The following is a 144179-nucleotide window of genomic DNA, read 5'->3' as shown; positions in this document are numbered from 1 at the left end:
AAATACCAAAATTAGCCAGGCATGGTGGCAGGCACCTGTAATCCCAGCTACTCGGGAGGCTGAGGCAGAAGAATTGCTTTAACCTGGGAGGCAGAGGTTGCAGTGAGCCAAGATTGCACCACTGCACTCCAACCTGGGCCACTGAGTGAGACTCCATCTCAAAAAAAAAAAAAAAAAAGGAATACCAGTCATTTACAGAAGTCAATTATATGAAATATTCAATTGCCCATTAAATCTGGAAAAAATACTAAAGTATTTGAAAACAAGTCCATATATAGTTCCATGTTTTCCTGTTTTATTATTATTATTATTATTGCCTTTTTTTTTGAGAGAGATGGAGTATCACTCTTATTGCCTAGGCTGGAGGGTAGTGGTGCAATCTCCACTCACTGCAACCTCCACTTCCCAGGTTCAAGCGATTCTCCTGCCTCAGCCTCCCAAGTAGCTGGGATTACAGGCACTCACCACCACACCCAGCTAATTTTTTGTATTTTTAGTAGAGACAAGATTTCACCATGTTGGCCAGGCTGGTCTCAAACTCCTGACTTCAGGTGATCCACCCGTCTCGGCCTCCCAAAGTGCTGGGATTACAGGCGTGAGCCACTACATCCGGCCTTCCTCTTTCAATTATTATAAGGTCATTTCAAAGTGCTATGGCAGATGAGGTCCAGTGTCTGAGAGTGCAAAGTACCTGTCTATGGCCTGACAACTGCTCTAAACCATGATATCCTTATCTTAAAAATGGGGATTATAAAATCTATCTTTGGCTATAACCAAAATCACAAATAACAAGTGTTAGGGAGAATGTGAAGAAACTGGAGCTCTCACACTGCTGATGGAATGTAAAATGGTGCATTTGCTTTGGAAAAGTTTGGCAGTTTCTCAAAAGAGGAAACAAAATTCTCATGTCGCCTAGAAATTCCTCTTCTAAGGGTTTACCCAAAAGAAATGAAAACATATGTCCATATAAAAATTTGTACATAACTGTTCATAGCAGCATCTTTTTTTTTTTTTTTTTTGAAATAGAGTTTCACTCTTGTTGCCCAGGCTGGAGTGCAATGGCATGATCTCGGCTCACTGCAATCTTTGCCTCCCAGGTTCATGTGATTCTCCTGCCTCAGTCTCCCTAGTAGCTGGATTACAGGCGGATGCCACAACGCCCAGCGAATTTTTGTATTTTCAGTAGAGATGGGGTTTCACCATGTTGGTCAAGGCTAGTTTCGAACTCCTGACCTCAGGTGATCTGCCCGCCTCAGCCTCCCAAAATGCTGGGATTACAGGCGTGAGTCACATCGCCCGGCCAGCAGCATCATTCTTATTTATATTAGGCAAATACTGGAAACAACCCAAATGAGAAATAGATAAACAAATTGTACTACATTTAATTCGTGCAATGGAATACTATTTAGCCATGAGAGAGAATGAAGTGCTGACACATGCTATAACTCAGATAAAGCTTGAAAACATTATGCTATGTGAAAGAAGTCCATCAGGCTGGGCATGGTGGTTCACACCTGTAATCCCTGCACTTTGGGAGTCTGAGGTGGGCAGATCACTTGAGGTCGGGAGTTCAAGACCAGCCTGGCCAATATGGTGAAACCCCATCTCTACTAAAAGTACCAAAATTAGCTGGGTGTGGTGGTGGGCACCTGTAATCCCAGCTACTTGGGATGCTGAGGCAAGAGAATTGCTTGAATCCGGGAGGCAGAGTTTGCAGTGATCCAAGATCGCATCACTGCACTCCAGCCTGAGCGACATAGGGAGACTCCGTCAAAAAGGAAAGGGGAGGGGAAGGGAGGGGAGGGGAAGGGAGGGGAGGGAAGGGGAGAGGAGGGGAGGGGAGGGGAGGGGAGGGGAGGGGAGGGGAGATGAGAGGAGGGGAGGGGAGGGGAGGGGAGGGGAGGGGAGAAAGCAAGGAGACAGTCACAAAAGACCACATATTATATGAAATGTCCGGGAGAGACAAATCTAGAGACAGAAAGTACATTAGTGGTTGCCTAGGACTGGATGAGTTGAGAAGATGTGAGGAGTGACTGGTAATAGGCACGGGGTTTCTTTGTGGAGCAATAAAAATGCCCTAAAATTGATTCTGGTGATGGTTGCACAATTCTGTGACTATATTTAAAACCACTGAATTTACACTTTAAATGGGTGAATTACATTTATATGAATCATATCTCAATTAAAACTATTCTTTAAAACAATAAACCTAATCCCAGCACTTTGGGAGGCCAAGGCAGGTGGATCACGAGGTCAGGAGATCGAGACCATGCTGGCTAACATAGTGAAACCCCATAGCTACTAAAAAAAATACAAAAAATTAGCCAGGCGTGGTGGCAGGTGCCTGTAGTCCCAGCTACTCAGGAGGCTGAGGCAGGAGAATGGCATGAGCCCGGGAGGCAGAACTTCCAGTGAGCCGAGATCGCACCACTGCACTCCATCATGGGCAACAGAGCGAGACTCCATCTCAAAAAAAAAAAAAAAAAAAAAGAAGGAAAAAAAACCTATCTTGCATCTTTTTTTTTTCTTTTTGAGACAGAGTCTCACTCTGTCACCCAGACTGGAGTGCAGTGGCACGATCTCGACTCAGTGCAGCCTCCGCCTCCCTCGTTCAAGCGATTCTCTTGCCTCAGCCTCTCCAGTAGCTGGGATTACAGGCGCCTGCCACCACGCCTGGCTAGTTTTTGTATTTTTAGTAGAGAGGGGGTCTCACCATGTTGGCCAAGCTGCTCTCAAACTATCCTGACCTCAGGTGATCCACCCACCTCAGCCACCCAAAGTGCTGGGATTACAGGTTTGAGCCACAGCACTCAGCCTCATTTTTGTGAACTTGAGTTAATTTATGTAAAGTGCTTAGCATAGTACCTGCTAAGTAAATGAAATTCAGTAAATGGGTACAATTATTAATGGTTATTCATTATTAAGGGAGGGCTACCAGGAAGTGACAGTGAATTGACTTGGGTCTTGGATAAACAAGACAACTTGACAAGGTATTCCTTTTAGTAATTCCTAAACTGTACTATACTTGTTTACATGTGTCTCTTGGACTAGACTATGAACTGCTAAAGGACAATGTCCATGTCTTAATTATCCGTAATTCTCTCACACCAATGATGGGATGTTAATAATTTAAATATGTAAAGAGAAACTGACCTTTTAAAATACCATAGATGAATAGTTAATAACATGAAAATATGGTCAGGGTATATTAAATGCAAAAAGCAGTTACAAAAGAGTCTGATTGTTTGTGGTATGTTTTCAAGAAGAAAAGTGAGGCCGGGCGTGGTGGCTCACACCTATAATCCCAGTACTTTGGGAGGCTGAGGTGGGCGATTCACTTGAGGTCAAGAGTCTGAGACCAGCCTGGCCAACACGGTCAAACCCCGCCTCAACTAAAAATACAAAAATTAGACGGGCATGGTGGCGTGCGCCTATAATCCCAGCTACTCTGGAGGCTGAGGCAGGAGAATTGCTTGAACCCAGAAGGCAGAGGTTGCAGTGAGCTGAGATCATGCCACTACATTCCAGCTTGGGCAACAGGGCCAGACTCCATCTCAAAAAAAAAAATAAATAAAGGAAAAGAAGAAGAAGAAAAGTGAAAGGATTTTCATGTCATCTCTGGATAGGAAAATTATCGGTAATTTTTATTTTCTTCTTTTTGTTCTTCTTTATTCTTCACATTTTCTATAGTAGACATTACCTCTGTAATAATGAAATCTATCAATTATGACAATGACCTAAGAAGTAAAACATGCAGAAACTTTTCTCTCAAAACTTAAACGCATCAAAATAATTAAACCATACACTAACTTTTTGTTTTGTTTTTTTTTTTTTTGAGATAGAATCTCGCTCTGTCGCCCAGGCTGGAGGGCAGTGGCACGATCTTGGCTCACTGCAACCTCCGCCTCCCGGGTTCACACAATTTTCCTGCCTCAGCCTCCTGAGTAGCTGGGATTACAGGCGCATACCACCATACCCGACTAATTTTTTGTGTATTTTTAGTAGAGACAGGGTTTCACTATGTTCGCCAGACTGGTCTCAAACTCCTGACCTCGTGATCCACCTGCCTCGGCCTCCCAAAGTGCTGGGATTACAGGCGTGAGCCACCGTGCCCGGCCACACTAACATTTTATAAAGCAATGGTTCTTAGAAGTACCTCTCAGTATCATTTGTGCCTTTTCAAAATACAACTATCTGGTCCCCACTCCATACCTAATGAGTGAGAATCTCCAGGGTTAATACCTGGGCAGATGTCCTTTATAAAAGTTCCAGAGTGACTTGCTATGTCATTACTAATATAAAAAACCAATGTTAGACTGGGCGTGGTGGCTCATGCCTGTAATCTCACCACTTTGGGAGGCTGAGGCAGGCGGATCACCTGAGGTCAGCAGTTCAAGACCAGCCTGGCCAACATGGAGAAACTCCGTCTCTACTAAAAATACAAAATTAGCCAGGAGTGGTGGCACATGCCTGTAATCCCAGCTACTTGGGAGGCTGAGGCAGGAGAATCGCTTGAACCCAGGAGGTGGAGGTTGCGGTGAGCCCAGATCAGGACATTGCACTCCAGCCTGGGCAACAAGAGCCAAACTCCATCTAAAAAAAGAAACCAATGTTAAAAATCTGTCCCAGGCATGGGGGCTCAGGCCTGTAATCCCAGCACTTTGTTTTTTTGTTTGTTTTGAGGAGTCTCACTCTGTCGCCCAGGCTGGAGTGCAGTGGCATGATCTCGGCTCACTGCAAGCTCCGCCTCCCGGGTTCCGGCCATTCTCCTGCCTCAGCCTCCCAAGTAGCTGGGAATACAGGTGCCCGCCACTACGCCTGGCTAATTTTTTGTATATTTAGTAGAGACGGGGTTTCACCACGTTAGCCAGGATAGTCTCGATCTCCTGACCTCGTGATCCACCCGCCTCTGCCTCCCAAAATGCTGGGATTACAGGCGTGAGCCACCGCGCCCGGCAATCCCAGCACTTTGTCAGGCTGAGGTGGAAGGCTCACTGGAGCCCAGGAGTTTGAGACCAGCCTGGGCAACGTAGGGAGAGTCTATCTCTCCAAACTTTAAAAATTAAGGCCGGGCACAGTGGCTCACGCCTGTAATACCAGAACCTTGAGAGGCCGAGGCGGGCGGATCATGAGGTCAAGAGTTCGGGACCAGCCTGGCCAACATGGTGAAACCCTGTCTTTACTAAAAATATAAAAACTAGCCAGGCGTGGTGGCGCGTGCCTGTAATCCCAGCTACTCCGCAGGCTGAGGCAGGAGAATTGCTTGAACCCAGGTGGCGGAAGTTGCAGTGAACCAAGATTGTGCCACTGCATTCCAGCCTGGGTGACACAGCAAGACTCCATCTCGGAAAAAAAAAAAAAAAAAGATTTGACAGGCGTGCTAACGCACCTCTGGTTCCAGCTACTTGGGAGGCAGAGGTGAGAGGATCACTTGAGCCCAGGAGGTTGAGGCTGCTGTGAGCCTTGATTGCACCACTGTACTCCAGCTTGAGTGACAGAGATCCTGAAAAGAAAAAAAAAAAATCTAGGCTCGCTATATCATCTGCAAAATTTTACTAGCACTTATCTCTGGAACTGTACTTATGTATCTCTCTCCCTCACAAAGAATATGAGCTCCTGGAGGGAGAGGGTTTTGTCTGATTTTTCTCTGTATTACAATGCCTGGTGCATAAGTCATATCCCATCACTGTTAGTCTGCATGTGTAGATATATGAGTGCAAGAATGGTAAACACCATTCACCTTATTTCTGCCACTGTTTTGTGTTTGATACGGCTTGCTTACCTGTAAAATAATCCTGTATGCAGCTGGAATTGTAACCCAACTAATTCAACCATTTGGAAATGTGAAATAATTCTAGTGGGTAGATAGTCTAATTGGAAATGACAATGAGGCATAAAGATGTGAAGTGGTTTCATGCATAGGATACTTTTTAACATGCAAACCAAACCTCTTTGTAGCTTTTTGTCTCTACCATTCACTAGTCTAATAATATTAGGCTTAGGCTACTATCATTTAATTCAACTGTACATTAAGTTCAGTATTCTTCAGTAACTCCCTTTCCTGAGGTATTGACATTAACATTTTGTTACTAGTTCTGCAATATTTAAGCTCTATATATCACTAACATGAGGATCCAAAAATAAGATAGGCTAGAAAAAAAAGGCTCAATTTTTCCTAGGCAGGCTTCAAGCCTATTTGCAAAATAAGTATGGTATATACATACATGTATATATATGGCTAATAATGTATCCAATAATCCAAATTTTTGTTAGCTGCCTGTATCTATCATACACTGTGGAATCAATGCATTCAATGACCAGGTGAGGTAGTTTACAAAAACCACCACAAGTTTTCCCTTCCACATCCCTGCAATGTGATGTTGTAGTTCTTCCCATCAGAAAGTTGAGTCTATTTCTCTGCCCCTGCATTTTGGTTGGCCATGTGACTTGTGAAGCAACTGTACGCAAGCAGTGGCTTTAATTCACCTCTGCTCTGGGTTTACTCTCTTGCTTGCATTTGTATCCCTAAGACCACCATGTGAATGAGCCCATGCTAGCCTGCTAGAGGAGTGGAAACATGGAGGAGCACCAAGGCTCTCAGCCAACGGCCACACATAAGGGAAGCCTTCCTGGATCATCTGGCCACCGTCTAACCCATTAGTTGGCTCCAGACACGGGGACAAGCCCAGAAGACATCAGCTGCCCAGCTGAGCTGCCCAGACTAGAATCATCTGACCACAAAATCACAAGCTAAATATATGGTTGTTTAAAGCCATGAAATTTTAGGGGTAGGGGGAATTGTTACTAGCAAAAACTGATTTAGCCAGGCACAGTGGCTCACACCTGTAATCCCAGCACTTTGGGAGGCTGAGGTGAGTGGATCACCTGAGGTCAGGAGTTTGAGGCCAATATGGTGAAACCCCATCCAACATGGAGATGGGGTGAAACCCCATCTCTACTAAAAATACAAAAATTAGCTGATCGTCGTGGCATGCGCCTGTAAGTCCCAGCTACTCAGGAGGCTGAGACAGGAGACTTGCTTAAACCTGGAAAGCAGAGGTTGCAGTGAGCTGAGATTGCACCACTGCACTCCAGCCTGGACATCAGAGTGAGACTCCATCTCAAAAAAAAAAACAAAACTCCAGCCTGGCCAATATGGTGAAACCCTAAAAATACAAAAATTAGCTGTCGTGGTGGCATGCACCTGTAGTCCCAGCTACTCAGGAGGCTGAGACAGGAGAATTGCTTAAACCTGGGAACCAGAGGTTGCAGTGAGCTGAGACTGTGCCATTGCACTCCAGCCTGGGCATCAGAGTGAGACTCCATCTCAAAAAAAAATAAATAAATAAATAAAATAAAAATAAAAAATAAAAAAAACCTCCAGCCTGGCCAATATGGTGAAACCCCGTCTCTACTAAAAATTCAAAAATTAGCTGGGTGTGGTGGCACACGCCTGTAGTCCCAGCTACTCGTGAGGCTGAGGCAGAAGAATCACTTGAACCTGGGAGGTGGAGGTTGCAGTGATCCAAGATTGTGCCACTGCACTCCAGCCTGGGTGACAGAGCAAGACTCCATCTCAAAAAAAAAAAAAGGGTCGGGCGCAGTGGCTCACGCCTGTAATCCCAGCACTTTGGGAGGCCAAGGCAGGCGGATCACCTGAGGTCAGGAGTTTGATACCAGCCTGTCCAACATGGCGAAACCCCGTCTCTACTAAAAAGGTAGAAAAATTAGCCAACGTGGTGGCAGGTGCCTGTATTCCCAGCTACTCAGGAGGCTGAGGCAGGAGAATCGCTTGAACCTGGGAGGCAGAGGTTGCAGTGAGCCGAGATCGCACCACTGCACTCCAGCCTGGGCGGCAAAAGCAAGACTCCGTCTCAAAAAAAAAAAGGGCAGATGCCTGTAATCCTAGCACTTTGGGAGGCCAAGGTGGGTGGATCACCTGAGGTCAGGAGTTCAAGACCAGCCTGACTAACATGGTAAAACCTCATCTCTACTAAAACTACAAAAATTAGCTGGGTGTGGTGGTGCACGCCTATAGTCCTAGCTACTTGGGAGGCTGAGACAGGAAAATCGCTTGAGCCCAGGAGGCAGAGGTTGCAGTGAGCAGAGGTCACGCCACTGCACTCCAGCCTGGGCAACAAGAATGAAACTCCATCTCAAAAAAACCAAACAGAAACAGAAAACTATATATAATATATACATATTTTTGAGACAGGGTCTCACTGTGTCAGCCATGCTGGAGTGCAGTGGCATGATCACAGCTCACTCTCAAGTGATCCTCTTGCCTCAGCCTCCCAAGTAGCTGGGACTACAGGCATGCACCAGCAAGCCCAGCTAATTTTTGTGTTTTTTTTGATAGAGATGGGGTTTTGCCATCTAATCAAAAATAAAAGGAACTGCAGAATATTTTACTGGGGAGAATAAAAAGAAGACTACTCACCTTGCTTACAGTATCACTCACAATATCACCCCTGCCTACCTTTCTGTGGGTGTTTCTGAAGATTCCTCTTCATATACTCTATCCTCCAGCCAAACTGGGTTTCTCAGATTGCTTTGCATTTTTCTGCCTTCCTCCCCTCCTACCTTTCTCAGACGTGCCCTCTGCCTGGAATATTGCCTTCCAGAAATTAGTACCCTCCCAACTCGGTACACGTGTCTATCAAAACACTAACACTAACAGCCCCACCCATCTCACAGGATCCTCTGAATCTTTCTCTCTATTCAGTGACTATGGCTTTGTGCTGCCTTCAAGGCATTACTATTTCATTCTATGTCAAAAATACTCATCCAAAGGCCAATCCTACACACAAGTTCCGGCGGGGGGGGGGGTCTCTAAACACCCTAAAATCATTGCAAAATCATGTGAGCCCACGCATGCACACGTGTGTGTGTGTGTACACACTATGTGCATTTTTGGGGGGAAAGAGGACACATATGTTTCCCCAGATTTTCAAATCTTCCACGACCCCAAAAAAGTAATTTAATTCTCATTTGGTCATTTTGTCCTAGCTGCTTCACAGTAACCTCCAGGATCTATCCAGATCAGTGCCTCCTTGGTGCCTGGAAAAGAGCCTGGCACAAAACAGGCATTAGGTTGTTGAGTTCAACTGGATAGAGTCAACACACATGTTGGTGTTTACCAAGAAGAGAGGGGAAAGTTTTAAAAACAAAGAAGGAAAAGAAAACCCTTCATTCCTTCAAATTAAAGATTCTATCACAACCCAAACAAGAACAAAAGTGAAAGTGAAATTACTGTATTTTTTTTTAAAGCTTTCAGCCCAGCCTACTGGCAAGGCTAGGATTGGGGACCAGGAGGGATCTTTTGCAGTCCTCAGTCTGCCTCTGACTCCCTGGGATCTTGGGTAATAAGTGTCTCAAACTGGCTATACCTCATTTCCTATTTATGCAACATGGAAAATAATTCTTGCCCCTTATCTACCAAGTAAGGAGACTGTAAGGAAAACAGATGACACACAAAATGCTTTTTGAACTCTTCATTAGGCAGAGTCTTTACAAATCTTTTCGTCAGAGAGTCTGTGGTTACAAAGGCCTACTCGGCTGTAGTGGTTGTTTTGATGTCCTGCCTTCTTTCAGGTCTAAAATACTTCCAAATGTGCTCAAATTTAGCATCGACGGTAAGAAAACCTTGGGCTGGAATGCACTCTGACCACATGCTGGAGCAGCATTTCTCAACAATTTTTAACTCATATTCCCATTTGATAAGCATTAAAAATCTCACTCCTTTTTAAAATTTTGTTTTATGAAAACAGAGGTTGATTTTTTCCCCCTTTTCAAAGTATATAATTCTATAATAAATACTGCTTGGCAAAAAAAATGGGAATGAACTGTTGATTTGCAACAGCATGAACAAATCTCAAATGCATTATGCCATGTGAAAGAAGCCAGACCAAAAAGAAGAGCACACGGTGTATGATTCCACTCATATAAAATTCTAGAAAGGCGGCCAGGCGCAGTGGCTCATGCCTGTAATCCCAGCACTTTGGGAGGCCAAGGCGAGTGGATCACCTAAGATTGGGAGTTTGAGACCAGCCTGGCCAACATGGTGAAACCCCATCTCTACTAAAAATACAAAAATTAGCCGGGCATGGTGGTGGACGCCTGTAACCCCAGCTACTCGAGAGGCTGAGGCAGGAGAATCACTTGAACCTGGGAGGCGGACATTGCAGTGAGCCGCGATCGCACCACTGCACTCCAGCCTGGGAGAGAGAGTGAGACTCCGTGTCCAAAAAAAAAAAAAAAAAAAAAAAGGCCTGGCGCTATGGCTCAAGCCTGTAATCCCAGCACTTTGGGAGGCCGAGGCGGGCGGATCACGAGGTCAGGAGATCGAGACCATCCAGGCTAACACGGTGAAACTCCGTCTCTACTAAAAATACAAAAAATTAGCCGGGCGTGTTGGCGGGCGCCTGTAGTCCCAGCTACTCGGGAGGCTGAGGCAGGAGAATGGCTTGAACCCGGGAGGTGGAGCTTGCAGTGAGCCGGAGATGGCACCACTGCACTCCACCCTGGGGGACAGAGCAAGACTCCGTCTCAAAAAAAAAAAAAAAAAAAAAAATTTCCTTTTTTCAAACTATACCCCTCTCCACCCTGTCCCTATAAATATTGTTCTGAACAGTGAGCACACTGACCACCTAGGAGGTCCCTCATTCATTCTTGAGCCCCCAAGACAGCACAGTAAGCAAGCCCTGACGGTCAGTACCCGCCTTCCACACAGGCCATTTCCTGCCCTAAGATCTGTTCTGTTCTCTCCTGGAAATGACCTCTTCCTGCTTCTGTTTCTTCTTCATTCCAGATGCAGCTCAGGAATCTTCTCCATCAGCCTTCCCTGAATCTCAGCTCAAGCCTGTGTTCCACAGCTCCTGAGCATGTTTCTAGCTGCCACTCACCACTTTGTACTGATTTTATCTGTTGAAGCTTCTAGTCTTCCTCATGAGATAGTAAACAGAAAGGGGTTCTTAACCTTTTTTTGTGCCTCCTAAAGGCTTCTCAAAATAAGGTAAAATAGACATAGGCATATGCAGAAAACTAATTATGAAATACAGTTATCAAACTATTCAAACATTTATTGGCTGTTACACCATATGTGCCTTGTTACTGATCTAGTGGTAAGTCAAATGACTACCATTATTTCAAAGTAGTGATATGTATAAACGGGAATAGCTATCACTCCTGTGGCTTGTCATTACCATTGATAACTGAAGGATATACTGTATTGCAGTTAGAGGGTGATGAAACTGTAATCTTTTCCTATAAAAGTTCACAGGGCCCCCGAATTCCACCCAAAGACAAGGAGCCACAGGGCCCTAGAAAGGTTTGTAGAGGGGCTGTGTCCTCTTTATCTTTGGGTTCTCAATGCTCTCAGCACACAGCACGGAACTTAATATCTCGGCTACAAAACAATGTAATAACAATATTAAGTATAAATTCAAAAAACTAAGATAGTTTCTCCTGCTAATACTTGTTACTATTACTACTAGTATGCTTACACCAAAGTGTGTCCTGGAAAATGGTTTGCCGACTGCCAAAGACCTTGAAAATACATTTACCTAGAACCATAGCATTCCCTGGCCACCTCATAACATTCTTCAATTCTTCAAAGTATTAGCATAAAACCATGGAAAGAAATATATAAAGATCAGGGGGATTTAGATGAGGAAGTCAACTCCCTTAATGTGACCTCACCATATACAATGTGACCTTCAAGTGGAGCATGTAGCTCTCTAAATCCTTGAGAAATGGATGAAATTCCCTTTGCTCAGTCTTTTTCTTCTCATTGCAGTGGTGAATAACGCAAGATGTCTCATGCTAACCACGGTCCTCTCTTGATATTACTAAATACTTCCTTTCTTCTCTATTTGTTGTTGCAGTTATTGTTGAGAGCATTTCACAAGAGTGTGAAAACAATGAAATGAGTTCAAGTAAACTGAAGTAACAATGAAGCACCTACAGAGAAAAAAAAATCCTGTTCACAGTGAACTTTCACATGACCTTCTTTAGTCTTTTATTTTAATTGAGACAGGGTCTCTGTTGCCCAGGCTGGAGTGCAGTGGTGCAACCATGGCTCACACAGCCTCAACCTCCTGGGCTCAGGTGATTCTCCCATCTCAGCCTCCAGAGCAGCTGGGAGTACAGGTGTGTGCCAACACGCCCAGCTTTTCTGTATTTTTTGTAGAGATGGAGTTTCGCCATGTTGCCCAGGCTGGTCTCAAACTCCTGCACTCAAGCGATCTGCCCACGTTGGCCTCCCAAAGTGTTGGGATTACATGCATGAGCCACCACGCCTGGCCAACCTTCTTTAGTCTTACAGTACACACTGAACCATCCACTCCTGGGTCCGGGTGGTGTGTGAGAGCCCAGGTCTGTCTCCATTCTGCCGGCAGCCTGGAAAAGGCTATTCCTCTGCCTACTACATCATACCCATTTCCTTGGTATTTGAGGTGAATTGGTTTCTTCCAGCATAATTCTAAAGAACTAAGGTGAAAAAAAAATACCATAAAATCTCTTTTTTTACTCCTACCCAAGAAATTTGGGAGCCACTCTTTTTTTTTTTGAGACGGAGTCTCACTCTGTAGCCCAGGCTGGAGTGCACTGGCACGATCTCGGCTCACTGCAAGCTCCACCTCCCGGGTTCACGCCATTCTCCTGCCTCAGCCTCCCGAGTAGCTGGAACTACAGGTGCCCGCCACCACACCCGGCTAATCTTTTGTATTTTGGTAGAAATGGGGTTTCACCATGTTCGCCAGGATGGTCTTCATCTGACCTTGTGATCCGCCCGCCTCGGCCTCCCAAAGTGCTGAGATTACAGGCATGAGCCACCGCGCCAGGCCCTGGGAGCCACTCTTACCATAAATCAGTCACTTACCCAAATTCAAAAGAATGTTGAGCTAGCCTGTTGGGGGGCCTGTTGGCCCCCCATCCCTGTTGTAGCACTAAACATTGGCAACATTGGAAATGAGCTCTGTAGAAACAAGCAGTTTTGGAAACTGAGTATCAAGATAGTGGCTCACTGCCTAGATAAGAGTTTGTAAAATTCCTGAGAAGTACTGAGTAAAATTCCTAGCTCACCAGAAGAGAACGGCCACAATTCTGAAGTAAGGGGGATGGCATCCCTTCTGGCTTCCCGGGGGTCACAGCCAAGACTAGCTGATTTGCAGAACATTTTGCATACGACAGAAATGAGCATCCCTCCTCTCTCTCACTCACTCTCTCACTCACCAGCTTTTTACCTTTGGTTTATGTTCAAATCAATCTCATTTTCAAAGTAGCAACAACTACCTTTACACCACTTCTCCCAAAAGTTACCAAACTACTGCCGTATTATTTCTGTGTTCTAACTTCTCAAGAAAGTAGCTCACAGTTGATGTCTTCACTTCCTCCCTCTGATTCTCACCTCTAACCTCTCAGAACTCCTGTTCCCAGCCATCAGTCTCTGCACTGGACTGCAATTAATTCACTGAAATGGGTGGTGCCAAAGTCAAAGACTTCATAATTGCCAATCACAGATAATTTTGAGTCCTGAGCTTCCACAATCCTGAGGGATGCTTGACACTAACCTCCAGCTGGAAACAGTCCTTTCTGTGGTTCTAGTCCTACTTCTCCGTTTCTCCTGCGTTTTCTTTAGATCCTAGTATTCCTAATTTTCTCTCTTTCCTTTTTGTTTTTGTTTTGTTTTTGTTGTTTTTAAGTGAGACTGGGTCAAAGTGATCCTCCTGCCTCAGCCTCCTGCATACCTGAGACTACAGGTACACACCACCATGCCCAGCTAATTTTTGCATTTTTTGTAGAGACAGGGTTTTGCCACATTGGCTAGGCTGAAATTTTCCTTCTTTAGTCCTCTTTTCTCATTTAATCTAGCCATTCTTTTTAGGAGATTTAATTCACTGGGCTTCAGGCTTTTTTGCTTAAGAATCTCCTAAAATAAAAACTACAGGGCTGGGCACGGTGGCTCACGCTTGTAATCCCAGCACTTTGGGAGGCTGAGGCAGGCGGTTTTGTGGCAGTAGGCCTGTGGTCCCAGCCACCCAGGAGGCTGAGGTGGGAGAATCGCTTGAACCCAGGAGGTGGAGGCTGCAGTGAGCCGGGATCACACCACTGCTCTCCAGCCTGAGAGACAGAGCGAGATCCTGTCTCAAAAAAACAAAACAAAACAGAAAACCCCACAAAAACCAAACTACATAATCCTATGCAATTTCTTTTTGTTTGTTTGTTTTGAGACAGAGTGTCCCTCTGTCATCAGGCTGGAGTGCAGTGGCGCAATCTCGGCTCATGCAACCTCCACTTCCCCAGTTCAAGCGATTCCCCTGCCTCAGCCTTCCGAGTAGCTGTGACTACAGGTGTGCACCACCACGCTCAACTAATTTTTTGTATTTTAGTAGAGCTGGGGTTTCACCTTGTTGGCAAGGCTGGTCTCGACTTCCTGACCTCATGATCCGCCCACCTGGGCCTACCAAAGTGCTGGGATTACAGGCGTGAGCCACCTCTCCTGGGCATGGTGGCGAGCACCTGTAATCCCAGCTACTCGGGAGGCTGAGGCACAAGAATCGCTTGAACCTGGAAGTTGAGGTTGCAGTGAGCTGAGATCATGCTGCTGTACTCCAGCCTGGATGACAGAGTGAGACTCTGTCTCAAAAAAAAAAAAAAAGCTTTTATTAATAACCCATTCATAGATCTCATCCACAAACCTATGGACATAAATTAAAATTTAAAATAGAAAAAAAAATTGTGACCATAATCCTCTAGGTATAGAAAGAAAAATTCCTCTGGATTAAGTAGTAGTAAATTCCAGTTATTCATAGTACACAATTAATCAAAACATCATAAGTATATTATAAACTTTGACAATCATTCAATATAAAGTTTTATTAGAAATACATTCTTTAATGAGATTAATGAGATGAACTGGGTTTATTTTCCTATTATTAGTTAATGGGTTTGTGGATGACTAATTATTATAACGAAACGGTTTGGTATAATTATATCACTCCTTTTCTTTTTATAGATACAATCACTGAGAAATTATTTTTAAATAAATAAAAGAATGGAAGTATTTTAGCTACAGTAATGTCACTCAAATCTTTGAAAGCCTTGAAAGTCATAGCCCCAAATCACGTTGTAATCTATCCTTATGTTCAGCCAGGCACAGTGGTGTGCAACTGTAATCCCACACCCTTTGAGGCTGAGGTGAGAGGGCCACTTGAAGTTCCAGGCTGTAGTGTGCTATGATCACACCTGTGAACAGCCACTGCACTCCAGCCTGGGCAACATGGTAAGACCCTATCTCTAAAGAGTGTGTGTGTGTGTGTGTGTGTGCGTGTGTGTGTGTGGTTAAGTCTCCCTTCAAGTATGTTGAAAGTGAACAGCCAGACTTACCTGACTTGTAAAAGGAAGTGTCACTCGCCCTGAGTCATTCACATTCTCCTACATGCATTATATTTGAAATTGGCCCCTAGGTTTGGGTCCCGGAGGTTTTTTTTTTTACCTTCCCAAACACACCATAGCAAGATGATGGAAGTGCAAGAGGTGTGCATTTTCCCAGTTTTCCAAGGGATCCATTTGAGAAAAGTGTATATATATGGACAGTGAATATCTGAAAATTGCTTCCCTCCCTCAGAACCACTGATTCTATTTACAGCCACGTGACTCTCAAATCTAGCTCATCTCTTACTAAGCCCCTGACCCTGCAGCCTGAAGCACACTGCTTCATCAGCCCTCAGGCCCCTCAATAGGTCTCACATTGAGCTAATCTTCCCCAAATATATCTCCCTTACTACCAGGCACCCTCATGCACTCTGTTCACCACACTGCTGCCAGATCAACATCCTACACCAGCAAATCCTGTCAAGTTGCTGCTCCACTTGAACTCCTTCACTGGTGCCCAGAATCTACCTTAACTGTTTGCACATAAAGCACCTCGTCTGAGAAAGAGTGAAGTCAGGTCCCCTACGGGGAAATGACACGCTCTGAGGCTGACCCTCTGAGACCTGGTTAAGAAGTGCCAGACCTCAAGGAGACAGGACAGGTTAGTGGTTAAAAGGATGGACTCTGGAATGGAACTACCTGGATTAAAGGCAGTTTACTCACTGATAACTTTGACCCCCTGAGCCCATCTCTTCATCTGCAGAGGATAATACTACTATCTTTCTTAAAGGGTAGGTGTAAAGATTAAATGAGATAATGTATGTAATTCGCTTAGCACAGTGCTTGACACATGGTAAGTTAGAATAATACGTCAATGAGTCTTAGCTGCCATCGTCTTCCTCATAATTATCATGAAATTAACTCCCAAAGTCTTCCATTGAGGGTCCAAGTCCCTTACATGTCAGAGAAGCCCATCTTGCAGCCTCTCCTCTACTCTTCCCCATACCACACCACTTACTATCCTCCCCATCCCTCTCCCAGATCAGGCTTTCACACCTCTGAGTCTGGGTACCCACCCTTCCCCTCACCTAGAATTCTTTCCCTACTATCTGCCTGGTGAATGCCATCTTCAAGACAGCCTCATTTGTTGCTCCATCTCAAGTCCCCTCTGGGGCTTCCTCCTCTTTTTCTAGAATTCTCAATATTGTAGCACCTCAAAGCTCAGTCTGCTGACCCCTTCTCTTCCCTATCAGTACTCCCTTTATGATCTCTTTGTCTCTGGGCTTTAAATATTTATATGCTGGTAATTTCTAAAAGCCTATCACCAGACCGGACCCCTTTCTCTCCTCCATTTGATCTCCACTTGCATATCAAGTGGACATCTCACACTCAACATGGGCAAAAATGAACCCTTGGTGTTCCCCCCAAATCTGTTTCCTCTGCATATCCTTCCCACCCCAGGTATTGGCAACACCATCCTTCCAGTTGCTCATGCCAAAAGCTCTGGAATAAATCCTCACCTTCTCTTTTCCACTCACATTCCATACCCAACCCAGGGATAAATCCTGTTGGTTCTACCTTCAGCATAGATCCAGAATCTGCCCACTTCTCACCCCCATACTGTTATGAACCCTGGTCAGACCCATCATCGTCTCTTGTCTGGATTACTCAATGGCTCCTAACGGGTCTTTCTGCTTCAAACCCAGTCTATTCTGAATATAGCAATCAGAGCAATCTTTTTAGATTTTTGTTGTTGCTGTTGTTTTTGAGACAGGGTCTTGCTCTGTTGCCCAGGCTGGAGTACAGTGGCATGATCATGACTCAGTGCACCCTCAACTTCCCAGGCTCAAGTGATCCTCCCGCCTCAGCCTCCCGAGTAGCTGGGACTACAGGTACGCAACCAGCATACCCAGCTTTATTTTTTAGTAGAGATGAGGTCAGGCTATGTTGTCCAGGCTGGTCTCGAACTCCTGGCCTCAAATGATCCTCCTGCCTCGGCCTCCCAGAGTGCCGGGATTACAGGCATGAGCCATTGCACCTGGCTTAGAGCAATCTTTTTAAACTCTCAGTCACATGTCCTCCTCTGCTCAGAACTTTGCAATGGCTCCATGTTGCTCTCATAGTTAAAACTCAGAGTCCTTAAAATGATGCTGGCCGGTCTGACTCCCTTAATCCCCGATCTCACTTTCAACTACTTTACCCCTCACTAACTCTGTTTCAGCCACACTTACTTCCTTGCTGTTCCTAGATCTTGCCAGAAGGCAATTTCCTGTTTCTCCTTAGTTGTCTCCTCTGCTTGGAAATCTCTTCTGTTAAGATTCCCACATGGCTAACTCACTCAGCAACTTCAAATCTTTGTTCAAATCTCACCTTCTCAATGAAAACTTCCCTGACCTGAGCTAGATCTCAGACACAGGCACCTGACCCCACTCATCTACATAGTCTCCCAGGAGGCTCGGCCTCTGAACTAGTTCTTCCTGGGCCTCTGAAAAAACCCTCCTTGCTGAGTGACTTCTCTGGCCCCATATTAGGCCCTGAGAAAAGGAACCATTCTAATGTTGTAGGGCTCAAATCAATTGTTCCAGATCCCAAGGCTTGTAAACAATTGAGACTGAAACCACGCCTGCTACAAGCCTGTGCTGTCCCACTGTGCTGCTTACTGGAGAGCTCCATGCCCTTGTCCTGCCCAACACAGGCCATTATTCTACCCCTAGCAATGAGCCCAATTCCATGTCTAATCAGGGAGTAGAATGATGAAAAGCAGTTAGTTTAGAATTTTGGGTTTTTGGGTTTTGTGGGTTTTCCTTCTTTCTTTCTTTCTTTTTTTTTTTTTTAATTATCAAGTCATTATATTATGTCCATCAGTCAAAATTGGAAAAAACACAAAGGATTCTTAATACACTTCATGTTTTCATCTGCGGATGTTAATTACAGAATAGCTGACAGCAGAAGAGTATTTTAGGTTAGAATCTTTCTCTGAGTCTCACTGGGCTCCTAGGTGATTATTTGCAGCCCTTTTGTCCCTTCTTCCAGGCCTTCCCTTTATCCCACCCCACCCCATCTCACCTCTGCACCCTCTAAATTGTTCACTGAGAGAAAGCAAGAACACCAACCAACTGATGACATTCTTTCTGTACTTGGCGTTACTTGCCAGTGAGTAGTCATTTTTATGAGCTGGGAGACATTCTCCACCATGGCTAATTACCAGGGAGTTCAGTCATTCTGCCTGGGTTCAAATACCCCCTCTGCCACCGATACTGTGGGAATGATTTGGCCTCTTTAAGGTATTGAAAATTAGTGTTCCTTTTGTATAGGGGGCTGTATAGTGAGCGAATTCAATTAAAGACCAGAGTCAGCCTCTGGCATAGAGGAAGTGAGCACTCAGAGTACAGTAGCTGTTGCTATTGATATTTCACAGGCTCTGATGCAGAGAAGCTTGTCCCCAGTGCTCCATCCACGAAGGGAGCAAGTTGCTCCCCATTCATGACTCAGAACACCCTGGAGGAAGATTATGTTTATTGGTTCTATAGTAAACTTCCACCTTGTGAAATGACTTCGGATGTTTGTTAATACTCGTAAGCTTTCCGACTTCCCTGTGAGAGGAGTGTTGGCATTCTCTTTAGCCCCAAATACTTACTTTAAAGAAAACCACTCTTACGTTACAAAAATACAATAGCAATTCTAAATAAAAGTTATTCCAACTTCAATCTTTATCTATAACCCTCATTTCCAGTGAGTTCTATAAACTTTCTTTCTGATTCTAAGGAAACTGTAGCTTCCTGCCACTTCCTCTATTAATACAGTTGTAGTAACATCTCCTCACTGTCTATTCAACTACATGATCAAAATAGGAAAACAGACTTCCTAAAAGTTGAACTTAAATTAGACATTAACTCTCAATATCTGGTTCATGATTGTATTTTTTTGTTATTAATTCTTTAAAATTAATCCAAGAATCTTAATTATGCAAAGCTTCAGTATAATAACAAAGACTATTTTCTCCTTTTATTAAACATTGCAAGGCAACTGCTTTACCATTTATATTCATTTTCACTTTCTAGGAACACAAATAAATATTCAGAGAATTTCACACACAAAAAAATCATCAATCAGAAAGAGGACTTAGCAGACTTAGCAGACTATTAGAAAAAAAAAGGTTGTTTTAAGTATATGTCAGTTACTATGTATCTGTGTACACAGTAACTTTCTCCTTTCCAGTCTTCCTATTTGTATTCAAATATTCAAATAACATCATACCAGCTAGCTGCTAACGGTGTGATTTTCTGCAGTACTTTTCCTGGATGCAAAATGTTTGACCCTGCAAAGACAAGGTGACTCAGCACATTCAAATTGCAGAGCTCAGGTTTAGAGGATAGACACATTCCAAGAACTGCTGAGAAGATATTAGAAGAGGATTTTTGTTAAGGTTTGAAAGGTCAAAGAACTTAAATGTATGCCCCTCTAGCCCTACCCCCACCTTGCCCCAAAAAAGGAAAGTACGGACTGGAGAAATGAGAAATAAGATGGTGGTAAAAACAATCCCATCTGATTGCTAAAAAGATTGTTGTACTTAACTACATTAGCATTTAAATGGCCGTGGTAGGACATGGAGGAAATACCTACACGCTAATGCAAAAAAGGTAGGGAAGCTGTCAGGTTTGCACCTTTTTTGTCTCATTGTTTAAGTGGAGCCAGTTTTTTTCCCAGGCTGGATAAACAGACTGCAGTGAAGGTAAAACAGACATTGAGAAAGCTAATATTGCTTACAAAAAAGCAAATAAAATTTTTTTAATTACAAACACTGTAAAGCTGAGAAATTGAGAATGTTAACCACTATATGCTTTTCTACTGGTGTGTTTGGGAACTAGTGATTCCTAAACCTTGCAGACTATCAAAACCACAAGAGGAGGTTTTCATAAATGTAGAATTACCGTTCCCTTCCTGTCCCCATTCTGATTCAGTGGGTTTGGGGTAGAGCCCAGGAGTCTGTAAAACACTCATCCAAGTGATTCCGACACACAGGCTAGGCTGGGATCAGACACAGCTGATGAAATGCAAAGGTGAGGCAAAACAAACCGGGAGTCACATCTCTCCCAGCCCAACTGTAAAATGCATGGGTAAAAAGTCAAAGAGTACTTTAACATTTAGGAGGATGTCACTTCATATGTTAAAACTAACAAATGAGGCCAGGCGCGGTGGCTCACGCCTGTAATCCCAGCACTTTGGGAGGTCAAGGTGGGTGGATCACTTGAGGTCAGGAGTTCAAGACCAGCCTGAACAACATGGTGAACCCCCCCCCATCTCTACTAAAAATACAAAAATTAGCCGGGCATGATGGCGGGTGCCTGTAATCCCAGCTACTCAAGAGACTGAGGAGGGAGAATCGCTTAAACCCGGGAGGCAGAGGTTGTAGTGAGCCAAGATGGCACCACTTCACTCCAGCCTGCGTGAAAGAGCAAGACTCCGTATAAAAAAAAAAGCTGACAAATATTAGTCATATTTTTAATTGTCTTACCTTTTAAAATTCCCAACGATATCCTAACTTTTAAAAGTTATTTTAGAACATGACCTTGCCTTCTAGTTCCTGTTTATAGTGATGAGCTACACATATCTTTGTGCCTGAAACAAAGACTTCTTTGCCAGAGTCTGTGCCTGCTAATTTCCTTCAATTCATTCATAGAGTCTTCGCTGCAACTCCTATAAGAGGCTACTATTATCCCCATTTTACAGATGAAGAAGTGTGGCTATGAGAATTGTTCTAGTGATAAAGCTGAGACTTAAACAGAGTCCTAATACTCACGCTGGATTGTCCATTGTTATAAAGAGCTGGGTTTGTTGATTGGTTATTCGGAGAAATTTACACATGACATTTGGTTATGTTCAAAAGAATCTCAGGCCTAGCATAATCTTCATACATTCAGCAAACAACAGTTAGGCATCGTGTCAGGTGTGGGCAAATACAAGGACCACCCACAGCTCTCTACCCTGGAAGTACCTTCCCCACCCCTCTACAGGGTAGCAAACAGACAAAGAGGAATCATCTCCAAGAGATACAAGGACCACCCACATCTCTCTACCCTGGAAGTGCCTTCCCCACCCCTCTACAGGGTAGCAGACAGATAAAGAGGAATCATCTCCAAGAGCTTCTTCTGGACTTTGCTCTATTAACTGTCCCATTGCCTTCAGGAGCACATGCGTAGCTGTCTGAACTGAAACATTTCCACTGCTGATTCAGAAATGTCTTCACACTAATTATGGGCACAGAATGCTCTGAGGAACACAGGTGGGAGGGGCTGTCTGGGGCCCTCTGGACGCCTTCACAGAGAATATGGCTTACGAGCTGAAGGTTGAAAGATGAAAAATATGTCACAAAGCAAAGGGCCCAGGGCAGCATGTGCTGGGCCTGCCATGTCCAGCAGGGTACCCTGGGGCTGAAGTAAGGCCAGAGGTAGGAGCAACAGAGGGAATGGGACAGGTGGGGAAGTGGGGTGTAGGCTGGGAAAAGACCCAGAAGGGGATTTTATGCTATGTGAGGAGTTTAGAATTCAAAAGATGCAAAAGGGAACCAACAATGGAGGTTTTTTTGTGTTTGTTTTTGTTGTTTGGGTTTTGTTTTTTTGTTTGTTTGTTTTTGGCTAAAGAAGGAACAAAGATATCTGTAACTGGTTGTGATCAATTAGTTGTAAACACTGTTGCACTTGACCAGCCCCAGCAGTGGTTTTTATGCAGAGGAGTCATAAGACCAGATTGGTATTTTAGTAATGCTTGTGCCAGGGTAGAGAATGGGTTGCACAGAAGGCACAGGGCTTGACAGATCAGATCAAAGGCTGTTGCAACAATCCAGGTTGGATCCAGTCCAGACTAATGGTGTGATCCTGCCATTAAAAAAAAGACCTCGGCCGGGCGCGGTGGCTCAAGCCTGTAATCCCAGCACTTTGGGAGGCCGAGGCGGGCGGATCACAAGGTCAGGAGATCGAGACCATCCTGGCTAACACGGTGAAACCCCGTCTCTACTAAAAATACAAAAAAAAAATTAGCCGGGCATGTTGGCGGGCGCCTGTAGTCCCAGCTACTGGGGAGGCTGAGGCAGGAGAATGGCGTGAACCCGGGAGGCGGAGCTTGCAGTGAGCCGAGATCGCGCCACTGCACTCCAGCCTGGGGGACAGAGAAAGACTCCGTCTCAAAAAAAAAAAAAAAAAAAAAAGACCTCACTGGAAAAATTTCTGAGGTTCGGGGCATCAGCTTTGGAGTCAGGTGGGCTGAATGCTGGTTCTCAACCTCTTCTTAGCCATGTCTTTAATGTCATCAAAACCTCACCTTGCTTATTTTATATGAGAAGAAATCTGCTGTCTGGGTCATTTTGCAAATGAAATTGGGGTTCATGCTCATCTGCACAAGGTTCTCACTCCATCAGTGGTGATAGTGATGATGATGATGATGATGATAATGATAACGACAGACAATGCTTTGGTGACTGATTGGCTTTAGGCTGAGGGTAAGTGATAGAAGAGTACAGGATACCTCCAAGGTTTCTAATTGGGTGAGTGAAGGCACACATTGTCAACCGGGCTGGGGGCACAGAAAGAGGACCTGGTTTTGAAAAAAAAAAAAAAAAAAAAAAAGTAGCACATTTGGTTTTGAACATGTTGTGCTAAGGATACCTACCAGAATTTGTTTTATGAACAGTTAGTTGGAAATACAGATTGAAAGAGGAGTCAGGGCCGGGCGTGGTGGCTCACATCTATAATCCCAGGACTTTGGGAGGCCGAAGTGGGCAAATCATGAGGTCAGGAGTTCAAGACCAGCCTGGCCAACATGGTGAAACGCTGTCTCTACTAAAAATACAAAAAATTAGCTGAGCATAGTGGCGGGCGCCTGTAATCCCAGCTACTTGGAGGCTGAGGCAGGAGAATTGCTTGACCCCAGGAGGCAGAGGTTGCAGTGAGCCGAGATTGCACCACTGTACTCCAGCCCAGGCGACAGAGTGAGACTCCATCTCAAAAAAAAAAAAAAAAAAAAAGAAAGAAAAGAAAGAAAGAGGAGTCAGGGCTAGAAGTACAAATTCTTGAGCCATTTGGGATCATGTTTGAAGCTGTAGGAATGCAGTTTCAGGGAACACTAATACATATGGCATATTGAGAAGAAACCAGAGTAGCAACTATTTTGTTCAAAATGAAAGCTCTGATTCAGGATTGTCAGAAACAGAGAGCCATTAAACAAATGCACACTGAGAGCAAACTACATGCCAGGCACTGCCCTGGAGCTGGAAACTGGAACATACAAGCCAACCCATGGAAAGTTCACATTGTCACAGAGGAGACAACCCTATAGTAAACCTGGTACCCCAAAAGAGGGAAAACACCACGACGGAAGTAGGCAGGGTGCAGGCAGAAGGTGGAGATGTTGAGTGCCTGGGGGAGGCCCAGGCTAGCTATAGAGGCCAGGTAAGGCCTCCCTAGGAGAGGACATTTGAGCTGAGACCTGAGACTAGGAGAGCATTAACTGAGGACTTACTAAGTACAAGGCTCTGTTCTAAGCCTTTTAAGTACATTATCCTATTTAATCCTTACAACAACCCAATGAGGTAGGTGCTGTTATTATCCTCATACTAAAAATAAGGAAACTTGACAACAGAAATGTTAAGTAACTTCCCCCACACAGCTAGCAAGCTGGCACAGAAGACCCTGACTCAGACAGTCTAGCTTCAGACAGCCCATGCTCTTCCCCACTGCACAAACTGCCTCTCACTGTCTGTGATAAATGCTCCTATTAATAGAAAATGAGTTCAAGAAGGAAAATGCGATCAACAGTGATCACAGTGGTTCAGAGCACAAAGGCTTCATCTAGAAATAATTTTAAGTGCTTGGTCTTTGCTATGTTGCTACTTAAAGCGTGGAAGCTTCATAGAGAATTGGTCAGTAGCCCCAGATTCAAGTGTCAGCTTCGCTATTCTCTAATTCCGTAACCTAGGGACAGACAAGTAATGACCTCTACAAACCTTCATTCTTTTCACCAGTAAGGTAGGTCTAACACACAACTCCAAAATTACCATGAAGATAAAGAGCCGGGCGCGGTGGCTCACGCTTGTAATCCCAGCACTTTGGGAGGCCGAGGCGGGCGGATCACGAGGTCAGGAGATCGAGACCACGGTGAAACCCCGTCTCTACCAAAAATACAAAAAATTAGCCGGGCGTGGTGGCGGGCGCCTGTAGTCCCAGCTACTCGGAGAGGCTGAGGCAGGAGAATGGCGTGAACCCGGGAGGCGGAGCTTGCAGTGAGCCGAGATCGCGCCACTGCACTCCAGCCTGGGTGACAGAGCAAGACTCCGTCTCAGAAAAAAAAAAAAAAAAAAAAAAAAAAAGAAGATAAAGAGATTCAATCCACATACATGACAATCTCTAGCAGACAATGTTATCTTCAGGAGCTGGCTGATGCTGGGGAAAGTTTCCCAGTACAGATAGCACACCATGACGTCTTCGTAAAAAGCTGAAGCTCAGAGCAGGTGCAGCACTGAAAACAGGACACTTTAGGTGACAGCCTACAGACTGCTATTCTGAGAAAAGATCTTCAAGGGGTAGAAAAAATCACTTTTAGAACTCCAACTGGTCTTATCAATTTTTAAGGAAAATTAAATTTGTCATATTTGCCATTGTGAAAATCAGCTCAAATATACAACAGGAAAGCTTATTTCACTGAAACTCAGTTCATTCCAGACTCAATAAAAAATGACAGGCTTCTTCTGTGTTCTACCTTTTCCCCCTCTACTTTCCTCATTCCAGACAATAAAGTATTGTCCCTTGTGAGGTAGAAACAAAACAGCAACATGAAAACAAATTCTAATAGCTCATGGGAAGAACAGACATCATGATCCCAAAGTGCTATGTTAAATGCCTTAAGAGGCACCACTACTGTGCAATGGTGGTCCAGAAACAGAGCGCCCAGCCAGCTGGATCAGGAATGATTATGAAGAGAGGATTTGATCACAGCTTTACAGGGCTTTAAAGGGCAAACTACGGTTTCCTGCAGTGGTTTTGGAAGAGAGCATCCACAAGGCCCTGAGGGGCATGGCTTTGCCTGCCTTTGTCTCCTACAGCATCCACCACTCTCCTAGCCCCAACTGCCAGCCACAAGGGCAGCTCTGCTCCTCTCAGGATCCTCTGAGGCCACCCCTACATGCAGGGATCTGCACTTGCTCAGGATCAGAAATACTTCTGGTCTGTGAATGAGCTTCACACTGCTGGTCTCAAGGGGAATATAACCTTCTCTGTAAAGCCTTCGCTGAGCACCTGCCCCTCTAAAGTTCCCACCTGGACATGCCCCACATCCACCCCCGTCACTCCTCCACACAAACTCATTAACATTCTATTTTACTTTCTTTATAGTACTTATAAAGTACTATGGAAAATTATCATGTTCAGTGTTTTCACTGGATTATTTTCTGCCCATCTTCATCCTCTGCTAAAAATGTCAAGTCCCCTAAATGCCTAGATATTGTCTTTCTTTTTCACCCTTATATTCCCAGCACCTGGCAAGAAGTAAAGAGCTCAATAAATATTTATTGAATCAATACAGGAATGCAGAAGAGCATGATCAAGTTGCAGAGGCAGAAAAGTAAAAGCTGAGTTTGAGAAAGTGGTAAGTTGCACGTTCTGGTACAGCTGGGCACGGATAGATGAGGTAGGACAGGTTGCTTGCAGAGGACTTGGTGCAGTTTGGACTGAGTAGATAGTGGAGAGCTTCTGAGAGTGTTTGACCAGGCAAGGCCCTGAGCAGTGCTGTCCTTAGAAAGGATTAGGCCAGCAACTATGAATAGGATGAACTGAAATGAAGCTAGAAAGCCCAGGGAAAACCATTTGTTACCCCTAAAATTGGCAAAGATTAAGAAGTCTGACAAGTGTTGGAAAGTATCTGGGGAAACAGTTTTCCAACAGTTGAAAATCAACTTGGTAATATCTCTTAAAAGTTAAATTGTGCATATTCAAAATGTAGCAATCCTGCATCTAGGAATCAAGACTAAGAAACTATTGCCTATATATTAGTGAAAAAAATATAAACAATCATATATTCACTAATAAATGGACTGATAAAATGTGGTATTATTTATGCCATGAAATGCAAGACAGCAAATAGCTGGGCGTGGTGGCTCATGCCTTTAATCCCAGCACTTTGGGATGCCAAGGCGGGCAGATCACCTGAGGTCGGGAGTTTGAGACCAGACTGGCCAACATGTTGAAACCCCATCTCTACCACAAATACAAAAATTAGCCGGGCTTGGTGGCAGGCGCCTGTGGTCCCAGCTACTTGGGAGGTTGAGGCAGGAGAATTGCTTGAACCCAGGAGGCGGAGGTTGCAGTGAGCTGAGATCGTGCCACTGCACTCCAGCCTGGGTGACAGAGCGAGAGTCTTTCTCAAAAAAAAGAAAAGAAAAGAAAAGCTAGACAGCAATTAAAAATAATGAAAAAATACATATAGATGTGTGTGTGTATGTGTGCGTGTATCTGTACAAAAACATGGCTAGACCTTAAAAACAATGCTCAGAGAAAGTAAACAAATCATATAACAGTGGGCTGGGCACGGTGGTTCACACTTGTAATCCTAGCACTTTGGGAAGCAGAGGTGGGAGGATCTCTTGAGGCCAGGAGTTTGAGACCAGGCAACGTTGTGAGATCCCATCTCTACAAAAAAAAAAAAAAAAATTAGCCAAGCATAGTGGCACACACCTGTAGTCCTCGCTACTTGAGAGGCTGGAGCAGGAGGGTCACTTGAGCCCAGGAGGTGGAGGCTGCAGCGAGCTATCATCATGCACTCCAGCCTGGGTGACAGAGTGAGGTCCTCTCTCTCTAAAAAAGAAACCATTTATGTATATTTAAATCCATAAAACAATACTACATATTAACTATGGGTACATATATATATATAAAATATTAAAACGTATACAAACTGAACATGGGCTCTGGGAAGTGAGGACAGAAGGCGGAAATGGACTTGGAATTAATATTCAAAGGTAACTTGATTTTATCATGAATGTTTTGTTTTATTTCATTAAAAAAATTGAAGCAGATATGACAAAAATAGTAACAGTTGTGAATTTTGAATGATGGGAATATAGTAGCGTTTACTGGGAATCAGAAGAGAGATGCTAGTCACAGATGGAAAAACTAACAGGATTTCAGGACTAGGTGGGTTAGTAGAGGGTATAAAGTTGCCAGAAAGAATGAAGAATAAAAATTATATTCTTTATTTTCTTTAACAATGAGAGGCTAGGCACACCATTAAAAGAACTAAAAAACAATGAGCTCCACTTTAGAAACGTTTGCCTTATTAATGAGACAGCCAAATCATGGCCAGCAAAAAGTCAGAATTCAAAAACCCAAGCTGGCACTGACAAGCTACCCTGCAAAAGTAAGGAATAAAGGCCGGGCGCGGTGGCTCACGCTTGTAATCCCAGCACTTTGGGAGGCCGAGGCGGGCGGATCACGAGGTCAGGAGATCGAGACCACGGTGAAACCCCGTCTCTACTAAAAATACAAAAAATTAGCCGGGCGTGGTGGCGGGCGCCTGTAGTCCCAGCTACTCGGAGAGGCTGAGGCAGGAGAATGGCGTGAACCCGGGAGGCGGAGCTTGCAGTGAGCCGAGATTGCGCCACTGCACTCCAGCCTGGGCGACAGAGCGAGACTTCGTCTCAAAAAAAAAAAAAAAAGTAAGGAATAAAATAGGTGCCTCAATCAATATCCTAAAAAAAATTTTTTTAAGACTTTTTTAAGGTCCATAGAGAGTTCACTTTGTGTATTTGGCTTGTTTACAACATATATAGAAACCCAACCACAGTGTCCTGTACTCAACAATTGAAAGTGAGGTTACTAAATTTTAATACACATTTCTAGAAAGCCTGGGGGTCTGACTCGGAAAATCAGCCATTCTAGTAAGACAACTTGTTAAGAGTCTCCTTTCAGTAAGCAACATTGACTAACAGAGCAAACAATGATCCAAATTTACACTGTTCAAATTAAAATTTCAAGCATTAACCTCTATTTTGAAATCAATCTGCCTGTCTTTACATAAAGATTATCAATTTCCAATTATCAGAAGAATGCAGCTTATCTTTATTAAAATGTACCCCCCCAATATTTCATGATATTTACATGTTTGCATAGAACTTTCCTATCCTTTTGTAACGTGTTTTGCAACTCCTGAAAAGTCAATAGTCTTAGCTCTTCTCTAAAGGGGGAAACACAAGAGACTGAGTGACTAGTTCAGGGTGACTCACAGGCAGAGTCAATATTGGAACTCGGAACACTGAGCCTGGCATTCCAAGTTCCCAAAACCCTGAGGCTCTTGCTAATCCCAGCAGAATTTTCTTCTTTACAGGGCTGTGCTTCTTTGAGGCCTCTGAGACTAGAATGTTAGTGTCCAAAGCTTTCTCCTTCAAAAGTAGTCAATAGTCAGAAATAAATGTTGGCCTGCAAGTTCAATCTTTTTGTTTTTTTTGAGATAGGGTCTCACTCAGTTGCCCAGGTTGGAGTGCAGTGGCACGATCATGGCTTACTGCAGCCTTGACCTCCTGGGCTCAAGCAATCCTCCTGCTTCAGCCTTCCAAATAGTTGGGACCACAGGCATGCCCCACCACACCCAGCTAATTTTTAAAATTTTGTAGACATGATGGTCTCACTTTGTTGCCCAAGTTGGTCTCAAAGTCCTGGGTTCAAGGGATCCTCCCACCTTGGCCTCCCAAAGTGCTGAAATTACAGGTATGAGCCACCGCTTCTAGTCCATCTTCACTTTTTAAAAGGCATAGCTAAACTGCATTGATACAACCTAATGATCTCCCTAATTAATGTAACTTTGCTGGTAATTGTTTTTTTAGAGTCCTCCGTTTAAGATTGGGTTAAATTCAAATCAAATGGTACTGTTTAAACTATTTACTGTTTTTTGTGTTTGTTCCCCGTTAGTGCTATCTTGGACATGCTGAGCTCCTAACTGCCACAGGGCTGTTTTGCTACTACTGACCTTATAAAGCCAACAGTTTAGTGACTGTGTATATAAGGATTTAAGAGATTATTTTACCAGAATAAGATTGCTTTGTAGCCATCCGGTGTAAATGGTGTTTCTTTCCATTAACAAATTGAAGAGCTCTTAAGCAACTGAAATTAAATAACAGCTTAAAAAATAAATTAATATACAAAAAACTTAGGTTTACTGACAATATCAGATTATTTCCCATTTAAAAAAAAATCACCCAACTCTTTTTTCTGATGCCTTTCACGTGGGACTTCAAAAAGCTTTTCCAAATATTTTCACTATCTGTAGTTCTCATTCTAATTTCGTAAATTAAAAAAAAAAAAAGAGCCAAATAGCTGACCCAAAGTTATGCAGTCAGTTGGTAGTAAAAGCCAAATAAGAGCTCAAATTTAATCTAGTCATTAGAATCTGACACAGTGTCCTCTTCGCTAAGTTGTACTACTGCCTCATTTTATTTCCCTTAAAAAATAATTGTTTGCATATCAATTAAACTGGTCACATTGAAATATAAAAGCACGCCAGTATTATCAGGAGGTCCTTTCTTAAAGCAACAAAATACAATCACCTTTGTGCTAAAAATAAGCTATAAAAATAATTGTGTACCTTATAAATTTATCTAGAAGTTTTAGCCTTCATTATATTCATTAATTAAAATGTCATAAATCTTTTCCTATTGCTAAGATATTCTTAAACTTGCATACAAAGCACCAAAATGCACATCAGCCACAACACACGCAAATTCATCACTCAATCTCGGTCCATTACTCTTGCCAAGGTCAGTATCGAATATTCTTGAAATTTTCACTTGTAGAATGAATAGATGTTTTGTAAGGATTATCTATTCAGGCAGAAAAAAAGGGGGGAGGGGAAGAACACAAGAAACAATTAGCTATTTAACTGGTACTGAGCAAATTCCAAGTACGGAATCCTTTGTTTGTTTTTATCTTGTTTTTGTTTTTCTTACCTACCTTGGGACTCCAGTCCACGAGAAGAAATACATCTTGTGAGATTTTTGTACAGCCTTTCTACAAACCTCCGTGGAGAAGGAGACGTTGTTGTCAGTTTTGGCTTCCTTTTTCAGTCAGGGACTGGGACCCAGAGTTATCTATTTGCATTTCAACACCCTTCTTTTGTTTTCGGTCCCGCAAGAGGCTCAACCAGTTCAAAAGCAGGTAAGGCAGTTAGACCATCGTAATGACCCTAGAAAACTCAAAGGAGAAAACTTTTGCAAACAATGTGATTATTTTAGCAAAAAACTACTACTTATTTCATCAGTCAAGCCTACAGAGCTCAAGCTAGACCATCTTGTTAAAAATTTATCTTAGATTGTTCTTAATTCTCTCTGTGCCCTAGAGAGAGAAGAATGATGGTGGAAAGCAGGGTTAGAGAACAGAGAGGAGGAGAGTTCTGCATCCAGAATCTCTTCTGAATAAACAAATATCACTAAAATATCCAAATATTCATAGGAATTTACAGGTCACATTATTGCATTTGATTCTGAGAGCAACAGCCTCTGTCATTTCTGCTGAAGGAGCATTCCTATATAGCTCTAACAAAATTAAGAGAAAAGAATGCTTTCTAGGTGGAGAGAGTTGGAGAGGATGGGTAAAGGTGCAGCCATCCCAGTGTCTGAAGGACACTCAGACACAAATGCTGCTGGTGTATAATTCCTGTCACACCCACTCAGATGACTACATGGTCAAGATTCCAGAATGTGATCCCGAGGACAGCTTTCTAAGCATTTAATATTCCAAGAGGCATCAGCAGATAAAAATTTGCAGAGTTGCAAATTTTTAATAGAAAAATCCCCCAGGGTCTATGTTGAAGGTCAGTGTTTGGGAAAAGGCTATATTATAATGGGGCTATGGAGTCACAGATTAGAGATGGAAGGGACCACAAGGTTCATTTCCTCAAGGTCCGTGGTTACACAGCTGGTTTGTGACAGGCTATGAGCTGTAGGGTAGCTCTCTGGGCTCTCAATCTCACGCTCTTGAGCTTTTGGTTACCAAACCTGCTTAGATGAGATCCACAATGAGGTTATATTGTAAAAATTCTAAGACTTGGCAAGTCAACCTATAATGAAGATATATATGCATAGACTTCAAAGGACTGACCTTGTCATCACCTACAATAGCTCTGACGAGCAAGATTACTGATTCAGGCATTCAGCTTTTGGATAAGCATCTTTCCTTCCAACTTGCATGACAACAACTCCAACAGCTCTTAGAAATATTGGGGCCTCCAGTCTATTGATCCCTCTGCTTTCTCCCAATTCATTAGCCTTCAGCTGTTTTCACATTCCTTCTTACTCAATTTCTATTCCATGGTCTGTTATTACTATATCCTTTTCGCCAATCCCTTAAACTCCCTTCCTCTCTGTTTTTTCTACAAACCTATCTAGGAAAATGACAGCCCTCATTGAACCCCACCATCTCCTTTCTCTTTGCTTGCACGCAACAGTCAAACTCTGCTGGAGGTGATCAAAAGCGTAGATAGGTTCATCTTCACCAACTTCTTATGGGCCCTCAATGCTAACAACTACATTTTTGTTTTATTTTTAAGAAATGGAGTCTTGCTCTGTCGCTTAGGCTGGAGTGCAGTGGCATAAACACAGCTCACTGCAGCCTCCATCTCCTGGGCTCAAGAGATCCTCCTGCCTCAGGATCCCAAGTAGCTGGGACTATAGGCACAAGCAATCATGCCCTGATCTAACAACTGTGTTATGTTTCTTTTTTCAACTTATTTTCCAAGAATTATTTGAAACTTTCTCCATCACCCGGAAGCTTCCAATACACCCATCTCTCTCTCTTTACTCCTTCATCTTCTGCTTAGATGAGGACTCTCTAAATCTTTTTCCACCCAGATCCCTGCTTTCCCTCCTGCTTCAAGGTGAATGAGACTTCTCCTCCACAAGGGAAATCCCTTCTCTTTGGCCTTGCATTCTCTTCTCTCATCATCACCACAACCTTTTTGTCATTTTTTTCTCATATCACATCATTTTCATCAGAAAAGCCTATTGGTTCTGCCTTCAAAATATATCCAAAATCCAATAATTTCTCATCATCATCACTCCTACTTCCTCGTCGAAGACGTGGTCATCTCTCATCTAGACTACTAATGGTCTCTCAACTTTCACCATTGCTCCCTTACAGTGATCTTTTGAAATCATAAGTCAGAGCATGTTTCTCCTCTGCTTAAAACCCTCCAGTGGCTATTTACTCAGAGTAAACCTGAAGTCCCTACAAAGACCTTTAATACCCTACCAGCACTGTCCAGTAGAACTTTTTGTGGCAATGGAAATGATCTACATCTCACTGTCCAATACCATAGCCACTAGCTACATGTGGCTACTGTGCATTTGAAATGTGGCTAGTGCAATTGATAAAATGAATTTTTTATTTTTAAAATTTTAATTAATTTACATTTAAGTAGCCACTTGTGGCCAGAGGCCACCATATTGGAATGCTCAGCTCTACAAGATCTATTCCCCATCCACCCTATCCACCTCTTGCCTGTGCCTATAAAAGCCCACATCACACTATAAAAACTCCTTTGAAGTCGGATGATGTCACTCCTCTGCTTAAAAATCTCTATAGTTTCCCATTTTACTCAAAAGCCAAAGAAAGCCCTTATCTTGATTTACAAGGCCTCATATGATCTGGCCACCTCACCCCGTCTCTCTGACCTCAGCCTCTAGCTTAATCTCTTCCTTGTTGACTCCACTCCAGGCACAACATTGCCCTCCTTAGCGGAACACATCAAGTATGCTATTGCCTCAGGGCCTTTGCTCATGCAGTTTTCACTGCCTGGAACATTCTTTTTCCCAATATTCATATGACAAACTCAGAGCTCCTTCACTTCCTTAGTAAGTACTCTGCTACAAGTGTCTTCTGATGAGAGGCTGATCTGACCTTACTTGATCTGAAAGTCCTCTCCAAAACAATTCCCTCCCACTTGATCACTCTCTATCTCCATACTCTGTTTGTTGTTGTTGTTGTTTTTAAGTAGAGACGTGGTCTCACCATGTTGCCCAGGCTGGTCTTGAACTCCTAGGCTCAAGCGATCCTCTCACTTTGGGCTCCCAAAGTGCTAGGATTATAGGCATGAGCCAACATGCCTGCTCTCTGCTCTTTCTTTCTAGCACAGTTCTCCATCTATGTTTCTTTACTTATTACTTGTCTCCATCAGCAGGGGCAGCATCTCTGTTTTATTCACAGTAGTATCCCTAATACCTGAAACAGTACCTGGCTCAGAGTAGGGTCACAAACACGCACACACACACACACACACACACACACACACACGGCTGAATTTGATGAGTGAATACACATGGCCCTATGGTGCCAAAGACTACTTACAAGTCTCAACACTGGTCTACAACCCAGCACTCTCCTGCTGCCATTCCCTGGGGAGAGGTTGGGAATGGATTCCTCTCTAAGTATAGTATCCTCACTTGCAAGAGGGCAGCTGGGTGCTTAAACTGTATCAGCTCTAATCTTCACCACAACCCATTTTACCAGTATGGAAACAGACAGGTTAAGTAAACTACTCAAGCTCAGCTAGAGTGACCCTCACCCTGTTTCTTATGATGGGGTTTCCACAGTCAATAGAAAACTCTTCTACGGGCAGCTACAAAGATATGCATTAAAGTGACCACATAGCTTCATTATAAATCTTTTTACTGACTCTGTGCCTTCATAGGGAAAAATGAGAATAACTACTTTTATAACAGACTAAATGAAAATTAATTTCAGAGAGTTTATAGAAAATGGCCAGGTGCAGTGCCTCACACCAGTAATCCCAGCACTTTGGGAAGCTGAGGCAGGCAGATCACTTCAGGTCAGGAGTTTGAGTCCAGCCTGGCCAATATGGTGAAACCCCGTCTCTACTAAAAACACAAAATTTAGCCGGGCATGGTGGCATACACCTGTAATTCCAGCTACTCAGTAGGCTGAGGCAGGAGAATTGCTTGAACCCAGAAGTCAGAGGTTGCATGGGCCAAGATCGCACCACTGCACTCCAGCTTGGGCAACAGAATGAGACTGCCTCAAAAAAATAAAAATTAAAAATACAAAAAGAAAATGAATGCTATTTCCACTTTCATTTTTACTCCTCCCCTAACTGGCCTAAGTTTTTCTTACCAAATTGCCATTAGATTTTCAAAATGCTATGCTAAATAAAATACTGTTGGCCTTCATGTTTGAAAATGATGTTGCTGAGCGTGCTATTTTTTAAGCTAGAATTTTTACAGTCAGCAAATAAAGTAATGGTCGGTAAATTCAAGACCAGTTCCACAGAATGGATTGACGTCCTCTTAACCTGCTAGGCAAGAGTGAATGCTATTTTTTTCTATGTTTAACATATTCATGAAGAGCAGGGATGGAGTAAGTACATTCAAGCCACAGGTAGTCAAAATAATTTTTTGCCATTGGTTGTAATTATATATGCCATGATATCTTCTGGTAGAAATGACAAACTATAAACATTGCTTTGTGTTTCACATCCTATTCTTTTCCATTGTTGCCTGACAGAAGCCCCAATGAATAGGGAAATTACATCCTTGGCTACAAAAATGGGCATGCAATTAGAATCATCCAACAGACAAAGAACCTAAACAATTTTAGGGATTTTGGCACTCCTGTTTCTGATATCTTTGCTTCTTAGAGGGAAAAACTCAGGTCAAGCAATTTGCTGCAAAGCACAGACACTGTGACACATTCAGCAAGAACCAAGGTGTCCTAATTTCCCTGCAATCAGTGTGTTTTCCTTTTTTTTTTTTTTTTTTTTTTTTGTGTTTGAGATGGAGTCTTGCTCTGTCACCCAGGCTGGAGTGCAATGGCACGTCTCAGCTCACTGCAAGCTCCGCCTTCTGGGTTCAAGCGATTCTCCTGCCTCAGCCTCCCGAGTAGCTGGGATTACAGGCGGATGCCACAACGCCTGGCTAATTTTTGTATTTTTAGTAGAGACAGGGTTTCACCATGTTAGCCATGCTGGTCTCGAACTCCCGACCTCAGGTGATCTGCCCGCCTCAGCCTCCCAAAGTGCTGGGATTACAGGCATGAGCCACTGCGCCTGGCCCAGTGTGTTTTCTTTGAAAACCAATGATGATCCTCCAATTGGTCTGGAAGAGAGAGAGAATCTCTGCAGAAAACCTGCATATAACTCTTCTGGCACTGTTCACAGTTAAGAATTGCAAATTACTTTACAAAATTACTTCTCTCAAAATACCCAGACACCTGGCCACAGACTGCCAACCTAATACTAAAATAGGCACCTTGATCAGCTCACACTGTGACTTTAACCATTCAGCTGCATTTGACCACAGTGACAGATATCTCTGCCAAAAGAAATACGAAAAACTCTGGGAGCTGATTGCAAAATTGGAATTGGTCCAAACTTTTCCAAAGTGATGGCTCTGTTGTCTGGAATGTCTCACAGCCAGGACATTTTTCCCAACACGTCAGCTCTATATAATGAAAGCAATAAGAAGAAAATCAGATGTGCACAGAGCTTTTCTCTCTCTGCCTAATATGGGAATAATAATTAACTGTCCAAAAATGTAAGCACTGGCTCATAGCTGATGATTCACCTTTAAAGTTGTGCAAAGAAAAAGGCCAAACCTTTTGCAAAGCGTGTATCAGTCATAAAAATGTCTACTCTCTTTGACACAGCAATCTTATTGCTGGAAACTGATCCTAAGAAATGATCCAAAAGAAAAGATGTTCACTACAAAATCTGAATCAACCTAAATGCCCAATAATCAGAAAAATGTTAGTTACGGTACATCTTCCTAATGAAATACTATATTATCATTAAAAATGAATTATGAAGACTGTCACAATATACAGAAAATACTGAGGATGATATTAAATTGAAAGCAGAATACAGATGATATATGTGCATTATGAATGTAACCATGTTCAAATATATTTGCACAGAGGAAAAAATGGAATGGCAGTATTATGGGTATTTTTTTCTCTTTTTAACATTTTGTAATGTTGATCTACTGTTTTATATGTAGAGAGAGACAGGGTCTCACTCTGTTGCCCAGGCTGGAGTGCAGTGGTGCAATTATAGTTCATTGCAGTCTCGAACACCTGGGCTCAAGCAATTCTCTCACCTCAGCCTCCTCAGCAGCTAGGACTACAGGTGCCAGCGATTGTGCCAGACTTGTTTTAATCTTTTTTTAAGTTATGTACAATATTTCATATTCCTTTCTATACAATAAACCAGCACATAAATAATTTTTAAATTATCTAATAGCTAGTTCATTTCAAGTATTTGTCCTTTAAAAATTAGGAGCAGGACACTTGCCCAACATTTGACAACCAGCAGAATATCCATGCCAGTTTTGTTTCAACCCCTCTGACCACTCCAAAGTCAACCTAGATTCACCTAAGCCCAGAATATAGTCAGATCAGAAAGGCACATGGCTCCGCCCCTGAAAAACTCCTGGCTCAGGCCCTCCCCTAAAGAAACCAGCCACCTGGCCATGGGGAGCTGGGTCCCGAGCCTCTACTACTATTTCCAGGGAAGACCTGGTTTGTGAAAACCTCTGGGTCTACCTCCTGCAGCCACCCTTGTGCTCTGGAAGGCGAGTAAGCCATTTCAATACGGACTTTGGATCCTGGACCCAGAGGTAGAAAAATACACAGCTATGAGGCCTTTGTTTTGATGTTTCTTTCTCAAAAATGGATTTTTTCACACCCAGTACATGTGGGGAGCAGCTGTTTTCTAGACAACCCTACAGCTCTCCACAGAAAGATGAAGAGGTGGGGGCTGCCCCACTTGCTTCTGGTCTGCTACCAAGAAGAGTTAATTATCTCCCCAAATAGTGCAGGGAATGAGTTTTAACCTTGAATATACAGGCTTTGCGCTCACAGATATTGGTCATTAATGTTTATGCATGAAAGGAGACAGTTTTGTTTGGTATACAGAGCATTAAAAAGGAAAAAGGAACTACTAATTTCTACAGGTTTCATTGTCTTGAGATCAAATGTTCATAGCAACTCAGGAATCTGTCTAGAGAAATGTAGCTATTGCTAAGCTAATGCTTAGTAAACTCAAATAGACCCCCTTTTTATTTTTATTATTGATATATATGAATTATGTTGTTTCAAATGCATGCTTTTATCAATAATTCTTCAAAGGGAAAAATTTTATTTTTACAGAATCTTTTTTTTTTAATCTATCGAGCTTTTTTTAAACCATCATACCTATGTTGCTCAAAAATTGTTGAGACCCGGGGTCAAGGAGACATTCACATTGGCTTTCAACAGAAAATGTGCTTCTCTACACTAAAATGGCCACTTAAGCAAGACTGTGGAAATGATTTATCTCACAATGTTTAAAGTTGGATCCTCACTCCAGCTATGTCATGACTGCACAATCAGTCAGAGGCAAGTAGTTACACGCTCCTAAGTAAAGAAGAGCACTCTAATGGCCAAAAGAGTTGAGCATCTAACATACTAAAATTACCTTAATAAAAGTTAAATTACCCACATCCAAAAGAATACAAAAATCACTCGCAATAATAATGTTTAAGTGTTAAGAACAGCAGAACATAAAATAGATCTATTTACGTCACATAAATGTTATCTTCGCAAATTGGTGTTAGGTTAAGCAGTGATATTAGCAGTATATAAGTCAGAAAGTAAGAAAGTAGTATATAAGTCAGAAAGTAGCAGTATATGAGTCAGAAAGAAAAAGAAAAGGAATCAACCGGTATAACCAGAGGCTATCACATGAGAGCACAGATTGCTGTTTATTGTTCACTGTAGTATCCCCAGGACCTAGTAAGTTCTGAATAAATATTCGTTGAATGAATGGATGTATGAATAAAGGAACAGAGCTCATCAAAACAAAAACGCAATTTGTGTTGTAGAATTACAGGGCCATGCATACTTGCTTTAACAAGTCAGAAAAGAGACTTCCCAAAAGTAACATGTTTGCTACTGATTATAATTTAAAATTGGGCGTTAAAATTTTGTATGGATCCTACATTAAAATATGGCCAAGATTTTTTTTTTTTTTTTTTTTTTTTTGAGACAGAGTCTCACTCTGTCGCCCAGGCTGGAGTGCAGTGGCTCGCTCGACTCACTGCAACCTCTGCCTCCCAGGTTCAAGTGATTCTCCTGCCTCAGGCTCCCAAATAGCTGGGAATACAGGCATGCACCACTACATCCAGCTAATTTTTGTATTTTTTTACTAGAGACAGGGTTTCACCATGTTGGTCAGGCTGGTCTCGAACCCCTGACCTCATGATCTGCCCACCTCGGCCTCCCAAAGTGTTGGGATTACAGGTGTGAGCCACCGTGCCCGGCTGGCCGACATATTAATAGAAGCAATTGGGACCATCCTAAAAGACCCTTCAGAGACTGTCTCTGTAGAGTCAATCATGTTACAGTTTCAGAAGTTTCTTGGTCAAATTGACTAACAGGTTTTGAGCACCCTCTTTCCATCTGAATCTTTCTTAATTCACCATTTCAATTATGTGTACTAATTGGGCTCAGAGCCTGCTTCTAGGAGCATTAGAAAATGAGACACAGTCCAAGATGTGTTTTAACTCTTCCTGGAGCAGCAATCTAAAGTGCACTCACCTCCATTCTTCTCCAGCTCATTATCCTGTGTCCTTACTTTGTAGTGCTTAGCACAATCTAATTATCTTGTTTGTTTGCTATTTTCTGTCTGCCTACTCCCACTAGAATGTTATTTCCAGGAGAGCAAGAACTTTGACTATCTTAGTTTATCACTGTATTCCAGCACCTGACACAGTGCCTGGTACCCCATACTCAAATTTTTAGGAATGAATGAACAAGTAAATGAGTGACTAGGATCTAAGGATGATGTAAATAGTTTATTGCTGGCTAGAGGAAAGTATAAGAAAAATGTTCTCAGACTTCTACTCTAGGCTGCTATATGACAACATATAATTCTGTTTTTAAATAAGATTTGGTAAAAGGCTTTCTAAGCAATTGATATATTAACCTTGGATGAATGATCCAAGTCCTCCCATTCCAATTAGATTTTTTTTTTTTTTTTTTTTTTTTGACAGAGTCTTTCTCTGTCACCCAGGCTGGAGTGCAGTGGTGCGATCTCAGCTCACTGCAACCTCCACCTCCTAGGGTTCAAGCGATTCTCCTGACTCAGCCTCCCGAGTAGCTGGGATTACAGGCATGTGCCACCACACCCAGCTAATTTTTGTATTTTTAGTAGAGACGGGGTTTCATCATGTTGGCCAGGCTGGTCTCTAGCTCCTGACCTCAGGGGATCCACCTGCCTTGGCCTCCCAAACTGCTGGGATTACAGGTGTGAGCCACTGCACCTGACCCCAGACAGATTCTGACAGTTCAAAGTTCAAACTGCTCTCGAAATATAAGACTATATTTCTAAAAATAACTTAAAAAAATTACAAACCTCAAGATTCCAACTACAGCACCATCTCTTAGTCCATTCACTTTAACAATTAACTCTTAAGTCTCCTGTCATACTTCTTAATTTTCACAGTATAAAAATATTCAATTCACTAATTCAACAGTGAATATGTAGAAATTTAAAGACATTTTAATTTCTTCATTTTGCCTTAATGTAGCAACTTTAATATACTCTGTATTTTTTTTTTCTTATATATAGATTCTCAGGAAAAGATTTTACTTAACAGGGCCTTCTTTCATCAGCAATAAGTATGAAATTAGATCTAGACCCCTTTAACTTTACTCCTGGTTCAATTCTAGCTTAACTAATTGCAGTACATTTGCTTTGCATTCCCTGAAATATTACATGGTTTTACAACAGTCAGGTTCTTTGGGTGCATCACATCTATGGCAAGAATCTACTTTGACTAATCTTGGGGATAAAAGATTGTGTTGATATTTATCCACACAATTTATTGAATATGGGACCTGCAAAACCTAAATGAATACATACTAGATCAATCTCTTTTCAATATATTCAGACATAGTACACACTGATATTTCATAGTATTTCCATGGTAATTCAAAGCCTAGCTAATTTAGGCTAATGAAGTTTCAGCGTTCAATTTGAGTTGTTTACTTACTTTGGCCACCTTCTCCAAAAACTAGATTCAATATAATAGATAAGATTTTTGCCCACACCAATAATCATTCCAAAACCAGGTATAGCAAGATGTATTAACTCAGTTGGTTTTGTTTTTGCACAAATATTACAGCAACATTACTGGAGATTAATATTTAAGAAAAAAGAAAATCACTCATAATGCCATTGTAGTAAATCAAACACTTCATCTCTATGCGTACATGAACATAATTTTATCAGTCTATCTATCTGTCTGTCTATCTGTCTATCTATCTATCTATCTATCTATCTATCTATCTATCTATCTAATCTGTCTATTTATTTATTGAGAGAGGATCTTGCTCTGTTGCCCAGACTGGAGTGCAGTGGTGCAGTCACAGCTACACTGCAGCCTCAACCTCCTGGGCTGAGCCTCCTGAGTAGCTGGGACCACAGGTGCGTGTACCACCACATCTGGCTTTTTTTTTTCTTTTTTTTTTGGTAGAGACGGGGTCGCCTTATGTTGCCCAGGCTGGTCTCTTAAGTGATCCTCCCGCCTTGGTCTCCCAAAGTGCCACAGCACCTGGTCCTGAACATTATTTTAGTTTAGTTGTTTGAGATGGAGTCTCACTTTGTCGCCTAGGCTGGAATGCAGTGGCGTGATCTCAATTCACTGCAACTTCCACTTCCCAGGTTTAAACGATTCTCCTGCCTCAGCCTCCCAAGTAGCTGGGATTACAGGCACGCACCACCAGGCCTGGCTACTTTTTGTATTTTTAGTAGAGACGGGGTTTCGCCATGTTGGCCAGGCTGGTCTGGAACTCCTGACCTCAAGTGATCTACCCGCCTCAGCCTCCCAAAGTGCTGGGATTATAGGCGTGAGCCACTGCACCTGGCCTGAACATAATTTTAAATTGCATTCATAGTATACATGACATTTGGAGTTTTGTCCTTTTTGTTATATATTTCCATGTTGCTAGATACTTCATATTTATAATTTCCAGTGGCTACATATGAAATCTGATAAAATCCCATGATTTCTTTCATACTCCTTTTGTGGGACCATAGCATTTCTCTTTTGTTTTGGGGGAGATGATCACAAATAACACTTTGCTATATCTCACTAGGTTCTAAAACAAATTCTTTTTTTTTTTTTTTGAGACGGAGTCTCACTCTGTAGCCCAGGCTGGAGTGCAGTGGCGCGATCTTGGCTCACTGCAAGCTCCACCTCCCCGGTTCATGCCATTCTCCTGCCTCAACCTCCCTAGCAGCTGGGACTACAGGCGCACGCCGCCACGCCTGGCTAATTTTTTGTATTTTTAGTTGAGACGGGGTTTCACCATGTTAGCCAGGATGGTCTCGATCTCCTGACCTTGTGATCTGCCTGCCTTTGGCCTCCCAAAGTGCTGGGATTACAGGCGTGAGCCACCATGCCCGGCCTTAAAACAAATTCTTAAACTGGTATTACCAATTCAAAGAATGAGCATTTTCACATCTCGATTAAATTTTAACCCAGATTTAAACGTGTTTTCAGAGGTATGAGTAATATGAGTATTCCGGGAAATATAAAAATAAGTATTAAGACGCTGTGGGTTTTGTTTATATTAAAAAAACAAAAAAGCACTAAAGAGACAAGACAGAAGCCACATCCAATTACTGGTAGGTCCTGCCCTGGACATTGTGGGAAGTTGTAGCTTCCTGTGACAGTGAAAATTCAGATGTCTCACCAAAGCATCTTAGTTTTTCTTTGCACTATTTCAGAATAATTATTCATAAATTATCTAAATACATGTTCTTTTCAGAAACCAGATTTAAGGATGCTAGGTACATATTCTGATAGCCAGGACCTTAACCATTTTGTTCACCACTGTTGCACAAGGACCTCAAACAGAGCCAAGCAGGTATTAGGTACCATTTGTTAATGAATCTGTTTAATGAGTGCTATAAAGACTGAGGGAAGTTTGAACTCACTACACATGTGTAACCTGGGAAGAATTGCTTCTTTACTACTCATGGTATCTTAAACTTATTGATCTACATGCTATTTGACAAATCTCTTAGAAGCCATTTCACAGATGGAAAATAACTGCAGAGCATTAAGTACTGGGCCCCACTAGGGCAAGTGGGATTCAAATCCTAACTCCTCTCTGAGGTCCCACCATTCTTGCCACACTGACTTCATAATGTCTGTCCCTCACAGACTAGCACCCTGTAGACATCGACACTCTTTGCTGATTTTTTGTTATTTTGTTTGTTTGTTTCTGGAGTGCAGTGGCGCTATCTTGGCTCACTACAGCTTCCTCCTCCCCGGTTCAAGCTATTCTCCCGCCTCAGCCTCCCAAGCAGCTGGGATTACAGGCGCACACCACCACACCTGGCTAATTTTTGTTTTTTAGTAGAAATGGGGTTTCACCATTTTGGCCAGGCTGGTCTTGAACTCCTGACCTCAGGTGATCTACCCTGCTCAGCCTCCCAAAATGCTGGGATTACAGGCATGAGCCACCATGCCCAGCCCTTGCTGATGTTTTGTATTTTTCTATTTCTTTACTTTTTACATATACATGTGTCACTATAGACAAATTATTATAGAAAATATAGCTAAGACTTAAAAGTAAACACCACAATCCTATTCCCCAGATATAATAATACATTGTTAACCCTTCCAGACTTTCTCCTATGCCTTTTTTTTTTTTTTTTTGACAGAGTTTCGCTTTTGTTGCCCAGGCTGGAGTGCAATGGCTCAGTCTTAGCTCACTGCAACCTCTGCCTCCTGGGTTCAAGTGATTCTCCTGCCTCAGTCTCCTGAATAGCTGGGATTACAGGTGCCCACACCACCCTAATATTTGTATTTTTAGTAGAGACGGGATTTCACCATGTTGGCCAGGCTGGTCTCGAAGCCCTGACCTCAGGTGATCTGCCCTCCTTGGCCTCCCAAAGTGTGGGGATTACAGGCACGAGCCACCGTGCCTGGCCTCCTACACATATATTTTTATAAAAAGAGAAAAGGGGACTGGCACAGTGGCTCCTGCCTATAATTCTAACACTTTGGGATGCCAAGGCAGTTAGATCGCTTGAGCTCAGAAGTTTGAGATCAGCCTGGGTAACATAGTGAGATCTCATCTCTACCAAAAATGAAAAAATAAAAAATTAGCTGGGCATGGTGGAGCATGCCTGTAGTCTCAGCTACTCAGGAGGCTGAGGTGGGAGGATTGCTTGGGCCTGGGAATTTAAGGCTGCAGCGAGCTATAATCCTGCCACTGCACTCCAGCCTACAGAGCAAGACCCTGTCTTAAAAAAAAAAAAAAAAAAGTATATGCACAGGGAAAGCAGACAGGAAATACAACAAAATGTTAATTAAATGGTTGACTGAGTGCTGGATATTTTTTCTTTTTTTGTATCTTCCAATTTCTTAACAATAAAAAACATGGTACACAAAAGAAACATAAAAATGTAGCAGTCACTGAACTTTGTTTTGCTAAGTACAGTAAAAACGCTACTAAAGCTTAAGTATTGGAGTTTTATAATCTTCAGCATGTTAGCTTATACTATACTGTTAGTGAAAATTGTTAATCAAGAGGACTATAGCTTTTGTTTTTTTTTTTTTTGAGACAGAGTCTCGCTCTGTCGCCCAGGCTGGAGTGCAGTGGCGCAATCTCGGCTCACTGCAAGCTCCGCCTCCCGGGTTCACGCCGTTCTCCTGCCTCAGCCTCTCCGAGTAGCTGGGACTACAGGCGCCCGCCACTACACCCAGCTAATTTTTTTGTATTTTTAGTAGAGAAGGGGTTTCACCGTGGTCTTGATCTCCTGACCTCCTGATCCGCCCGCCTCGGCCTCCCAAAGTGCTGGGATTAAAAGCGTGAGCCACTGCGCCTGGCCTTTTTTTTTTTTTTTTTTTTTAGATGAAGTCTCGTCACCCAGGCTGGAGTGCAGTGGCACGATCTTGGCTCACTGCAACCGCCACCTCCCCCGTTCAAACATTTCTCCTGACTCAGCCTCCCGAGTAGCTAGGATTACCGGCATGCGCCACCACACTGGGCTAATTTTTGTATTTTTGGTAGAGACGGGGTTTCACCATGTTGGCCAGGCTGGTCTAGAACTCCCGACCTCGTGATCCGCCCGCCTCAGCCTCCCAAGGTGCTGAAATTACAGGCGTGAGCCACCATATCCAGCCCAAAAGGACTGTAACTTAAAATATTTTTGCTTCTAAATGTTGTCCCATAGTTTCTGGATAGTTCATGAAAATGTTAAAAATTTGCCCTTCTTTAGGATAACTTACGTTAGCTTTTAACAGCACAGTAACTTTGAGATTGAAGGCCTACCTCGGCATGCGTAACAATAAAATATATTTCCCTCAAATAAAGACAATTAAGAGTGACAGAAGACAGATAAAAGCAAAATAATTAGTCATTTATTTCATCATTTCATCACCTGCCCAACTATCTGACATTTGTAAACAGAGTAAGAAAAAGGAGATGGGACAGAGAGGCCTTTTGAATTATTTGTTTATTCATTCAAAAATAGCAAGAACTGGCCGGGCATGGTGGCTCACACTTGTAATCCCAGCACTTTGGGAGGCCAAGGTGGGCAGATCACGAGGTCAAGAGATTAAGACTATCCTGGCCAACATGGTGAAACCCCGTCTCTACTAAAAATACAAAAATTAGCTGGGCGCAGTGGCACACGCCTGTAGCCCCAGTTTCTCAGGAGGCTGAGACAGGAGAATCACTTGAACCCGGGAGGCAGAGGTTCCAGTGAGCCAAGATCACACCATTGCACTCCAACCTAGTGACACAGCAGGACTCCGTCTCAAAAAAAAAAAAAAAAAGCAAACAAAAAAAACTAGAGTCACAAACTTTTTTTCCCTTTCCCCTCCAGAAGGGACAAAATCAGAACAGACATGTATAAGCCCCTTCTCATTAAGAGGAAGTCATCCTCTCCACCTTGTAGAACAGTGTTTTTCAAGTTATAAATTGATTTTTAGTGAGTCCCATCCAGCAGTTTAAAAAAATATGAAATAGAATAAAATGTATCAAAGAGCAATAATTTTAAAAACAATATTTTGTGTGAAACTTTACATCAATTCATGATTTATAAGTGATATAAATGTATTTTTTATCATGGAGTCACAGAAAAAATTTTAAAGCTTCTATTCTAATGTAATGAAAATGAAATAACAAACTATTCTCCCCCATCTCCAGTCAAAAAATAAATCCCCAAGTCAAGTATTCCTGGGAAGTATGGAAAAATAATTTGCAATTTAAGAAGCCTATGGTTATGCCCTAACTCAATCTAAAACCTTCTAAAGTTTTGAGTTATTCAAAATCGTATGAAAAATGTTGGCACTACAGCCACATTAATTACTGGTCGATTTCTTAACACTTAGTTTACTTGTTATAACATAATTATACAGCCTGTTATGACCGCAAACTCCTAAATTCTCTGTGCTTCCACTCTCCTGGCCACACTCCTCTTTTACATTTAAAGCCTTCCCTTGTATCCTGGGGAACTCATTTTCCATAATTAAACTCTCCTGCAACCTCAATCTCCTGGCATTAACTTGAAACTCCCTCTCCCCACAGTTCTCTCAAGAGAAGGCTGTTTTCTCACGCATTTAACAAATATTAAGTACCTTCCAGGTACCAGGCAATGTGGAAAGCACCACGTATATAGTAATGAACAAGAGTAACAAATGCAATGTTCTGAGGTGGCACTGGGCTGGTCTTCTTGCAGGAACAGAGAGGAAGCCCATGTGAGTAGGAGAGTAGCATGCAATCTGAGAAAAGTTAACAGAAGCGTGGCTCTGCAGGCCTCATAGAAAGTTTGGATTTTACTCTAAGAGTAGTAGGAAGACACTGAAGCAGACTGACGTTTAAAACAGCAGAGTGATATTGCATGAATGATTCTAGAGGGAAATGGGTTGTACGGGGACAAAAATGAAAATAGGGAGAAGAGCTGAGAAGTTAAAACAGTCTTAGAACAAGAGATAATGGTGGCTTGGAAATGAGTAGTGACAGTGGAAATTAAGAAAACAGAATGGAAATATTTTCTAGATGACAACCACAGAATTTGCCAATAGACTGAAATGTGGAGAATTAAGAAAGTCTAGAGTTTGGGGCTAGGTGGGGTCAGTGTCCTTCTCATCCCACATACCTCCTTTCTTTTATCTTCTTGTAAAACTAGTTTTTTGGCCCGGCGCGGTGGCTCACGCCTGTAATCCTAACACTTTGGGAGGCCGAGACGGGCAGATCATGAGGTCAGGAGATCGAGACCATCCTGGTTAACACGGTGAAACCCCGTTTCTACTAAAAGTACAAAAAATGAGCCGGGAGTGGTGGCTGGCGCCTATAGTCCCAGCTACTCGGGAGGCTGAGGCAGGAGAATGGCCTGAACCTGGGAGGCAGAGCTTGCAGTGAGCCAAGATCGTGCCACTGTACTCCAGCCTGGGCTACAGAGCAAGACTCCGTCTCAAAAAAAAAAAAAAAAAAAACAAAACTAGTTTTTTGTTTGTTTGTTTTGAGACAGAGTCTCGCTCTGATGCCCAGGCTGGAGTGCAGTGGCGCAATCTCGGCTCACTGCAAGCTCCGTCTCCCGGGTTCACGCCATTCTCCTGCCTCAGCTTCCCGAGTAGCTGGGACTACAGGCGCCTGCCACCACGCCCAGCTAATTTTTTGTATTTCTAGTAGAGACGGAGTTTCACCGTGTTAGCCAGGATAGTCTCGATCTCCCGATCTTGTGATCCGCCTGCCTCGGCCTCCCAAAGTGCTGGGATTACAGGGGTGAACCACTGCGCCTGGCCTTGTAAAACTACTTTTTTTAAGCCTCATGGCATTTGGCTATACCCCTCTCCACCACTTCTCTTGGCTGACATCCATTTACTGCCTAGCCATTTCCTAAGAACACTAGAAATGGGCTCCTCTCCTCTCCACATCCTGCCATTTTTCTGAATATCCTCAAGATTTAAGTGGACCAGCCATCCATCATCACTCTGCTCCTCATTTTCTTGACCACCCTATCTCCAGCTTTATCCTGCCCTGTACCACTTCAGTCATATCTCTCACATCTGCACCCTAGACCTTGACAGGGTCCAACCTGCTCTATCACTGAAATGAAATCTGACATTCCACTTTGAATGAAACTTTTCTCCTTGTAGCTTCCTCATCTATTCCCACCAGAGTTGTTTTCTAAATCTCTCAGGACTTTCCTTTTCCCCTGTCCTGTCCCCTCTATCTAGCTTAGATTCCACCCCTGTATTCAACACTCCATTTCCCACTGTTGTCCTGTCTCGCTGCCTGGCAAATCCATTCCAATTGGCACCACTGACTATACAGTCATGGCCACTCTCAACTTGGCACTTGTTTTCTCTATGCTTATTCATTGCCTGCCTAACTCCTTCTCATCTTTTAAGTCTCAGTGATTCCTAAACTAGAATAAATTTCCAACTATACACATTCACATCATCCTTACTTCTTTCTCCTCATTATACTCTGCTTCTGGCCCTTCTTTGTCATGGACTTTAATTAAGCTCATTGAGGGAAGGGCCATATCTGATTCTTGACTCTATTCAGTAGCTAGTAATGCCTGGCACTCAATAAATACTGTTAAGGGAGTAATGTCATATTTTAAAAGCTGAAACATTAAAAGTGGAGTTGTTTGTTTGTTTGTTTGTTTTTGAGACTGAGTCTCGCTCTGTCACCCAGGCTGGAGTGCAGTGGTGCAATCTCAGCTCACTGCAAGCTCCGCCTCCCGGGTTCACATCATTCTCCTGCCTCAGCCTCCCGAGTAGCTGGAACTACAGGAGCCCGCCACCACGCCAGGCTAATTTTTTGTATTTTTAGTAGAGATGGGGTTTCACCGTGTTAGCCAGGATGATCTCGATCTCCAGACCTCGTGATCTGCCCGCCTTGGCCTCCCAAAGTGCTGGGATTACAGGCGTGAGCCATCACACGTGGCCAACAAATTTTTATTTGAAAGGGCTAACACTGAAAATTACTCTTAAAAATTTATGCCAGTGCTTAATTTAGAATTTAAGAAGCAGAAAACCTGCTGGAAAACACTGATTAGTATACGTCGACATGTTAAAATGTGAGGTGTCAACAATGAAGCAAATCTGTTACATATATTAATCTTATACAAATTTTTTTTTTTTGCTAAAAATCACCAAATGTACTAGTCAAGTTTAATCCTTAAAAATAAAAAAGTATGAGTTACATCTTAATGAGGTAATAACAACGTATGTGCTTGCATTTGCTTGACATTCATGTACTTAAAATATTTAAGTCAAATCCCAAATACAAGCAACAAATTTTGTTTTCCTTTCTACTTATTATTTAGAAAAGGTTAAATGGGCTAACTAAACCATGAGAAGAAAACAGTCATTAAATTATAAACACTAGCAGTAGAAAATCATGAGGCAAGCTTATTAAGAAAAATTTCAAAATATTTTCAAATTCTTTTCGATTTCTCAGTTCATTCTGTAGGCAAGTCCTGTGTTAAACTGCTTCAGAAAATATTCCTCAATCGGATATGATTGCAAGATATAGCTAATATATCTTGTTAATATGTAAACACTAGAGTTGTTTATTCTTCAATCTATTGTTATATTTTAAATTTTTTCTCTAAAGTCGTCTAAGAACTGAACAAATCAAACTGCATGGTATATAAACCACCCTTACTCCATTATAGAATGTCTATTTCTGATAAAATTATATATCCTTTTATCTACTTATTAATACATATTAAGCAAGAATAATGCTATGACAAGAAGAGTCAAGTGTTTCTATAAATTGTTATGTTTTGGGGAAACAAAATGAGGAAGGTGGTAATAGTAATTTCCTTATATTCATCTTTCCATTGGAAACTATAACAATAATCTGATCACAGAAATAGAAAATAATCTACCTTTTGATATTATAAAATTTGCATTCTGCAAAACACCCCAACTTTCCCAGTATGCAAATTCCAAACATTAGCATTACAAACTATACTCACTGAAAACTGCAAACAGCTGAGCCAATAGCATCAACACTGCCTAACTTAGGAATCACAAATAGGACATGAGAAGATTCCATAAAAAAAAAATGAGTAAAAATAGAAAACCTTCACTCCTAGACATTCAGTTAGCCCAGTTCTGCCAGTCGCCCTCTTTTATGTAACACAGGCAGGTTAGGATTCCTTGGGCTATAGGTCTTTACCTATCACAGGGCATTTTCCTGTTCTCCGCTCAGCAGTCCTGAGAATGAGGCAGGCAAGTATTGTTTATATCCACTTTATGTTTATGAAAGAGGTAGCCAAGAAAGGTTTAGTAGTTTCTTCAGAATCATGTAGCTCCAAAGTCCTGGAGTCAGGACTAGAACTTAAACTGCGGGACCCCTGGGCTTGAGCTCTTTAGAGACCATGACGCTGAAACTTGGTGCCAGGCTGGATCTTGAACACAGTGGGAAGCCTCAGGGATCTCAAACCAATCCTACATTTGCATTCTAGCTCTATTATTTCCAGTGCTTCTCTGGTGGAATTTTCCTAACCCAATTTGTTCATCTGTAAAATGAGATTAATATTACCCTGCCTTTCAATTTGTCTGAATCAAATGAGGCAAAGGCCAAAAACACTCTGACGAAGTAGGTGTTCAACAAATGATAATATACAATTCCCACAAGCAGCCTGTGGAACTTTCATAAGCAATGCCAGGTTCCTCAGGAATTATGTTTTATATGTTAGTACATTCATTCCCATATTATAGGGCATACAACAATCGGGGGCTCTGTTTATGCAGCTCCAAAACCCAGCATTCCAATCAACGGACTAGAGTTTCAACTTACATATAAACCACTTTTAACAATGTAACAGGGCTCCTCCCACCTCTGCCTTTACCAGTAGTTCCTACTGATGTGAAGCAGTAATTGTTACTCATTCACTCTGCCACAGTTGTATGCCACATAAAGGTGTTACTCAGATAATGAATACAAAATAAGACCTTTCAGGAAGTCAGGGAGATTTTTCTTTCAAGACAGGGTCTCACTTTGTCCCCCAGGCTGGAGTGCAGTGACGCAACCTCAGCTAACTGCAACCTCTGCCTCCCAGGCTCAAGCGATCCTCCCACCTCTGCCTCTGGAGTAGCTGGGACCACAAGTGCGCACCACCACACCTGGTAATTTTTGTATTTTTTGTAGAGACGGGGTTTTGCCATGTTGCCCAGGCTAGTCTCGAACTCCTGGGCTCAAGAGATCCATCCACCTCAGCCTCCCAAAGTGCTAGGATTACAGGCGTGAGCCACGGCACGTGGCTGAGATTTTTTTTTTTTTTTTTTTAAACAGAGTCTAGTTCTGTCGCCCAAGCTGTAGTGCAGGGGCAATCTCGGCTCACTGCAACCTCTGCCTGCCAGGTTCAAGTGATTCTCCCACCTCAGCCTCCTGAGTAGCTGGGACTACAGGTGCCTGCCACCATGCCCAGCTAATTTTTGCATTTTTTATAGAGGCAGGGTTCCACCATGTTGGCCAGGCTGGTCTTGAACTCCTGACCTTGGATGATCCACCCACCTTGACCTCTCAAAGTGCTGGGATTACAGATGTGTGCCTGGCCGAGATTTCTGTTTTAAAGAAAAGAGAGGGCCGGGCGCAGTGGCTCACGCTTGTAATCCCAGCACTTTGGGAGGCCGAGGCGGGCGGATCACGAGGTCAGGAGATCGAGACCACGGTGAAACCCCGTCTCTACTAAAAATACAAAAAATTAGCCGGGCATGGTGGCGGGCGCCTGTAGTCCCAGCTACTCGGAGAGGCTGAGGCAAGAGAATGGGGTGAACCCGGGAGGCGGAGCTTGCAGTGAGCCGAGATTGCACCACTGCACTCCAGCCTGGGCGACAGACAGAGCGAGACTCTGTCTCCAAAAAAAAAAAAAGAAAAGAAAAGAAAAGAGAGGACAGTGTCTCACGTCTATAATCCCAGCACTTTGGGAGGCTGAGGCAGGAGGATCACTTGAGGCCATGAGTTCGAGACCAGCCTGGTCAACATGGTGGAACACTGTCTCTACTAAAAATATAAAAATTAGCCAGGTGTGGTGGTGCACATCTGTAATCCCATCTACTTGGAAGGCTGAGGTGGGAGAATCACTTGAACCTGAGAGGTGGAGGTTACAGTGTGCCAAGATCATGTCACTGCATTCCAGCCTGGGTGACAGAGACTCCATCTCAAAAAAAAAAAAAAAAAAAAAATACTGGAACAAAAGACGGATTTGATGATTAGATACCCCTACCTCGACTATTATTTATTTAGAGATGGGGTCTCACTATGTTGCCCAGGTTGGAGTACAGTGGCTATTCATACAGGTGCAATTATAGTGCCTCAAACTCGTGGACTCAAGGAGTGTTCCCATCTCAGCCTCCAGAGTAGCTGAGACTACAGGTGTGTGCCACATCTGGCTGCTTGAGTAATTTAATTTTTAAATGTTAACTATAAATATGAAATTAACATAACTAAGGAGTTTTAGTTAACTGCAAATAGATTTGTCCTCATGAAGGAAATTAGGCTGATCTCAAACCCTAAATACCACATAATAATCCTAAATCTGTCATCATAATTAAGCCAGAAATTATCCAGTATATACCAGGTTTATTAGAGATTTGAGTAAAACCTACTGATGCTTCTAACCCTCCATTAGTTAATTTTTTTTTTTTTTTTTTGAGATGGAGTCTCACTCTGTCGCCCAGGTTGGAGTGCAGTGGCACGATATCAGCTCACTGCAACCTCCGCCTCCCAGGTTCAGGCAATTCCCTGCCTCAGCCTCCTGAGTAGCTGGGATTACAGGTGCCCACCACCACGCCCGGCTAATTTTTGTATTTTTTTTAGTAGAGACGGGGTTTCACCATCTTGGCCAGACTGGTCTTGAACTCCTGACCTTGTGATCCACCTGCCTCAGCCTCCCAAAGTGCTGGGATTACAGGCGTGAGCCACCATGCCCGGCCTCCATTAGTGAATTTTAACTTAGAATTTAAGAAGCAGTAAATTCCTTAATGTAGTTGTCAGATAAAAGAATAAAAAATAAAACAGTGGGAATCCAGCAAGCTTAAATAATTGAATCAGATAGGCACAGTAAGTTTTTTTTTTTTAAAGCTTCTCACTAAAAATTGCCCATCTTTTTTTTTTATTATTATTATGCTTTAAGTTTTAGGGTACATGTGCACAATGTGCAGGTTTGTTACATATGTATACGTGTGCCATGTTGGTGTGCTGCACCCATTAACTCGTCATTTAGCATTAGGTATATCTCCTAATGCTAAAATTGCCCATCTTTAATCACACCTAGCCTTGTATTTATTTCTCAAAGAGTAACTGGTCAGGTTACCTAAACATTCCAAAAGTGAGACCTCTATGTGTCCCCCAACTATTTCAATAGTGGCATATCTTTTAAAGCAGAGTTTCCCTACCTCAGCATTACTGACATTCTAGGCTGCATAATTCTTTGTTCCTAAAAACAGAGGTTTTATTGCGTTTGGTCCACAGTTGGTATTTCACCTCATTTCATGGTGCAGGGCCCCTGGGTGGGAGTCCTTGTGCAGTACACTTGGTGGGGTGTGTGGCTGGGGGAGACGGAGCAGTATAGCTGGTCAAGCCCAGGAGGGTAGGAGGGCTGGGGCCCCTTAAAACCTGATAAGCTGCATAATTCTTTGTGATGGGGGCTGTTCCGGGCATTGTGGAATGGCTAGCAACATCCTTGGTCTCTCCCCATTAGATGCCAGTAGCACACCGTCTGGTTCCAAGTTGTGACAACAAAAATGTCTCCAGATACTGCTCAATGTCCCCTGGGAGCAAAACTGCCCCCAACTGAGAACCACTGATTTAGTTACTCGTGTGGTGTCTTTACCACTAAAAGACCCTTGTTAAAGTGCACATGCATTCCCTGGAACGGTTAAATACTGATCTGTTATGAGCCCTTGCTCCATGTGATGGGTGCTTACAAGCACCACTTTACAGATGAGGAAGTTCAGCTTCAGGAAAATGAAGTAACTTTACTTCTATTCAGTGCCAAAGCCAAGATTTTAAATTAGGTCTAACTATAAAACTTTCTACATGGGTCTTTCTGTAAGGCCACAAGACTTCGGAATAAAGAAGGCATAATGCAGTACTAGTTTAAAAAAAAGAAACAAGATTTGAAATCACTAAGGGGTTTCACCAATTTTACTGGTGGTACGTTAGGCAAGAGCAGATCTCTTCCCTTCCTGAGCCTGTTCACCAGTGACATGAAAATACTCTCATTCATAGCACACAAAGGACATGTGAACTATGACATACAACAGTAATTATAGGCCAGACACAGTGGCTCACACCTATAATCCCAGCACTTTGGGAGGCTGAGGCGGGCGGATCACCTTAGGTCAGGAGTTTGAGACCAGACTAGCCAACATGATGAAACCCCGTCTCTACTAAAAATACAAAAATTAGCTGGGCGTTGTGGCACACACCTGTAATCTCAGCTACTCTGGAGGCTGAGGCATGAGAATCGCTTGAACCTGGGAGGCGCAGGTTGTAGTGAGCCTAGATTGTGCCACTGCACTGCACTCCAGCCTGGGTGACAGAGAAAGACTCCATCTCAAAAAAAAAAAAAAAAAAAAGTAATAATAATAATTTTTTTTTTTTTTTTTTTTGAGACGGAGTCTCGCTCTGTCACCCAGGCTGGAGTGCAGTGGCGCGATCTCGGCTCACTGCAAGCTCCGCCTCGCGGGTTCACGCCATTCTCCTGCCTCAGCCTCTCCAAGTAGCTGGGACTACAGGCGCCCGCCACCACGCCCGGCTAATTTTTTTTTTTTTTTGTATTTTTAGTAGAGACAGGGTTTCACCGTGTTAGCCAGGATGGTCTCGATCTCCTGACCTCGTGATCCGCCCGCCTCGGCCTCCCAAAGTGCTGGGATTATAGGCTTGAGCCACCGCGCCCTGCCCTAAACAATCTTATATTCATATAGCACCTTTTTCATAATGTAATAGTCATCTATGTATATTTTAGTTTTGTTTTGGAGGTGATATACTGAAATGTTAATATCAAAATATATATTTAGCTTTATCTCTAATTGCCATAAAAAAATACAACATACTAATGATTAATGTATCAGATTTCAATAGATTATGAAATGCTTTCTTTTCCACAATCATTCTGCTTCAACATCACTTAATACTTAATGTAACACACATATAACTTCTGAATTTGATAGCTGGTAGATTAGGAGCAGTTGAAAATCATGAGATTGAAAGTAGCTAAATGGAAGAGAGAATACATTCCAAGTAAGTGCAAGACCAGGCCGTTGTTCATCAAGTTTCAATTTGGATAATAATGTAATTGGGACTAAAATCAAGAAGAGCCCTGAACGTCATTCATTTCCAAGTTATAAATTATGTTTACTTACCTCTGGTAACAGTAAAATGCTTATTTTTATTACAAAAAGCAATTCTTGGCCAGGCACAGTGGCTCACTCCTGAGTCCCAGCACTTCGGGAGGCCAAGGCGGGAGGGTCACTTGAGGTCAGGAGTTCGAGACCAGCCTGGCCAACACAGAAAAACCCCACCTCCACTTAAAAAAAAAAAAAAAAGGACAGGCTGGGTACGGTGGCTCACACCTGTAATCCCAGCATTTTGGGAGGCCAAGGTGGGCAGATCACCTGAGGTCAGGAGTTCGAGACCAGCCTGGCCATCATGGTGAAACTCCATCTATACTAAAAAAAATACAAAAATTAGCCAGGTGTGGTGGAGGGCGCCCATAATCCCAGCTACTCAGGAGGCTGAGGCAGGAGAATCGCTTGAACCTGGGAGGCAGAGGTTGCAGCAAGGGGAGATCACGCCACTGCACTCCAACCTGGGCAACAGAGCAAAGCTCCCTCTCAGGAAAAAAAAAAAAAAAAAAAGAAGCCCACTTTTATTACAAAAGACAATTGTAAATCAAATCAGTAAAGTAAAACTGTAAAATTACCTAAACATCTTTTTCATCCCTAATTTAAAATCAAGTGATGCTGTATTTATAAAAGAAAATATGATTAAAACAGATTTATTTATAAACTCCAGCTATTAATATGCTTCAGTTTCATAGAAAAAAATGGTGGCAATATCAGAATTTTTAAGACATCCATTTCCAAAGTAAGAACTATTTAAAACATTTTTGTTCCACTCTATTAAAATACAAAGGTGATCATTTCTAAAATTCATTTCACATACTCACATTCACTTAGTATCTTTAATGTAATTTCTACCTTTCAATAGATATTTCTAGAAATTATAATCTTACGAAATGAAAAAATTCAGTTTTCTCCAAACAACAGCTCTGACTTACATTTGAAAAACCCTAACAACTGCTCCTGTCCAACATTTGAGAGCCACCTAAAAGATGTGAAGTGGCTATTCTTGAAAACAGGGAGAAACTGGATATTCCTTATATGTATGTGAACCAAGATTTCCAAATATATCTGTTCTGTGAAGCCCAATTTTCTAAGAATGTTTTTAAGAAATGAGCTTTTTCAAAACTCAAGTCAGGTTCAGGCACTGGTGTGCTTCCTATTGATAGGCTAAACTTCTTGCCTTTCTCTTCACAATCTTAATAGCTCTAAACACATTAATCTTATTTATTGCAAAGCAATGTCCCCACCATCTGCTCTTGCTAGTATTCCTCTGAAAGTGTATTTTATATATTCAGCCACCAGTAATTTGTGTTCTGAATATTTTATTAAAACGCAAATACATGTATAACATACTTTATAAGCCATGCAGTTATTTAGATGATCAAGTTTATCTGATTAAACTTGATCAGCCATGCAGTTATTTAGATGATCAAATTTAGTACAAACTTGATCATCTAAATAACTATACATGGCTTATAAACAAATAACTGACTTATGAAAGGCAATTCTACATACATATTGAATTTCTGCTCTCACATTCACCTGGCAAAATTCCAACTGATATTTCAGTACTGAACATTTTTAACAAATAGTACTTTCAGACCATTCAAAGTATTTTTATATTCTAGTTCCAGATGGAGTATTGGTTCAGCTGGGTATATGACTGAATATAATCGGGTGATCATTTCTTATTAAATTATAAAATGCATGTTAGTTTTGGTTTGGAAATCAGAAAAATAGTTTCCATCATTAAATGTCATGGGAAGTCCTGAAATTACTTCATAATTACGTAACTATTTCTATAAAATTTTACTTGCATAAGACTTTATTTACATACATAGATGAACTGAAAGTTTAAAAGCAAAAAATGATTTCCATGACAATTCTTTTCTGCTACTTAATATTTAGCTATGGATGAAAATGTTACCATTTACTTTGTATTACAAGTCAGCTTAGTGTTTTTTTCCCAAATGAAGATACTCACCCATACTGAATTACAGTACTTCAAAATTTCAAGTTTCAAGAGAGAAACTTTCAATGTTATCATAAAAAAGCTACTAAGCAAGACACTCCTTTTTCTCTCATCTTATCCTAAATACTACCTCTTCTCCTTTCTGTGGGACACATACACTAGCATTATAGGAAAAATATCATTATATCCTTTATATACCCTTGTCTCTCCTTCTCAAATATCAACTTGTTTTAGAGGATTAATAAAACCAAAGTGAACAAAATGAAAAACTGTAATGTTCTATTCTTCCTATCAGGCCACTCTGGAAAATCTTCCCAAATCACATTTTGGTTTTGCCTTCATATACATTCCTATAACTCACCAGCAGTACCCCATAGGAACCCATTATCAGTTGGCCATTGGTACCAGTCTTCCAAATCTATCTAATTCAAATGTTTAAGGTCTTTAAGCATATGGCCACGGTAAACATTCCAATTAATATTAATCCTTAGATCCTTTTTCACTCTGTCCTTACACAACAGTCATTCCTTCCCTTCCAAAGACAAATCTGTCACAAGTTTTAATATTTTGTTTTTTAGGCATGTTCAATAATCATAGGTTTTTTAATACTTTTTCAACTAAACCTAGACAATCTATGTTAAGTGTTGTCATAACCTAATGTTTTACTTACTAAAAACAAGAGGCAATTTTAAAAGTGTAATGGTTTCTAATTACCCTTGCAAACTCTCTAAACTAAACCTTTAAGAGATCAAATTACCAACATAAACACTCATAAAAAGAAATACACAGCTAACTACTCCAAATGTGACTGAGTATAGAAATGGGTATGATATCTTAGTGGACATCATAAAAAAGAAATTAAACATTTGGACCTTCTACAGCTGTCCCCCCAAATCCAAAGGAATAAAATTCCTCAGTAATTTACCTTACAAACAACATAATCCTTAACATATTATAGTAACACAATTTTAATTTGCTCATTGTAAGGCTACTTACAACAAAAGTGAAAGCAGTACAAGATCAAGTTTTACAGTGATTTAATGCATTTATGCAGTGCTACGAAATCTCGCTCAGTTTTTCTAATGTGCTTGACTGAATAAAATTTACATATTAGAAAAAAGAAAAAGAAAAAAATAAATCTGCCATGGTCTGGAGTATAAAAAAAATAATAAATTTTTAAAAGAAAATTTACATATTGGGTCTATTAAATGCAAACATTTTCACAATTTTTATCCCTATACCTTATCCACTTGCAAGATGAAAACTTCAGGTCTCATTTCAGTCAGCTTTCTAATCTATACTAGGCACTTTTATTGTTTTGGACCACAAAGTAAAAAACTGCAAGTCTTAGAAAAGCTCTTTCCAGTTACACCACTAAACTGATGAAGGTCATGGGTTGTCTATTCATGGAGACCCACAATGATACCCATTTACAGTTCTCATTATCCTCCAAAAAGAAGGAACTCTCTTTCAAATGTTTGCACTTGGCTTCCTCGTAGGAAGAGCCTAGTTTATGTACAAACATAAAATAGTTAATACTGCTGATCTTGTCATTCAATTTTGCAATCCACTCTTTAGAAATTAATCTAAAAAATGCCACTTCAACTTTAAAAACTGTATTTATTCCGAAACTCAGTATTTAAAACTTTAGCTCCCATTTAAAACTTTAACTTTCCAATAGATAATGCTTATAAAACAAGATTCTTATCTAACGTAGAATAAAGAAATGAACTAGTCACAAGTTAAAATTGCAAACATTTTTCAAAGCAAAACAAAAAAATAATTATTAAGTGTTTCCAACTTTTTATAACCACTCACACTTTTCCTTTGTCATAACACAACATGCCTTTATACACTGTATTTGTACATTTATTTTTTGGTGGGTAAAGAATGTGGATTCAGAGCTTTGGTCTTAATTCCTAAATTCTGTTCCTATCCATTTGATCACCTATAACAATTTTGACTGCCAATTGTTTTAGTAAGAAAAAAGTTATTTAAAATTCTTAACAACTGATGGAAGCTGTGTGATTTTATGAGTTACCAAAGAAAATATTTAATACATAAACACAAAGATTAGCCATCTTTTTCCTAGACTGGACATGTAAACAGAAATTCACCACAGTTGTCTGTTAAGAGTTATTTATTAATTGCTCCACAATAGTTATAAAGTTCATGACAAACCAAAGTACTGAAATAAGTCTGAACTGAAAGAACGACAAAATCAGAACAGTTTTCCAACTAAAGATCCTCTTTACCCTTTTAACAGTTAATATTGGAGTAGATTTTATATTCCCCATTTTCCAGATGTGACTGAGTAGAGAACGTGTATGATATTTTCCTTCAAAATCTATTCCTTTTCTTCTCCATTCTAAGATACCCCTTAATTCCCTTTACACTCAACCCCTGCCCATTATTCTTCTATTCTCTATAAACACGAGAAATACATTTTCCCCTCTGGAGTATAAGCTCCAAATCATTACATTTTTCTCCAGCTATCTATCTACGCTTCCCAAGATACCAATTTCAACATATAACTTGCTTTACAAGGCTTATCATGCACAGTACATTTCAACCTAGCTAGTCACACACAGGCTATAATGAAGTATAATCTGTTAAGAACTCAATATTATCCCACCTAGGTAAAAAGATGTAGGTTGGTTGTAGGTTTTTTCACTTTTGCCAAAAGCTACTCTCTGCAACTGAAGAACTACAGTAGTTGACTGTAATTATTATAAACACAACTGTTGACAGAAAATACTGAACTACTGTCAAGTCTACTACCTATACAGTAGTTATTATCAGATGAGAAGTGTAAAGAATTATAAAATCTATTCAACTAATTACTTGGCCAGCTTATCATAAAACTCTATGGCTTTTTGTAACCTAAATGCATTCCATAAATGCTAAGCAGTTAAACTGCAGATAAATCAATTCAGAAGCACCCCTAATATTTGATGATTTTCTTAGGTTTTAACTTCCTCATTATCTATACAATAAAATTTCAATATTTAGGATGTCTTCTAAATTCTTAACCTAGGGTCCATAACTAAGAATTTTATTTCAAAGTTGGAGGAGGTCTTGTGAGCATGTAGACTGGCTTGCACATTTTCATTTGTTGATATATCTCTGCTAATGTACAGGGGGCGGGGGGCCATCAATTCTATCGGGTGCCCAGAGTCTGTGACCCAAAAAAAATGTTACGCTGGACTTGTATGAGTAAGCTAAAGATTCATAAAGAATTTAAATAGTCTATTTAAATCAGTCACACTCAAATACAGTCAAGCATAAGACAACAGAATTCTAAGATGCTGTGTTCATGCTAATGTTCATTTTAAATGTTACCAAGGATATAAAAAAATAACAAGAATACAATATTTTCCCTCACTATCTATCAGTAATTCTTTATCATCTCATAGAGGGTACAAGCAGATTGGTAAACCACCACAGATCCCTCTTCTTAAATACCAGGAGGGATTCCATAACAAAATATTCATGGAACATTACTGACATAACCTCAAGCAACATGACGCATGGATCATATCATAGCACCAACAAAGGAGTCTTGCATCACGTTTTAAAAATGAAATCGTATCAGTATGTATCACAGAAAACACAAAGACCATAAAACTCAGAAAATGATAGTCTTCAGGTATGTTTTACTCTCAAAGTAGAAGTTCAGAAGCTAATTATTTTTGGTGAGGGAAGTTCTTCTGTTTAACAAGAGCCTATGAATTTGGAAGGTAAAAATCCCACGTGACCTCATGAAGCCGTATCGCTCAAACGGTCACCCAATTCAGGCTTAAATGCTACTAATGGCAAGTAATTACAAAATGCCAAATGACAGGAATGAATACAAACTTTTGCCTCTCTCATCTGATGAGCATAATACAGAAAATTAAACTAGAAATATTTGTATCAGTTTGCAACTTTTTAAAAACACGCTAAAAATTATAGATGTTTTTCCACTGTTCCCATTATTAAATTACCTCAAAAATACTGACCAGCAATTGCTAAATTATGGTAGTCCTTATTCTGAATTTCCAGTAGCACAACAGAAATCCAAAGCATTGTTTCCTACTTCATACCCTAACATCTTAAAAGTAAAAAAAATCTTAATTTTAAAATGATCATATTCAGAGACAGACACTCCACAGAAGAAATAAAGGCAGGTGGATGCGTTAAAAAAAAAAAAAAATCAATCTGTTAGGGCTAATCTAGAACAGAGAATAAGTCACCTGTGCAAAGAAATCAAAAGTTGGATTTCAATGCAGAATCAGAGATTCTGCTCAGCACTCTTGTTCAAGAAAATGACCAAATCTAGGAAATACACTTGGGCAAAAAAACAAAACAAAACAAACTTACATTTCCTAATCACAGACTCACCAGTATAGATAATCTCTACAGAGAAATCCATGCTTATACTTAATATCTTTATGATTTCCTATAATACTGTCATATACCAAAAAGAAAACAAAGCCTCAAAGACCTATTCTACCCTTTAATATATTTATTCCCAATTCCTCAACACTGTAGCCACTAAATTTCAAAGCACAATTGTCTTATGATCTACTTTTTCTCCTTCATGTTTATAAGTTTACTAATATATTACATATTTACTAATTTTCAGTTTCAGGATCTCCATTATTTATATGGTTTAGCTCTTTCCTTCTAATATTTATACTCTCAACTTTTTAAAACATTGCTATGATTTAATAATACCTTCTTCCTACCTAAAATGCTCAAGACCATTGTAATCTAAATCATACTGTCATTTTATTACAACTTTTTAATTAAAAAAATTTTTTTCCCAAAACTGGTGCGATAGTATATTACAACCTTTTTGAGGCAAAAAAGGATGCACCTAAAACCAGAAGATATTGGAATCTGCTTTAAAATAAAGCCTCAATAAATAATTTCTCTGGAGTAATATTAGGATGGCTAACCCAATTTCAATAAAACATTGATTTACATAATACTAAATTTCTATTCATCCATATTATGCACCTAAAACATATTCAACATTCATAAAGTATTCAATGTTCATAAAATATTGAATGTTCTCATAATGTTGTCATAAAACAATGAATATTTTATGAACACTGAATATGTCTTAGGAGCACAGTAACATGGAAGAACAAAAATTTAATATTATATAAATATGAATCTTTTTTTTTTTGAAACGGAGTCTTGCTCTGTTGCCCAGGCTGGACTGCAGTGGCACAATCTTGGCTCACTGCAACCTCCCCACCTCCCAGGTTCAAGCAATTCTCCTGCCTCAGCCTCCCAAGTAGCTGGGACTACAGGCACATGCCACCCCACCCAGCTGATTTTTTGTATTTTAGTAGAGACGGGGTTTCACCGTGTTACCCAGACTGGTCTCGAGCTCCCGAGCTCAGGCAATCCACCCGCCTTGGCCTCCCGAAGTGCCAGGATTACAGGCGTGAGCCACCACGCCCGGCCTTGAGTCCATTTTCGACTAAAATAAACCTAGAAACATAAAATACCTAAGTTAAAAAAATATAATTAAAGTACAAACCTCTAAACTGCAGGTTATACCACAGATGTGAATATTTTAGAAAATGTTAATAGAAAATTCTGAAAAACGTTACTGGATATTAAGTAATATCTCCTTTCTTCAATTTTGTGATTAACAGGACTTTTATTGGTAGTAAACTAGAGCAAACAATCAGAATAATACATATGCAGTATTCAGTACACACAATAAAAGTTAAAGAAATTCAAAACCTGTATAAAACAAACTGGAGAAAAATCATACAGCTTAAGAGATACAGTGGTAAAGGTCCTCTCCATCCTTTGATTACAGCTTGTACTCTGTACTCAATAGAACTTACCGCACTTACTGAAATAAGAAATAAACACTTTTTAGTACTGAGTGTATTTAAGAAGATTAAGTACATTTTCTAAGAATCTTGCAATGACAAGTTGGTGACCCTTTAGCTGCTAAAGCTAAAGTGAGGAAAGTGGGAAAAGGAAATTAACTAATACTTTGTAACCATTTTTAATATTTCTTATTTTCCAAACACTGCTTTTATAACAGAAGTGTTTTACACTTGCACAATATTAATTACTTTATTATACATGGAAGCCTGCGGTAGGCTGATTACACAATAAGACTGCAAACAACCAGTGGTACTTTTCTGACGTCAGAAGAGTACATAAGACTGAAACATCACCAAAAGTACATAAAAAACTCATCAGCATAAACATCAAAGTACATTAAAAAATATAATCAGGAAAAAAATACAATTGCTAAAAAGCAGTTTTAGAGTAGAGCCACTGCCAATCAGTAGCTTCAAATGGCAATTAGAGTTCATAGCAAGTTTTGATGACTTTACAAGACCCCTGTACAATACTAACACACCCTTTTATTAAAATGTACATTAAAGGCCGCAATTTCACAAAGAGGTTCTGATGTTATTACTATAAGCAGACACATTCTTATCCCTCACAGGAGTTATGTCACTAGTTGGAATTACAACCTTATTAATATCTATCCAAGAACATGGGGTTTTATTACACATAGAAATCTGTATGGGTTTTTTTTTTTAAAGGTGGGTTTTGGGGATGTTTACCCTATTGTTTTGTATTTGGATGCCCTAAGGCATATAAAGCGCATAGTGAATTACCTACTGGAATGTAAATGGTTCTAAAATTAAAACTGTTAAAACAGAAAGAGGGAATAAGGAAGGCCCAAGAACTCTTAAAGAGAGGCTGAGAACAAGAACAAAAAAACCCAGAAGTGTAGGTAATATGTAACAGCGCAGACAAAAGAACCGTTTTAGGCCATGTATAATAAATAATGCATGCCCCAAATTTCAGTTAATCATATAATTTCAACTTGAGTTCTAATACTGGAACCAGCCAACCACTTGGGCTTCAACACTGTACTAGATGTCAGTAGAATCGCTTGATGGAATTACAGCCTTGTTACAGTTGAGATAAGGAGAGGGTGCTTTTTTTTTTTTCCTTCTTTTATTAAAGCTATCATTCCAGGCTTTGATCAAAGATCCAAGAATATTTGTTCTACCAGGCTGGAATGAATGTGGTTTGGAAGTTCAGAGTACATTTAAAAGCTGCAACAAAATATAGGTAGCCAACAATCTCAGAATTTTGGATCAGCCCAGATGGAGATAGCAATTTGAAATGTTTTCGATCCCTTATTTAAATGACGAAATGTGTATCAGCCCAGATAGAGCAATTTGAAATGTTTTCGATCCCTTACTTAAATGATGAAATGTATATCATACTATCTGTAAATTGGATATTCCATTACAGTGATAACGTACAGAATTCCCATGCGTTATTACACTTTCCTGAGAGTAAAGCAATTAGAATAACCTTAATCTTAGCAACAAAGTTTTTTTTGTAGGGTTTTGTTTTTTTTGTTTTTTTTTTTTTTTTTTGCGTTTAAAACATTTGGGCTATTCCCTGACGATCTATACATGTAAATTTGATTGCTAAACATTGTCACTTTGAATGTCAAACTATTTTTAATCTATTGATTTTGATTAAAAATCATAATACAAACAGAGCTAAAATCACGCTAACAAAATAAACTAAATATGAAAAGTTGCATTGAAAGGGCATCACATTATTCTTAATAGGATCGTGTAGAAACATTCCAATGGCAGTGTTCTCAAAATAAAACAAAATTACATTAGAAGACCTCCAGCCTGGTCACTTTTGGGACCTTACCTGTAACTCTGGCTGGTGGGTGTCTTTACTCTTGTACTACATGGCTCACTTACATCAGACATCATATTTGTATACCCTGAGAAATCTGACACTGAAGTCCTTACTCTATGGTCCACTTCTCCATTAGAGTTAGTGATAAAGGTCATTGGCACCCTGCTGCCCGACTTAAACTGAGAACCAAACGCTTGTGCAAAGTTCTCAATCTGATACGTTGTTCTAGGCTCTATGTCTTTCTGAGGATCTATCTGGCTAGCTAACTCCTGAGATGGAATCTGAAAGCCTGTTGAAGACTCTAAGTTTTTCTGTTCCTTCTGGCTAGTCAATTTCTGAGATGAGGACTGGAAGGCTGATGAAGTCTCTAAGTTCTTCTGAGAATCTATCAGATCATCCAGCTCCTGGGAAGGTGTCAACTGCTGATGTGTGGCATCCAAAGCAGACAAATAAAGACCTGGCTGAGATCCAAACAACATCCCAAAAGGAGGCTTTGGCAATGAAGATGGCAACACTGAGGTAACAGATTGGCCGAAACCACACTCCAAAGGAGACGTAGTGTATATTTGTTTTTCTGGAAACAAAGTGTGGTTGTGGAGAGGTGAAGACAAACTGACAAATTGGAAACCGTGTCCAAGAGTAAAACTTGCATTAGTGGATTTTTCAAAAGCCTGTTGGAGGTATTTGGAGTATTCTTGCAACATGCTTGCTTTATCATTTGAAGGTGTTTGGGTGCCTGGGCTCAAATTTTCTTCTTGAACCAATTCTGAGTGTTCTCCTGAGGTGTGTAAATCCACTCGTGGTTCTGCAATATTGAAAGGATCCTCTTTCTGGCTTTCTGATTTGTTGGAGTATTGATCCAAAATACTTTGTAAAACCTCATCAGGAATTCCAGACTTGTCATGACAAGATTTAATTTCAGCATTTAGAGCTGAGGAGTCAATAAGTGACAATGGTGCCTCATTGTCCAAAACACTGACACCTGCAGACTGAATGACAGACTGTTGGGAGACCATGTGTCCAACATTTATAGAAAAGGCACTGTTGCTGCTGGCAGTTGGTAAATATCTTCTTTTCTTTGAAAACTGCATGGCATCATCATAATTACTACTTATTTGACCGTGTTTGCCACTTGTACTTTGGAGAAGACCAATGGTCTCCACACTATTATTTGATACTATGCCAAGTGAGCCACTTGGTTTTCCAGACAAGGATTTCTGTCCTACTATGTCTGGTAATGGTGACACAAAGTTAAGGTAGTTTTTATCTGTATTCTTTCTGCTTCCTTTCTTAAAGATCAATTTTGGCACCCTTTTCTGCAGTTCATCTATTCCAGTGCCAATTATGCCTCCACTGGAAGACACGGTAGGCATTTCTACTGAGTAACTCTGCATGTTTATATTATTTGAAATTTGTGATTCATTTGTTTTACCGGTCTTCTGTTCCTTATTTTCAATAGCTATGCTTTTTGACTTTGTTTTTCTCCTTGAAGAACTTGTATTTCCCTGAGACAACACAGCCAGATTACCCATATTGTTATGGTTTGATGACCCAGGTTCTGCACTAATGGCTCCTTTAACTATGACTTCACCACATGTGCGCCTGTGCTTCAACAATCTATCAGTCCTTGAAAAATACTGTTGGCAAGTGTCACACTTATATGGCTTTTCTCCACTATGTGTCCTCTTGTGTCTCTCCATATGGTACTTCTGAATAAACTTCATGCTGCACTGATCACATCCAAATGGCTTCTCTCTACTATGAATTTTCTCATGTCTCTGCAGTAGGTATTTCTGAATGAAACCCATACTACACTGGCTGCATTGGAAAGGTCTTTCTCCTGTATGAATGAGGACATGTCTCCGCAGGTGATAGGAGCTTCGGAAAGCAGCACTACAGTGATCACAGATATGAGGTTTCTGACTTGGGGAGAGGATGGCACCTTCTCCATCTCCAACCAAAGAAGGTTTGGAAGATGCACTTGGCTTCCTCTTGGCTTTGATTCCCTGAGATTCTGGCTTTGGCCTTTTTGCCTTTTTGACATTAGTGTCCTGCTTTGGCTCCTCAGTGCCATGGTGGTCATCAGTCCTGCTACTGCTGCTGAGTAATACGTCGCGGTGGTGCTGGGCTGGTTGCTGCTGGACATGCTGGTGGAGAATACTGAGGTCCTGGATGACGCCGTGACTCCCCCCTTCACCGCCTCCTAGGCCTGGAGACCTTTCTTCAGCTCCAGCGAACAGCCCCCCATAGTGGTGGTGGTGATGGTGGTGGTGGGACTGCTGCTCCTCAGGATCCGCGGGTTTCTCCTGTTTGATGCTAACCAAAGACTGCAAGAATCCCCAGGAGGTCCTCTGCGAGGGGAAGGCCGCGGCTGACGCCGCCGGCTCCTTCTTGAAAGTCATGTCCGGGGCTGGCGGAGGGGGGGGCTCAGCGGCCGGGGCTGCGGAGGTAGAGGAGGATAACACGCATTGCGGGGGAGGGGCGGCCGACCCCGCCGGCCGGGTGAAGCTGGTGACCGGGGGAAGCCGGTGGTTGAACATAACCATACCCTGGGGAAAGGTGGGTTCCATCTCTGCCCTCCTGCCGCTGCTGCTGCCGCCGCCGCCGCCACTACCACCGCCGCCGGAGCCGCTACCACCGCTATTGCCGGTACCTCCGCCGCCACTCAGGAACCCACTGCCGATTTTCATACCCCGGAGGAGGCCTGGCTGAGGAAAGGAGGAGGAAGAGGGAAGAGAGAGGAAAGGAGGTGGAACCGGGCCCCGGGCCGGGACCACCGCAGCGCTAAGGACCCCGCCGCGCCGCCGCCCAGACCGCAACGCGCCCAGCACTAATTCCCAGCCCAGTCGCCTCCGGCACCGGCACGCATGGTCCTGCGACTCTTCCCCAGGCCTCGCCCTCTCCCTCCTGGACCCACCGGCAATACTTACGGGTCCCGCCGCCGCCGCAGCCGCCGTCGCCTCCAGTTAATAAAAATAACGCCGTCCTCTCCACAATGGAATTAAAAGCCTCCCGTGTACTGCGCAGCCGCGGCGCAGTGTCTGCTGGGAACTCCTCGACCCGGCCAGAGGGGAGGTCTGAAGAGCCAGGGCGCCTGCGCCGCAGCTTCCGCCCGGCCTGCCTGTCAATCACTGGGGCGGTTGGGCGGAGGCGGGGGAGCAAGGGCAGGGGAGGCGGAGATTTGGAGCCCTACTAAAAAGGGGCTTTCGAGGCGCACAGGCGTGATTGGTGGGCTGCACTGAAGGAGATAAAAGTGGTTGAGGGTTTCTGAGGGAAAGATGCTCAGGAGGTGGAACCCAAGGGGCGGGAAGTTACGGGGGACTGTACTACAGCGTGGCGTGGGAGATGAAGAGAAAGGGACTGGAAGAGAAGGTGGGGGAAAGTGAGGATTCAATGTTAGGGCTTTCTTCACTCTAGGTTTTGCAATCCAGGTCTTGAAATAAAATTCAAACCTAGAAGTGGATCATTGAGGGCACTTTTGATTCGATCAAGAAGCATTCAACTCCAAATGCCCAACATTTATTAAAACAGGTGTTTATGTTATCCCTTTGAATTTGGAAGCACTAATAATGGGCGCATATCCTTTGCATTTATGGGAGGAGCCTGCTTTGAAACCGCAATTAGTGGTACCGTTGCAAAAAAAAAAAAAAAAGAAAAAAAACTTGTCTTACTGCCAACCTTCCTGAAGGCTACTGGAAGAGGAAACCGAGCGTAATCCAGGTGCAGCAGTCCTGTAAAACACGCCCACACACATACTTCATTATCATCACATCTTATTTAAATGCCCGCGTACCTTAGCCTGGCTAATCAGTCTGTTTGCCACGTTATAAATGCCTGGCCCTTTATATTGTTTATGAAAAATTATCCACCAGGCCATTCTAAGAGCTCTGCTAGGATCAACTCTTTCCTCGCCAGTACAGAATACCGAGAAACTCATTGCAAATTTAGAATTTTTCTCGTAAGGGAAAATTATGAAGTAAAATCTTAAAATCAAAGTTATATCAACAAAATCAAACAACAAATATTTATTCAGTGCCTAATGTACACAAGGCACTCGATTTCATGTTAAGCATGCAGAAATCTAAACCAGACACTTTCCTACCAAAGGATATTTATAAATGAGAAATTTTAAATAAAAGAACTAGAACTATGACAACAACTCATTTACATAGTATGTTTTCTTAACGAAATTACATGTACATTACAATGTTTCTAGCTAAATAACTTCTCATAATTAAATAATAAATTCTCTGGGAAATTTCACAATCGAAACCATAATGATTATTTACTAATACTTATGGACCTCTCTGAGCCTGCCCTAAAAATTTTAAAGACAATATTTAATGAGCATTTTGAGATAAGAAGTAATTGCTTTTTTTCTAATCCCATGAAACAACATGTAAGTATTCCACCACTTAAACTGACACGTTAATACTGTCAAGTATAATTGTGATATTGTGAAATATATATTTGGACTTTGAACCGTTTCGTGGCATTCAACTGCTAAAATCCTTGGAATCTGCAAAGTAATAAATGTCTTTTTGTATGCTAATGAAGTGACTGATGATGGCTGGCAACCCCTAGGTAGCTTCAGGATGGGGGCTGGTCACCGGAAAGACCAAGGCAGGATTAGAGTTTGGGACTTTCAGTCCCACCCCCCGACCTCTGGGAAGGAGAGAGGGATTGAAGGTTAAGTTGATCTCCAATGACCAATGATTTAATCAATCATGCCTGTGTAATGAAGCCTTCATAAAAACCTAAAAAAGGATGGGGTTTGGAGAGCTTCCTGTAAGCGAACTCGTGAAGGTTCCAGGAGGGTGGCGCACCCGGAAAGGGCATGGAAGCTCCGCGCCCCTTCCCACAGACCTTCCCCTAGCCATCTCTTCATCTGGTGTTCATCGATAGCCTTTGTAATGTCCTTAATAGTAAACCGGAAAACGTAAGTCTTTGCCTGGGTTCTGTGAGCTGCTCTAGCAAATTAATCAAGCCCAAGGAAGGGGTCACGGGAACCCCGATTTACAGCTGGTCAGAAGCACAGGTAAAACAACATTGGGCTTGTGATTGGCATCTGAAATGGGGCCAGTTTTGTAGGCCTGGGCTCTTAATCTGTGGGATCTGATGCTGTCTCCAGGTAGATAGTGTCAGAATTGAATTGGAGAACACCCCGGTGGTGTCTCCTGCAGAATAGATTGCTTGCTCGGTGTGTGGGGAGAAACCCCTACACATTTGGTCGCAGAAATCTTCTGTGTTGATTGTTGAGTGAGAGTATAGGAGAGGCTGAGTTGTTTTTTTTGTTTTTGTTTTTTTCTACAATAGCTAAGTGTTAAAGACTGAAAGTTCAAAAACTTAAGGCAGTCGTAAAATATTAGTCAATGCCTATGAGAAATGAGGCTGTCCCTTTATTCAGGGTGTCAGTGTTTAATGGTAAGCTGGGATGCATATAAGCTAGTCCAAGCATGAAGGGCAGTAGGACACTCATATGAAAAGCCAAGTTTGTTCCTCAGTTATCAAGATAAGAAACCTGTCATTTCTCTCATTCACTCTGTCAGCCTTGAGATACTCCAAGCAGACTTACCTCTGTGTTGTACACCCCATATATCAGGAAGATGAAGAGACCCTGTAAAATAAAATGGAGGGGAAAAGCTGTTAACGCTAATCATTTCAGCAGTAGAAATACCTGAAATAAACTTTCCTGGGAACAGACAAAAGAAGACACACTTCATCAAGGTCAATTTATTTTCCTATTTTTCAACATTAGAAGGTGTACCTTGAGCATTTATATGATAACATAGCAAGCACATCACTTACAGTGGTTGTGCTATTCAATTCTTTAGAAGTACAAAATAGAAATACCATCCCAAGTACAAAGAATATTAATTAGAAAAATCAATATACCAGTTCTGAAAGATAGCTGGGTAATGAAAAAATTAAACTCAGGAAATGTTATTAAAGTAATCATAGAAATAACACTAAGCATTAGTATTTCCAAGCACTGTTTTAGACTGTAGCAACCAGAATATATTTGTTACAATCTTCAACAGGGTTAAAATTTGAAAAAAAAAAAATTATAAAGCAGCTAAAAGAATAAACTTAAGGTAATAAGTATGAATAGGTTTTAAAATAATACTTGAAATACCAGCTCGAGATAAAATTTCACATTACCATCTGTTGTGAACTGCATACATTTTTATTGTAATCTATATATGTAATAAATATTCCAAAGATGTTGATCAGTCTTTAGCTTTAGAAAATGCTTAATTAATTAGAAAATATAAATTGAACCTCACTCTTAACTCTAAAATCTTAACTTTTAAAAGAAAATAAAACTGATATGCTTTAAACTTAGAGAAAACAGACAGCAAAAAATTTTCACTTTGTTGAGGAAATAAAAATCTACATTGTAGTATTCTTGTTAGGTACCAGCAAACCAAATATTAAATAGGAGTCTGTACTAAATCTAGAAATGGCTCAAATAGTTAAGTAATATGATACTTTCAAAAGGAAAATATTAAAGGAATATTTTAATATTTGTTTATCTCTGAATGCTTAGATTTTACAGATAATGGAAACACTTCCAGAACAAAGAGATTGTATAAAACTAGTGATTCTTGTTTTTTGTTAGTTTCTTTTTAAATAGATTTTGTTTTTTAGAACAATTTTAGTTTTAGAGAAAAATTGATAAGATAGTACTCAGGCTTGGCATGGTGGCTCTCGCCTGCATTCCCAGCAGTTTCGGAGACCGAGGCGGGCAGATCACCTGAGGTCAGGAGTTCAAGACCAGCCTGGCCAATGTGGTGAAACCTCATCGTTACTAAAAATACAAAAATTAGCCGGGCGTGGTGGCACATGCCTGTAATCCCAGCTACTAGGAAGGCTGAGGCAGGAGAATCACTTGAACCCAGGAGGCGGAAGTTGCAGTGAGCAGAGATCGCACCACTGCATACCAGTCTGGGCCACAAGAGTGAAACTCCGTCTCAAAAAAAAAAACAACAAAATAAGATAGTACTAACAGTTTGCATATATCTGATACATCCCCAGTTTCCTCTATTATTAACATTTTACGTTAGTATGGTATATTCATTATAACAAATCTAATTCTTTTCAATACTACTACCTCAGAAACTAAAACTGTTGTAATACATACATTTGTATTAATAAGAATGATTAATGAAGAGTTATGAACAATAAACAATTTCCATTTTGATAATAAACTTTTAAAAATTCAACTGTAGCTACACTTTTTTTTACTGTGTATACACGATGTCCCAAAGTTCAATCCCAACACTCACTTTCCTCCTTCCAGTAGCCTTGGTCAAGATCCATTTAGTGCAGACTAAATTCAAGCCACTCAGTACATGAGTTTAGTACTCATTTTATAGGCTTCTTGTTTGCCCCAATTCTGGATAATTCTAAATAGTTAAGAAAAAAAAATCTTTTTTCTGATTTATGTAAAAACTCTGATAATTAAGAGTTCCTCTTTCCTTGATAATTGTTAATTTTTTATTCCTTATTTTGCTGCATAAATAAAAATTTAAGAGTAAGTCATTCAAATTTTAATTCTATTTATGAGATAGGAATATTTTGCTTTGTACAATAGAAGAGTTCCTGAATAAATAAAATTTCCTGAACATTGAAAAACATGCATTATTATTTCTGTATAAGAAACCCAGCTGTTTATATGAAATCTATATGATGCTTTGAAAATCAAAGAGCTGGCCAGGTGCAGTGGTTCACGCCTGTAATCCCAACTCTTTGGGAGGCTGAGGCAGGAGAATCGCTTGAGGCTGGGAGTTTGAGACAAGCCTTGGCAACATAGCAAGACCAAGACCCTGTCTCTACCAAAAATTTAAAAGTTAGCCGGGCGTGGTGCTGCATGCTTGTAGTCTCAGCTACTCAGGAGGTGAGAGGATCACTTGAGCCCAGGAGTTGGAGGCTGCAGTGAGCTATGATCGCACCACTGCACTCCAGTCCATCCTGGCAACAGAGTGAGAGCCTATCTCTAAAAAAAATAAATAAAAAGAAAATCAAAGAGCACTTTAATAATGGTATAATCACCCCTATAATTTATCTGTCTTGTAAGTTTTATTTTTTCCCCATGTTTTGGTAAACTGAGAAAGTAGAGTATGCTTCATATTTTTATTTACTACACTACCATGTTACTTATTATACATTTTTAATTTTAATACATTTAACTTTAAATGTAAAATGATCACAATAAAAATATTCCTTTTGAAAATAGGATTTAGAATTTAAAGGGATTTTAGATAAAGGCAGCTTCCATCTCAAAAGCTTTTTTCTCTTTTTCCCTGTCCTCAACAGATGTACACTTAACAGCATGGTAAGGAAGCCCCAGAAAGATGTTTCTAAAGACCGTGAGGGAGTCTGAAACCTGAAATCATGCCAAGGACTCTGCTTCTCTTTCGCTTGGGGTGTCTATCTGATGCTGCCACAACCAGTTGAAACATATAACATGAAAAATAAAAATTAGTTTTTTTATAACTAATTTTATGCCCCATAATTGTATGCCCCACACATGATGACTTTTTTCTCCATTAATTTTACCAGGTATTCACAGTCATGATCATTTAGATCTAATGCCACAGAACTTCATAAACCCTTTACTACTAGAAAAACATCCTATTTTCTCAAAGGGAAGAATCACAACAGAAACAGCTAAACATAAACATCTTAAGCCATACTATAAGCCACTTTTAAATTCCTGCAGAGAGACTACCTTTAAGAACAGCTGGAAGGAACCAACTGCCAATCTTCAACTGGCACTGTGATTTCTGGAACTCCTTATAGCAACATTCTGTCCTACTAAAGAGTGAATACTGAAAGTATGTCACATTTCTGAATTAAATGATCCCTCATGTCTGTTAGGTGATTTCTACTATTCCATCTATAGAACAGTTCTTCTGTAATGTATTAATACATGAAGTATTTTCTATAGAGGTACCTATTTCTCAATGTTTTAGTCACAGTAAAAATAACATTAATTGGGCAGGAAGCATCCAAAGTGTAGCTGGATTCCTGTAGCATGCGTGTACTTTATGGGCAGAGGCTGGGAGTTGGGAAAGAACACCAGGATATTACATCTGATACTGTACAGAAGTTAAAAATAGAAACTAAGGGAAAGAGAAAAAAAAAACATTCTTGATGATTTCATTCTCATTTATCTATGAAACATTGAAAACTGAGGCAACTTTGTAAATATTTACACTGTTCTAGAAGTCTCGAGCATTATCTGCAAATAGATTCAGTGGTTGACATCAAGTCTGTTGTTATATTGATCTGTACTTTTACAGTACACTTCATGATTGTTACAGAATCAATCTTTTTTAAGTGGTAATATATTCTTTCTTGGCAACAGAAAGAACAGGAAAGGTGCCCCATACATAGTACATTGCCTCCTCAGGAATCAGAATAGTATTAACAGTGCTAATATCAGGATAGCTCTCTCAAGCACTTTCATTTACATAAATCCATTTGTTCTTCACTACAACATTGCAAAGGAGGCAGTGTGAGTATTATTAGCTCTATTCTTATATATGGGGATTTCGAGGCTTGCTCAAAGTGCCACAATGCTGACAAGTTGGCAGAGCCAAGGATTAGTGTTTGACTCCTAATATAATGCTCTTTCACACACACTGTCTTAAATAGACACCTTCATAACTCTTTTTTTTTTTTTTTTTTTTGAGACGGAGACTTGCTCTGTCGCCCAGGCTGGAGTGCAGTGGCATGATCTCGGCTCACTGCAAGCTCTGCCTCCCGGGTTCATGCTATTCTCCTGTCTCAGCCTCCTGAGTAGCTGGGACTACAGGCGCCCGCCACCATGCCCGGCTAATTTTTTGTATCTTTAGTAGAGACGGGGTTTCACCGTATTAGCCAGGATGGTCTCGATCTCCTGACATCACGATCTGCCCGCCTCGGCCTCCCAATGTGCTGGGATTACAGGCGTGAGCCACCGCCCCCAGCCAACAACTTCATAACTCTTAAGTCACTAGCTTCAAGATAATGCAATTGGTGAGACTTTTCAAAGCTCAGGTTTATTAAAAGCATATTGCAGTTTGATTAGCTCATCGGGTCAGGGACTCAATATTTAGTAATAGGGCTTCAAGTAACCCTGGTCCTCCACCTAGCAAGTACAACAAGAAATGCGGTTGGTAACAATGATTTTCAGTAGCTATGGGCCAGTTTCTGTCTCTTGTACTTTCCTTATAGATTCTCATTCAATGACATATACTTTCTGGTTGCTGAGAAACTTACCTTTTACCATCAAAAAAAGGCTGCTAGGTAACCGTATTGTCAAATATTCTTATCATTGTCATCATTTACTGAACTTTTTTGAATGTATGTTACTATGCTGTGTACTTTTATATATTTACAAATCCTGTTCCAATCTACTTTCTTTTTTTTTGTTTGTTTTGTTTGTTTTTGGTTTTGTTTTGAGACAGTCTCACTTGTCACCCAGGCTGGAGTACAGTGGCGTGATCTCGGCTCACTGCAAACTCCACCTCCTGGGTTCAAGCAATTCTCCTGCCTCAGCCTCCCGAATAGCTGGGACTACAGGAGCCTGCCACCATGCCTGGCTAATTTTTTGTATTTTTAGTAGAGGGGGTTTCACTGTGTTAGCCAGGATGGTCTCAATCTCCTGGCCTCGTGATCCACCAGCCTCGGCCTCCCAAAGTGGTGGGATTACAGGCATGAGCCAGTGCACATGGCCCCAATCTACTTTCTATAAACAATTCCCATTTTGGGGATTACATTCTATAGAAACAAAAGCGTTAGTGTGCAAGGATATGTATTTTTGAGGTTGGTTGTTGCAGCATTGTGCACAGTGGCAAAGAACTAGAAACAACTTGAATGCCCTTCAACATGAGAACAACTGAATAAATTGTGGTATCTTTATCCCTTAGGATATTAGGCAACTAAAAGAATGAGTTGGAGCTATATTAGTCTGGAGGGATGTCCTTGCGTAGTTAAACAAAAAAAGCAAGAGGAAAAGATGCATTATGTTATATGTTCTTACTTTTGTAAAACAAATAGCAAAACTCTCCCTTCCTCTGCCCAAATGCAACTATTATTAATTACACAGGAGAAAGATGTGCAAGGATGCACACCAAACTGTTGTTGTCACGGGTTTCCTAATGGGAAGGATAAGAGGAAGAGGAGGTAAGTCAGAAACAAGTGAGACAGGCCGGATGCGTTGGCTCATGTCTGTAATCTCAGCACTTTGGGAGGCCAAGGTGGGTGGATCACCAGAGTTCAGGAGCTGGAGACCAGGCTGGCCAACATGGTGAAACCCCGTCTCTACCAAAAATACAAAAATTAGCCTGGCATGGTGGCGAGCACCTATAATCGCAGCTACTTGGGAGGCTGAGGCAGGAGAATCACTTGAACCTCGGAAGCGGAGGTTGCCATGAGCCAAGATTGCGCCACTGCACTCCAGCCTGGGCGACAAGAGCGAAACTCCACCTCAAAAAAAAAAAAAAGGAAAAGGAGAAACAAGTGAGACAGAGCAAACTAGAGAAACATGCTGATGTTGTCAAGAAAAGAGGTGGAATATAAAATTCTATGTGTCATGTTACTGTAAATATAGAAAACAATCTGCACATGAATAAGGATTGAAATATAAGACAGACAAATGAAATATTGATTTGATTTGGAGGTGAGATTGGATTTTTTTCCTAGATTCTTATTTTAATATAAGGACTATAATAAATTTGAGCAAGAAACTGGGTTTATTTAAAGTGTGTTTATTTTTCAAATGGGCTCATTTTTATTTTTATTTATTTAGTTTTCAAGAGGCAGTGCCTCTCTATTTTGCCCAGACTAGAGTGGAGTAGCTATTAATAGGCGGGATCATAGCAACTGCAGCCTCGAATTCCTAGGCGCAAGTGATCTTCCTGCCTCAACCTCCCTAGTAGCTAGACTACGGGTGCCCAGCTAAAATGAATTTATTATATGTACTATAATGAAATTCCTGGTAGAATTATTTTCTCTCTTTTTCTGGGCTTCTGATTTTTTTCAAATTTTACTTCTAACTATCCTATCATATATATATATATATATATATAAATGTATATATACATGTCATATATAAATAGAAATATTTTATTTCTAGTCTCATAGATTTTTATATATATAATATATGCATATATATGTTTAGTACATACATATAACTATACCTATCTATGTATATCACTGGGTAGTTGAAAATTAAATCTGTTTTTGTTTAGTTTAGTTTTGTTTTGCTTTTGAGACGGAGTTTCACTCTTGGTGCCCAGGCTGGAGTGCAATAGCACAAGCTTAGCTCACTGCAACCTCTGCCTCCCGGGTTCAAATGATTCTCCTGCTTCAGCCTCCCAAGTAGCTGGGATTACAGGCATGCACCACTACACTCAGCTAATTTTTGTATTTTTAGTAGAGGTGGGGTTTCACCTTATTGGTCAGGCTGGTCTTGAACTCTTGACCTCAGGTGATCCACCCACCTCGGCCTCCCAAAGTGCTAGGATTACAGGCATGAGCCACCGTGTCTGGCCATAAAGATCTGATCCTTGAAGGAGTAGGAGTGATCAGGGAGACGGCTGGGAAAGGACATTTCTGAGATAATTTGAAAAAGAGAGTTTTGAGAGCACCAACCAGGCCAGAGGTACCTCCAAGGAGTTCAGAATTGCTAGAGCAACTGGTTTTCAAGTGAGACAGGCAAGATGACGAAACTGGAAAGGAAGAAAGGACCAGATCATGAAAGGTTTTGTGTATCATGTCAAGGAGTTCAGCTATTCTCTAGGAAGAGGAGATTATTAAAGAATTTTAATGGGAAAAGTGATGTAATGAGTTTTTTCTTTTTTTTTCTTTAAATAACTCTAGTAGCAATGAAGGAGGTGGATTAAAGTGGCACAGATCAGAAGTAGGGCAACCAGTTAGGAAGGTAGTCAGGGAAAGAGAAACAGAAATGGGGAAATGGTTGTGAGAATGCAGAGGTGTTTAGGGGACACAGTTGATTGGAGGTGGATGCTGGATATGGAAAGAAAAGGAGAGAGCTGAGTTCCAGATAATTTCAGGTTTCTGGCTTCAGTGATGGTATGGGTGGTGGTATCATTTCCCAATGTAGAGAATTAAATGGAATAAATGCGCATTTATTGGGGAAACTAAGAAATTTATTTTACATATGTTAAGTGTGGTCCGGTGAGCAACTGGACACAGAGATTTGAGCCTTACAAAGGATAACTGGGATACAGCTGTGGATTTGGGATTCATCAGAGTACAGGTGGAAATTGAAGTCATCAACTAGCAAACATGTAAAGTATATAAAGACAATGGCCTTGGACAGAGTTCTGGAAAATGTCAACGTTACAGAGATGAGCAGAAAGAAAGGAACCAGAGGAGTCAGAGATGTAAAGAGGGTGTTTTCATGGAAGCCAGTCGAAGAGAGTTTCAGTTAGGGAGAAATGATTAGCAGCAAACATAGGTTACAGGCAAAGACTCTAAAACCAGACTGCACAGGTTCTAACTCTGGCTCTACCATTTACTAGCTGTGTGAGCTTGGAAACATTACTCAACTCCTCTGTTCTTCAGTTCCATCATTTATAAAATGCATACAATAATTGTACCTGTCTCATAGAATTGTTATGGGAATTAAATGAATTAATATGGCACGAAGTAATTGCTGTATGACCATTGATCAATTGTCACGGTACAATCAAGTAAGAAAGGACATGAATATGCAATTGGAATTAGTAATTCATTTCACTTGCATCTGAATACCTACTATATGTCAGGCACTCAGGATGCAGTCTTGAACAAACCATTGACCTTGCCCTTGATGGAGCTCACATTTTGGTGAACAGTAGTTGTTGAATGTGTACTATGTGCACTGCTTTAATCCCAACAAGCTTTACCTCACTCACGCCTGTCAATTACCCTAGGTTGTAGGTAACCATCATTGTCCCCATTTTACAGAAAAGAACAATGAGTAGCACAAAGGAGTTAAGCAAAGCCCCCAAACCAGGAAGTGGCAAAAGCAGGATTCAAACAGAGCTGAACTGGCTCTGAGGAGCACCTTCTTAACATCTAAACCAGTGTTTGCTGTTGACCTTAGCGACAGCAGTTTTAGAAACATGGTGGGGCAATATCCAGGCTGCAGTAAACTGAGCATTGAATGGGAGCGAGTTAGTCAAGATAGAAATTGAAAGCATTTCCTCAGAAAGCCAAACCAACAAAGTCCAAGCATGTGAATTTGTGGTGATCTTAGTTTGTTTGAGGGATAGTGTTAAAAAATAGTGAAGGATTCAATACTAAGCATATTCTTGGGTCAAGTCTTTCTCAAATATCTGTTTCCACTATTCTTTTGCAGGAGCTAGGTGGCCACTGGTGCAATATTAAGATCTTTAGTAAATGCCTGAAGGTGTATAGTTGGTATTGTTTATTAAAATAACGTAAGTATAATTTAAATGTAAGATGAATATGTGGCAGAATCTCATTTTGTTATAAAAATCAAAGAAAATAAATTATATTCTCTTATTTTTCTTTTTTGTTTTTTTTTTTGAGACGAAGTCTCACTCTGTCACCCAGGTTGGAGTGCAGTGGCACCACGTCAGCTCACTGCAACCTCCGCCCCCAGGGTTCTAGCGATTCTCCTGCCTCAGCCTCCCGAGTTGCTGGGATTACAGGCTCCTGCCACCGCGCCCGGCCTTAAATTGTATTCTCAACCAAAGTTAAGATCATTAAAGGCTACAGATGACAGATCAGACTTCTTTTTTTGGTGAATGGAAAAAATCTAAAGAGTACTCTTAACCTTTTCTTGGTCCAATACAGATTAGTAGGTGCCAGGTATCTGCATTTTTGACAAACATCCCAGTTGTTCTGATGCATACTAAAGTTTTTGGGTTTTGGTGTGTTTTTTTGAGACCAGGGCCTCACTCTGTCACCCAGGCTGGAGTGCAGTGCCCCAATCATGGCTCATTGCAGCCTCAGCTTTCTGGGCTCAATCCTCCTGCCTCAGCCTCCTAGGTAGCCAGGACTATAGATGCACGCCACCATGCCTAGCTAATTTTTTGGTTTTGGGGTTTTTTTTTTTTTTTTAGAGACAGGGTTTTGCTATGTTGCCCAGGCTGCTCTTAAACTCCTGGCCTCAAATAATCTTCCTACCTTGGCTTCCCAAAGTGCTGGGATTACAGGCATGAGCCACTGCACCTGGCCTCACACTAAAGTTTAAGAATTAATGCTGGCTGGGTGTGGTGGCTCATGCCTATAATCCCAGCACTTTGAGAGGCTGAGGTGGGCAGATCACTTGAGGTCAGGAGTTCGAGACCAACCTGGACAACATGGTGACACCCCATCTCTGCCTGTAATCCCAGCGCTTTGGGAGGCCAAGGTGGGCGGATCACGAGGTCAGGAGTTTGAGACCAGCCTGGCCAACATTGTGAAATTCCATTTCTACTAAAAATACAAAAATTAGCCAGGCGCAGTGGCAGGCGCCTGTAATCTCAGCTACTCGGGAGGCTGAGGCAGGAGAATTGTTTGAAGCCAGAAGGTGGAAGTTGCAGCGAACCAAGATTGTGCCACTGCATTCCAGCCTGGGTGACAGAGCAAGACTTCATCTCGAAAAAAAAAAAAAAAATTAGCCAGGCATAATGGTGCACATCTGTAATCCCACCTACTCGGGAGGCACAAAAATCGCTTGAACCTGGGAGGTAGAGGTTGCAGTGAGCTGAGATCGCTTCACTGTACTCCGGACTAAGCGACAGAGTAAGACTCTGTCTCCAGAAAAAAAAAAAAAAGGAATTAATTCCAAGCCAGGTGTGGTGGCACGTGCCTATAGGCCCAGCTACTTGGGAGGCCAAGGTGGGGGAATCCCTTGAGCCCCAGAATTGGAGGCCAATCTGAGCAACGTAGCAAGACTCCACCTCTAAAAAAACAAAGAGAATTAATTCCAGTTCCACTATGGCATTTGTTGTGTAAAATAAATAAACCACTATTTTAAGGGCTACTCAACAAATAAAAACTGTAAATTTAGGGGGGTTGGAGTTTGCCTTGTTTGAGATGAAATATAACCCTAATCAATTTTCAGGTGTTGTAACTGAAGGGCTGTAGAGAGTAAATAAACTAGAAAAAATTTCAGAACAGAATTCTTTTTTTTTCTTTAGCAGAGGTCTCTGTGTTGCCCAGGCTGAAGTGCAGTGGCTAGACTCAAGTGACATCATAGTGCCCTGCCGCCTGGAACTCACCCTGGGCACAAGCAGTCTTCCTGCCTCAGCCTCCCGAGTGGCTGGGACTACAGGTGCACACAATTGCACCTGGCTCAGAACAGAATTTAAAGGGATTGGCAACAGAAAATTTCTTCTATGGCTTTTTTTTTTTTTAAGTTAAGGTGATTGACCAGATATGATATAGGGCATACTAGATATAGAAGTACCATTTTACAGATCTATGCCACAAGGATTTCAAAATACTGCTTAAATATTATAGGATTTAGGACCTTCTTGTTTGCAGATGACAGAAACGCAACTCAAACTAAGTGAAGCATATAAAAGGAGAGGAGATTTATTGAAAGAATGGGGTAGGGGGAGCTATCGGGATTGAAGAAATAATTTTTTTTTTTTTTTGAGACGGAGTTTCACTCTGTGGCCCAGGCTGGCATGCAGTGGCCCGATAGTGGCTCACTGCAACCTCCGCCCCACCAGCTTCAAGCGATTCTCATGTCTCAGCCTCCCGAGTAGCTGCGATTATAGACGCATGCAATCACGCCCGGCTAATTTTTGTATTTTTAGTAGAGACGGGATTTTGCCATATTGCCTAGGCTGGTTTTGAACTCCTGACCTCAAGTGATCCACCCACATCGGCCTCCCAAAGTGCTGGGATTACAGGCGTAAATCACGGCGCCTGATCAGAACTTAATAAATAATTGAAAAATTAAATCTTCAATGGCAAGAAGAGGACTGAATAAAGGATTCTCTATTTGCTTCTCTGCTCAGATCGTTTTTCTCTGGTGGAGGATGTGGTGCCTAGCAGTTTTGGGCTCTCAGTCTTACAGCTCCTCTACAGGAAAAGGAATACCTTTTCTGTCATAACTCCTGAATGAAATTCTGTCCCCATTTAGGTCACATGTCCATCAGTGGACCAATGGCTGTGGTGTAGGGAGTGAGCATTTGCAATTGGCTCAGACTGGTTTACAAGCCTACCCCTTAGCCAATCAAGTGGCTAGAAAAGCAAGGTTCCTTAAGATGGCCACTTCCATTCAGGTAGTTTAGCTAGAGCCAGAGGAAGACGGAGGGTAGGACAGGGAGAGTCACCTGAGGAATCATCAGCTACTCCAATTAGTGTTTACTACAGACATGGTTGCTAGTCTTGGGACTTGCAACTTAGCAGGAAAGCAAAACAAATAATTTGTGTATAAGAAAGGCATACTAAAGTGGATTTATGGTATTCAGAAAATACAAAGTTAAATATTAGCCAGACATGGTGGCGCACGCCTGTCCAGCTACTGGGGAGGCCGGGGCAGGAGAATCACTTGAACCCGGGAGGTGGAGATTGCAGTGAGCCGAGATCACACCACTGCACTCCAGCCTGGGCGACAGAGCAAGACTCCGTCTCAAAAAAAAAAAAAGAAAAAGGCCTGACTAAATAAAGTTAACCAAATTGTGGTATATCAAAGTGATATAATGTTATGCAGACATTAAATAATTTTTATGAAAAGTTTTAATCATGTGGAAAACTGATTAAGACACATGAGTGAGGAAAAACAATATTCAAAAAGGATTATCTCAGTTATGTAAAAAAATGCACTTAAAGAGAATGGAAGGAAATATACCTAAGCATTAATGATAATTATTATTATTCAGTTGTAGGATTGTGGATAATTTTTTATTTTCTTTATACTGCTATATATTTTTCAAATTTTCTATTGCTTTTTTTTTTTTTAAGATAGGGTCTTCCTCTATCGCTCAGGCTGGAGTGCAGCAGTATGATCATGGCTCACTGCAGCCTTGACTTCCTGGGCTCAGATGATTCTCTCACCTCATCCTCCTGAGTAGCTGGGACTACATGCATGTGCCACCACACTCAGCTAATTTTTTTGTATTTTTTGTAGAGACAAAGTTTTGCCATGTTGCCCAGGCTGGTTTATTGCTTTTATTATCAGAAAATTATGTTATAAAAGTAGATTTTAAAAATGTTTAATAATGCAGGGCAATAAATATTCTAATCTGTTACATAACAAAAATCAGCATACAAATTTCTATCACAATGTATTCACAACTACATAAAACATAAAAAGAGCTCCATAAACATAAAAACCGAATAAATGTGAAATATCCAGAGTAGCTGCTCTGCTTATTATTTATGAACTATTATACCTGTTAAAATCTAGACTTTCACTTTCATTTAAAAAGATGTCACTACACAAAAAGAATCTTAACATTTTAGCAGAAACTCACAATCTGTTGAGCTTCCTAGAATTTCCCAGAAGATCCAGCTAACAAGTTGCACGCTTCCTGTTGTATCTAGAAGATAATTGCATAGAGTAGACTGTGGAAGGAAAATAGGTGTGTTATGCTGTTTTGTCATCTGGTGACACAACATAAAGAAGGCAAGTGGATACAAATTAAAAGGAAGCTGTAGCTGGGTGTGGTGGCTCACAGCCTGTAATCCCAGCACTTTGGGAGGCCAAGGCGGGGCAGCAGGGGGATCTCTTGAGCCTAGGAGTTCAAGACCAGCCTGGGCAACATAGCACAACATAGCGAGACATCGTCTCTATAGAAAATTTAAAAATTAGCTGGGTATGGTAGCACATGCCTGTAGTCCTAGCTACTGTAGATAGAGCCTGAGGCAGGAGAATCACTTGAGCCCAGGGAGGTCAAGGCTGCAGTGAGCTGTGATCATGCCACTGCACTCCCACCTGGAGGACAGAATAAGACCCTGTCTCAAAAAAAATTAGGCAAACAAATTCACTAATAATTGCCATGTGATCAGTTGAAAAATTCAAACAACAAAGAAAGCATAAGAATTTTGGCATGTTGAACCAAGTTCTCTTTTGCCACAGTCGACTATAATTCATGGAACATATACAATTTTGACTTTGGACTACAGTTTGATAGAGTTCTCATGTTAAGGTACTAAGCCGGCCTGGCATCCCCTTCAGGTTGAACTTCATCAGGACCCACATTCATTGAACACATATTGTTGGGCCTTTACTATGAACACAAATTGTTAGGTACTTAAATGGCCTGGATATCTGACTTTCAGAATTCTAGTCTCCTGACTCATCAAACCTAGGGTTTCAACTGTTATACATATATTATACATATACTGATTGGTGTAAAATTTGGTGTACTGTACATTACACCAAAAAAATCTTTTTGAAATAAGAAATGTGTATGAAACTTAAAAATCAACAATAAGATGGCAGAAGGCCAAAAAGTTTGGAAATCCTCCCTTAAATCTAGTCCTAGTCACAGTATTTATATGAGCCAGTACCTCGAAGGCTAGCTCTGTGCAAGTTCCCTTTTCCAGTGTGTGACATTTAATTTGTTCATTCATAAACATTTACATGATACTTTACACATTATAAGTTGCTTCTATGGAACATGATTTCATTTTAGCCTTACTATAACTCCATTTTTAAAAGGAAGAAAATAAATGACTTGCCCAGGATTGTAAAATAAAATAACAGTGAAGATAGAACCCACATTTTTGTGGCTTCTAGTTTGGCATTTGTTCATGATAGCATGCTTCTGTTTAACAAACAAAATGGCTTATTCATGTTGGCTTCTCATTTATAGTTATCATCTCTGCTCACTTCATATGTTAGGCCACAAATTAATTGGTGAGTTTCTTACAGAAGATAGTGTATAAACACAAATTCCTTAGATGGATTTAAAGTCTTATCTAACCTATTTTTAAAAGGTGAAACTGGGCCAGGCACGGTGGCTCAGGCCTATAATCCCAGCATTTTGGGAGGCTGAGGCAAGAGGATTGCTTGAACCCAGGAGTTTGAATCAAGCATGGGCAACATAGGGAGAGCCTGTGTCTACAAAACTAAAAAAAATTAGCCATGTGTGGTAGTGCATTCCTGTGGTCTCAGCTACTTGGGAGGCTGAGGTGGGAGGATTGCTTGGGCCCAGGAGGTCAAGGTTGCAGTGACCTATGATATGTCATTGCACCATTGCACTCCAGCCTGAGTGACAAAGCAAAACCCTGTCTCAAAAAAAAAAAAAGTAAACTGATTAAATACACTATTTCTGCCAAATATCTTGAATTTTTTTACTCGAAAAAATTTGGTACTTAACCTAAAACCTTTGTGAAGATTAAGCAGCTTTCAAGAGAAATGAGTCCACTCTACCTCATATTCTGTTTTTTTTTCCACTGTGAGTGGTTGATAATGTAGATCTTTGGAACATCACCAGAACTGGCTCCCTTGACTTCATAAATAGTAACTAAATTGTCCCTAAGTCCCGGGCTATTAGTCATTCTTTTTAAAAAATCATGGTATATTACTGCTTACATCAGAGGAAAGAACTTTCAATCCTAAAAAGTATAAAATAAGGCTTTGTTGTATGTGCCTCTTTATTTTAATTTATAGTTAAATTAAATAACAGTTACTCTATGAACTGAATAAGCATTGGCCTCTTAGCTTATCAACTAGAGTGTTCCCTTTCACCCGAGTGCTCACTTCAAAAGCAGCTAATCCTATTGGCTATTAGAGTCAGAAGCTTCAAACATAATGACGGCAAGAATGTTGTATTCAGTAGAACTTCTCAATCAGTTAAATAGACTTAGAACAACTGCCCAATCAGATGACATTCAGGTACTTCGGTATGCCTTTGTGGCTGATATACTGAGGCTGGGTTAGAATGCATTACTGAGGTTAGAGTCCATCAGGCCAAAATAATGTCTACTGTGTTACGGCTGTGAGATTCTGGGATTCTAGAGAGTTGTAAAAATGTTCAAAAACATACTTGCATGTATCCTGCCTCCCACATCCACCACCCACGTACAAGTGTGCTAACCCACAGTCTGGAAGAGTGCCAGTGGATCCTAGTATGGCACAAGACAAGGATGGTGCTGTCTTATCTCTGTATTCTAAGGTTTATTGGAAGCCCTTCCATCAATGACACAGAACACCAGCTCTCCACAGGGGTTCAAGCAACACTGACTTGCCCAAAGGCTTATTTGAAGCACCTGATATTAGTGAGAGATGGTATCTAGGGTATATGTCAACTATTCCTAGATTCTCTGAGTGCTATTTCTGTATAAAGTTAGATCATCAGAAAGCAGTATATTTGGATCACGTTAGCATGGGTTCCTTGTAGAAATGCCTTCAGTGAGTGATGACATTCTCTACATTACTTTTTTTTTTTTTTTTTTTTTTTTTTTTTTTTTTTTTTTGAGACACAGTCTTGCTCTGTTGCCAGGCTGGAGTAGAGTGGGGTGATGTCGGCTCACTGCAACCCCTGCCTCCTGGTTCAAGTGATTCTCCTGCCTCAGCCTCCCAAGTAGCTGGGACTCAGGCACGTGCCACCACACCACAGTCTTTTGTATGTTTAGTAGAGACCAGGTTTCATCATGTTGGCCAGGCTGGTCTCGAACTCCTGACCTCAGGTGATCCACCTGCCTGAGCCTCCCAAAGGGCTGAGATTACAGGCATGAACCACCTCACCCGGCCTACATTAACTTTTTAATTTAATTTTTATCCTTATCACAGTTACACGTGTACATGGGGTTTCTTTCTTTATTATTATTATTATTTTTTTTTTTTTGAGGCAGTCTCCCTCTATTTGCCCAGGCTTGAGTGCGGTGGCACAAATTTGGTTCACTGCAACCTCAACCTCCTGCATTCAAGTGATCCTCCCACCTCAGCTTCCTGAGAAGCTGGGACTACAAGCACATGCCACCATACCCAGCTAATTTTTGTCTTTTTTGTAGAGACGGAGTTTCACCATGTTGCCCAAGCCGATCTCCGACTCCTGAGTTCAAGCGATCCACCCGCCTCGGCCTCCTAAAGTGCTCAGATTACAGACAGTGAGCTACCGCTCCTGGCCTTGTACATGGGGTTTAGGGTCAACAGTCCTGCAAGACCTATGATTAAAAAAAAAAAAAAAAAAAAATTGACCTCCACCTTCAATTTCCCATTCCCCAGATGTAAATTTTTCACTGTTTTTTTTGTGGTTTTTTTACCCCTTTTATTTGAGACAGTCTGTCACCCAGAATGGTGCAGTGGTGCGATCTGTGGTCACTGCAACCTCCGCCTCCCGGGTCCAAGTGATTCTCCTGCCTCAGCCGCCCAAGTAGCTGGGATTACAGGCGTGTGCCACCACACCCGGCTAATTTTTGTATTTTTATTAGAGACAGGGTTTCACTATGTTGGCCAGACTGGTCTTGAACTCCTGGGCTCAGGTGATCCCCCCCACCTCAGCCTCCCAAAGTGCTGGGATTACAGGTGTGAGCCACGGCACCTGGCCAAATTTTCCACTCTTTTTAGCTGATTGCTTTCATACTTACCTCCACATATCTAAAAAATATATTTATATTGCTACATCTTGATTTCAGTATTTTGTTCTATCAGTTTTCCACAATGGAAAATGTAAATTTTGCTGACTGTGTAATCAACCTCACTGACTTTCCAACCTCTGAGTTTATTTCTTTTTGGTGGAGCATATCCTTCAGTAGTTTTCTGAGAGAGGGTAAATGGAAGGCAAAGTTGCTACCATGTATCTAAAAATGTCTTTATGCCAGACAGCGACTCATGCCCTGCACTTTGGGAAGCTGAGGCAGGAGGATTTCTTGGACCCAGGAGTTCGAGACTAGCCTGGGCGGCAAGTAAGACCATGTCTGTACAAAAAAAATCAAAAAATTACATGGGTATGGTGGTGCACACCTGTATTCCCAGCTATTCAGGAGGCTGAGGCAGGAGGATTGGTTGAACCCTAGAGGTTGAGGCTGCTGTGAGCCATGATTGTGCCACTGCACTCTAGCCTGGGTGACAGAGTGAGCCCCTGCCTCAAAATTAAAAATTAAAAAAAATAAAAATGGGCTGGGCATGGTGGCTCATGCTTGTAAATCCTAGAATTTTGGGAGGCTGAAGTGGGCAGATTGCTTGAACCCAGAAGTTCGAGACCAGCCTGGGCAACATGACAAAACCCTGTTTCTACAAAAGATACAAAAAATAAGCCAGACATGGTGGTGCATACAAGCAGTCCCAGCTACTTGGGAGGCTGAAGTGGGAGGATCACCTGAACCCAGGAGGTTGTGGTTGCAGCAAGCCGTGATCACACCACTGTGCTCCAGCCTAGGTGACAGAGTGAGACCCTCTCTTAAAAAAGTTGAAAAAGAGCCTTTATTCTTTCTTTATACACAGCTGAATTCTACTTTAGAAATTATTTTCCCTCAGAATTATAAAGGCCTTTATCAGTTATCTTCTACCGTCTAGAACTGCTGTTGAGGAGTTGGATGTCATTCTCATACTTTATCCTTTTTGTGAAACCTACTTTTCTTGTCTGGAAGCCTGTTTCTCAGTATTTCCAGTGTTTGACGATGTCATTGGTGTGGGTTAGTTTTCATTCATCATGCTGGAAATTTGATGTCCCTTTCTGCCTGCAAACACCTATTTTTTCTGTCTAAAATAAACTTTCTTAAAATGTTACTTTGATTATTTCTTTTCCTTCCTCTAATTTCCCTGATTTGTGCCCCCTCTTTTTGGAACACTCTATTACTTGAATGGTGGATATCCTGGATAGTGTCTCTACTATTTTCTTACTTCCTATCTCTTTATCTTTTTATTGTGCTTTCTGGAGGACTTCTTCAATTTTATCTTCTTATTATCTATTTAGTTTTTTATTTGTCATGCCATACTATTTTAACTTTCAAAAACTGTTTCCTGAGTTTTCCTTTTTTTCTTTTTAACAGTATTCGCACTTTATGGATACTAGTGATATGAATATTAGTATTAATAATAGGATCTGTGTCTCTTTTAAAAGTTTTCTTTTACATATACTTAAGACTGGGACATGAAAAAACAACTTGCCTGGAAGCTCTGTGTTTGGGGTTAAAGGCCTGTCAACTGTGAGCTTCACCAGATGGTTATCTGAAGTGAGGTATTTTATTGGCTTAAAATATTATATTATGAGCATTTTGCTAGGTCATTAAACATTTCTTAAAATAGGCCAGGCACAATGGCTCACACCTGTAATCCCAGCAATTGGGAGGCCAAGGTAGGAGGATCACTTGAGGTCAGGAGTTCAAGACCAGCCTGGGCAGCATAGCAAGACCTCATCTCTACTAAAAACGAAAAGAAATTAGCCAGGGGTGGGTAGCAGGTGCCTGTAGTCCCAGCTACTCAGGAAGTTGAGGTGGGAGAATCACTTCATCCCAGGAAATGGAGGCTGCAGTGAGGGATGATTTTGCCACTGTGCTCTAGCCTGGGCAACAGAGCAAGACCCTGTCTCAAAAAAAAAAAAAGAAATAAAAAAGGAAAGAAAGAAAGGAAGAGAGAGAGAGAAAGAAGAAAGGGGAAGGAAAGGAGAAGAAAAGAAAAAGAGAGAACTTGAGTACTTAACAAAAATGATAATCCATAAATTTCACTATTTGAGTTCGCAGGAGTGGAGAATATGATTTTGACCAATACTTTGAATTGTGTTCTAAATGGCATTCACCAATACACTTGACAAAAGCTGAGTCAACATTGCAGAGTCACATGAGTGAAGTTGATTCTAGGTAAATTGACCACTATCAACCCAAAGAAACACAAAATGTACCAATCCTGGAGCCCATGGTGGGATACTGGGATCCCAGTCCAGATGTAACCCAGATTATTCTGTATGTGACCACAGTTTCTTAAATGAGGTATTCAGGAATTTGGAAGTCAGAACTTTAAACTTGTGTTTTGTTTTGTTTTTTAATCTTGTTTTTGTCCAGTTTATATCATTTTAATGTCTCACCTGACACGGGGGAAGGTGCGGAAGATGCAAGAAGATCTAAAGTACATCAAGTGTCTATGGTGTCTACTGGACATGTTACACACTTCATTACATTTATTCCCAAAATAACCCTTTTATATATAAGAAAAGAGGCTCTGAGAAGCCAATTATCTTGCCCAAGGTCACAAGTTAGTAAGTGGTAGAGCAAGAAATTAAAACTGAGATCCAAGTGCATTTTCTTTCTCCTGAGACTGCACAGCCCTGTCATTGAAGTACATGGAAGAATCATGGGGTACAATGCATTTGTTGACAACTGTGGGGCAATTTTTTAAGAGTAGAGAATGTGGCCGGGCGTGGTGGCTCATGCCTGTGATCCCAACACTTTGAGAGGCCAAGGCGGGTCGATCACTTGAGGTCAATAGTTCAAGGCCAGCCTGGCCAACATGGTGAAACCCTGTCTCTACTAAAAAAAAAAAAAAAATACAAAAATTAGCCAGGCGTGGTGGTGGGTGCCTGTAATCCCAGCTACTCGAGAGGCTGAGGCAGGAGAATCACTTGGACTCGGGAGGCAGAGGTTGCAGTGAGCCGAAGTCGGGCCACTGCACCCCAGCCTGGGCAACAGAGCCAGAGCAAGACTCTGTCTCAAAAAGAGAAAAAAAAAGTAGAGAATGTACTTGACATTCAAGAAAATTATACTTGGGGAGGAGAGAGCAAGACCCAGTGGCACTAGATCCCTGTTATTTGTGGCAGTACCAATTTCTGCCTTAACTCATGAGCAAGAGCTCTGATTTTTGCTTCATACAATCTTGTCTGCATCAGTATGTATTATCATAAATAACAGAGTTAATGGGAAATGTTTCCTTTTTATGGCTCAGGGCATTAAATTAGGATCAAAGGAGAGAACTCCTGTGTGAAAACACAAGGATTCTCTTCTGTGGTGCTCTGGATGAAGGACAGACATGTCCAGAAGTGACCAAGCTGCAGTCAGCTATTCCCACGAAGAAGAGCTGCCATGTGGAAACCAAAAATGAGAGCAGAAACTATGCTGAGATTTAAGAGAATGAAAATAACCGTCCTTTACAGTAGAAAGGTTTCCTCTAAAGGTCTCTCCTGTTGCGACTGTGCAAGTTTAAGAACTTTGATATCTAGACAGTTTTAGGAAAGATATCATCTGAAAAGTCCCCAACACTTGACGATAGGTTGCTATGCCAACAGCAGGCCACTGAGCCTTCAGTGCAATTCAATTTTGGGGATGTTAACTGGGCACCAACTATGTACGAGGCAGTGTGCCAGGTCCTCAGATAGTCATGCCAAAAGTCAGTCCCTCCTTTCAAGGAGCTAACTCTCTGGAAGAGGAGAGGGAAAGACGAAAAATAAAATACAGAGGTTGTCCAGTACCAAAGTACAGAGGTTGTCCAGCACTGGGGTGAGTCAGGGGTTTACTGGAAAAGACACCGGACACTCTCTTAAAGACACTGGACACTATCCTAAGTATTTTTCATAAGTTTCAAAGGATGAATAGGAGTTCCCTAGAGAGCTACATTCTTAATAAAACCTCACTTCTTTAAGCTTCGTCTCTGGGAAGAGATTTACCCAGTAGAGATCAGAGCCGGACATTTTATTGTTTTCCAAGTTTGACCTTTTCATTTCAGGAGCATCAAGCATGAAGAGCCAACCCAGTTTAAGTGTGGGCATCTTGAGAGTAACACTGTGTCTTGTTCCTTCTTGTGTTCCTGCTATTGACTGCAATGCTCAGTAAATGTTTCAGGCATCCGTGAATGAATGATTGAACAAATCAACAAATTAATCAATTAATAAATGAAAGCTATAATCATCAACTGGAAATAACACTTTTAAGTAAGACTAAAGGCTTTTATCACTACAGAGCATTATAGAAAGAAAACAAGCCAATTAATAATAAATAATTTTGCTTAAAAAATAATTTTTCAAGCCTGGCTCGGTGGCCTCACATCTGTAATTCCAGTGCTTTGGGAGGCCAAGGCAAGAGGATCACTTGAGCCCAGGAGTCTGAGACCACCCTGGGCAACATGGTGAAACCTTATCTCTACAAAAAAATACAAAAAATTAGCCGAGTGTGGTGGTGCGTGCCTGTAGTCCCAGCTACTCAGGAGACTGAGGTGAGAGGACCACTTGAGCCCAGGAGGTCGAGGCTGCAATGAGCCATCGTCACCACTGCACTCCAGCCTGGGTGACAGAGTGAGACCTTGTCTTGAAAAAAAAAAAAAAAAAAAATTCCCCCAGGAATTTCTAGATTTATTCCATCCTAGCTGATTGCTTGCCTCCATATGATGGGCACTATTTTAGCATCCTCCTTCACAACCTCCTTCATTTGACATCTTGACTTCCAGATTTTTGCACCTAAGAAAGGAAACCCAGAGAGAGATGAGAAATTATTCTTCTGCCTCCCCGAGGCCTTCTGAGTTTAATATTCCAAGGATTCCAAGGATTGCTGAGAATGAAAATGAGCTCAGGCTCTGTTATGGAGAAGGAATCAAAGGATTGGATCTGGGCATGGTGTCATGTGCCTATACTCCCAGCTACTCAGGAGGCTGAGGTAAGAGGATCACTTGAGCCCAGGAGTTTAAGATTGCAGTGAGCTATGATTGCACCATTGAACTCCAGCATGAACAACAAGACCTAGAGTCAATGTACAGCAAGATGTTGTCTGTAAAAAAAAAAAAAAAAAAAAAGCTATTTTTTTAATTAAGAAAAAGGAATAAAGGGATTAGTAAGGTTTTGTGATGGGGCAAGACTCAGAGACAAGTCAAAATATTGGGTAGGGATTAGAAATACGGTTCAGGGACGGCATAAGGGGTTAGAATGTCTCTTGCACAGAATACTTGGTCCAAATGATTGTATTTTAAAAGGTGTGTTAAAATAACTTTGTACTGTGGCAGACATCAGTGGGTCATATGGCATCAGTGTTAAAGTACCCTTGCCAAGAGAAGATGGCACAGTCAAAGCAGACCTACCAAGAATAATTTTAATGGCTTTTGCATCATCAATGGAAAGTAATTGAATGATCATTGCCAATTTCAGGTAGCACTACATATCTTTTACTAACAAAATTTTTCTTTATTGAGACAAATCCTGTAAGTGAAAAGACCTGAGGTTGCCCAGCAGGATTCATTTCCAAATTTCTTTGGCCTGAGTTCATATCAAGAAATACCTCCCAGGGGTGATGAGATAATCTGCATGCCAAACCCCTGAGACATCCAATTTGCTTATATAACAAATCTGCATGTATATCCCTGAACCTAAATTAAAATAAATAAATAAATTCAAAAGTTTCAAAAAAAAAAGGAAATACCATCCTAAAATGCTGGCTTTTGAGCCACAGGCTTCTCCAACTAAGGATTATGAGATTGTGATTTTAAATGACTGATAAAATGAAGACATAGTCACAAATGAATAGAATGTGGGGCCAATGAGGATGAATATTTATGAAGGAAAAAATTAACCATTGAACCTTAAAAGTGGGAGGAATCTTGTATGTCATTTGGAACAATTTTCTAGCACCCTAACTTCCTCATCAAGTGATTGCCTGCCCTCTCTGACCACTGAGAACAGTGGGCAACTTACTACTCTGTGGCCATTGTAGGGAGCCAGGTCTGTGGTCTGTTTTGGGGCAGCTTTAATTTATATTGTGAGATTGAGCTGAACTCTGCTTCTCTGTTAATTCCATTCCTTTGCCTCAGTTTTGCTCTTTGGGCCAACACAGAAGACTTCTATGCTATTTCCATTGACGGCTCACAAAATATTTGAGGATGTCAGACACGTGCCCTCTTGTATCTTTTTTCCAAACTAATTGTGGGGTTTCTCAACATTGATCTATGACAGAGTTTCTGACCTTTCTCCTCTGGCCGAGCATACCGTAGATTTTAATGAGTCTTTTCACTACAGTGCAAAACTGAAACTAAATCTACATGTGGTTGGACAAGCTCACAGTGCAACGAGTGGCATGTTAGAATTCTGTTAATGTAGCCTAAGATTGCATTAAAATTTTAGTGACTACATTATACTGTGAGATTATGCACAATGAGCTTGCAATTAGATGAATTAAAACTCCAGATTTTGTTCAAATAAACTGTCAAATTACCCTTCTGCTATCGTGCACGCTTTCTTTGGAGGATATGAAATGAGAGCTTCACATTTATCTCTTTTTCATCTTGTTTTGGTATGTAGACTAGCTTTGTAAGATTAAGAGAACAGTAAATTGCTTTTTTGTAAAAAAAAAACAAACTATTCATTGTAAAAATTCAAATAATAAAAGTACAAAGAAAATATATTTTTATATATATACCCATTATATATACCCATAATTTTACTACCTAGGAGTGATTACATTAAAAAGTTAACATACAGAGTCATGTTTATAATAATATCAAAGTAAACAAACGTCATTTATAATAGTAAATTTATAGTTGCATTTGATAATTTATGTTTTGCAATTCTTAGTATAGAAAGAAATCCAGGCTGGGCGTGGTGACTCACGCCTGTAATCCCAGCACTTTGGGAGGCCGAGACAGGTGGATCACCTGAGGTCAGGAGTTTGAGGTCAGCCTGGCCAACATGGTGAAACCCCGTCTCTACAGAAAATACAAAAATTAGCCGGGCATGGTGGTGGGTGCCTGTAATCCCAGCTACTTGGGAGGCTGATGCAGGAGAATCACTTGAACCCGGGAGGCGGAGGTTGCAGTGAGCCAAGATCATGCCACTGCACTCTAGTCTGGGTGACAGAGTGAGACTCCGTCTCAAAAAAAAAAAAAAAGAAAGAAATTCATGACATAATACATGAAAAATGCAAGTTGCCAAACTAGAATCCCACTTTTGTAAAAGAAAAGAAAAATCCATGCACATTGACATTATTATGTGGTACTCTATTGTATATGTGAAGTACAATTTAATGAGCAAGTAATTTGTTTCCAAATTACACTCTTACAAGCAGAACCATCATATATGATCTTGTTGCACTTGCACAATGATCTCCTTTGTATAAATGTTTAGAAGTATTGCTACCTCAACTTATAAAAAAATTCTGGAGTGTGTCACCTGTTATAGCTCTCCAAGTTTTGCATTCTCTGTAAATGTGATAAGCACACCTCTTTTCCAAATCAGTAATTGATAAAAATGTCAAACACAAAACTCAAATCGAGCGTTAACCTTTTCTACAAAGTGTTTGGCAATGGCTTCCCGTCTCCCACCTAGAATTAATTGCTCTTTTCTTAGTGTCCCCAGTGAACCCCACTCAGATTTGTATAGCAAAGCATCTATAATACTGTATCATTCTTGTTTTCTTTTAATGTGCTTTCCCATGGAATCTATTAGATGGCAAAGAACGGTACTTCCAAGTTTCACTTAGCTGCTGCCACCCCACAGTTTCTTGCACATAGTAGGTCATAATTATGATTGAGTGAATGAATGAATAAGTGAATGATTGCAGAGTTCTATACAGAATCAAGGACAAATTCCCACAGCATGCTATGAAATGTTCATTTTTGGGCTGATTTAAACCTGTTCATCTCAGAACTTTGCTTGCAGTTAAGTCATTGGTTCATTCACTTTGTCATTTATCCACCTATTTATTCTATACAGGAGTCATTTCTTTATTTGTTTCTTTGTAAAATTTATTGAGTACTTAAAATGCTGCAAAGTCACTGAGGTAAAGGCTATGGGGAAAGACAAAGGCCACAATGAAGGTATAGAAAAAATGCTTTTAGGATTCAGAGAAGCAAAATCATTTCCATAGCTCAGAGAAGGTGATGGTGGTGGGAGTTAACACAGGTGAGTGAAGGGGGTAGTAGTGGGCAAACGTTTTCCTTCTTTAATTTTAATTGGATCAATTAAATAAATAAATTTGATTTGGGCCTTGAGGCAGAAATAGATGGATATGCAAAGATGGTGGAAGGACATTATAATTACATGTGCAAAAGTGATAAGAGGATAAAGCAAGAACAGAGCAATGGGATAAAAACATTAGAAAAACAAAACCACTAGCATTCCAATATGTATTCAACAGCAAGCTAAACAATATAACAGGAAGAAAGCAATAGCAAAAAAATGAGACAAGATTCTGAAGAATTTCACATAAAAGAAGATTCAAATACCTGTAAAGATATGTGTCATGTAAAGAAACGTGCCTTATATTTGGACAGGAAGATTCATTGTAAAGACATTTATTCTCCCTAAATTAATTATTAATTTTAAAATGTAATGCAATCTTGGCTGGATGCAGTGGCTAGCACTTGTAATCCCAGCACTTTGGGAGGCCAAGGCGGGCTGATCACTTGAGGCCAGGAGTTCGTGCCCAGCCTGGCCAACATGGTAAAACCCCGTCTCTACTAAAAATACAAAAATTAGCTGGGCATGATGGCGCACACCTGCAGTCCCAGCTACTCGGGAGGCTGAGGCAAGAGAATCGCTTGAACCCGGGAAGCGGAAGTTGCAGTGAGCTGAGATCGCACCACTGCACTCCAGCCTGGGTTACAGAGCAAGACTCCATCTAAAAACAACAACAACAAAAAAGAAAGTAAGTAATGTAATCCAATCCCAATCAAAATAACAACAGGAATTTGAAGGGGCGCAGAGCTTGACAGAAACATACTGAAATTCATCCAAGAAACTAAACGTGTCAGACAGCAATTCTCAGACTTTGCTGCATGTTCTAATCAGTAGGGGAACTTTTGAAATCGCATTGATTTCACTGGGTCACATTGAGAAGCATCTCAGGTGACACTGAGAGTACACAAAACATTTCCAAAAAAAGAAAGATAATAGGGAGATTAGCTCTACCAAAATATACTCTAAAACCAAAGCAATTGAAACAATTTGGCACTGACATGGGAGATACAATAGACAGTGAGGTGAAATAAAGCCCAGAAATAGATCAATATACATGGAAATATAAGATAGAAGTTAAAGTGGTCAAAAAATCTGGTGCAACTGGCTAGCCGTTTGAGAGAAAATTGAATCTCTTCCTTATCAGTTCTGAATGACTCTCCTCTCCCTACCTCTCCTCCTACCCTCTGTGATCCAGTTTCCATGCAACAGCCATAGTAATCTTAAAATCCATGATCAGATCCTGCCTCTTGTAAACTGTTCAATGGTTTCTACTCACTTAGAAGGAAATCCCAACCCTTGATGGCGCCTTCCAAGCCTGGCTCTAGTTGGTCTAGGCCCTCTCTCTTCAGCCTCCTTTCTGCTTCTCTCCCTTTGGCTTCTTCTGCACCGATACACTATTCTGTGAGTCCCAGAACACCCCATGCCCTTTCCATGGCAGGGCTTCTGCGTTCTCCTTGCCCTTCCTGATCCTTATAAGACTAGCTTCCTCTTGCATTCAGGCCTCGGATTCAATGTCACCTTCACGGAGTGGCCTTTCCTGACCTATTTAGGACATTCTCCATCCACAACTCATAATTCTCCATCACTGCATCCATCTGGACACCCCACTCACTTCTTTATTAGCTCTTACCATAATCGATGATTATGATACATGTTTGTTTATTTTTTTCTCCAACTCTCTTAAGCTACATAAGAGAGGACCTTGTTAATATTGTCACTCCTATAGTCTCAGGATCTAGCACATAGCAGGTGCTCAATAAATATTTGTTGCATGAGAGCTTTGTGTGAGGTAGAAGCTGAGCCTGAGGTCTAAGAAAGAAATTGTTCTTGTTCCACCAGCGGAACCCCGCAACTGCCTTGCATGACTGTAGTGGTACTCTGAGATAGAGTTCTAAATCTCAGTCAAGGTGGGTTCCTTCCCCTATTTAGGAGCTGTATCCCTAGGGTTAGAGTCAGAGTCCTAAGCTGAACTATCTGCTGAAGCTCTGTTGCCCAAACTGGGCATCAAATCCTTCTTAACCACTTTGTTCAGTATAAAGGCCATTCTCCTTGATGGGGGAAACATGGAAACAAAATAATAGGTTAGCAGCACAATTCTGATTTTTCTCTGTGACTGATGAATAGAATCAGTTAAGATTGTCATAAAATGTTAATGCTAGAAAAATGCCTCGAATGTCATCTCCCAGTGATTATAAAATAGTGCAGCCCTTTCATTTGACAGATGAAGTAAATCAGGCCCAGGCAGGTTCAGTGGTCTGCTCAGGCACCCAGGGAATAGCGGCAGTGAAGTCTGTATCTTACCCACATCTTGATGTGCAGTTGAGCACCTATGCTATAACAATATTCTCTTTGTCACATCTAAGAAAAATCATTTAAAACCACAGCTCATTTTGAAAACTTCATTATTATTCAGTAACTTTATACATCTTCTGCAAGCAGTATACCTAACTCTTTCTTATTCACTTGATTTTAGAAGCTTTAAAAATAATTAATTAATTTGGGGAATGGGCCTAAAGACCCCAAATGAGGCCTGTCTACAGAATACAGAGACGGGAAGATGGAGCCACAAGGTGACAGACTTGGGCCTGACTGGTCTTCTCTCTTGCTGTTGTGAAAGAATCTATCCTGGTGTTAGAAAACACCCAAAACAGCCGGGGCGCGGTGGCTCATGCCTGTAATCCCAGCACTTTGGGACACCGAGGCAGGCGGATCACGAGGTCAGGAGATCGAGACCATCCTGGCTAACACGGTGAAACCCCGTCTCTACTAAAAATACAAAAAATTAGCCGGGCGTGTTGGCGGGTGCCTGTAGTCCCAGCTACTCGGGAGGCTGAGGCAGGAGAATGGCATGAACCCCGGGGGGCGGAGCTTGCAGTGAGCCGAGATGGCGCCACTGCACTCCAGCCTGGGGTACAGAGCAAGACTCCATCTCAAAAAAAAAAAAAAAAAAAAGAAAACACCCAAAACAGGCCACCCTGTCAGGAAGCCTCTAAGGATCTGAGCTAATCAAGGGCCTCTTACTGATGTCAAGTCAGCAGAAACAGCAGAAAACCTGGGCTGTTTGAATGGGATAAAATGGTCTTGGCTCATCACCTAGACACTTCTCCCTCCTTGTACTCCTTCTAACCAAAAAGATAATTCAAGAAGAGTTATCTATTTGTTGTAGTATCTAGAGCAAGATGATCTTTAGCCTTTACCCTCTTTATGTTGTGGTTATTTTTGATGGAGGGAATATAAGTGTGTGCCAATTCCACAGGCATTGCACAACAAAATAAGATGAGCCACTGGAAATGCCAACAAGCACCTGCTTGTCAAGGTCTTATGTCGGACTTTTTTTTTTTTTGAGTTGGAGTCTCACTCTGTCGCCCAAGCTGGAGTACACTGGCACAGTCTCAGCTCACTGCAACCTCCGCCTCCCAGGTTCAAGCTATTCTTGTGCCTCAGCCTCCTGAGTAGCTGGGATTACAGTTGCGTGCCACCACATCTAGCTAATTTTTTTTTTTTTTGTATTTTTAGTAGAGGTGGGGGTTTCACCATGTTGGCCAGGCTTGTCTTGAACTCCTGACCTCAGGTGATCCGCCTGCCTCGGCCTCCCAAAGTGCTGGGATTACACGCATGAGCCACTGTGCCCAGCCATGTCAGACTTTTACGATTGACTAACAGTCTTTAAAAAAAATTCATTAAGATACTGTGGCCTTAAGAAAACCAGAGCAGATATCACTATTTTAAAAATAATAATAATGTTATCTCAGTTTACTGTGATACTTGGGATCACTGCTAGTTTAATTGTTTATTTGTTTGTTTTTGAGACAGGGTAGCCCAGGTTGGAGTGCAGTGGCGCAACCGTGGCTCACTGTAGCCTCCACCTCCTGGGCTTAATCGATTCTTCTACCTCAGCCTCCTGAGTAGCTGGGAGTGCAGGTGCATGTCACCATACCCGCCTAATTTTAAAAATATTTTTTGTAGAGACAGGGTCTCACCATGTTGCCCAGGCTGGTCTCAAGCTTCTGGGCTCAAGCAAGCCTCCCTCCTTGGCCTCCCAAAGTGCTGGGATTACAGGCATGAACCACGGTGCCTGGCCTTAGTTTAATTGTTAAAGTCTACTCTACCTTATGAGCAATTATTCTGACTTGGCTAGGATCAGTGTGGCCATCTTATCTCTGTCTTCAATACTAGGCAATGCTTTAATCAAAAGACCTCAAAACACTTTGAATAGAATATAATTAAACCTTCAGTTCCTGTGGAAGAGTTCTATTTTGAATTGCCAAAGTATGCAAATTCATCTTTAATCATCATATAATTACTTTTTAGGATCTTGCCAGAAAATGTAACCTTGAACTCACTGTACCCTGTTCTTATCAAAGCCCAGTTATGAAAAATGATACCTATGGGATGATTTCCAGAAAGATATACAGCCTGCCCCTTCCTACTTATTCTCAATTTTGTCTGGAACCAAGCCAGACCATCAGAGGATCATATACTAGATTGCAATGTTTTTAACTGTCTTAGGATTTTTTTTTATAATGCCTTTATTGAGATGTAAACGTATCACTCATTTGAAGTGTACAATTGAATGGTATTAAGAATATTCACAGAGTTGTGCAAATGTCACCACAATTTTAGAAAAATTTTATCATCTCTAAAAAAAAAAACTCTGTGCCCTTTAATTATTACCTTTTCCCTAGTCTTTCTACTCCTCCCCCTGCCCCCAATCCTAAACAACCACTCATCTATTTTCAGTCTCTATAGGTTTGCCTATTCTGGAAACTATATAAATGGGATCATATTATATGTCATCTTTTGTGACTGGCTTCTTTCATGTTTTCATTGTTTAACATAATATTTTCAAAGTTCATCTGTGTTGTGGCATGTATCAGTACTTCATTCCATCTTTTTTTTTTTTTTTTAATTTAAAAGACAGGTTCTTTCTACGTTGCCCAAGCTGGAGTGCAGTGGCTATTCACAGGTGCAATCACAGCACACCGCAGCCTCAAGTTCCTGGGCTCCAGTGATCCTCCCATCTCAGCCTCCCAAGTAGCTGGGGCTATAGGCGTCTGCCACCACACCCAGCTATTCCTTCTTATAGCCAAATAATATTCCATTGTATGGATCATTTTTTTTCTTTTCTTTTTTTTTTTTCCTGAGACAGAGTCTCACTCTGTCACATAGACTGGAGTGCAGTGGCACAATCTTGGCTCACTGCAACCTCCACTTCCTGGTTCAAGCAATTCTCCTGCCTCAGCCTCCCAAGTAAGTAACTGGGATTACAGGCACACCACCATGCTCGGCTAATTTTGTATTTTTAGTAGAGATGGGGTTTCACCATGTTGGTCAGGCTGTTCTCAAACTCCTTACCTCAAATGATCCACCTGCCACAGCCTCCCAAAGTGTTGGAATTACAGGCGTGAGCCACCATGCCCGGCCCATTATATGGATCTTGCACATATTGTTTATTCATTCATCAGTTGATGGGCATTTGGGTTATCTCCACCTTTGGGACATTATGAATAATGTGGCTATGAACATTCATATGCAGGTTTTGGGATGGACATATGTCTTCATTTCTCTTGAATGTATACCTAGGACTGGAATTGCTGAGTCAAATGGTACTTTTATGTTTACATTTTTAAGGGACTGCCAGACTGTTTTCCACAGTGGTGTGTGAGGGTTCTGATTTCTCCAATCCTGTTGAACAACTGTCAACATCTGACTTTATTACAGCCATCCTACTCAGAGTGATGTGGTGTCTTGGGGTTTTGGCTTGCATTTCCCTGATGACTAATGATGTGGAGCATCTTTCCATGTACCTATCAGTCATTTGTGTATTTTCTTAGGAGAATTGTCTATTCAGATCATTTGCCCATATTAGTTAAATTGAATTATTTGTCTTTTTCTTATTTAAGAGTTTTTTTAAAATATATTTTAAAAGAAGTCCCTTATCAGATCTATGATTTGCAAATATATTCTCCCATTCTGTGGGTTGTGTTTTTACTTTCTTTCTTCTTTTTTTTTTTTTTTTTTGAGACAGGGACTGGTTCTGTCACCCACACTAGAGTGCAGTGATGTGATCTCGGCTCACTGCAACCTCCGCCTCTTGGGCTCAAGAGATCCTCCCACCCCAGCTTCCCAAGTAGCTGGGACTCAGGCTCATGCCACCACACCTGGCTAATTTTTGTATTTTTTATAGAGGCAGATTTCACCATATTGCCCAGGCTGGTCTTAAACTCCCAAGCTCAAGTGATTTGCCTGCCTCGGCCTCTCAAAGTGCTAGGATTACAGGTGTGAGCCACCATACCTGGCCCTGTTTTTACTTTCTTGATAGCGTTCTTTAAAGCACAAAAGTTTTTAATATTGTTGAAGTTAAATTTATTTTTTATTGTTACTGTTTGTGCTTTTGGTATCATGTCTAAGGGTCCATTGCCAAATCCAAGATCGCAAAGATTTACCCCTATATTTTCTTCTAAAAGTTTCCTGATTATTGCTTACATTTAATGTTATTGCTTACATTTAGGTCTAACTATTTTGAGTTAATTTTTGTATATGGTGTGAGGTAAGGTTCCAACTTCATTCTTTTGCATGCAGGGATCCTAGGATTGTTTTTCTCAAAGGCCAGTTAGGCATTCCAATAAACAGCTCCATAGAACACAACTTTGTATGTTTTGAAGAGATGTGGTTGACAATAGTGTTCACTATATCACAGTGTTCACTACATCTTTTATGAAGATCTGCATAAGAAATTTGCTTCCAGGAAACCAGATTTGCTCAACTATTCACTCACTCACTAAATCGCTCATTCATTCCTTCACTCACTCACTCAATCAATTCATCATTTAGTACATATACTTAAAATGCTTTTTAGGGAATTCACCTGAGGGCAGGGGACTTTGTTTCCAGGAAACTTTATCTGATAAATAAAATGAACTTGACAAAGATTGGATACTTTTTTCTTTAGCAATTGAGAAGCTCAGACTCAAACATGCTGCCCATCTCCATGAATACCTTATGCCAGTGGTCCTCAACCTTTTTGACACCAGGGACTGGTTTCATGGAAGACAATTTTTCCATGGATGTGGAGGTGGCAGGGATGGTTTCAGGATGAAACTGTTCACCTCAGATCATCAGGCATTAGATTCTCACAAGGAGTGCACAACCTAGATCTCTTACAGGCACAGTTCACAACAGGGTTTGCGCTCCTATGAGAATCTAATGCTGCTGCTGACCTGACAGGAGGCAGAGCTCAGGCAGTGATGCTTACTCACTCCCACTCACTCCTGTCATGTGGCCTGGTTCCTTACAGGCCACGGACTAGCACTGGTCAGTGGCCTGGTGGTTGAGGACCCTTGCCTTATGCTTAAGGTGAACATTTTCTGTATACTACTGACTGATTTGACCTTATTTTCCTGCCTTTATATTCCTCGGATTTCCTCATGTTTTGTTTTGATTCTGCTGTATCACATGCATCCCTGGAGCCACCCCAAATTATATTTTGGAACAAAATGAGGTAGAAATAAGTAAACAAAAACTCCCAAAGTATGTTGGTATTTTTGGGCATTTCTTGAATTTCGCCTCATTCTGTGGTTCCTTATTAATATGTCCAAATTACATACTAGAATTTATGGGCAAATAATAAGTCTCATTAACCTTTGTATTCTGTGCTCCCCCTCTCCAGCCCCTAGGCGAATTCCCTAAAAAGTACTTAAAATGTATCTACTTAATGATTGATTGAGTGAATGAGTGAGGGAACGAATGAGTGATTTTGTGAAGGAGCCAATAGTTGGAAGAATAAATTTGGCCTTACTGAAGGCAGGTGAAGTGCTTCCTCCCTGATTCCATTTTAGGAGCCACCGGGAAAAGTCCAACATTCAACACAATAATTCATCCTGCCCACTGGGTAGTGTTTATAATTCCACCCATCTGAGCTTCTTCCCATTATAAAAGAAAGCATTTCTCTGTGTGGTCCTCTACATCAGAATCAGCTCAGTTACTTACTAATAATGTAGATTCCTAGGCCTCACCCAGGGGAAATAGAGAAGGAATTGCATTTTAACAAGGACTTTTGGACCTTAAAGTTTGAGAAATACTGCCTTGAAATGATAAGATTTGGAAAGGGTATCATTTTAAGTGGTTATTGGTGCTTTATGACCTGGTGTGAATGATTTTTGTGCAGAGAAAAGGAAAAATGTGTTAGGACCCCAAAAACATCAATGCAAGAATACGCCAAAACACTGTCTTTTAAAAACGTGCCTATGGTTAGTTTTGTGGGGAAATGAACACAATCTAGTTAAGATTCTATAAGCGTGAAGATTCAGGTGAGATGGCTTAAATTATAAATTTCATGAATTTTGTTGGCTTATGATAAGGGCAGCTATACTGTAAGAAATATGACACTAAAACAATAACTTTCATAAGCAAGGTTACTTTTAGCAATCCCTGTGTACATAGATTTGAGATAGCTGGTTTGCTTTGAAAAGAGAATGAAAGGGTTATTTTGGCAACTTTGTACTTTCATGCTGATCCTGAACCGTGTCTTCCTGGAGGCCATTTTGAAGTGTGAAATTGAAGAGAAATACCAGGCAGGTGGCCAAATTTTAGAGATTGGATGGAAAGTAATTCTTTTTTTTTTTTTTTGACTGGGACAGTGAAACCTAAAGATCTCTTCTGCATTTGAAGATGTATTTTTGGCCTACTTTTACAGTACTCGTAAATAACAATTTTTAACTGGAAAACCCCCAAAACTCTCATATAGAAACCAAACCTTGTAATTTTATTCTTTCCTTATGTCAGCATGGGTCATTCATGTTTTGAAAGCAGCTTCAGCAAAATCCCCTGGTTTCAATTTTATTAAGATAACTGTTTCATTCATTCTTTTTGATAATATTCTTCTAAGCCAAACTCATTACCCCAGTTCCTCTTGTGTATCCGGAGAAATCCATTGCCTTGGGCCCCAGCTGGATAGACATCCATCTCCGAATGCAAAATACTAAAAAAAAGGTACCTGAAATAACATCTTTCAGAACCTCTGTGGTGAAACTTGCTTGAACTTTCTAAAACGCATAAGAAAAAGATTGATTAACTTAGTAAAGTTGAGTTTTATTTATTTCTTTGAGACAGGAGTCTTGCTTTGTCACCCAGGCTAGAGTACAGCAGCATGATCTAGGCTCACTGCAACCTCTGCCTCCTGGGTTCAAGCGATTCTCCTGCCTCTGCCTCCTGAGTAGCTGTGATTACAGGCGTCCACCACCACGCCCAGCTAATTTTTGTATTTTTAGTACAGACGGGGTTTCACCATGTTGGCCAGGCTGGTCTCGAACTTCTGACCTCACAGGATCTGCCCACCTCGGCCTCCGAAAGTGCTGGGATTACAGGCATGAGCCACTGCACCCAGCTGAATTTTAAATAACAATAAAATAAAAACATATGTGATGTACTGAAGAAAAAAACAAAAACAACTCAAAAGTTCAATAATGAAAACGTGGTTAAATAAATTTTATCCAAATGATAAACGATTATGCAGCCATTACTTTTTCAAAGAATTTTTAGCAACTAGAAACATTGCTTATGGTAGATACAATTTTAGGAGAGAAGAGTACAGAGTGTGTGATGTCAGTTATATAAATGTATTGAGATTTGCATAATGAAAAAATGGAAAGGAAATAGCTAAAATAGTAACAGGGATTTTCTCTAGTTGTATAATTTTCTGTGATTCTCATTATCTAAATTTCCTAATTTTTTAAACAAAATAATTACATTAAACTATGTCATTTTATTTCTTTGGGTTTTTTTGTTTATTATTTTTAGTATCTGTGCTGGCAAAACAAGCATTGTAAGTAAATTTTAAAGTCCGAGCTAGGAACATTAAATTACAGTATCATTCCATGGTGATTTCCTGTTATAGAACTGATCCCCAATCTCTTGGCTGTCACCCTAATTTAGAAATTTTCCCACCTTAGTATACAGAAGCTCACCTGGTATGCCCTGCCTCCACCCCGGGTCCCAGATTTGCTAAAGAAAGTCTGAGCACAGGCCCAGGAACCTGCATTTTTAACAGGCATATCTGGTGATCTGATGCAGGTGGTAAGTGGCCCACCTAACAGGCACTACTCTAAAATCTCCTAACCTCATCCTCTCATTTTCATTTTCTCTCTTCTTATTGTGCCAATCAAATTTTCCTGGAGTAGGGAATAACTTTATACCAGCCTCTTATCTCCATCTGGTAGTGGTATTAGAAATTCCTGATGGGAATATGGATCATGGCAGCCATGTAAGGAAGTCGTGTGTCAGGGGATCAATTCTCCTGTCTATCCTCTTTATCCAACCTATAAACCCTTTCCATTAGTCTTCACTCCATTTATGAAAAAGGTTCCTCTTTGAAAATTGTGTTTAAGGATTCCTTTTTAATCATTGAGCCACTGGTTGAAAGGCTGTAAGTAAGTTATGTAGTCTTGCTAACCCTAAATTTCCTCATCTAAAAAAGAATACTGTAATATCACCTTGTATAGAGGTAGTAAGGATTAGAAATAATATAAGTAAAATACTACCACAAAGCGAGACTCAATCAAAGACAATATTATCATTATTTACAGGGATACAGTTTATTGAGAAGCTAAACAAATCAACCCAATTTATAGCGTAATGTTATTTTCTTGAGCCCACATGAAAAAAAAAATAGAGTGTCTGAATGTGCAAATAAGAATTACTCTGAGTATTAGACTTCCCATATCAAAAAACTTATAATTGTCACTTTATTTTTCAAAAATAAATGAGCTTTGCTGAGCTAAATCAAAATATATTTAAGAAATAATGTTCATGGCAGTGGAGTATAAAACATAATGGACAGTTTTTGTGGGTGATTAAACATCCAAGTGATGCTGAGACACATTGGATAACCACAAATGTAATGACTGTGAGTACCTGCCAATGCCAAAATCATTATTATTAATACATGACAAGGAAGAGCCAACAAACCACAACAGGAGAGGGGGAAGATAGTGTTTTTTATCTCTATTACTGTAAGATAGGGTTATGGTCCTACAGTCACGCACACACACACACATACACACACACACAAACACACACTCAAGTTACCTGTTACTTCAGCTGGATTCTGAAGGACATCTAAGTGTTTCATTGTCATGGTGGGTCATCATTTTGCTAAGTAAATTTGATTAATCATATCATTGATACGATTTTTTTTTTACCTAATCTGTCCAATATGGTCAGCAGAATATGAAAGGCCTAATACCAATGTATATTTGAAAAGACAGATGTGAAAGTCCCGGTACCAAAAATATACTCGTAAAGGTAAGGGAAGAGAAATTGACCAATTTAGGGGGAGACAAAAGCAGAAGGTGAAAGAAAGAATCAAAATAAGAAAATGAATGAAAACATACTACTAATTAAATACAAAATCAATACTAATTAGAACTATGGTATGCATTCATTCGACAAACATCTACAGAATCTCTGTTGCATGCCTGGTGATGTAAGAGACTAAGAGATGAGGCTGCTAGAGCCCCTGCCCTGCATTGGTTGTTGAGTGGGGGAGATAGGGTATATGGCACCTAGTAGATGAGTTACTGGGAAGCTTTCATTTGTTCAGTCAACAATCATTTAACACCTCTGATAAGCCGGGCTTTATGCTAAGCAGTGATGCATATACAAAATGATGATGAGAATACAACAAGTATTTGAGTTCAGAAGAGATAGAGCACTTATGGGATTAGATGTTGGATAACAATATTAGGATAAACAGATATGAGTGAATATTATAATGATGTTATTCAATAGTGACTCAAGCAAATACTGCATCTCTTGTGCAAATGCATTAAGTTAAATGCTTAATAAGTGTTAACTGGGGGCAGATAAATTTTATTTATTTATTTATTTTTACTTGATTTTTCTGCTTTTTTTTTTAAATATAATTCAAGTTCTAGGGTACATGTGCACAACGTGCACGCTCATTACATAGATATACACGTGCCATGCTGGCTCGCTGCACCCATCAACCCATCATTTACATTAGTTATTTCTCCCAATGCTATCCCTCCTCCTGCCCCCCACCCCACGACAGGCCCAGTGTGTGATGTCCCCCACCCTGTGTCCAAGTGTTCTCATTACTCAACTCCCACCTATGAGTGAGAACGTGTGGTGTTTGGTTTTCTGTCCTTGTGATAGTTTGATCAGAATGATGGTTTCCAGCTTCATCCATGTCCCTGCAAAGGACATGAACTCAGGGGGCAGATAAATTTTATTTAAAAACAAAAAGGGAAACATAGATTCTACCTCTTGGTGGTTGTCTTTGTGGTGCCAGCAGGCTAGACTTTTATTTGTTTTGTATTACAAGTGTCCAAATGTGTAATTCTTTGTAATTCATTGATCTACCTTGAATACTATGATGTACCTTGAATACCATGAAATAAGGTCAGTTTAGTTGGCAGGGCATGTCTTCAGAGGAGGGAAAACAGTCTCAGCAGTCTATAAATGCAAATGTACCAATCTGGGGCTTTCTTAGAGAACTAACTGGAGCATTAAATCAGGGAAATAGACAACTAAACTTAAATTTCACATTCAGGCGAGACACACATTCTGAAGTCCTACTTGATTAAAAGAAAAATTTATAAATAACAATGTTGTTTATAAATATATCAATATCCATACATTTTAAAATATATTCACTCACAGGGCTAAGAAAGTTCTTTATCGTTTATATGTTCAATATATAATCAATAGCCTGTAAGATTTGTATTCAGATTTTAACACTCGCTTACTAAGGACTTAAGAAATAGTAGGGCTTTTGGCTGGATGTGGTGACTCATGCCTATAATCCCAGCACTTTAGGAGGCCCAGGTGGGCAGATCACCTGAGGTCAGGAGTTCAAGACCAGCCTGGTTTTTAGTGAAACCCCGTCTCTACCAAAAATACAAAAATTAGCCGGGCGTAGTGGTGGGTGCCTGTAGTTCTAGCTACTCAGGAGGCTGAGGCAGGAGAATCACTTGATCCAAGGAGGCAGAGGTTGCAGTGAACTGAGATAGTGCCACTGCACTCCAGCCTGGGTGACAGAGGAGACTCTGTCTCAAAAAAAATAAAAAATAAAAAAATAGTAGGGCTTTTTATCAATACAGTTCAACACACCCTTATTGAGTGTTTTGGAGCAAAAATTACTAAGAGTCCTTAACCTCTAACAGTTCACGATCTAATGGGAAAAAGTCACCCCTTTTTTAGACTATTTCAGTTCTCTCCTTTTCCAGGTTAAAGGACACAGCCCTTATTTCAAGAGCATCTATACAGATTTCCAAACTCCCTTGCTCCTCCCTGCCCTCCTGCTACTTAGGGCGGCTGTCTCTCTTCCCCTCACCACAGGTTCCCATTCTCCCCTTCTTTCTTAGGAATGTTTTACCCTCTCCATGCTTATCCCTTTTCTCTCTGGGTATTTCAATTCACTCTCTCAAAAGAGGTTGAAAGGTGCTCAAGGTTATCTCATCTAAATAAAAACAAACAGCAAAAACCTTCCTAAGACCCTATATCCTTCTTCAGCCTTATCGCTCTCTTCCTCTTTACAGTCAAGTTTCTAAAGCATTATCTGTACTTCCTGTGTATTTCCTTACCTCCCACTGGCTCCTCAACTCACTTTAATACAGCTTCCACCCCTTCTCCCCCAGACAGCTCCTACTATCAATGATCTGCCAAATGCCATTTGAGGCCATAGCTCTGTCCACTTCTTTGAAATGCTTGGTTTCAGTGATACCAAGATCTCATGTTCTTCCCACCTAGTGACTGCCATGCTGGAGCAGCCTAGCAATAGTGGTCCTTCAATGTCATCCTCGGAAGAAACGAGAGGTGGCTACCATCTCCCCACTCTTCCTCCACAGATGTTCTTCTACCCTAAAGCCCAGAGTCCAGGCTGTCCTTGAAGCAGAGCCTCTCCCCAGATGAAATGACTGGGTTTTTTTGTTTTGTTTTGTTTTGCTTTGTTTTTTTGAGACAGGGTTTCACTCTGTCGCCCAGGCTGGAGAGCAGTGGCGCAATCACGGCTCACTGCACCCTGATTGTTTCTATTTACAGAATTTTTATAGAGGAAACATGGACAGGCTCCAGAAGATGGGGAAATTTAAAAAAAAGAAAAAAGAAAAAAGAAAAAGATGGGAGCAGAGGAAAGAGAGGTTTTCAAGCTAGGAATTGGACCTGGAAATCTTCCTTGCCTTTCCTCCTCTCCATTCTTGTCCCTGCATCTTAATGTGGCTCCCAACTACCTATTTACATAAGAAAAGGAAAAGGTGCTCAACTTCACTGTAACTTGGAAATGAGGATTAAAAGGTACATTGGAAGGGTTTTGGACAGGATAGAACTGTGGTATAAATGTTTTATAAATCAACACATCACTGATCAGTTAAAAAATTTTAGAGCGTGTAACCATCTAGATTTGCCTCAAGACATAAATGACCCAGATTTCAGAGTTTTAGGAAGATGAGATAATGTTGGAAAGTTTTTCTCTGTAAAAAAACAGTGTGATATACTGAAATACCAGAATTCAGAAAGCTAGAGCTGAAGTTATGTCTCTACCTTTTTGGCCCCTCCTCAGCCTCATTCTTCCTTCCCCAAACTCTAAAGGCTAGAATTTCCCATGACTAGTCCCAAACACTGTACTTCTCTCACACTCAACCTCTCCTGAGGCAATCTGTCTTAGCTGTGACCATAGCCTGGTGACACTCACATTTTTTTTTCTTTTCTTTTTTTTTTTTTTTTTTTTTTTTACAGAAACAGTCTCACTATATTGCCCAGGCTGGTCTCAAACTCCTAGGTTCCAGCGATCCTCCCACCTCGGCCTCCCAAAGTGTTGGAATTACAGGCCTTAATTTTATCTCCAGGCCTGATCACTCACTTGAGCCCCAGACACAAATGTCCAGCTGCCAGCTTGGCATCTCCACTTGCTTATCTCAGGCCACACATGGTCTTTCAGGGTTCCCTCTGTCAGGAGATGACAATGCCATCCACCCAGTTCTGTGAATCAGAACCTTTCCCCCAGCCCTGATGACTTTTCCTCCTGAACATATGCCGGGTTTATAAGCTTCTCTGCATCTACACCATCCCCCCAGCTCACACCGCCATGGCTGTGCCACCAGGCCGCTCCGGTAGCATCCCAACAAGCTTCCTGCATCCAGGCAGGCCCTTCTCCAGTGTATTCTTCTCAAGTAACAGTAATAATCTTTATAAAACTCAAGCCACATTATACGGTATCAGCTGTTACTTCACGTTCTCTAACAGATTCCCACTGCTCTTAGGGCAAATACTCAAATCCTGAACATGGTCTACTAAGCCCTATCCAGCCTGATCCCCCTGTACGTTCCAGTCTCATCTTGCACAGTCCTTGCTTTCAGCTCTGGCCATATTAAATGTCTTCTAGTTTCTTCAGTACATGACACTTCCTTCAGCCACAGGGCCTGTGCGCACGGTGTTTCCTCTCCCCAGAATACCCAGTCCCCACTAATGAACGCTTACACTTTTCACCTTTCCACCTAGATGTCATTTTCCTAATGCCCTAGGGCCTGCCTGCACTAGGTAGGGTTCCCCTGGGGCATTCTCTCTCTCTCTCTCTTTTTTTTTTTTGAGATGGGGTCTTGCTCTGTCACCCAGGCTGGAGTGCAGTGTGCGATCTCGGCTCACTGCAGCCTCTGCTTCCTGGGTTCCAGTGATTCTCCTGCCTCAGCCTCCTGGGTAGCTGGGATTATAGGCACATGCCACCATGCCCAGCTAATTTTTGTATTTTTAGTAGAGACGGGCCAGGCTGGTCTCAAACTCCTGACAGGTGATCCGCACACCTCGGCCTCCCAAAGTGCTGGTATTACAGGTGTGAGCCAAGGCACCCGGCCTCCCTGGTGCATTCTCTTATACTGCCATGCATATCTTTCCTTCATAGACATAACCAGCGTAAACCCAGTTGGATCTAGTTTTAATTGTATGCTTCTTATGACTTATTTTATTTTGTGATTTACTAGTCTGCAAACTCCATGAAAACAGGAATAAGGTCCGGTGCTGTTCACCCTGGTATTCCCAGCACCTATAACATTACCTAGCACATTTTTAGGCACTCCATAGAAGATTAACCACAAAAGTACATTAATCTGAATAACCATAAGTTATCTCACGATGACTTTAAATTCTAAGTCATATAGCTCCCCTTTCATTTTTTCTCAAATCTTTCTTAAGCCTCTCCTACATTTTCTCACTCCCTTAACCTCTTTTAAACCTTCTCACCTTTGCCTCCTGTCCTCTGTTATCAGAGACCTTATTTGATAACATTTATTTTTGTTTATTTATTTATTTTTCTCACTCTGTCGCCCAGGCTGGAGTGCAGCGGCACGATCTCAGCTCACTGCACCTCTGCCTCCCGGGTTCAAGCGATTCTACTGCCTCAGCCTCCCAGGTAGCTGGGATTACAGGTATCCGCCAATATGCCCAGCTAATTTTTGTATTTTTAGTAGAGATGGGGTTTTGCCACGTTGGCCAGGCTGGTCTCAAACTCCTGACCTCAGGTAATCCACCCGCCTCGGCCTCCCAAAGTGCTGAGATTACAGGTGTGAGCCACTGTGCCCAGCCGATAACATTTAACAATATAAAGTTGATATAAGTTGTTCCCTGAGTATTCTTGAGCCTGTGGAAAAATAAAAAATCAAAGTTTTGACTTTCTTCCTTGTGTTTTTCCCTCCAATCCTTTGGCACTGGCTATTAGATTACCCATGAACGGTAGCCAGGGATGACTATGGGCCTGTAGGACTGTCACAGTAGACAGTCTCCTTCTAGGTATTGTTAAATACCTTTTAGAAGTTGGATCTGGAAGATGATGGTGTCTCAGTTGTGACCTTGTGTCCAAAATACCTCGTCAACCAGCTTTCCATCCAGGGTGTCTAGCATGTGCCCTCTTAGCCTCCTATACAGCTCCTTTGAAGTACTCCCCAAATTATAATTACTCACTTTGCAATTACATAGTTGTTTAATATCTGTTTCTCCCAGAATTAATCCCTACAGCTGGTTGTTGGCTGTGTCCACACTGCCTGGCAAAGTGGAAGCTCAATAAATAACATTGAATGAATAAATATAATTAACCAAAGTAAAGATTTGGCAGACTTTCCCACTTGGTTATGCTTTTCTCTGGACAGCTAAATACTCTCATTAAAGGCTATCATTGCTGTACATTAAATACTATCATAAATATAAGTTATACTAACACTAGTAATTACACTGAAATTAAAACTATATAATTTAGAGCAACATTTAGAGAAATGCAAAAATGAAGGTACAGTTACTTTTCACATAAATCCTTACTCATTTGATAGCTACTTATCTTTTTCATGTTTTTTTCCTCAGGCTGAAGTAGAAAGTGTCATATTTAAGGTCTTTTCGATGTCTAGAACCTCAAATGGTTTCAAGGGCTATCATAAGCATCTTCCTTGAAATTCAAATGCAACAGTGATTTGAGTATTTTCTACACACCAGGTGCAATGTTAAATATTTCCCCTGTACTATTTTATTTTCTCCTTATTATATCTCTCTAGAGTGGGGATTATCTTTTTAAACCCAACTCAACTTTTCCTTGGTATGATTTGTGTAGTGTCTTCTTAAAATTTCCAGGCAGCTTTTTTTTTTTTTTTTTTTTTTGAGATGGAATCTCACTCTGTTGCCCAGGCTGGAGTGCAGTGGCTTGATCTTGGCTCACTGCAACTTCCACCTCCTGGATTCAAGAGATTCTCCTGCCTCAACCTCCCAAGTAGCTGGGATTACAGGCGTGCAACACCATGCCCGGCTAATGTTTCTATTTTTAGTTTCACTATGTTGGCCAGGCTGGCCTCAAACTCCCGACCTCAAGTAATCTGCCCCCCTCTGCCTCCCAAAGTGCTGGGATTACAGGCATGAGCCACCGCACCCGGCTAAGCAGCTCTTTAAAACTGGAGGTCCCCTTATCGTGTGTGTATGCAGACAATTGGGGTTTAAAAGTTTCTTTAAACACCATCTGAATTAAAAGTTAAATGTTAAAGTATAGAAAAATCAGATGTACTTATTGCCTCTTTGGAAAAATTATAATTTCCTAAGCTTTGAAAAAAATTAAAAAAGAAATCACAAAAGAACAGATTCTGGTCAAAGACAATAAAAACGTTGCTGAAATGAGGGTGTTATAAGAAAAAAAAAAAGACAATAAGTATTTAAAACACAAAAACTACTAAATGAAAGGAAATTGGGAAACATATCTCAAATATTATACAGAGAGACTCTACTTACTGCTAATAAAATCCCTCATAAATGAATCACTTGAACCCAGGAGGCGGAGGTTGCAGTGAGCCGAGACCGGGCCACTGCGCTCCAGCCTGGGAGACAGAGCGAGACTCCGTCTCAAACAAACAAAAATCCCTCATAGATGTTACGTTATTCCATCATTTGGGGTGAGCTATTTGACATTGGGGTGATCCGAATCCTCCACCAGGGTAGACTTCATATCTTAGTTATCTTTCTCTTCCTGACATCTTCCAAAACATCTGAACAATTGTAGACATGCATGTACATACATACAGGCAAATATGAACACAGAGGTGCACGTGTGTGCAATGCACATAATACACCTAATAAATAACCTGGCAAAAAGTAGACTTTCAACAATTTTATTAAACTAAACTAAATTGTCTTAATCAATTATTTGTTGAAATTTTATTTATTCTTTTTTTTTTTGAGACAGAGTCTCTCACTCTATTGCCCCAGCTGGAGTGCAGTGATGTGAACACGGCTCACTGCAGCTTCGACCTCCCAGGCTCAATTGATTCTCCTACCTCAGCCTCTCAAGCAGCTGGGACTACAGGCACACACCACCACACCTGGCTAATTTTTGTATATTTTTGTAGAGACAGGGTTTCGCCATATTGCCCGAACTGGTCTCAAACTCCTGAGCTCACCTCAGTCTCCCAAAGTACTGGAATTACAGGCATGAACCCCTGTGACTGGCCTATCTTCGTTTTGAATTTTAAAGGTACAGTCAGACATTTCACATGAAATACATTATGAATCAATGAAAATGTTATATTTTATTTGTATAGGTGTGAAAATAGATACTCACTCAGCTGGATCTAGGGGTATGCTTTGGCTCATACATCCAGTCGGTATTAAAGCTGATGTAAAAAGGCTCACTGCTATCGTTTGAATGTGTCCTCCGAAGTTCATATGTGGGAAACTTAATCCCCAATGCCTCGGTGTTTGGAGGTGGAGCCTAACAAGAGGTGGCTAGGTCATGAGGGCTCTACCTCATGAATAAATTAATGCCGTTATCGCGGGAGTGGGTTTGTTATCTCAGGAGTGGGCTCCTTATGAAAATGTGAGTTTACTCCCCTCCCTTCCCTCGCCCTCTGTTTACTCTTCCACTCATTTGTCATGTGAGGAACAGTGTTCTTCCCCCGCGCCCCCGTAGGATGCAGCATTCAAGACGCCATCTTAGAAGTGGAAGCCCGGCCCGCAGCACACACCAAACCTGCCAGCACGTTGACCCTGGACTTTCTAGCCTCCAGAACTGTGAGCCAATAAATTTCTGCTCATTTTTTTTTTTTTTTTCGAGACGGAGTCTCGCTCTGTCGCCCAGGCTGGAGTGCAGTGGCGCAATCTCGGCTCACTGCAAGCTCCGCCTCCGGGGTTCACGCCGTTCTCCAGCCTCAGCCTCTCTGAGTAGCTGGGACTACAAGCGCCCGCCACCACGCCCGGCTAATTTTTTGTATTTTTTTTTAGTAGAGATGGGGTTTCACTGTGGTCTCGATCTCCTGACCTCGTGATCCGCCCGCCTCGGCCTCCCAAAGTGCTGGGATTACAAGCGTGAGCCACCGCGCCCGGCCGTCTGCTCATTATTTTTAAAAAGTTGGTGTATTACACAGAACTTCCCAAATGGTTGGGGTTTTTGTTTTGGTTTTTACTAAATTGTGATTGTTATCACTAACACAAATATTTAAGTTTATTTCTATATCTTATAGTAATAAGAATATAAATATATTAGAAAATGGTTAGAAAATAAACTCAGAAAGGATTTGGGCATATTTTATCAGTCCTATTTTGCAATAGCTCTGTACTCTCTTGCTTCTAACATAAAATGTTCAATATTCTAGAAAGGAGATAACGTGCCTTCACCCACAGCGAGGCTGGAAATGTGGGACCAAGTGGGTTCTCCATCTATTCTCATTGTCTGCCTATTTCTCAACCTTAAGCAAAATATTCGACACATATTAGTCACAGTCATGTCCTTAGTTTTTTTTCTTTGATATTTCATCAGATAGAAATCATGTGGTATCTACACCTAGCAAGGATCTTCACAGCGTTTTGTCTCAACAGAGGGCTGACCCCTGAGACCTGTGCTAATTCTAAGACAGCTGAGGCCCAGGAAGGTATTTCATCTTCTACTTCCCTTGAATCCCCTTCTGTACTCAGCACAGTGCTGCAAACATAGGAGGACCTTTTGAGGCAGAACTAGTGAGGTTTTTTGTTTGTTTGTTTGTTTGTTTGAGACAAAGTCTCGCTCTATGGCCCAGGCTGGAGTGCAGTCGCGCAATCTTGGCTCACTGCAACTTCGCCTCCCCGGTTCAAGCAATTCTCATGTCTCACTCTCCCAAGTGGCTGGGACTATAGGCACGAGCCACCGTGCCCAGCTAATTTTTTGTATTTTTAATAGAGATGAAGTTTCGCCATGTTGGCCAGGCTGGTCTCAAACTCCTGACCCCAAATGATCTGCCCACCTTGGCCTCCCAAAGTGCTGGGATTACAGGCATGAGCCACAGCGCCTGGCCAGAACTGATGTTTTTGGTTTTGGTTTTTTTGGAAACAGGATCTCTCTCTGTTGCCCAGGCTGGAATGCAGTGCCATGAACATGGCTCACTGCAGCCTAGACCTAATGGGATCAAGCAATCCTCCTGCCTCAGCCTCCAAAGCAGCTGAGACTACAGGTGCATGCCACCACACCCAGCTAATTTTTTAACAAAAATTTGTAGAGACAGGGTCTCACCATTATGCCCAGGTGGGTCTTGAAATCCTGGGCTCAAGCAATCCTCCTGCCTTGACCTCTCAAAGTGCTGGGATTACAGGTATGAGCCACTGTACCTTGCCTTACTGCTGCTTTTTACTAAAGAATGTGTGGTAAAATGTACAATATGAAGAGTAGATAGTACACTCAAAATTTACCAAAAAGGAGAAAAACAGAATAACAGTAGGCTGCATTTGAAGTATAAAATTTGGTGATCTTTAAAATTAATTTCTTTTCTCTTTTTTTGAGATGGAGTCTTGCTCTGTCGTCCAGGCTGGAGTGCAATGGCATGATCCCGGCTCACTGCAACCTCTGCCTCCCAGGTTCAAGCGATTTTCCTGCCTCAGCCTCCCGAGTAGGTGGGATTACAGGCACCTGCCACCACATCTGGCTAATTTTTGTATTTTTAGCAGAGATAGGGTTCCACTATGTTGGTTAGACTGGTCTCAAACTCCTGACCTCAGGTAATCCACCCTCCTCGGCCTCCCAAAGTCCTGAGATTACAAGCATGAGCCACCGTGCCTGGCCTAAAATTAATTTCATAAAAGAAAAACAAAACCAATACACTACTGTTTTATAGTGCCTAAAACAGCTAGCTTTAGCTCTTATTTTTAAAGTAACCAACACCAAGAAAGTCCTAATAGTTTTATACATACCTATGTCAGACAATTTTTAAAAAGTGGCGGTAATTAAATTCAACGACAATTTGGGTGGCTTCTTGTTTAAGACATGGTACCAAAAGCCAAAGGGAGCTCAAAGATGAAGTCTACTTGTCATTGCCTTGAAAAAATTAAAGTATAATAAACAATGACATGGAAATAACTGTAATATAGAGCAAAATTTTAGACTTAAAAGTGAGAGATCAGGTGATGGAATAGAAGGGGCAGACAGGAAGATTTTATGGAGGAAGTAACCTTTCAACTGGACCTTGAAGAAATAGCAAGACTTTGACAAACAAAGAGGAGGATATTCCAGGCACAAGGAAATAAATAACATCCACGAAAAAAATCAATAAAGCCCATGCCTATGTTGACATTTCTGTTCTCAACTGAACGGTCACTTCAGTTACCCGAAGACTGTCTCTCTTTCTTTGAGTTGTTAATCTAAAGTTGTGCTTCTGAGCAGAGCTATTTTTATTTCCAGAAGTATCACCTACCAAACTAGAGATCAGCCACTGTCACTAAGTTATAGCCCAACTACTTCACGTGGGCCTAGCCCTAGGCGAGTTGAAGGCCTACGGAGAATTTTAGGGTGTGTAAATTCCCAATAATTAAAAAATTTAGAAAATCTAATCACGCTGAAAGAGAGTGGCCTATAGTAGCAAGTGTAAAGGCTCTAGAAGAGTTGATTGGGACTTGGTTATCACTAACATTGAACCTAGTTTCAATTCATTGTCCTTTTGGAGACTTTGATCAACTATTCTTAGTGCAATAGGTTCTGTCAGTGCCTGATACATAGTAGGTGCACAATACATATTAGGTAAGATACAGAACTTTTTCACATGGCTTTCTACCCTCTTTGTGATAAAAACTATTCACACATTATATTAAAAGTACCTGCTTTGGGCCAGGCACAGTGGCTCACACCTGTAATCCCAACACTTTGGGAGGCCGAGGTGGGTGGATCACCTGAGGTCAGGAGTTCAAGACCAGCCTTACCAACATGTTGAAACCTTGTCTTTACTAAAAATACAAAAATTAGCCAGGCATGGTGGCACGCGCCTGTAATCCCAGCTACTTGGGAGGCTGAGGCAGGAGAATCACATGAACCTAGGAGGCGAAGGTTGCATTGAGCCAGGATCGTGCCATTGTACTCCAGCCTGGGCGACAGAGCGAAACTCTGGGAAAAAAAAAAAAAGTACCTGCTTTGAACACTCAATTCTACATTTATTTATAGCCTTTTATGTCCAAAGTATTGATGCTTTGTGTACCTCTTCAGTTTGCAGGATGTTTTCTCATACAATATCTTATTGGATTTTCACAACAGTCTAGCGGGATCAGTAGGACAAATACCAGTATTCCTGTTTTACAGATGGAACTACTGAGATTCATGGAGGTCAGAGACTTGTCCAAGGTCAGAGAACTAAACCTAGATTTAGGCTTAAGACATGTCATCAGTCCTACTTTTCACAGTGTCACAGTTTCCAGGCATTAGCAGCATTCCTTACTAGTCCTGCTTAATATTTCTGGCATCAACCATATTAATGTGACATGGTTTATGTAACAACTAATTATATGTCTGTCTATTTTTCTATCTATAATCTATCAAGAGAGCAATGTATGTAAACAGAAATGACAAAAGCATTTGTATTTTATTTTCAGGTATAAAAACATACTTTTCATTTAAAAATCCTAATGACAAAGCATTGGTTTAAGCTTAACATTATGGTAATGGAGTTGTCTGGCCCAGCCGACCCACGACGACCCACCAACCCACGAATCGGCCCGGCAGTCGCGTGCACCATGTCTGGCTCCTCCAGCATCGCCGCTATGAAGAAAGTGGTTCAACAGCTCCGGCTGGAGGCCAGACTCAACCGCATAAAAGTTTCCCAGGCAGCTGCAGACTTGAAACAAATTCTGTCTGCAGAATGCTCAACATGACCCTCTGCTGACTGGAGTATCTTCAAGTACAAATCCCTTCAGACCCCAGAAAGTCTGTTCCTTTCTGTAGTAAAATGAATCTTTCAAAGGTTTCCCAAACCACTCCTTATGATCCAGTGAATATTCAAGAGAGCTACATTTGAAGCCTGTACAAAAGCTTATCCCTGTAACACATGTGCCATAATATACAAACTTCTACTTTCGTCAGTCCTTAACATCTACCTCTCTGAATTTTCATGAATTTCTATTTCACAAGGGTAATTGTTTTATATACACTGGCAGCAGCATACAATAAAACTTAGTATGAAACTTTAAAAAAAAATTATGGTAATGTTCATGAATAGATTGTAGAACAGATAGAAAAAATTTTAGCTAAATACCTTCACATTTTTCAGAAAATGCTTCTAGATTTTGCTAGAATTGGATCAATGAGTTATTTCTGAGCATAAGTGACATGCGGTGCTAATTGTATTCCTGACATAAAATATCCTCAAGTTTTCTTTGGCCAATGGACTGAGAACAAGAAGCCTGCCTTACATTTCACAGATCTAAATAATAATTTGATGGTTAGCTCATTACAGGGAATGTGGTAGTATAAAACAGCCATAGTACATCTATCCTGGAATTTTAGGGTTCCTATAGAATCCCTCCATGATTTGTTTATGATGTAGAGATGATTGACTCTGTCAGTTACTAATAAATGGTAAATAAAAAAGTAACCTGTGATATTAAAGTACTACATTAGCTACATTGTGATTAAATTACAGTAACACCACCAGCTATAAACCTTTATAGAATCTTCTCAACCATGCAGTAATTCTCCTAACTATACTATTATGTAGAGCACAAATATTTCTTTGTATGTCCAAAGCAATACATCAGGGAAGCGTTTACTGCTGAAGCTAGATTGAGAGTAAATGCATCTTGGGTTGCTATGAATAAAAGCTCTAGCTTCTCATTACTTTATGACAAGACACAGAAATTCACTTTACTTTTCATTTAAGGTTTTCGGCTTCCGTTTATAGATGTATGCCTTCACGCTTTTATTCCCTTCTTGCTTCAGCCGTACGTAATAAATGATTATAAATTTTCACATTTGACCACCTCTCTGCTAGTCTCATGCTTAATGCACAAAGTTAGGAAGCTGCAGGTAAAATTTCACAAACACTTTTATTTATGATGTTGTCCTTGGTAACGGAAATTTCAATGTACTGAAATGAAAAGTATGATTAAAGGGATACGACGTCCTGACAAGGATAGTAGAGGGCAGCCTTCTATTTCCTACTGAAAATATATAATACTTTTTTGACATCAATTTCATAGAGGATAGACATGGGTTAGTCAAGGAAAAAAGACACAAACATGTTTCCAACTTCAGTTTTCTTGAATGTTTGCTCTTATAACTTATATTAGAAATATCTCCCCTGAATTGATGAGCTTGTGAATTGAAAAAAAAATTTTATCCCAATTAAAATGTAATATGAAGGACTGAACAGAAATTGAGGAAAAATATAATTTGGAACACATGAGTTCTTTTTCTGGAAAGCAAAATAAGTGGAAAAGTACTGATTTTTTCAAACCATTTTAATTATTGCAATAACTGATTTTATTATTCTAAATCTCTATGTAGTGAGAAAGAATCAAGAAAGATTGGAAAAGTTAAAAACGTTCATAAACATAGTTGTTTAGTTTCTTGTGTATTTCCCAAAAATTGCCATTAAGCAAACAAAATGCAACCCTAGTGTGCTTCCTGTTTATAAAGACAAATATCTTTGAGTATTTGAGGCTATACGAATTCCCCTTTTCCTATCATTTAGGGTGAAAAAGAAATTAAACAATTGGTAGGACTTCCCCTAGTAAAGTCACTTCTCAAATAAAATTCTGCTGCTACAAAGTACAGTTTCTGTGCCTGGAAATTAGAATTGCTTGAGACATACTAGTTTCACCCACAAGTCTTACTCTAGTCTCCTACCAGTTAATAAAATGTGTTATCAGGAGACTTGAGTTCAAGGATCATTATAACTCCTTCAGCCTTGTACTGCCACAGCAGGGCGGGAGAGCTATTTCCTACTCAATGGAAGAAGATATAACATCTTGATTTCAAATCTCTGAAAACAAGATATTGTGGAAACTTTAAAATATATATCCTCTTGATTTCATAGCTATGGAAATAAGAACTGGAAATTTAGTTTAAATAGCTACAGATTTAGCCAGGATGTGACCAATCTCTGGCATTGATACCTGGATTATCTTTAGGATATTCTGTGTTCCTAGCCTCAATGTCATGAATTCACTCACAGTGTATCTACTGAATTTCCACGTTGTGCCGAGCACCATGCCAAGCCCAGGAAGGACAGAAGACGCACAAAATGCATCAAGCATAGTGCATGTTGCTCAGGAGCGTACAGTCTGGCAAAGGAGATAAGACTTGCACATGAATAACTAAAATTACAAATCAGCAAATAATCACAGCCAGATGAGGAGAGAGGGAAATTCCACGAAATTATGCCGCATGGGAAGGGCCCTGCACAACTGCCATGTGCTAGTTGCTGGGAGTTTGGGTGGTCTATTCGTTGGTCTCAGTTCATGGCTCGGGCAGAGGTCAGTAAACTCAGTAGATTTGAGTGCCGCCAGTTAAAGACCAGGAGCTAAAGCCCCTGCAGTGTCCTTGGTGCCACAGAGTGATCCAGAGCACAGACAGAACAGAAAAGACAGGAAGAAAGAGGAAGAGGGACGGGTCTAGAGAACAGGAGGTAAGACAACATCAAATGCTCAGTAATGTGCGTGTGATGACACAGGGCGAGTTGAAAAGATCCTTGAAAGACACCTTGCCGGTTTCGCATCAGTGAAAATGAGAGGATTTCAAAAGCCTAGGCAGAGGGCTTGCTGTACGCCACACGCCCACAGTCAATTACATTTTTAGGAAAGTATTCTATTCATGCATAGGCTAAAAAAATGTAGTCTGTGTAGCATTTCAACAACCTCGCAGCTTTCTTCCATAACTGTTCCTACAAATACTTTCTGACAGCTTCCATTTGTTGCTCGGCTATTGCAGAACCCTGAAAAATATATTATGTCTCATGTCATTTACAAAAATAACACCACAAATTATAACCAAAACAAAATTACCCAGTAATTATCATTTAGATGTCCATTTTAATCCTTTTCAGAGTTACCTTTACTTTAGGAGCCAGACAATTTAACACAAGGCAAGCTGGAGGGGTTTATTTAAATCTTTCTCTTTACCATGTGCTGTGATAATATCTGAAATCTACCTTTCTGAGCACTCTGTGACTGCCTTAATCTCAAGAGCACTTCTAAATACATTGAATACTAACAGCCTTACATTTGACAAAAATAGGCATAGTAAACATGTGGTGTCAATTATGGGAAAACCCGAACAAAGGTTAGAGGAATAAGAACAGAGCTCACATTTTCTTTTAACTTGTTAATGTCTCTGACCCTTTTGTACAAAAATCACTTTAATCAACATTATATACATTTCATTGTGGCCTTACCATTTAACAGCCTGTAAAAAATGTTTGGCTATCAATTATACACATCAAGTTGATATGCTCCAGGACTGGGGGCCATTTATGCTCGCAATTAAATCTGAGGGGACTTGAGGAGACCCACATGGTTAGCCAGCCCTCCCTTCTCCACCCGACTCAGCTTTTTTGAAGCTTGCAGAGATGAGGAAGCTTAATTAAACTATCAGAGATCCCTTTTTCCATCCTAGAAATTGGAGAGTCATGATCATAGGTATAGAGATGTTGAAATCTAGGTCCTTCTTTCTCCTCCTCTTATACCATCCTCTCTGCCATGTACTAACATAGCCACAGTTACATACACATACAGATTTTAGTCAAACACATTTGTTAAAAATAGATTCTTAGGCCAGCCACGGTGGCTCACACCTGTAACCTCAGTGCTTTGCAGGCGGATGGTGGGGATTACTTGAGGCCAGGAGTTTGAGACCAGCCTGGGCAAACAGGTAGACCACATCTCAAAAATAAATAAAAGGTAAAAAATAAAAATAAGTAGATTCTTGACTTGCTTTGGGTCTCATCAGAAGCCAAAACAATCATCCAAGTCTAAGTATGGCCACTGATGTCTGCAGGGCTGGTGTGAGATATGGGTCAGTGCACACCAATGCTCCACCCATAATCACGAACCAGAGGCCACACCACAGCTTCCATCCTCCTAATCTTGTATAAAATTGACGGAGTGTGCAATCTAAAATGATAAGAAGAGATTCTCAATTAAGTGGTCTTGAGCTGGTGCAGCTTCAGACCCAACTCAACAACCCCAAATCTTCTTTAACAATCTACGTAGAGAAGAAGGATTAATGTCCAGCTGTGCTAACAAATATTTTAAATGGTGTTCTACATATATCTGAGGGCTATGAAGGTTAGCACTCCAAAGCAGGTAAATATTTGGCTTCTTTTCTTTTACTTCATGGATTCTTCCTTTCCTTTCCTTTCCTTCCCTGCAACCTCATACTCTGAGATAAGAGGACCCAGCCACTGGATCTCAAAGCAAATATTAAAATACCACCCCCTCCACATTCATTCAGCCACTCAAATATTTAATTAGTGTCTATCATATCTAAGGCATTATGCTAGGTACTGTTTTCAATTTAGTACGAATACTTTTTATAATACAATATTCCACAGACAGTGTGTTAGAGTCAAATTCATCTTTACATGATGTAGTACCAAATTCCAAAAAAAGAACTTCCCTTTTAGATTGGGCAGTCTGAGGAATTAGGGAAAAAAAAACATCTCCAAATGTCAGTTAGGAGGAGCCATCCACTCTTCAACCTTACAGGAGGTGGGGAAGGTGAGATTTCTTTTTTTTTTTTTTTTTTTTTTTTGAGACGGAGTCTCGCTCTGTCACCCAGGCTGGAGTGCAGTGGCTGATCTCGGCTCACTGCAAGCTCCGCCTCCCGGGTTCACGCCATTCTCCTGCCTCAGCGTCCCGAGTAGCTGGGACTACAGGCGCCCGCCAACACGCCCGGCTAATTTTTTGTATTTTTAGTAGAGACGGGGTTTCACCGTGTTAGCCAGGATGGTCTCGATCTCCTGACCTCGTGATCCGCCCACCTCAGCCTCCGAAAGTGCTGGGATTACAGGCTTGAGCCACCGCGCCCGGCCTGGAAGGTGAGATTTCGATGTTCACAAGCCCATTAAGACAATTTTCAAATGCCATGGCTTGGCTGATACATAGAACATTAAGAATATTTTGAGGCAGTCTGCTGTGTTCAAGGAGCATCTATTTTAATTGATGCATTTTGACGGTAACAGTGTTGTAGTCTATGGTCTCTTCCTCTGTGTGTTCACGTGTTAAAATAAATAGTGGTGTACATAGCAAGGGAAGGCAAGAAAACGTATTGCCATATCTTTCTTAATATTGTACTATTGTATGATCTTATCACCTTTTGGCTTCGCTCCTGAAAGCATGTTTTCTTCTTGTGCTTGTTCGTGAGGCAGTGTCCAACATACTAAACTAATGAATAAGTCATTATTTATGGGAAGACTTTGTATATATGAATCGGAAATACTACTTCCCATCTAAAAATCTAATTGTGTATCTCTTGTGGAGGTAAATACCCATATAGATCAATTTTTTATTAAAAATGGGTATATTTTGTTTAAGGGAGCTTTTTAAAAATATCATTTCTATTTGTAGACCCAACTGTTAACTATTTATTAAAATGTCAACATCTAAAAGTCTCACATAGTGATAGTCTCCTACTCATACCCTCCTGGGCTTAAAATAGGTCTATGCATCCCCAAAACTACCTAAGAAAATGGGAGACACTAGTTGAAAAATATTAGCATGTCTGCTTTCTGGTTTAATACTGGTTAGTTTTTGATGTTCAGTAAAATTGAGATTCCTTAAAAATTTAACTTTTAAATTTAACTTTTATGTGATTACTGTGAAATGCAGTAATCACATATTTGTTGATTAGATTTTATTATAAACAATACTTCATGGTTTTATGAAGTGTTACAAATTGCCTATAAATGAACTTGGACTATTTTAATTGATTTAAGAAGAGCCAAAAGGAAGAAAGTCTGGATTCGTTTTTAAAATCTGAAAATATGTGGTGATAGAAACAAGGAAGAAAAGGAAGTTTCTTGGTTCTTTTCTCCACTCCAGGAGAGATGAAGCATATGCATGAGTTATTACAATGCATTGATCTGACTCCAACCTGAAGTTACTGAGGTTTTATAAGGCTGCAATAAAGCTTTCTTTGCATTAACCAGCCAAGCACATAAACATTTTAATGAACTGTTTTTACATGGTTCATTGGGCAGCTACCAGGCTACTATAATACAAATCACCACTCCGCCACATCCAGCTTTCTCATGATGGCTGCACTTTTTTCAGCTTACCAAATGCAAATTGAATATCACAGCTATGGAGCTTAATCAAATACTTGACTATTCGAGCATAGGAAATTCTCAAGCCCAGAATTTACTGTATTCCAGGATAGTCTATTCAAAGCACTGAATCTTAAAGAATTTTTACTCTCAAGCTTCTAAACCAAAAGTGAAGTTTATTGTGATAATCACTTGAGACCACTAAAAAATAAGATCCTCAAAGTCACCACTCTATGTTAAAATGGTTTTAGGCAATGAATGACAGTGTTGCCATGAGAAGCAAGTAGCTGAATCATCATTAGTCACAGAAGAGATGGTATCCCCAAACTGATATTTCTCTTAGTGACCTGAAGGCTTGAATGAATTATTGAACTCAATACCAATGCAGATCAAATCTCCTTGGAATAATTAAGGATCATTACTGACAAACATTTGTGTACATTCTAGTCAACACTTAAAGTAACGCTAAATTATAAAATATTTATCATGTATTCTGAGAGCTTCATGACACTGTATTTTTAAGATTAAAGATTAGCCCAACACATAATTTAATAATGAATGCAAATTATAAATGAATATTTAACAAACCATACCACATTTTATGTCTTAACATCTGTTCTGCCAGTGGTATGGCTGAATGAAAAATGGTTCCATGATGTATTGTCCTGCTGCCTAATGCTCCAGTGGAAACAAGGTGTTTTCACCTTGATGTGGCCTTTAAAATAAATTAATTTGTTAACATTTAAAAATGCAGTGTAACAGATGACATAAAACATTTATAAGACAGTTTATGACCCAACCAACCATGTTCTAATCCAATAATATTTATTAAAACATTTTATTTGACTAATCATTTCATGGCCAAGATTTGGAAATGTTTGTTTTTCAGGTTGAGTCAAGGATTTAAATGGTTCTAATGGTACCATAAAGATGTTATATGGTGTTAATATAACTTGAGTATTAAAAATATAATGAATTTGCTATTTATGAACCATTAAGTTTTGCCTCACCCCAGAATAAATTTTATATCATTACAGACCTATTAATATACTCTCTTTGTTTTTCCATCTTCCCTAGGATATACACATTCACAAGCCAAATTTATAGATACATAAGGATAAGTCAGAATTTTTTTTTATTCTGGAAAATGTGTTTGCATTGAACGGAGGATATAAAATCGTGCTTTTTTCACTTTAAGTTTTCTTCATAGTTATCACCTCAGTGTTTCTAAGCTAGGAATCACTCCATATATTAATAAAACACGGGTCAGATAAGCAACTTTATTCTAGTAGAAGTTTTTAACTCCTCTGCTAAATTAAAACCAGGCGAGAAAGCTTTCTTTCTTATTTCTTATTGAAAATTAAAGAATGTTAGATTTTTCCAACTATGCACAACATTTAAACTTAGCAATTCTGGGACAACGACATAGTTATTCTGGCTTTTAAAACATTTGTATATACAAACATAGTTGCCAGTAAGACATTGCAGATATTCTCAAAATCTAGCTATGGAGTAACTCTGGACCATCTGCTAGATAGAATATTATGTAGCCATTAAAAATCTTGTCTTTAAAAGTGAAATAAGCTAGGAACAGAAAGTTAAGCACCACATGTTCTCACTCATATATGGAAGCTTAAAAAAAAAGTTGATCTCATTGAAGTAAAAAGTAGAAAAGAGGCTACTAGAGGCTGGGAAGGGGCGAGAGAAGGGCAGGACAGGAAGAGATTTGTTAAAGGATACAAAATTACAGCTAGATAGGAGGAATAAGTTCTAGTGTTTTCTAGCACTGTAGAATGACTATAGTTAATAATAATATATAGAAATTCAAGTATCAGCCGGCCGCGGTGGTTCAAGCCTGTAATCCCAGCACTTTGGGAGGCCGAGGCGGGTGAATCACGAGGTCAGGAGATCGAGACCATCCTGGCTAACACGGTGAAAACCCGTCTTTACTAAAAATCCAAAAAATTAGCCGGCGTGTTGGCGGGCGCCTGTAGTCCCAGCTACTCGGGAGGCTGAGGCAGGAGAATGGCGTGAACCCGGGAGGCGGAGCTTGCAGTGAGCCGAGATCGCGCCACTGCACTCCAGCCTGGGGGACAGAGAAAGACTCCGTTTCAAAAAAAAAATAAAAAATAGAAATTCAAGTATCTAGAAGGAGGATATTAAGTGTTCCCAATACAAACAGATGATGAATGTTTGAGATGCTGGATATGCTAATTATCCTGATTTGATCACTGTACATCATGTATAATCACCTCCCTATGTACTCCATAAATATGCATGATTATTATGTGTCAATTAAAAAAAATTGTTTTTGAGACGGAGTTTCACTCTTGTTGCCCAGACTGGAGTGTAGTGCCATGATCTTGGCTCACTGCAACCTCCGTCTCCTGGGTTCAAGCAATTTTCCTGCCTCAGCCTCCCGAGTAGCTGGGATTACAGGCACCTGCCACCACGCCCAGCTAATTTTTTGTATTTTTAGTAGAGATGGGAGTTTCACCATGTTGGCCAGGCTGGTCTCAAACTCCTGACCTCAGGTAATCCACCCGCCTCAGCCTCTCAAAGTGTTGGGGTTACAGGCATAAGCCACCGCGCTGACCTAAAAAATTTTTTTAATCTTGTCTTTGAATCATACTTAAGACCATAGTAAATGCATATTCTAAGCTAACCATATTAATTCAAATTCAGACAGATATAACACTAGGGCTGAGCGAGGTGGCTCATGCCTGTAATCCCAACACTTTGGGAGGCTGAGGAGGGTGGATTGCTTGAGCCCAGTAGTTCAGGCCAGGTTTGGCAACATAGTGAAACCCCATCTCTATAAAAAATACAAACATTAACCAGGTATGGTGGCATGGGCGTGTAGTCCCAGATACTTGGGAGGCTGAGGTAGGAGGATCACTTGAGCCCAGGAGATGTAAGTTGCAATAAGTTGTGATCATACCACTGCACTCCTGCCTGGGTGACAGAGCAAGACCCTGTCTCAAACAAACAAACAAAAAAGATATAACACTAAAGAGAAAGAAAAAGTAGGGCAGGACATTGAATCTGGTGCTTGAGGAGAACTACGTAAAAGTAAAACAAAGTTCTAAAATAGGATGACAATAAAAAGAAAATATGAGTAGTTGCTATTATTATCAATGAGATCATATATGTAGTTGGTTTTTTGTTGTTTTTTTTTTGAGACAGGCTCTCACACTGTTACCCAGCCTGAAGTACAGTGGCACAATCATGGCTCACTGCAGCCTCAACCGACTGGGCTCTGATATCCCACCTCAGCCTCCCGGGCAGCTGAGGCTACAGTCAGTTGTACACCACCATGCCCAGTTAATTTTTTGTATTTTTTGTAGAGATGGGTTTTCACCATGCTGCTCAGGCTAGTCTCAAACTCCTGGGCTCAAGTGATCCAAACATTTCAGCCTCCCAAAGTGCTGGGATTACAGGCATGAGCCACTGCACCTGTTCCCATATATGTAGTTTATAAAATAATTAAAAACATTTTTTTTTTTTTTTGAGATGGAGTCTCGCTCTGTCGCCCAGGCAGGAGTGCAGTGGCGCAATCTCGGCTCACTGCAAGCTCCGCCTCCCGGGTTCACGCCATTCTCCTGCCTCAGCCTCTCCGAGTAGCTGGGACTACAGGCGCCCGCCACCACGCCCGGCTAATTTTTTGTATTTTTTTAGTAGAGAAGGGGTTTCACCGTGGTCTCGATCTCCTGACCTCGTGATCCGCCCGCCTCGGCCTCCCAAAGTGCTGGGATTACAAGCGTGAGCCACTGCGCCCGGCCAAAAACAAAATATGTTTAAAGATAAAGAGTTTGAATTAATACTGCTAGCTTAGAATATGCATTTTCTCCACTCTTCTGCTTTCCCTGCAGTATGTGGAGATAGTCTGAATTTAGACATGATGTTTACATATTATTGTTCTTAGGGTAACTCTTTCATTGTTATTATATAAAATTGCATCTGTCCCAAAATGAAAGTGGAAAGTCACTGTAATAGAATGATAGGGTGACATCACCAGGCATCATAAAACGGATCATCTTAATTGTTGTGCACTTGTTCATTTCAAGACCACATTTATCGGCCATTTGTTTTTCCTTTCCTACAGTCTCTCTCTGCTGCTGTTCTCCCTCCTCCAGATATTTTCATTTCTTCTGCAAAGCGGAGGACTAAAACTGCCGTTTTAGGTGATTTTCAACTTACATAATCTTTCTTCAAGGTTTTTCTCAGGTTTACCCTATACTTGCCTATGATAAAAGATTCCCTCAGTTCATAAGAGGATGGATGAGGTGGGGGCTGACGGGAGGGAAGGATCCAGGTATTTTTCAGATTTTCTTTAAACAGGAGAAGTAGAAACTTGCTGTGCTGATGAACGTTTTAGCTTGGTTCATATAAAGGCAACAGAGATCTCGTGGGATTCTTGGGAGAACTGAGGGAAGTTAATGCAGGTAAAGCACATGGAACCAGGCAAGATTCCTAGTAAGCGCTCAGTAAATATTACCCAGCATCTTCTGCCTAATCACCAATATCAGCAGTTGCTGCTTTTTTTTTCCTTGCCTGCAAGATCAAAAAGGAAATCACAATCTCGCCCCCAAACTGCTAGAATTTTTCACTGATTGTCTGTCATCAATTTATTTTCTCTCTAAAGCTCAAACCACTCTAACAATGAAATTCTGTGCTTTAAAAATTCAAGCGAATGAGCAGATTTTAACAACTACAATTGCAAAAAGTTGGATGCTTTTCCGGAAGTGCTTATAAAACTGGTAAGCAAAGGAGATAGATAAAATCAAAACAAAAGATCTGTTCTTATCACATTTAGTAAGAGCAATGCTGGCTTTACTGATGACTTCAGTGGTCAGAAACCTGGATGATATTCATCTCCCTCCCCATTACCCCCACTCCCAAAAAGAGGAACACCCACCTGTATCACAATATCACTGCATCCTGATCTTATTCCCATACTTCAATGCCATACCTGATCACACCAGAGCTGTTACTTCTTGTGATTACCCATCCAATATCTATTTTTCACCTTGCAATAGATCCATACAAGGGACCAGGGCAGGGTTTGGCCAGAGAATTTCCTACAAATCCTTAACCTAGGGAAAGCAATACTTTTCAGGTTTAAAGTCAGGGTAGGGTTTGGCCAGGTGCCAGTGGCTCACGCCTTTAATCCCAGCACTTTGGGATGCTGAGGTGGGCCGATCACAAGGTCAAGAGATCGAAACCATTCTGGCCAACATTGTGAAACTCTGTCTCTACTAAAAATACAAAAATTAGCTGGGAGTGGTGGCACACGCCTGTAGTCCCAGCTACTCGGGAGGCTGAGGCAGGAGAATTGCTTGAACCTGAGAGATGGAGGTTGCAGTTAGCCGAGATTGCGCCACTGCACTCCAGCCTGGGCAACAGAGTGAGACTCTGTCTCCAAGAAAAAAAAAAACAAAAGAAAAGAAAAAGAAAAAAAAAGTCATGGCAGAGTTTGACAGATGGAGCTGCCAATTTCTATCAAAGCTTATCAGCTGTGGGAGTCACAACAGGATGGTGTCAACCCCAGGATATCAGGTCCCAGATGAAACCCAACTTCCTTTGCTGCTTCAGAAGCCACCTAGAAAGTAGAAATGGGAAGCAAATTCACTATGTCCCCCTTGTCAATTAGCAAACTTTCTAAATGCTTTTTGTCTGCCCTTGAATTTGGACATCCCCTTTTCTACAGTCAGCCTGGAGCATTTATAAAGCGGAGGCCACTGAACTGTCTAAAGGCCTTTGGAAAATTGTCTAAGCATCTTTGCAATTGCCTCTTTTCTTCCAACCCTACCCCCACCTCACCACTTGGATGTGGACCACACACTGCTATGCCATAAGCATCAAACATTTCCCACTTGTGATTTTATGCCAAATCATAACCATGATTCAGAACACTAAAGGACTCTGTTTCATTCTAACCTAGTTTCCTGTAAACTACATACAGTGATAGTTTCTTTTTTGTTTTTCAGAGTGGAGGAAGAAGAGAATCACCACATATCATATTTACAGGTCCTGCAGAAAGGGCAGAGCGAGTTTCATGTTTGAGTGCAGCAGATGCATGGGCAAAGCGTCACACAGCCGCTCCATGGAAGTGACAATGAGCCTTGTCTTTCACACGTAACTCCAGGAACCAGGGGAAAGAAAACCAATTCCACCCAGAGGTACAGACAAAGAAGAGCACCCTCCCAAAGGAGCCCGCATGATAAGTGGCCACGGTGAACATCACTGTGATCAGTCAGAAAGGCAGGCGAGTTATTAGCTTAGCCCTGAACCTCCTACTTAATGTAGAACCAGTGGTGATGGTTAACAGACCCTGGCTGCAGTGACAAGCCTGGGACCTGCTCGAGGAAATCCAATTGAAAAGCAGCCAAGAGGAACAACAAGCTAGAAACAGATGTTCCAGCTACCAGGATGTGCACACATTTAACCTGAATATGTAGTTGGGGTGGGATGGGAGCATTCGTTTCTAAATATAGTGATTTCACCTCTTCCCCCATATAGATATTGTCAGTTCAATTATAGCCATCCACATTAGTTTTGTCAAAATTTCAGCAATTTCTTTAAAATAAGAAGATGTCAGAATGATAACTGCTATTAAGGGAATTCAGGGTGTTTGATTTATCTACCCAGTCTTACTAAAACATTTCAGTTAAATCATCCACTCTTAAACTCCAGTCTCATAGCGATTAAAAATTATCTTTTAAAAAATTGCCCAAATGAAATTCCAACAGTTCATGTAATTATTTGATTTAATATTACCATGTTGGTAAAATATCTTTAAGATAGTTATATTTTCATGAGTCACTTTCTTAGTCACTTCTAGTTCCTAAATAGGGGAGTTTGGGTTGACAGAGGTGTGATAACCATGCAAACAGGGGCTAGAATATAAGCTTGACAGAATCAGTTAATTAGATTTGAAAGAGAGTTGAGTCTTGTGAACCATAGTATTATGTCATGTACATTAGGAAACACTCTCCTTTACATCAACACAATTCTGGTTTTCTCTAATGGGCTTTATACGAGGAGAGAGACCATCTCACTGTGCTGATTTTTCTCAAGAAAAAAATCAATACTCTCAATGGATTTTAAGTAGATCTAATGTAGTACTGCACTATGCTCATAAGAAGATAAGCATATGTAAAAGATTTTAAAATGTGAATTAATGCATGCCACGCTGAAACCAGACCATACCCCACACTCATGTTGTTATTATGTGTACCTAAAGCAAAGAACAGCTGCAGAGTATTTTCTCTGGTAACACTTCATTTTTTATTGGTAGGTTTTAATCCAATACATTTTTGGGGTCACTGAATTCTTATTTGCTTTAGAATGCCCGATTATATCATTCTGCAAAGGATAAAAGGGCTTCAGCCATCATCCTGTGCTGAAATTTATTGAAGATATTTATGAAGAGGGTGATCTTGAGGAATGCAAGCTTTTAAAATCTAAGAACAGTAGCAAAAATAAATTAATCAAGAATCCATCACTAATTTATACATGAGTCACTTACAAGGAAGGTAAAACGATTCAGTAAATTATGGATTTACAAATAAACTTGATTCTAGGGCCTTGGAAAATACTTCAATTGGAATATAGATCCATTTTTCCTCAAAACAATTTTCACTTCAACTTCAGATGTAGGGGACATAAAACCAAACCCCCTCTCTGAAAATTCAAGGGGAACTCTTTTCTGGTAACGTGAGGCATGAGTGGTGATGGTTCACAGGGATTCATCTGCCCTCCACAAACTCAGGGGTGGGACCCGTCTATCGTTTTTCTAACTCATTCCCATGAATTCTAAATTGTCAACACCTAAGGTTAATGATACCTGTCTTTTTGCTGTCATAAACAGTTAGGGTGGTTTAGCAAGAGATAAATCATCTTCACACAGAGGATTGCGCTATTGTTCTCAGCAAACAAAGGACAAAGCTTATTTCTGTATAATGTTAAACACTGTTCTAATGAAATAGGCTTTTTTTTTCTTTTATGCATTAATGAACTTATTAGCCTACAACACGTTTCTTTCTTGATTTGGAACATCTATTCTTCAAAAGTGTGTAGAGTAATAATAGAGAGTTTCTACACATGATAGCTCATTCTCATCTCAAAATATACACTGATTTTTAAGGAATGTGCAGAAGGAAAAGCCAACCATCCTTTTGATTATTGGATTAACCACCAGAGCTGCCTTCTTCTGAAACATACTCAATTGAAGACGATACTTTTAGCTACTAAATAATATAAATACACAGAGGAGGTGTGGAATAACATACCAAGAATAGCCAACAAGTTCATCTTACGACTATGAGCAAAAAGTGTTCATAAAAAATATCCTTTTTTTTTTTTTTTTTTGAGATGGAGTTTCACTCTTTTTGCCCAGGCTGGAGTGCAGTGGCATGATCTCAGCTCACTGCAACCTCTGCCTCCCGGCTTCAAGTGATTCTCCTGCCTCAGCCTCCAAGTAGCTGGGATTACAGGCGCCCACTACTACACCCAGCTAATTTTGTATTTTTAATAGAGACGGGGTTTCACCATACTGATCTCGAACTCCTGACCTCAGATGATCCACGCACCTCCGCCTTCCAAAGAGATGGGATTACAGGCATGACCCACCACGCCTGGCCCAAAAAAATATCACAAAAAAAAACAATTTTTTCACCCCTTTAAATATTACATAATTGATTTTTTCTGAAAATATTTCTTATACAATTCAATAAGCACACTAATTTTAGAATGGAGGGTCATTAATGCTATAATAAAATTGGAAATACTTGCTATTCTATGTTTTTAATACACACTATGTACATATTAAATACTGTATCTGTGTAATAGTTAAACATATTAGGTAGTTCATTAGGTTCATTTAAAATTGGCCGAGCTCAGTAGCTCACGCCTGTAATCCCTGCATTTTTGGAGGCCGAGGCAGGCAAATCACTTGAGGTCAGGAGTTCAAGACCTGCCTGGTCAACATGGTGAAACTCTGTCTCTACAGAAAATACAAAAATTAGCTGGGCGTGGTGGCATGTGCCTGTGGTTCTAGCTACTTGGGAGGCTGAGGCAGGAGAACTGCTTGAATCCAGGAGGCAGAGGTTGCAGTGAGATGAGACTGTGCCACTGTACTCCAGCCTGGGCGACAGAGTTAGACTCTGTCTCAAAAAAATAAAATAAAATAAGGCCAAGGGCTTAGTAACAACGTAATATAAGGTGCTTACGTATAATTTTACAATTTTAAGAGAGAATGTGCTTGAGCTAGGAACCACTGAGAGAGAGTAGGAGATGGTGGCAATAGTCAGTCAATTGTGCTACAAATACATTGCAATGGAAAATATATCATACACTACGAAATTTTACAAAAGTAGCAAACAAAAAACTTTTTTTTTTTTTAATTTTTTTTTGACCAAGTCTTGCTCTATCACACAGGCTGGAGTGCAGTGGCATGATCTCAGCTCACTGCAACCTCTGCCTCCCAGCTTCAAACAATTCTCATGCCTCAGCCTTCCAAGTAGCTGGGACTATAAGCGTGCGCCACCACACCCGGCTAATTTTTATATTTTTAGTAGAGACAGGGTTTCTCCAAGTTGGCCAGGCTGGTCTTGAACTCCTGGACTCAAGTGATCCACCCTCCTCGGCCTTCCAAAGTGCTAGGATTACAGACGTGAGCCACCGTGCCCAGCCAGCAAACAAAAAATTTACCTGTGATTCAATAAATGGTTTTCCCCTACCAGCCTTCCCCCACCACACATATATACTTTTTCTGATTCTATTTTACCATAATGATGACACAGGTGCTTAACCAGCTCCGTGAGCTATCAGGGTGGCTCTTTGCCTTGATTTAGTCTTGTGCCCACACACTGACCCATGCAGACTTAGCCATGCATCCAGCACAAATTATGCTATTTTACATGTTTGATTTAATGTATTCGTACCTGCCAGACATTGTAGCCAAAAGATTGTTTGCTGCCTAATCTTAGCCAGCTCTTAGGGTGACTGCCTAAGCCTGTATTGCTGGCTTCACAAGTTTTGTGTTTCAGGTAAATAAAAATCAAAGGGCGTTCGAGGCAGCGCATTGACTTACTTTGCAGACAAGCAGGCAGAGCTCCAGAGCAGTGACCCGTGCCCAGCGCCTCGCAGCTAGAGCTGGATTGGAATCCAGGGCTTTGCAGGCTTCCTGCTTCACTCAATCCTCTTTCTGTTGCCTCTGGCCTCAAGGTGTTGGCCTGGGAGGAAGTAGCAGATTAAATTCCATGGGCACGAAGTCCGTAGTTGACGAATACTTAATATGTTGCAATTTTACAGTGAAAGTTGGCAAGTCCAGGGTGGGAACATGCCTCAAACAGCTGAGTCTTCTGGATTTTACTTCTGTTCTTCTCCTCTCAATTTTTGATTTTGTTATATAAAAAGCAAATCAGTAACTATTGCATTATATTCTGCAGTGACTCAACAGCGACACTTATTCAGCCAACCAAGGTTTATTGAACTGCTCGTGGTGCCGGGAACCATACTGGGATAGGATACAGGGACCAACCAGTCCTGATCATTAGCTTAGCCAGAGAGGTAAATGGACCGACAATCAATCTCAGGGATCAATTACTATGGAAGCTCATAGTGTGGGCCCCTAACCCAGACTGTGGGTCTGAGGAGGTCTCCTGGAGGGAGTGCTATCCTAACAGAGACTTGAAGGGTACTTGGAATCGAGCCACAGAATACTATTTACCATCTCACTTTACTCTCATGAGAATTCTCCCCACTGTAGGCAGGGTGGGCATCGATTTAAAAGAAAAAAAAAAAAAGTAGCCTGGCGGGGTGGCTCACGCCTGTAATCCCAACACTTTGAGAGGCCAAGGCGGGCAGATCACCTGAGGTCGGGAGTTCGAGACCAGCCTGACAAACATGGAGAAACCCCGTCTCTACTAAAAATACAAAATTAGCCAGACATGGTGGCGCATGCCTGTAGTCCCAGCTACTTGGGAGACTGAGGCAGGAGAATTGCTTGAACCCGGGAGGCGGAGGTTGCGGTGAGCTGAGATTGTGCCATTGTACTCCAGCCTGGGCAACAAGAGTGAAACTGTCTCAAAAAAAAAAGTAAACAGAATAACAAGCGTAAGGGTGGCCAGCATTAGAGCTGGAATGGAACCCTGATGTCCAATGAGCTCCCTGTAGAATGGTCTTTGTACAGGACCATGTTCTCCTAAAGTGACTAGAGAGCAGGAGCCACCTGTCACTCAATGCAGCAGGATTGGACCCTCCCAGCCAAACCCCACTCCCACCTCCCATCCTACTGCAGTCTCTTTCCCTTTGTCTTGGTCTATGTGAGTAGATAGGGTCCTAGTTGGTGCAAACAATCTGTGATTTATGACCCAGATAGTCCTGCCAGGCCACAGAGAAGTGTACTCTGCACCCAACGGTCCTCAAGACAGACCTAGGCTCTTAGTTCCTGCAAGGCACCCCTAGAGGACAGCCTCTCAGCAGTACCCAGCACCCTGCACAGGGCCACTTTTGTAGCCTCCACCTGCCTGCTCACTCCCTTTTTCTCTCCTTGGCCTTCTCCACCCTGAATGCTTGTGCAAGCATGCTCACTCTCCTTCCCCAGCCCCTCCGCACACACTGACACACACTCAGCTCCCAGCCTTCATCCTCTCTCCCACCTCTTGTGGTGAGTTCTGAGCCTCTCCATGGCCATCCTCCCAGCCCAGGCCATTCTCTCAACCCAGCCTCTCCATGGCCATCCTCCCAGCCGAGCCTCTCTAGCCCATGGCCAGCCTCCCATCCCAGCCTCTCCATGGCCATCCTCCCAGCCCAGGCCATCCTCCCAGCCTAGCCTCTCCAGCCCGTGACCAGCCTCCCAGCCCAGCCTCTCCAGCCCAGGCCATCTTCCCAGTCCAGCCTCTCCAGCCCATGGCCAGCCTCCCAGCCCAGCCTCTCCATGGCCATCCTCCCAGCCCAGGCCATCCTCCCAGCCTAGCCTCTCCAGCCCGTGACCAGCCTCCCAGCCCAGCCTCTCCAGCCCAGGCCATCTTCCCAGTCCAGCCTCTCCAGCCCATGGCCAGCCTCCCAGCCCAGCCTCTCCAGCCTATGGCCAGCCTCCCAGCCCAGCCTCTCCATGGCCAGCCTCCCAGCCTAGCCTCTCCATGGTCAGCCTCTCCAGCCCATGGCCATCCTCCCATCCCAGCCTCTCCATGGCCATCCTCCCAGCCCAGCCCCACCTCTTCAGCCCATGGCCATCCCTCCCAGCCCAGGTCAGGTTCTGAGCCCAGGCTCTCCAGCCCATGGCTATACTTCCAGCCCAGCCTCTCCATGGTCATCCTCCCAGCCCAGGCCTTTCTCCCAGCCCAGGAGTATTTCTGGAAATGCTCCCAGCCTGGCATTTCCAGAAAAGGAAAATACAGCCAACGCTGAGAGGCTCAAAGGTCGCTCAGTTCAGACCTACAGGAATGCTTTTGTTTTATTTTTTTACTTGGGATCTTTCAATCAGTCAGCCTGATGCTCTTGTTTGATTTCCATGTTTGTTGTAGTGAAATACTGATAATCAAAAAGTTATTCTACATGATGAGCTGTTCCTCCTACTTCTTTACAGTTTCTCCATTTTCCAAAATTTCTACGATCAAGATGTATTGCTTTTATAATCACAAAAAGTTAAAATGTTAACATATTCTGACAGAAATATAGGAATTATTAAGACTTTTCTCTAGGTGGTGGAATTAAGGGTAACTGTTTTTTCTTTGTTCTCTATATTTCCAAATCATCTAAAATCAACATATATTGCATTTAGGTTTGTGTGTGAGGGGTTTTTTCCCCCATTTTTAAATTTGTGTGTGTTTGTTTTCTTTTTTCAGATGGGGTATCTCGCTATGTTACCCAGGCTGGTCTCAAACTCCTAGGCTCAAGCAACCCTCCCATGTCAGCCTCCCAAGTACCTGGTGAGGGTTTTTTCTAAAAAGGAAAAACATGTGGAAGACAATCAGAGATGATTTTTGAGTAATGCAGAACAACTGCAAAAGAACAAGCAGCGTGAATGCTCATAAGGTGAAAGCATTTCGGAAAACCTATTACAAGCAACAATGGAAGAAAATAGATTGAAACTGTGCCTACCTTCCCTAACACTCTCCACCTTCATCTGAGGTTTGTGATCCACAGACTCAAGCCATCATGGACCACGTCTTCATAGTCCCACACTATTGTCTGCATGATTTATACAAATGCAAAGCCTACTATTATTTAAATGGTAAAAGAAATACAGGAAGCAGAGACTGTGCTATATCAAAATGTAGCTTTCTCTACTACCACTGTTTTGCTTCGTGCTGTGTAGACCTGCCACTAAGCATTTTCATAGTCGAGAGAGTCAGAGACACAGAAAGAGAGAAATTATGGTCAAATTATGGCACCATACCATTAAAGTATGAGAGATTGGTGCCGCTAGTGTATGATTACTGCTTTTAATATGATTTTCGCTTTTCATCTTGTAAAATACTGTGAATTTACTGTTGAGCCTGTGTACTGCTACTCTCCCAAAGAGAAAATTACTTCTTCCAGAGGATCTGCTTGCACAAGCGTAAAATCTTTGCAGCTCTCTGAGCAGCAAGAGAACCACATCAGACTTGATATGCTGATTTGGCTCTTTTGAGTTACCTGTTTCAGAGAATTTTGGGCAGGGATTTTTCCAAGATGTCATTTTCTTTATATGTTATTTTCTTTATATTTGTATCCATTCACATCATCAAGTGTCTTATTGAGTACCTCCTAATTGCAAATGATCTTAGTGGCTGCTGTGAGAGACACATGGATTCTAATACAGGGTGCTTGGTTTAGAGAGACTTGTAAGCACCAACTGATATCGAGGGGGAAAACAAGCAGAGGGAACAGGAAGTGCAAAGGCCCTCAGGAAGAAATGAGCAAGGCCAACAGGGCTGGGAAGATGAAAGTAGAGGAGATGGGAATGAAGAGGTGGGTAGGGGTGAGGTCTTGTAACATTTGAGGAGCTGAATTATATTCTAAATGTGATGAGAAGCCATTTGAAAGCTTTGAGAAAGAGAGTATGGGCATCTGATTTTTTTTTTTTTTTTTTTTATCCCTCTAGCTATGAGAATAGGCTATAGGACTAAGAGCAGAAGCGAGGAGGCCAGTTAGTAGGACTCAACTGCAGACATTTAGGCTGGAGAAGACAGTGACTTGGACTAGGGTGGTGGTGTGAAGGTCACTGAGGTGTGTGGAGACTGGAAGGCACAGAGTCGGAGGACTTGTCTTCTAACTCTGTGATACTGCTCCAGATGATTAATAGGCACTCAGAAGGAACCCAATAAACATGTCTTCATGAATGTATGGCTGAATGAAGAGTACCCACCCCCTCACTTGTAAGTAGGAGCTAAGCTATGAGTATAAAAAGGCATAAGAGCGAGACTCTGTCTCAAAAAAAAAAAAAAAAAAAAAAAAAGAATGAGATAATGGGCTTTGGGGATTCAGAGGGGAAGGGGGTGAGGGAGGTGAGGAATGAAAAACAACATATTGGGTACAGCATATACTGCTCAGGTGACAGGTGCAGCAAAATCTCAGAAATCACCACTAAAGAACTGATCCATGTAACAAAAAAAAAAATCACCTGTTTCCCAAAAACTATTGAAAATTAAAAAAAAAAATTTAAGCAACCCAATAGGAATGCTCCACTGATTGTAGATATTTTTTTCTTTTTTTTTTTTTTTTTTTGAGATGGAGTTTCACTCTTGTCACCCAGATTGGAGTGCAGTGGCACAATCTCAGCTCACCACAACCTTCGCCTCCCAGGTTCAAGCAATTCTCCTGCCTCAGCCTCCCAAGTAGCTGGGATTACAGGCATGTGCCACCATGTCTGGCTAATTTTGTATTAGTAGAGATGGGGTTTCTCCATGTTGGTCAGGCTGGTGTCGAACTCCCGACCTCAGGTGATCCACCCACCTCGGCCTCCCAAAAGTGCTGGGATTACAGGCATGAGCCACCGCGCACGGCCTTTTTTTTTTTTTTTTTTTTTGAGTTGGAGTTTCGATCTTGTTGCCCAGGATGAAGTGCAACGGCGCAATCTCAGCTAACTGCAGCCTCTGCCTCCTGGGTTCAAGCAATTATTCAGCCTCAGCTTCCCGAGCAGCTGGGATTACAGGCACCTGCCACCACACCCAGCTAAAACAAATTTTTTTAAGAGACGTGGTCTCGCTATGTTGCCCAGGTTGGTCTCAAACTCCTAGGCTCAAGCGATCCGCCCACCTCAGCCTCCAAAGTGCTGGGATTACAGCCATGAGCCACCGCGCCCAGCCTCTGTTTGTAGATATTTTAATTAGAGAAAAATGTAAAATTTCAAGCCCATCCACCAGTTTTCTGCCCTATAATAATCAAAAACTATCTTTGCAAAAAAAAAAAAAAAAGTTATCAAAAAAAACAGTACTTACCCCTAGAATCACTCTCATATGTGAGATCAGGGAACTCCCTCTAGACTCAAGGGTGCCTGAGAGGCCACGTGGTTTTTAGACTCTCCCGGTTCAGCTTCACCACCTGATCCTCTTCCCTTCCACCTAGAGCTTTTTGCAGCCCACAAAAGATGTGCTCCATGATTCCAAAACAGAAAGGCTTCTGGTTAGGAGAGAATACTAAGGCAGCAAAATAAGCCCTCAATCAAAATCCCTCATTCACTAGCACTCTTCAGAAGTAGAAATCACTGGGACTCCCAAATGCTTCTGAAAAAGTTCTGCGGTGCATCCAAAGATCATCCCAGTAGTTTGTTTGCCTTAAACGTGTTTGTTAAAACATAAAAACCGTATGTCTACATAAGTGATTTTCAATCCTAGCTGCGTATAAAAATTCCCTGAAGAGCCTTCAGAATAGGCCAGCCTTCAGGCTCCACCCCATTCCAAGTCCATCGGAATCTCTGGCATGAGGCCCTGGCATCAGTAGTATTTAAAAGCTCCCAGGTGATTCTTATGTGCGTCAGGGTGGAGGGGCACTGCTGTATGTGAAGTGAGTCATTTTCCTATCTGCCCTTCACTGCAGGACATGAGTAATCCTGTGAACCCGCCACAGCTGAAGACAGTATTCAGCATTCTACATGGAGCTCAAATCCCCCAACCCCTCCTTTTAAGCACTTGAGAGAATTGCTCAGAAAACTTATACTACAAACGTATTTTAAAATTTGGGGCTTAGGAGTGGACAGCCCCCAGTAGCTCAACGTTTTATTACTCCTGCCTTAGTCACCGATTTCTTCTTCCTCTCTGCCTTGCTCTTTCTCTTCTCCTCCCCCTGCTGTCCCTCCCACTCTCTTCCATCAACCTGCCCTTGGCACCGTAGGCAGGCTGCCCACCTGGAGGCTCCAGGCTGCAGAGATCAGCTCTTAGGAGAAGGTCTGGATAAAAAGTGGAACTTGTGGAAAGGGCATATCATTTATAAAATTCCTTGCTTTACTGCAAAAATGTGTGCTTCACTGCTTTGGAAAACAGTCTAGCAGTTCTTCAAAAGGTAAAACATGGAGCCAGGAATGGTGGCTTATGCCTACGATCCCAGCACTTTGGAAGGCTGAGGCAGGGGATTGCTTGGGAGTTGGGAGTTGCAGTGAGCTATGAGTTTGGGTGCACTGGGTACAACGTACGGCTGCTCGGGGAACAGGTGCACTAAAACATCAGAAATCATCGCTAAAGAACTTACCCACACAACAAAAAAATCACATGCTCCCCAAAAACAATTGAAAACATAAAAAAATATAGCAACCCAATAGGAATACTCCACTGAGTGTAGATATTTTGTTTTTTTGAGATGCAGTCTCCCTCTGTCGTCCAGGTTGGAGTGCAGTGGTGTGATCTCGGCTCACTGCAACCTCTGGCTCCCAGGTTCAAGTAATTCTCCTCCCTCAGACTTCAGAATAGATGGGACTACAGGCACGCATCAACATGCCCAGCTAATTTTGTATTTTTAATAGAGACAGGGTTTCACCATATTGGCCAGGCTGGTCTCAAAGTCCTAAACTCAAGTGATCTGTCCACCTCTGCCTCCCAGGGCACCCAGCCTCTTTTTTTTGTTTGTTTGTTTTAGAAACGTGATCTCTCTATGTTGCCCAGGGTAGGTCTCCAAGTCCTGGGCTGAAGCAATCTGCCCACCTCTGCCTCCCGAAGTGCTGGAATTAGGGAGGGAGTTTGAGGTTGCAGTGAGCTATGATTACATACTGCACTCCAGCCTGGGTGACAAAGCAAGGCTCTGTCTCAAACAAAAAAAAAAGAAAAGGTGAAACATGGAAGTATCATATGATCCAACAACTCTACTCCTTGATGTATACCCAAGCTAAATAAAAACATATATCCACACAGAAATGTATACACCAATGTGTATAGCAGCATTATTCATAATATTCAAAAAGTGAAAACAATTCAAATGCTCATCAACTGATAACTGGATAAACAAAATGTGGTATATCCACACACTGGAATATTATTCATTGACAAAAAGCAACGAAGTACTGATACATGCTACAACTTGGATGAAGCTTATAAAAATTATGCTAAGTGGGCCGGGCGCAGTGGCTCACGCCTGTAATCCCAGCACTTTGGGAGGCCAAAGCAGGTGGATCACCAGGTCAGGAATTCAAGACCAGACTGGCCAACATAGTGAAACCCCATCTCTACTAAAAATACAAAAAATTAGCTGAATGTGCTGGCAGGAACCTGTAATCCCAGCTACTCGGGAGGCTGAGGCAGGAGAATCGCTTGAACCCGGGAGTGGGAGGTTGCAGTGAGCCGAGATCCCACCACTGCACTCCAGCCCAGGCGACAGTGTGAGACTCCATCTAAAAAACAAAAAAAAATTATGCTAAGTGAAAGAAGTCAGTCATAAAAGTTGACATATTGCTGAGCGTGTGATGCGTGCCTGTAGTCCCAGCTACTTGGGAGGCGGAAGTGAGAGGATCACTTGAGCCCTGGAGTTCCAGGTTGTAGTGCACTATGATTGTACCACTGCACTCCAGTCGGGGTGGCCAAGAAAGACCTTGCCTCAAAAAAAAAAAAAAAAGTTGACAAATTCTATAATTCTACTTCTATGAAATGTCCAGAATAGGTAAATCTATAGAGACAGAAAGGAAATTAGTGATGGGGAGTGATTACTAATGGGTACAGTTCATTTGGGGTGATAAAAATGTTCTAAAATTGATTGTAGTGATGGTTGCACAACTAGAATACACCAAATACCATCAAAATGTACATTTTTAAATGGACAGATTATACGGTAAGTGTGTTATATCTTACTAAAGCTGTTAAAAATAAAATATGTATTTCAACAGCAGAGAACTGTGAATGCTGAAATGATCGTATTTTTAAAAAATCATCTAGTCTCTAAAAGAGTGTGTTGACTGGACGATTATAGTCATAGCGGTAGGCATTATAACACAAAGAGATACGATCAATCACCTCTAGAAATAGTTTCCTTAATTATAGAAAGTACAACAACGTTCGCATGCATTGTTTGAGCACTTTGTAAATTCTTTTTCATCTTCCCACTTTAATAATGACTCTTCCTTTTCAATAACAAAGAGTTTTCTGTACTTGTCTCACTAATTTTCACAGCCTCCACTTCCAGGCACTCATGGAAACTTAACCCTCTTACAAAGGAGATCAAGGGGTTCAGTGTTTTAAAGACCCTGCTCCGAGGCACAGGGCCAACTCCAGTCCCAAGTGACATCCTCACCCCAAATCTACCCACCTCCATTCACTTAACCCCACACTAGGGCCACAAGGGATTTTTGGGTCCCCCACTCAGTTCCACATTAAACTCCCAGCTTTGCAGGATTTCTGCCTTTAAATGTCTCCCCACTAACTTCCCCCTACCCTCCGTGCCTCTTCCAGGCCAGCTCCCCAGAGTTTTCCCAAATTGTTCCAGAAGCTCCA

General features: G+C 41.1%; 1 protein-coding gene and 1 pseudogene across 5 annotated transcripts; one reads left to right on the top strand and one right to left on the bottom strand.

Annotated features, from left to right (window-relative positions):
• Positions 1-62407: 62407 nt before the first annotated feature.
• ZNF281 (zinc finger protein 281) lies at positions 62408-141264 on the bottom strand. 5 transcript variants are annotated; one of them, XM_063613704.1, is made up of 5 exons: positions 140709-141264; positions 135374-135515; positions 70051-70092; positions 67406-68206; positions 62408-67183 (listed from the first exon to the last, which is right to left on the bottom strand). In XM_063613704.1, the coding sequence occupies exon 5, from the start codon at positions 67163-67165 to the stop codon at positions 64481-64483; it is 2685 nt and encodes an 894-aa protein (XP_063469774.1). In that variant the 5' UTR covers positions 67166-67183; positions 67406-68206; positions 70051-70092; positions 135374-135515; positions 140709-141264; the 3' UTR covers positions 62408-64480. The 5 variants fall into 5 exon arrangements, with proteins under 5 accessions (XP_063469774.1, XP_063469775.1, XP_063469776.1 ...); XM_063613705.1 differs by having other exon boundaries at positions 62408-67179; positions 140709-141186; XM_063613706.1 differs by lacking the exons at positions 135374-135515; positions 140709-141264 and having other exon boundaries at positions 62408-66915; positions 67024-67179; positions 67406-67713; positions 68154-68206.
• Positions 118315-119197, top strand: LOC129458326 (guanine nucleotide-binding protein G(I)/G(S)/G(O) subunit gamma-5-like; annotated as a pseudogene).
• Positions 141265-144179: the final 2915 nt, after the last annotated feature.

Source organism: Symphalangus syndactylus, chromosome 19, assembly GCF_028878055.3.
Source record: "Symphalangus syndactylus isolate Jambi chromosome 19, NHGRI_mSymSyn1-v2.1_pri, whole genome shotgun sequence".
NCBI lineage: Eukaryota > Metazoa > Chordata > Mammalia > Primates > Hylobatidae > Symphalangus > Symphalangus syndactylus.
Note: the sequence above shows the minus strand (reverse complement) of the source record. Positions and strands in the feature narration are given on the sequence as shown.

What these genes read in the sequence shown, in the direction of transcription:
- ZNF281 (XM_063613704.1), bottom strand. Translation starts at nt 67,165, where the DNA reads ATGAAAATCGGCAGTGGGTTCCTGAGTGGCGGCGGAGGTACCGGCAAT.